A 112,523-nucleotide genomic window follows, 5' to 3' on the forward strand; every position below is an offset into this window, starting at 1 on the left:
CTGGATTTGAGCAGTTCAAAATGTCAGAAAGGCTGCACGGGAACTGGGTGAGGCTGTACCTGGAGGAGAACCGCTCAGAAGTGCTCGTCAACCTGGGGACCAAGGTCATCAGGCAGTACCTGGATGCGCTGAGGACGCTGAGTGTGTCCCTGAGCACACAGGTGGCCCAGTACGACGTCTACTCCATGGTGGTAGGGACCATCATGGTTCTGGAGGTACGGCGACTGTGTTGTCATGGCTCAGATTGGTCGGATGACTCACCCAGGTGTTAAGGTATAAAATAGCAGTGGCACCCACCGGTGTCACTAGATGAGTTTCCCTAACTCTTAAGTGTGTCCTGGTACACACGGTATTGTCAGTCATCAAGTGCCTGCCCCCAGCGTTGCTGTGGGTGATCGGAAAGCCCGGCTGTGCACTCCGGCAGATGGTGGGGATAGTCCGTGACCGAGTTTGCTTTCCACTGAGCGGCCCGCCCGGGGCCAGGAGGTGAGCCTGCTGTGAGCGCGGGCTCTGTGGATTCTCTGTTCCAGGTGCTTGCCCTGCTCCTCCTGAGTACCCCACAGGCGCTGCGCACAGAGGCCGAGCTCGAAGTTCCTCTGCTGTCGCCCGCGTTCTCTCTGCTCTTCTATTTGACCTTCCTGGTTCTGTGGGCCATTCACGTCATCGTGTGCACCTCGACCGAGAGCTCCTGCTACTTTTGCAGCCTCTCGTGGCCGGCGGCAGGCGGAGTGATGCTGCTGCTCTCTGCTCTGCTCTGCGCAGCTGTGTCTGCTCTTGCCAAGATGTGCCGTGCCAGAAGCCTCCTGAGGAAGGTACGGGGCGTGCGGCTGGTCCTGGGAGGACCGCCCGGTCTTCCTGGTTTCTGTCATTTCCTTCGTCATGTCGTGGTTGAACTCCTGGTGCGTGCCAGACGCGGTGCTGGCGGGGTGCTGAAGGACACACAAAGCAAAGGGTGCGGCGGGGAGGGGCCTCCGGTGCTGGCTGCAGGTCTGTGACGTTGGGGGCGTGGAAGACGGGGCTCCCGCAGCAGTGACAGGGCAGTCCTGGACCCCCTGCCTCAGGACTGAGATACGAGTCAGCGGTGGACACTCCAGAGGCTGGAGGAGGCTCGACGCCCTGCTCATCGGTTGTGCCTCCTGCAGTGCAGCTGTCGCAGGCCCAGCGTGTCCACTGGCTCCCAGTCCTCAGCTTGGTGGTAGAGGCGGGGCAGCGAGGAAGAGGCCACAGCTGGGTGCACGTGCCCGGACCCTGGGCTGGAGGGACTGGGGCCGCCTCTCTCACCACTCTCAGCACAGGGCCCTCAGGGTGCCTTTCGTGTCTGTGGGCCGTGAGTTTCTGTAGAACCTGGGTCACTCTTGGCATCTGCGAGGTCCATGATCTCTCTCTTGTACCTCATGGCACACAGTAAATAGGTTTTTTTTTTTTTTTTTTTTTTTTTAGAATTATTTATTTATTTGAAAGGCAGAGTTACAAAGAGGTAGAAAGAGAGACAGAGAGAGAGAGGTCCTCCATCCACTGGTTCACTCCCCAAATGACTGCAACGGCTGGAGCTGCACTGATCTGAAGCCAGGAGCCAGAAGCTTCCTCCAGGACTCCCACGCGGGTGCAGGGGCTCAAGCACTTGGGCCATCTTCTACTGCTTTCCCAGGCCATAGCAGAGAACTGGATCGGAAGTAGAGCAGCCAGGACTCAAACCGGCACCCACATGAGATGCCGAAACCACAGGCGGCAGCTTTACCAGCTGTGCCACAGCACCGGCCCCAGTAAATAGTATTGAAAGGATAAATTACAGTCTTTGAGTCCTCATCTTTGTTTTTTAAAGATTTATTTATTTGAAAGTCAGAGTTAAAGGAATGGAGAGACAGAGATCTTCCATCTTCTGGTTCATTCCCCAAACAACTGCAATGATTGGGGCTGGGCCAGGCCAAAACCTGGGGCTCCATGTGGTCTCCCACGCAGGTGCAAGGGCCCAACACTTGGACCATCCTCTGTGACTCTCCCAGGCACATTAGTAGGGAGCCGGAATGGAAGTGGAGCAGCCAGGACTCAAACCAGCACCTCTATGGGATGCCAACACTGAAGATGGTGGCTTGACCCACTCTGTCACAACACCGACTCCCTCATCTTCAATTTTTAAATGTTTTAAGTTAGTATATTTAAGAGGTAGTGCTGTGCTACCAACTTTGTCATTTTAACAAAATGAGTCATTTTTTCGGGAACTCGTGCAGAAGTGAGATGTCTGGCTCGGTGGAACGTCAGGAATCTGGTTTCCAGCAGCAAGAGCTGGCAGCTGAGGACTGGGAGGCACGAGGGCTGGGCCCCAGAACCTCTGGGTGGTCACAGCTCACAGGGCCCAGCCACCACCCCACTTGGGACCCAGAGTCCAGGGTGCTGGCTGGGGTGAGGGTGTCTCGATTGCCCCGGGCCTGGCCCAGGAGAAAGGCTGTCGCACGCTGGCAGAAGGGACTGTTCCGGGCGGGGAGGGACCATGGCCGGCGAGCGCAGCAGCTATCTTCCACAAGGAAGCCCATGCAGCAGCATGCATGGGACTTTCCGCGGTTTTCCTTTTACAGAATCCTGCCCGGCCTCACTCAAAGTGGTCGGAGTTGGAGCTTCTCATCGTCTGTGGGACACTGGGCCACGTCTTGAGTCTGGGTGGCAGCAGCTTCGTGGAGGAGGAGCACCAGACCTGGTACTTTCTCATCAACACTCTGTGTCTAGCCCTGACTCAGGAAATCTGCAGAAACTACTTCCTGGACGATGGTGATGAGCCTCCTCGTCGCTTCCCCGTGGAGCAGGGCTTGGACTGTGCTGCCCCAGCGCTGCAGGACTCAGGGGGCTACTGCGTGCCCAGGCCAGACAGAGTATGTAAGAGGCGCCTCCCCTCAGCGGTGCCTGGAGGCCGCCAGAGGTGGATGGTGCTGGCGAGCCCATGGCTGATCCTGGCCTGCTGCCGGCTGCTGCGCTCCCTGAACCAGACCGGGGTGCAGTGGGCCCACCTGCCGGACCTTGGCCACTGGCTGACCAGGTGGGAGCACAAGGCCGTAGAGAAATGAGAAAATAGACCCTAGCTGATGAATCAGTGTTGGAAGTGAATTGATTCTGAGGCTTGTTAGGTTTGATTTATCAGTGCTGATTTACTGAAACTGTTGGATTGAAAATCTGTGTGTAAGGACGCAGTTCAGTGCCTGCCACGGCCCCTGCTCTGGGCTGCCTGACCCCAGGTTCTGTGCCCCATCATCACTCCCTGTGCCCTCACTGCCTGATCCCACGGCGCTGCTCCAAGGGGCGCTGTGTGCAGGGGGGAGGTGGAGCAGCCGCGCCCTCTGCGTCCCGCCTTTCTCCTCTCCTCCTCCTTCTTCCCTCCATCCTGGAAGGGGCAGGACCCTGGGGTGATTGCCAGTCGCCGGGAGCCTTCACCAGTGGCCGGAAGCCCAGTAGAAAGCACAGCGTGTTAACAGGGAGGCTTTGAGGGGGCTGCTCTCTGTTCTAGCTTGTAATTGTTGAAGCCAAAGTGAAACAGGAACAGCAGAAGGAGCCATAACAAGTTCAGTGACGAGGCGTGATCCTGTGACTATTAGGGGGAGAGCTGTGATAACACCCAGCCTCGGTGGGTCACTGGCACGGCCTTTGCCGAAGAATCCTGCACGTTGGAAGCTGCGACTTAGGAATTCCTCTGACCAAGTCGTTCTTGTGGGAAATTTCTCCGAGGGGCTGACTGACTTGGCACAGCCTTGGTAACCCCGCTTACCCCAGGGAGCCTGCACAGCAGCCTTGGAGACAGGACATCAGTCAGTCCACTCTGAATGCTTTGTTTCCTCTTTTCTGAGAGATCAGCGGAGCTCCCATCTGATAGTTCACTCCCCAGATGCCCACAGTGTCCGGAACTCTATCCAGGTCTCCCATATGGGTGACAGGGACCCAGTGACTTGAACTGTCACCTCCACCTCCCACGGTCTGCATGGGCAAGAAGCTGGAATTGGAAAGCAGGGCCAGGAATGGAACCCAGGGTCCCCAGTGTGGGACACAGGTATCCCAGCTGCCAGGCCAAATGCCTGTCCCAGTCCCTGTGAGAGGCCATGTGTGGCCATCCTAGGTGTTAGGGAGCTCCAGGAATCAGAACAGCATGGACGCCCTATTTCTGCAGAAAGTGGAAACGTGAGGAGAAAGTGTGCAGGCATGCGTGCCCATCGTGTCCTCTGGGGCGTGGCCGTGCTGCCTCCTGCTCCCCTGGACGCTCCTGCACCCTGCGTGATTCCAGTCAGTCTGTAAAGAGGCTGTGCCTTCGTTCCTCCCGGTGACTGTCAGTCCTTGGAAGGTTGTGGCCTGCCTCTCTGCTTTCCTTTCCCACTGTGGCATAAAAGTTAAGTTTGATGTACAGAGCAATAGCAGGCAGGCACCGGCAGACCCGCCCAGGCTGAGGGCCCTTCATCCTGGCTCCTCCATCCCATGCTGGCCACATCTCCCTCTGCATTTTCTTTTTTAAAGATTTATTTATTTATTTGAAAGAGTTGCAGAGAGAGAGAGTCTTCCATCTGTTGGTTCACTCCCCAGGTGGCTGCAACGGCCAGAGCTGTGCCGATCTGAAGGCAGGAGCCAGGAGCTTCTTTTGGGTCTCCCACACGGGTGCAGGGGCCCAAGGACTTGGGCCATCTTCCACTGCTTTCCCAGGCCATAGTAGAGAGCTGAATGGGAAGTGGAGCGGCCAGGTCTCGAACCGGTGCCCATATGGGATGCCGGCATGTCATGCCAAGGCATTAGCCTGCTGCACCACAGCGCCGGCCCTCCCTCTGCACTCTCTGAAGCAGCTGTTGCACGTGTGTGCCCTGCCAGACTGTCTGCTCACCTGTTTAGCAACTATGGCTGTGTAGCCTGCCCTTGGGAGCTGTGCTGAGCTTGGCACTGGGAGGAGCCAGCAGCTCCTGCACCCTCCTCCCCTAGGGCTGGGGGCAGTGGCAGCGGATAGGGGCCTAGAGGTCTCAGAGTATCCTGGTGAGCAGGGTGTACCCTGGGGGATACCAGGCTCTCCCAGAAGAGGGCGGCAGAGGGACGAGAGTCTTTTGGAGCCAGGAGTGGGGCCACCTGTGGGCAGGCAGGGAGGGTTCAGGTTGACATCTGCCACGCTTTAAGAACCTTTGGGACAGGCATTTAACCAGTAGTTAAGACACCCCATCCCGTATCACAGTACCTGACTTGAGTACCTGGCTGCAGCTCCTGACTTGACCTTCCTGCTAATGTGCACCCCAGGAGGCAGCTCATGATGGCTCAAGTACTTGTTCCCTGCCGCCACTCAGGAGACCTTGTTTGAGTTCCCAGCTCCTGTCTTCTGCCTGGCCCATTGTGGGCATTTAGGGGGCGAACCTGTGGGTGGAAGCTGTCTGTCTCTCAAAATAAATAAACAAAATTTAAAAAGACCTTTGAATTTAAATAACCAACAATTTTTTTTTTCAAGAAAACCAACTACTTCTCATACAGCTTAAGAAAAAAGATTAATTAATTTATTTGAAAGGCAGAGTGACAGAGAATGGGAGAAACAGCTAGCTCTTCCATCTACTGGTTTACTTCCCCAGTGGCCACAAGGCTAGGGTTGGGCCAGGCCAAAGTCGGGAGCCTGGAATTCCATCCGGGTCTCCCATGTGTAATTGGCAGGGACTCAAGCTCTTGGGCTGTCATCAGTTGCCTTCCCACGTGCGTTAGCAGGGAGCTGGATCGGAAGTAGAGCAGCCGGGACTGGAACTGGCGCTCAGTGTGGGATGTCACCAGTGTGGCTTAACCCACCGCTGCACAAGCTGACCCCCAGTTTTAGTCTGGTTCTTCCAGGACACTTGGTGCAGACTCCCTGGAGCCCTGCCTCCACTTGGTGGTGACTGCTTTTTCCATCTTTTGCAGCTCTGACCACAAAGCTGAGCTGTCTGCCCTGGCCGCCCTTTCCCTCCTTGTGGTTTTCGTGCTGGCCCAGAGGGGCTGCTCCCCCGTATCCAAGGGGGCCCTGGCACTCGGGCTGCTGGGCGTCTACTGCTACAGGGTGGCTGTTGGAAACGTGCTGTTCCCGTGGCGACCAGACAGCAGAGACATTTCTAAGTAAGTGCGCTGCAGACACGGGGTTCTGCTCTTCCGTGTATTCCGCTGTTTTCAGTACTCACAAATTTTCCACCAACAGCTGCTAGAACCCAAGAGAACCCCAGTTGGCAGTTTTGTCAGCAGTCTCTGGTTTGTAAGGAAGACAAATTGCTTCCAAATAAAACCTCAGGATGGAGCACAGGACAGCTGGGGTGTGGACTGGTGTCTTAGCAGCAATGTGCAGCTGCTGGGATTGGGTTTTGCCCAGGGCAGGTGCAACTGCAGTCGTGAGGTGCTGCTGCTGCTGTGCCCAGCAGCCGGGAGATGAAACCCGAGAGCTCTGTGTCCCCGAAACTCCAGCAGGCTCCTGGGGGGGCTGGAGCCCATGCCAGTAGATTCCAGAGGCTCCATCACGGACACTTCCCCATCGGAATGGTGATGTGGTGAGGCAGGTCCACTGCCATCCGGAGGGGTGGGGTGCCTGGAGGCCAGCTGGAAGGCCACGTGTAAAGTGTGGCTGACCCCATGCCACCCGCGCTGCCACTCTTCGTGTGTCTCAAGAGCACAGTGGAGGGGTGGCCTGGGTTTGGGGCACAGGCGTGCTCACTGAGGTATCCCTCACAGATGCAAAGAATACAAGGGTGATGTTCCAGCCGTCGGGCTGTTGCACTCAGCTGTGTTACAGCATTATACGGGAGCAGGCTGCTGCTGGGCAGTGTGTTTTGCGAGTGACCTCAGCTTACCGGGTGTGCTTTTTTATGTTGATAACAAAGACTGAATACTAAAATGCTGGTTGCTGTAGTCTTCCTGTTTTACCATTTTTACACCTTGCTGATGTCTAGAATTAACAAGGATTACTTTTCTTACCAGACTAAGGGGCTGTGACCAGGCTGTGTGGGTGGCTAGGAGCACAAAGGGCTCACCTGGAAGTGTCTGCTGACCAGCACGGGCAGTGGGGGGTCTGAGTGAACTGTCTCTGGGCAGGGAGGCCAGCTGGAGCAGCTGCAGGAGTTGGGGTGCTCTTTGGAGACAGGGGCTTTTGACGTCACAGTCAGACTTTGGGCAGGTGTCAGGGCTGGCATCGTGTTTGTGGGTGTTTGTGTCTCACGGTGCAGTGTAACATCAGTGCCTCATTTCCTCTCAGATCCTTACACCTAACTTCAGCATCATGTGTTGCAAGACTTTAATCATCACTTTCAAAATGTCTTCCTTCAATGTGCTCTGGCTGGTTCACCTTCCTCCTGCCCATCTGTCCTGACCTTGAAGATCATCCTGGCTCCAGGTCTGCTGTGACCAGAGTCATCCAGGATCCTAAAGTCCTTTGCATTCAGCCCCTTCTCTCTTCTCCCACAGAGCCCAGGCTTGGCTGGAATGGGTGTCGAGCGGGGTGGTGCTGGGTGGGCACGTACAGGCTTGGGTGCTTCAGGTGAGGAGGATAGCCAGCCGAGACATCTCACCCCCGGCCACAGCATCTCACGATGGCCCCTCTTGTCCACCCCTGACCTGCCCTCCCCTCCCTTCTGGGTACAGCCCACTCCATGTCCTTCTCTGGGACGTCTCCCTTCTTTGAACTTGCGTGGGGATGCCATTAGCTGTCCCGTAAGTGCACACCTTGACCTATGGCACTGCAGGTACCTGACCCTCGCTCCTCAGCCAGGGCCATGCCTCCGGGCGCAGGGCATGCAATGTTCACTGTTTGCACTAAAAAGGGGAATTTTTTTTAAGTGAATAACCTTTTCTATGGAATCTGATATAAGACAATTCAGTTTTTCGAAACAAATATATTATTATGATGACAATTTATTTAAACTTATTTACTTAGCACTGTTTTAAATGAGGAGCTTTTCCAGTAGATATAAAATATTTTGTTTACAAAATCAATTTAAGATTCTATGTTTTGGGGGTATGTGTGCTTCATAAGGTGCAGTTCCCTAGTGCGGTGTCACACCTGTTTCCGTGACACGTAACTCCAGGTGCAGTGCTCGGGTACCTGACTGCACACCCTAGTGCGGTGTCACACCTGTTTCCGTGACACGTAACTCCAGGTGCAGTGCTCGGGTACCTGACTGCACACCCTAGTGTGGTGTCACACCTGTTTCCGTGACAAGAACTCCAGGTGCAGTGCTCGGGTACCTGACTGCACACCCTAGTGCGGTGTCACACCTGTTTCCGTGACACGTAACTCCAGGTGCAGTGCTCGGGTACCTGACTGCACACCCTAGTGCGGTGTCACACCTGTTTCCGTGACACGTAACTCCAGGTGCAGTGCTCGGGTACCTGACTGCACACCCTAGTGCGGTGTCACACCTGTTTCCGTGACACGTAACTCCAGGTGCAGTGCTCGGGTACCTGACTGCACACCCTAGTGCGGTGTCACACCTGTTTCCGTGACACGTAACTCCAGGTGCAGTGCTCGGGTACCTGACTGCACACCCTAGTGCGGTGTCACACCTGTTTCCGTGACACGTAACTCCAGGTGCAGTGCTCGGGTACCTGACTGCACACCCTAGTGTGGTGTCACACCTGTTTCCGTGACACGTAACTCCAGGTGCAGTGCTCGGGTACCTGACTGTACTAGTCAGGTCACTAGTCAGTAGTCCTGACACTGCTGAGCGAGTGCTGAGTGTCAGACTTCCCTTGGTGAATTCCTAGCACTAGGGTGTGTGTGGTAAAAAATCCGTTTCTCTTTGCAAATGCTGAAGCCAAGTGTCAGACGTGTCAATTAGCTTGTCCCAAATAGCAGAGTGCAGACTGGGGGTCTGGACCCCGATATGACTGCACGTGCATACGGATAAATGCGCCAGCCCGTGTTTCAGTCTGCTCCGTCCCGAGCACACTGAGTTGCACAGGTGGCATTCAGGAACGTGGGGAAATCCCTGATAAAGTTGGGTCTTCTGGGGCGGTGGCTTTTCACAGCCGCTATGCAAAGCCGGTGGGCAGTTTTCCCGGCATGCCACAAGGGAATGACTCCTGTGTGCAGCCAGACAAGGATTTATTTCTGTCAAGAAGGTGCCCACCGGGAAGTGCCTGTTGGCTTTGCAGGTGCTGTGCAGAGACAGGCACGCCCGCCTGCAGAGCTGCCTGGGCTGGGTGCACCGGCACAGTCGTGTATTTCTTAGGTTTACATGTTTTTCATGGGAAAATGTGTGGGTCAGTTTCTCTAGCTAACATATCTAACTTCTTTTGTTTTTTTTTTTTTTAGGGGTATCATTGAAGCCCGTTTTGTTTATGTCTTTGTCCTTGGCATTCTGTTCACGGGCACCAAAGACTTACTTAAATCTCAAGTCCTGGCTGCAGACTTCAAAACCAAGACTGTGGGTTTGTGGGAGATATTTAGTGGCCTGGTTCTTCTGGCGGCGTTGCTCTCCAGGCCACATAATCTTCCAGTGTTAGCGTCCAGCCTCCTGATCCAGATGGTCATGACCTCGTTCATCTGGAAGCCGCTGCGACACAGCACCGCCGAGATCACTGTCATGCACTACTGGTTCGGTCAAGCCTTCTTCTATTTTCAGGTAGGTTTGCATTGGCGTCCTGGGTGGAAGGCGGTGAACTTCGTAGGTGTCTGATCTTTTGGTTTTTCTTGGAGAAAATTTCTCAAGTCAGGAAATATACTTGTTTGTTGAAAGAACCGTCAGTCTGGCTTGGTTAATGTCGTGTGTGCTTTGTAGGAGAAGGTGCAGTCGGTCACCAGAGCGTGGAGGCATGGGTGTGTGGGACACTGGATTTGTCTACACGAAGCAGTGAAGGGGTGCACCTGCTTTCCATTTGCTCTGTGTGACAGATGTGCTCCCTGAGCCACAGTAAGTGGGCCGTCCCTACAGGGACCATCTCGTCAGAGACCCCTCGCAGACAAGCCCAGGCCCCTCTCCGGCAGGCGTGGCTAGAACAGCAGCTGGGCAGGGGCAGGCCTGGCGCCCAGGAGTGGGGCCAGGTCCTGTAGCAGTGCAGCACCTACCAGCCGACTCGGTCGCACTTTCTCTTCCCTGCAGTGAGGGTCTGCATTTCTTCTGGGCGCATCCGTGTCTACCCCTCCTCCATCCAGTCCCCGGAAGGCGTGTCCAGCTCCATGTGTCCAGACAGATCGGCCTCCTCCCTGTCCCTGTCTCCTCCTCTGCTGGCTTCCTGTGCCCCTGGCCTGACCCTCGCAGCAGCCCACAGGTGCATGGTTCTTCTCTGTGTGTCCCTCTGACCCTGGAGCCCAGCGTGGTGAGGGTGAAGCGAGAGAAATCCCAAAGCGCTCTGTTCACCTGACCCACCAGGCTCAGCCTGGCTGCTGCTTCCTGGCTGTCCTCACCCACTCAGCCTGCTGTTGAGGGTTCGAGGCACAGAGAGCACTGCCGGTGGCTGCAAGGTTGGGCCCTGCTGTCCAGCACTTGCCAGTGCCTCAGTTTCCTGATCTCTGGAGACAGCACAGAGACCGTCCTTTCGGGAGTTGCTGTGACCTGGGTTAAAAGCAGCCTCTGGCGTTCCCCTGGCTCCTTGGGAGGGTGTGGCCCAGGTTCCACAGTGGCCCCGGGGAGAAGCACTGGGCAGCGTGGGATGCCCCAAGATGGCCATGCACACAACCCCACAAAATGGTGCTGCTGCCTCAGGCACCATTCTGAGTGCTGAGTGTCTGTCCCAGAGCGAGACTGGACCCTCTGAGCTGCTGGAGCCACGTGGCCGTCCCCCTCTGCTTGGCCGAGCCTGCCCGGGGCCATCAGACCCGCTTCCTGTAGGCTTGAGGTTCTGCCCTCCCCCTACTCCACGCCCACTGCTGCCTCTGTGTTTCCTCCTCGGTCTCCCTCGGGGCAGGACGGGGCGGGTGGGGGGGTGGCTTCTAAGCCTGGGAGATCCCAGGGGTGGCACAAAGGAAAGTGGGTTTCAGGGGAGTCACTTAGTGCCAGTCCGTCAGAGGGCTTGGGCGAGGGGTGAGTGTGGAGGGGACACAGCACAGCATGGCGACTCCCTGGGCCCGCGGGTGCTGCCGAGCCAGAATTGTCTGGCTCCATGAGAGGGAGACAGAACCCTGGGAGACCCTTTCCTCAGGTACCACACCTCCCACAAGGGTGTGCCACGTGGACACGTCCCAGGGCCAGTCACTGACCAGTCTCAGCGACAGTGCTCGCAGGGATGACACGTAAACAAGTGACCGAGCTCCATTTGTACCCCTCCTCGGTGTCTGCTGCCACAGCTGGGCAGGGAAGCTGTGCCTCCTGGAGCTAGCAGTTCTCGGTCGGGCTCCTTGGGGAGGTCCCTGTGCCGTGATCGGTCAGCACGCTGAAGGTGGGCAGCTCTTGAGAAGAGCCAACACTTGTGTCACCTCATCTGATCCTCCCAGGCCTGCAGTGACCCAGGCAGATGGACATACAACTCACCCATGGCTGGCCTGGGGACCTGGAGGAGTGGCCGGGAGGCTGGCTCTCAGCACGGCCTGTGGCTCCTGTGGCTGTGTGTCCACACAGTGCTGTGCCCTGAGACCCAGGCGGCCGTGTTCTGTGTTCCAGGGCAACTCCAACAACATCGCCACAGTGGACATCTCTGCAGGCTTCGTGGGCTTCGATGCATACGTGGAAACCCCAGCCATGCTCCTGACGGCATTTGCAACATACGTGGGGCCCCTGCTGTGGGCCTGCCACTTGGTGCACTTCCTGAGCTCGGAGAGAAGCAGGTGAAACCCTCACAGATCCCAGCACAGTCTCACGGCAGGTGCCTGAGCGCTGAGGGCCAGCCATCTTCTCGCTGATTGCCCTGCTTTCCAGGAAGAAGGAACAAGCCTGATGCAGACCTGAGGGTCTCCCAGTCCACACCAGCACAGGCAGCGAAACCCCTCCCCTGCCTCCCCATGTTTTTGTGGCATTCGGGGCCAGGCTGGCAGGGGGTGAGGGCTGGGTAGTTCTGCCCGTCTGAGATAGGAAGACGAGAGACACAGCTGGAGCCTCAGGAAACCATGCTGGAGAGAAGCAGCCCTGAGGGCAGCTGGCAGAGTGTGTGTGTCCTGGGGCTCAGAGGCCGCTGCTGGAGGGTGTGTGTGTCCTGGGGCTCGGAGGCCACTGCTGGAGGGTGTGTGTGTCCTGGGGCTCGGAGGCCACTGCTGGAGGGTGTGTGTGTCCTGGGGCTGAGAGGCCACTGCTGCAGGGTGTGTGTGTCCTAGGGCTCAGAGGCCACTGCTTCAGGGTGTGTGTGTCCTGGGGCTCAGAGGCCGCTGCTGCAGGGTGTGTGTGTCCTGGGGCTCGGAGGCCACTGCTTCAGGGTGTGTGTGTCCTGGGGCTCAGAGGCTGCTGCTGGAGGGTGTGTGTGTCCTGGGGCTCGGAGGCCACTAATGGAGGGTGTGTGTGTCCTGGGGCTGAAAGGCCGCTGCTGGAGCCATCTGTGCTGTGTGGAGCTGGAGCAGGGAGGGTGCAGCGCATGGAGGTTGAGCACAGAGACACTGTCCCCATCAGGCTGTGTCTGCTCTGCTGCCCTGGGCCCTTGTTCCTGGAAGCCCCTCCTCCCCGGGGCCACCGGCAGATGTCTCCTCAGGAGATGCCAGAGTCATCCCTGTTTCCTCCCATGCTGTGTGTGTGTGTGTGTGTGTGTGTGTGTGTAACAGGGCCAGTCTCCGTGTGTATGTGTGTTACAGGGCCAGGCTCTGTGTGTGTGTGTAACAGGGCCAGGCTCTGTGTGTGTGTGTGTGTGTGTAACAGGGCCAGGTTCCCTGTGTGTGTGTGTATATATAACGGCCAGGCTACATGTGTGTGTGTGTGTGTGTGTGTGTGTGTGTAACAGGGCCAGGCTCTGTGTGTGTGTGTGTAACAGGTCCAAGCTCTGTGTGGGTGTGGGTGTGTGTGTGTGTAACAGGGCCAGGCTCTGTGTGTATGTGGGTGTGTGTGTGTGTAACAGGGCCAGGCTGTGTGTGTGTGTGTGTAACAGGTCCAGGCTCTGTGTGGGTGTGGGTGTGGGTGTGTGTGTGTGTGTAACAGGGCCAGGCTCTGTGTGTATGTGGGGGGGGGTGTGTGTAACAGGGCCAGGCTCTGTGTGTGTGTGTGTGTGTGTAACAGGGCCAGGTTCCATATGTATGTGTGTGTGTGTGTAACAGGGCCAGGCTCCGTGTGTGTGTGTGTGTGTGTAACAGGGCCAGGTTCCATATGTATGTGTGTGTGTGTGTAACAGGGCCAGCTCCGTGTGTGTGTGTGTGTGTGTGTAACAGATCCAGGCTGTGTGTGTGTGTGTGTGTGTGTGTAACAGATCCAGGCTGTGTGTGTGTAACAGGGCCAGGCTCCGTGTGTGTGTGTGTGTAACAGGTCCAGGCTCTGTGTGTGTGTGTGTAACAAGTCCAAGATTGTGTGTGTGTGATGTGTGTAACAGGGCCAGGCTCCATGTGTGTGTGACAGGTTCAGGCTCCGTGTGTGTGTGTGGTGTGTGTGTGTGAGTGTGTAACAGGGCCAGGCTCTGTGTGTGGGGTGTGTGTGTGTGTGTAACAGGTCTAGGCTCTGTGTGGGTGTGTGTAACAGGTCCAGGCTCTGTGTGTATGTGGGTGTGTGTGTGTGTGTGTGTAACAGGGCCAGGCTCTGTGTGTGTGGTGTGTGTGTAACAGGGCCAGGCTGTGTGTGTGTGTGTGTGTAACAGGGCCAGGCTGTGTGTGTGTGTGTGTGTGTAACAGGGCCAGGCTCCGTGTGTGTGTGTGTGTGTGTGTGTAACAGGTCCAGGCTCTGTGTGTGTGGTGTATGTGTGTGTAACAGGTCCAGGCTGTGTGTGTGTGTGTGTGTGTGTGTAACAGGTCCAGGCTCTGTGTGGGTGTGTGTAACAGGTCCAGGCTGTGTGTGTGTGTGTAACAGGGCCAGGCTCTGTGTGTGTGGTGTGTGTGTGTGTAACAGGGCCAGGCTGTGTGTGTGAGTGTGTAACAGGGCCAGGCTCCGTGTGTGTGTGTGTGTGTGTGTGTGTAACAGGTCCAGGCTCTGTGTGTGTGTGTAACAGGTCCAGGCTCTGTGTGTGTGTGTGTGTGTGTGTGTGTAACAGGTCCAGGCTCTGTGTGTGTGTGTGTGTGTGTGTAACAGGTCCAGGCTCTGTGTGTATGTGTGTGTGTGTGTGTGTGTGTAACAGGTCCAGGCTCTGTGTGTGTGTGTGTGTGTAACAGGTCCAGGCTCTGTGTGTGTGTGTGTGTGTGTGTGTAACAGGTCCAGGCTCTGTGTGTGTGTGTGTGTGTGTGTGTGTAACAGGTCCAGGCTCTGTGTGTATGTGGGTGTGTGTGGGTGTGTGTGTAACAGGTCCAGGCTCTGTGTGTATGTGTGTGTGTGTGTGTGTGTGTGTGTAACAGGTCCAGGCTCTGTGTGTATGTGGGGGGGGGTGTGTGTAACAGGGCCAGGCTCTGTGTGTATGTGGGTGTGTGTGTGTGTGTGTGTGTAACAGGTCCAGGCTCTGTGTGTGTGTGTGTGTGTGTGTGTAACAGGTCCAGGCTCTGTGTGTATGTGGGTGTGTGTGGGTGTGTGTGTAACAGGTCCAGGCTCTGTGTGTGTGTGTGTGTGTGTAACAGGGCCAGGCTCTGTGTGTATGTGGGTGTGTGTGTGTGTGTGTGTAACAGGTCCAGGCTCTGTGTGTATGTGGGTGTGTGTGGGTGTGTGTGTAACAGGTCCAGGCTCTGTGTGTGTGTGTGTGGGTGTGTGTGGGTGTGTGTGGGTGTGTAACAGGGCCAGCTTCCTTGTTCTTTGCTCTGCATCTGGTCCTCCCCGATAGAGGCTTCCTGCTGTTCGGCAGCAGCCTGGGCACCTGCGCTTCTGAGACTGGGGTGAGGGTACCCCCAGAGCGCAACAGTGGGATGCCTGCCCGGTTTTCCCACCTGCGGTGAAGGACACTCAGAGGCACTCATGGCTGTCTGGCCTTGGCCAAGAACTCTCCAGCCTGAGTCCCAGTGGCACAGATGTGCTTCTCAGTGTCCATCGTGCCACCAGTGACCAGAGAGTTCGGGAGCAGGGAGAACCGCTTTGCTCTGGTGCACACAGCCTTCCGTGTGTGTAGTGGGGCCACTCCCACTGAGACCACCCAGGCTTGCCAGGCTGGTGGCTGAGTAAAGGGGGAGCCGTGGGCTCCTCACCCCGTAGTTTAGTCGCGTCCTTGGTGGGAAGGGACTTGTCTCTCGTGTGCCCAGCACCCTTCTCTGCTCCACAGCCACTTGTACTTGGGAGAGAGAACAAAGCATTTTGTGGAAAGTGAGCCAAGGCGTGCTCACCAGGTGGAGAACGTTGTGTGACGGTTCCCTCTGTCTCCATTTTTAAAGCCTAAAACGCCGAGTTGCACTTGCAGCTGTGGGCAGGTTGCCCGCGCTGGGGCTGGGGAGTTGGCAAGCCCGCTGGCTGCTATGGTGAGGGGTGCGGCGGTGGTGCCAGGTGCGGGTGGTGCCTCATCAGAGCCCCACCTGCCAACGTGCTGTCTGCCCTGGCTCACGGCAGAGCCCCTGCTTCTACTCCCTGGAGATGAACAGCCAGAACCAGGGCCCTGAGTGGATGAGGGAACTCCCTGGGTGCAGCTCCCCACTGCTCAGTTACCAGGTCAGGGCCAGCAGTGCAGTGTGAGGATCTGAACCCAGAAACCACAGGCCGGTGGGGTACCAGAGAAGCAAAGTGGAGAACCTGGTGCCACCTGCATGCCCGGGCTGCAGATCTGTGTGCATGCTGTGGAGGGAGGGGCCCGTGAGGGCCTGCTGGTGCTGTGCAGGGCTCAGCTCAGGCTGTCCACTAGGGCCAGCCACCCTCAGTGGCTCTTGGTGTGCGTGGCTGGAAAGTGGACACTGAAGCAGGAGACATTTTCAAGGACATCCTGACTGGCACATGGAGGAGGGGCCTGGCCGACAGGCCTGAGGACTGCCGAGTCCAGGCCCTGCAGCCCTGCCCTGCGTCCTGTGTCAGCCCTGCACCCTGTAGCGCTGGTGTGGGCACACACTGCCGGCAAAGGTCACCCGTGAGCACTTGAGGCCACGCTGTGGGGCCAGGCAGGATGTGGTGTGGGCTGATGGTGGGGCAAGGCCACGGACATGGTGTGTCACTTCAAGAAGAAAAAAGCAACTCACAGAGTATGTTCTAAGAATCAGAAAGTGTAGGGTTTCATGCGTAGATCAAAGCTGTGGGAAACTTGTATCTGCTCCTGCAAGTGTCTTGCTAAGGACTTCTATTTTTTAAAGATTTATTTATTTATTTATGAGGCAGAGTTAGAGAGAGAGAGAGAGAGACAGACAGAAAGGTCCTGCTGGTTCACTCCCCAAATGGCCACAGTGGCAGGAGCTGAGCAAATCCTAAGCAAGGAGCCAGGAGCTTCTTCGGGGTCTCCTCTGTGGGTGCAGGGCCCAAGCACTTGGGCCGTCCTTTGCTGCTTTCCCAGGTGTCTCACACCCTCACGTGTGACTGGTCAGAAATGCAGATGTGGTGTGGGAGGTGTCTGGGAGGGTCTCAGGGGGACTCTGGCTTCAGGAATGCCGCTCCTCGCCATGAGTTCAGTATCGGGTGCTGGTGTGCAGTCCCCAGGCCAGATGGAGAGGAGGAAGCCCATGGCTGGAGTCTGTGTTTGTACCTTGCCTTTGGTGAGCATTCGTTGTTTACGTGAAACAGTATGTCATGCATGTAAGTTGTTAGTGAGTAGCTGTGCACTTTGCACAAACTCAGATTGTGGTCTCTGAAGAGAATTAGAGCCGCCCACAGCAACTGCCTCCTTGGCACCACGGTGCCCGCGAGCATTGCAGGCTCCACCCACCCGGGCTGCAGGTCCAGGTTTCCCTGGAGGAGAGGCCCCGGGACGACATTTCTGGCAAAGCCCCTGAGTCACGTTTATGTCCAGTTAGGTTTTAGGAGCATTTCGGGGGAACTCTTCTGTCTACTCTGCTGTTTTTTTCCTGACAGAAGTTGTCACTTCCTGACAGCTGCAGGAAAGCCCAGCGTGGTGTCCAGTCGCTGTGTGAGGACGTGGAAGGAAGGGTGCGGTGTGCTCTCACCCCTGGCGAGTTTCCGCAGTCACAAGCCACATGGGCACGGGCTACCGGGTTTCTTGCCTCACTGGCGTGCGAGGGCACACACTGATGCGCATCTTCCTTTTGATTGACAGCGGCACAGCGCTGAGTCATGCCTGCTTCTGCTACGCGCTGATCTGCTCCATCCCCGTGGCTGTGTACATCGTCCTGGTGTCGTCCCTGCGCTACCACTTGTTTATATGGAGCGTGTTTTCTCCAAAGCTCCTCTACGAGGGGATGCACCTGCTCGTGACGGCTGCCGTCTGCGCCTTCTTCACAGCCATGGATCGAACCAGCATCACGGCCTCGTAGACAAAGATGGGTGCAGGGAACCAGTCAGCTGCTCAGTCGTGGCTCTGAGTGTCAAAGTCTGTTCAAACAAATGCAGAATTAAAATTTTTTAAAGGAGGGGAATGCTGTGGAGTCGGTGAATAGTCTCAATTTCTTTGACGATTGAACTTAGTTTCACTGTAAACAGTAATGAAAGGCTGCTCTGTGTGCTCAGCAGTGCCCTTGACGGTCGCGGTAGCACCCCTCTGGGCGAGTGATGAGGCGGTCGGCTGTGAAGTGGCTCTGGCTTCGGTCTTGCTGTGGGTTGCGAAGGCCAGGGAGCTCCGTGGGAGGAGGCTGCCAGGATCACCTCGCTCAGCACCAAGGCCACCGGGCTTTGGGTTAATGTGGCTTATACTGATACATGTTCACCTATATTAATAGACCATTTTTAAGAAAAATAAGTAGTTCCAAAACAGAAATACTGAGTGTTTGATGTTTTCACAAATCTCTGTAGCGTCTGACTTTCTCGAGGACACCTGGAGTCTACATTCACTCTCCTGTATCGGCTGAGTGGTAAGAAAACTCAGCCCCCTGCACACGCCCAGCTGGAAGAGGAAGGAGTTTTTTTCATCTCCTTTTCTGAGTACTTTGTATGTTGTTTTTTGGTACCAACACCAAAACCTGACAAATGATAGCTTCTTAAACAATAGTTGAACAGGAAGGAAGGAGTGTGCGTGAAAATCAGGGAAACCCTCCTGTGGTGGTTTCCTGGGTTCATGGACTGCGCCCCTCGTTTGCCTGGTCTTGACCGTGGACGATGGGAACGTAAGGTGGCAGCACTGGGGACAGCTGGGTGAAGGGTACCTGGAATTCTCCCTACTATCTGTGCAACCTAAGCTATTTTTAAAATAAGACTTTAAAAAAAATAAACATTGGTTGCAATGTAGAATCAAAGTATATCAATGTTTGTGCCCTTTTGAGTGGAAACCCACCATCCTGACTCTGAGTTCTATAGATTTCAAATGTAGACAGTTCATTAATCAGTACCAGGAATGACTGTGACATCATCAGTCTCATCAAAAAGTATGAAAGGGGGCCAGTGGTGTGGAAGATTAAGCCTCTGCCTGCAGTGCTGGTTCAAGTCCCAGATGTTCACTTCTGATCCAGCTCCCTGCTGATGCACCTGGGAAAGCAGCAAAGGACGGCCCAAGTGCTTGGGCTCCTGCACCCACAGGGAGACCCCGAAGAAGCTCCTGGCTCCTTGCTTAGGATTTGCTCAGCTCCTGCCACTGTGGCCATCTGGGGAGTGAACCAGCAGGACCTTTCTGTCTGTCTCTCCCTCTCTCTCTCTAACTCTGCCTCATAAATAAATAAATAAATCTTTAAAAAATAGAAGTCCTTAGCAAGACACTTGCAGGAGCAGATACAAGTTTCCCACAGCTTTGATCTACGCATGAAACCCTACACTTTCTGATTCTTAGAACATACTCTGTGAGTTGCTTCTTTCTTCTTGAAGTGACAGTGTCACTTTATTTCCAAGGAAACATCCCCCACCAGAGACCCAGATCCAAAGGTCCATGAGCTCCTCTGTCCATTTTATCCAGTAGTGTCCTGGCAATGGCAGGGACTAGTCCAGCTGGACTCCCTCCTAGTGCTGGATCTGGAGTCAAGGCTAAAACGCGGGTTGCAGCTTTAGGCACCTCTCCTTTCATGCTCCAGGCTACAGCTGAGTGACATCAGCAAGGACATCCTAGAAGGGCACTTTCTTTGCTGCTGTGTATGGCGGTGACCACCAGGTGGACAGGGCCTGACCTTGACCCACATTCAGGTGCTAACAGTTGCTTTTAAAACTTATGATTCAGGGGCAGAGCTGTGGCGCAGCGGGTTAAAGCCCTGGCCTGCAGTGTCGGCATCCTATATGGGTGCCGGTTAGAGTCCCGGCTGCTCCATTTTTGATCCAGCCCTCTGCTATGGCCTGGGAAAGCAGTAGAAGATGGCCCAAGTCCTTGGGCCCCTGCACCCACGTGGGATCCTGGCTTCGGATCAGCACAGCTCCGGTCGTTGCAGCCAATTGGGGAATGAACCAGCAGATGGAAGACCTCTCTATTTCTCTCTCTCTCTCTCTCTCTCTCTCTCTCTCTGCCTCTCTTCTCTCTGTGTAACTCTTTCAAATAAATAAATAAATCTTTAAAAAAAAAAACCTTCTGATTCAGAAAAATTGTGTAATCTAAAAGGCATTAGGAAACTAAACTCAAACATTTAGAATCTCCCCTTTGATGAGCAGCAGTGACATTTACGACTGCACTATTGATCAATCATCTGGAGTCTGAAGTTAACAAAATGAAACCAAAGGAACACTAAGCTTTATATAAATGTTTTATCATTATAATAAATATTAGTTCATAAAATAATCCTATAAAATTAAGGGAATTGATTAAAAATGTTAAGAGATTGGTCATGACTGGAGCATAGGGAGACTACTACAGGAGTGTCAATTGGTAAAGTCAACAACAGGAGTCACTGTGCACTTACTCCTCATGTAGGATCTCTGTCCTTAATGTGCTGTGTATTGAGATTTAATGCTGTAACGAGTACTCAAACAATATATTTCACTTTGTGTTTCTATGGGGGTGCAAACTGTTGAAATCTTTACTTAATGTATACTAAACTGATCCTCTGTAAAAAAAAAAAAAAAAGAAAAGAAATTATCAACTCCCAACTTGACTGTCACTGGGATTAAACATGACAATAGGTCTGATCTGATTTCATCATCATTTAAAAAAAATCATCTATTATTTTTCACTTTATGTTTCTGTGTGGGAGCAAACTGTTGAAATCCTTACTTAATGTATACTAAGCTGATCTTCTGTATATTAAGATAATTGAAAATGAATCTTGATGTGAATGGAAGGGGAGAGGGAGTGGGAAAGGGGAGGGTAGTGGGTGGGAGGGACGGTATGTGGGGGAAGCCATTGTAATCCATAAATCGTACTTTGGAAATTTATATTCATTAAATAAAAGTTAAAAAAAAAAAGTTAAGAGATTGGAATCATGTTAAATTTCAAAATGTACACGCGTTTCTGTTTTAGCCCGTCTGTTGACCCCCGCTGTGAAGGATGGTGCCTTCCTTTCTTCTCCCACTTGGCGAGTTTTCTGTGGAACAATCGTGATTTATGATGTGTGTTGTGTTCTGCGAGGTAGACTCTGGCCACGCTGGTCACACTGTCCTTTCCTGAGACTGGATTCTTGATTCTCTCTAGGGAGCCGTTACTCAGCTCGGTCTGAATGCTGGGCTTTCTGCGGGCTTCCTCCCAGCCCTCCCCTGCAGTTACCTCTCTGGCAGTTACTGAGGTGCAGCGTCCATTCTTGAGATGCAGTTTTGACAATGGGATATGTCCGTGTGACCTGCCTCTGTCGAGGTGTAGACTACGGCTCTCACAGAGCTCCATCATGGTCTTTCTGGACGTGAGTACTGCTCACCTCTGTCGCCCATCTAGAAATGCAGCTGGGTGGGTCCACGTACTGTGCACCATTTTGTTGCAAGACCAGTGGGTTCCCCGCAGATGGTGCACTCGGCTCCCTGAATGTCTGATCCGTTCTGCTGCTGGCCAAAGGGATTCTTCCCAGTTTTGGCTGTCAGAATTGAGGATTTCTGGGGGCATGTGCTCTGACGCCGAGCGTAAATCCCTGGCATTGGAAGTCCTGGTTGTGGAGTAAGTAGATGTTGAAGCTGCCGCAGCAGCGAGCCCTTATTCCCTGGCAGTGGGTGACTGTTTTATTGCTCCATGGCCTAACCAGCGCCTGTGTCTTTAATCTTATTTTTTCTGAGAAGCACATGTATTACACAAGTTTAATGTGCATTTTCCTGGTGCTTGTCACTGAGAACTTTCTCTGTGTGCTTCTCGTCCATTTGTGTATCTTTCTCTTTTTGTAAACTGGCTTCTTATCTTTACCATAGGAACCATAACAGTTCTTTAAGTTCTGTGCCACGACTTTTCTGTGAATGTTTTCTCCCATCTGTGCCTTGTTTATCTATTTTCAATGGTGTCTTTTGATAAACAAGTATGTCTTTTATGGTTATTGGTTTTTGTTTTTTCTCTACAACTTTGTGGATTTTTCTAAGTTTTAAATTTGTTTCTATATTTATGAGCCTCCTCAAACTGATGAGTGTTTGGTCTGATGTAGGAGTTGTGTTTGCTATGATATGGAGTTGTATATGCTGGGAGGTAGGAGTTCTGTATGGAATGGTATAGGGGTTGGGTGTGGTGTGAGGTAGGAGCTGTGTGTGGTGTGAGGTAGGAGTTGTGTGTTGTGTGAGGTAGGTGTTGTGTATGGTGTGAGGCAGGAGTTGTATGTGGTGTGAGGCAGGAGTTGTGAGTGGTGTGAGGTAGGAGTTGTGTATTGTGTCAGGTAGGAGTTATATATGCTGAGAGGTATGAGGTAGGAGTTACATATGCTGGGAGGCAGGAGTTGTGTGTGTTGTGAGGGAGTTATGTTTGGTATGAGGTAGGAGTTGTGTATGGTGGGAGGCAGGAGTTGTGATGGTGTGAGGTAGGAATTGTGTGTGGTGTGAGGCAGGAGTTGTGTGTGGTGTGAGGTAGGAGTTGTGTGTTGTGTGAGGTAGGTGTTGTGTATGGTGTGAGGCAGGAGTTGTATGTGGTGTAAGGTAGGAGTTGTGTGTGGTGTGAGGTAGGAGTTGTGTATTGTGTCAGGTAGGAGTTATATATGCTGAGAGGTATGAGGTAGGAGTTACATATGCTGGGAGGTAGGAGTTGTGTGTGGTGTGAGGTAGGAGTTGTGTGATGGTGTGAGGTAGGTGTTGTGTATTTTGGGAGGTAGGAGTTGTGTGTGTTGTGATATAGGAGATGTGTATGTTGTGATTTAGTAGTTGTTTTGATATGAAGTAGGAGTTTATATGGTGTGAGGTAGAGTTGTGTGTGGTGAGGCAGGAGTTGTGTGATGGTGTGAGGTAGGAGTTGTGCATGCTGTGAGGCAGGAGTTGTGAGTGGTGTGAGGTAGGAGTTGTGTATTGTGTCAGGTAGGAGTTATATATGCTGAGAGGTATGAGGTAGGAGTTACATATGCTGGGAGGCAGGAGTTGTGTGTGGTGTGAGGCAGGAGTTGTGTGTGGTGTGAGGTAGGAGTTGTGTGTTGTGTGAGGTAGGTGTTGTGTATGGTGTGAGGTAGGAGTTGTGTGTGGTGTGAGGTAGGAGTTACATATGCTGGGAGGTAGGAGTTGTGTGTGGTGTGAGGCAGGAGTTGTGTATTTTGGGAGGTAGGAGTTGTGTGTGTTGTGATATAGGAGATGTGTATGTTGTGATTTAGTAGTTGTTTTGATATGAAGTAGGAGTTTATATGGTGTGAGGTAGAGTTGTGTGCGGTGAGGCAGGAGTTGTGTGATGGTGTGATGTAGGAGTTGTGTGTGGTGTGAGGTAGGAGCTGAGCTCTTTTTTCCCTTTTCTTCCTCCTCTCTGTCTCTGTCTCATGTAGACGTTGATCTATTTTTACTCTCTTCATTGAGAATACTCTGCTTTTCTCGTTGTGTCTGTCTGGGCTCTCTGTTCTTTTGTCCATGTGACTGGACTGACTTGATGTTCTGGTTTCTGTACATCAGGTTAAGTTCTGATGTGACACAGTACAAATCCTGCAGCTGTCTTTTTCAAGATCGCTTTGTCTCTTCTAGGCCCTTTGAGTTTCCATATACATTTTACAACCAGCGTATTGCTTTCTACTTTTAGAAACTGGATTACGACTGGGGCTCTGTAGACTCCACGGGTGAGTCTGTGAAGAACAGACACTCTGCGTGCAGTCCTTGCTGCCGTGCCTGGATGTCTTTCTCTGGCTGTGCAGGTCTTCTCCAGCTTTTCTCTGTGGCATTCATGGTGTTTAGTCCAGAGCTGTGCAAGTCCTGTGTTAATTTTATTCCTGGCATTTTCTGATGTTGTTATAAATACACTTGTCTTTTTGTCTAAAATACTTACTTTACTTGAAAGGCCAAGTTATAGAGAGAGAGGGAGAGAGAGACAGATCTCCCATCCACTGGTTCACTCCCCAGATGGCTGCAATGGCTAGAGCCAGGCCAGACTAAAGCCAGGGAGCCAGGAGGTTCATCCCTATCTCCCACATGGGTGCAGGGGCCCAAGTACTTAGGCCATCTTCTGCTGCTTTCCCAGGTGCATTAGCAGGGAGCTGGTTCAGAGGTGGAGCAGCCAGGACTTGAACTGGTGCTTGTATAGGATGCCAGTATCCCAGCTGGCAGATTAACCTGCTGCACCAAATACAGTTGTTTTTCACTTTTATTTTCTGATGGTTTGTTGACAGAACCTGAAAATACAGTGGGTGGGCATTTGGCCCAAGTGTTAAGACACACGCACCTCACATTGGACACCTGGGTTCAGTTCCTAGCTCTGGCTCGATTCCAGCTTGTTGCCCTGTAGACAAAGGCAGGCAGCAGGTGATGTCTCAGTGGTTGTGAGTCTTCTTACATTGCACGTAATTGTGCTCACTTCTTCAGGCAAAGGCAACCTTAAGTTATCAACTAGAATGTTATCGGTGGGCTGGTGTTACGGTGTAGTGGGTAAAGCCACCACCTGCAGTGCTGTCATCCCATATGGATACTGGTTTGAGTCCCAGGTACTCCACTTCCGATCCAGCTCCCGGATGATGCTCCTGAAAGAGCAGCAGCAGACGCCCACGTGCTTGGACCCTGCACCTGTGTGGGAGACCAGGATGAAGCTCCTGGTTCCTGGCTTTGGCTTGGCTTAGCCCTGGCAGTTGCAGCCATCTAGGGAGTGAACCAGCAGATGGAAGATCTCTCTCTCTCTCTCTCCCTCCCTCCCTCCCACCTCTGTAATTCTGACTTTAAAATAAATATTTTTTTAAAAAAAGTGTTATTAGCCAGAACGAAAGTCAATGCAGACATAAAACATTTAAACTTTTTGTATTTATTTCTACTTTATGTAGAAGACAGAGACCTCTTTTAAAGACTTATTTATTTATTTGTAAAGCAGAGTTACAGAGAGGCAGAGGCAGAAAGCGAGAGAGAGGTATTGCATCCGCTGGTTCACTCCCCAAATGGCTGCAGGCCAGAGCTGCGCCGATCCGGAGCCAGGAGCTTCTTCCAGGTCTCCCATGCGGGTACAGGGCCCAAGGACTTGAGCCATCTTCCACTACTTTCCCAGGCCTTAGCAGAGAGCTGGATTGGAAGTGGAGCAGCCTGGACTCAAACCAGCACCCATATGGGACTCCGGCACTACAGGCAATGGCTTTACCCACTATGCCACAGTGCCAGCCCCAAACAGAGATCTTTGATCTACTGGTTCACTCCCTGAATGCCCACAACAGCCAGGGCAGAGCCAGGCTCAATCTGGGAGCTGGAACTCCATCTGTGTCTCCCACGAGGGTAGCAGGGACCCTAGGACCTCAGCCATCACCTTGCTGCCTCCCGGGGACTTGAACCCCGGCACTCCAGTATGAAACGCAGTCTCCAGCACCACACCAACACTCATCCCAGAAGACACGTCTTCAGACGACATTCACTTGTTGTATCACATGGCCAATCCACTTACCAGGATTTTCCAGCAAACTCGTTAGGCTGAATGGAAGAAGCAAACTTCTTTGCTGACTCCTTAAAATTCACTTCGAGATGCTGGATCACACCTGCCTCTAGACCTGTCACTTTGGCCCAGGATTCTATGGGAATCCCTCTTCCGGAAAGCCTGTCAGATCTTCCTGCAAGCATTTGTAAAGTGTTTTGCTTTTCCAGCCGTTAACATGCAGGTGAGCAGGTAGGTTCTAGAATTCTGAGATCCAGCAGGGGCAAAATTTCTATTTGGTTCAAAAATTGCAGGGGTATGTCCAGTGCTGTGGTCTAATAGGTTAAGCCTCTGCCTGCCATGCCAGCATCCTATATGGGTGCTGGTTTGAGTCCCGACTGCTCCTCTTCTGATCCAGCTCCCTGCTATGGCCTGGGAAAGCAGTGGAGGATGGCCCAAGTCCTTGGGCCCCTGCACCCACGTGGGAGACCGAGAAGAAGCTCCTGGCTCCTGGCTTCAGGATGGCCCAGCTCCCACTGTTGTGGCCATTTGGAGTGTGAACCAGTGGATGGAAGACCGACCTCCCTCCCTCCCTCTCTCTCCCCCTAACTCTGCCTCTCAAATAAATAAATAAATCTTTTAAAAAAATCATAGATTTCAAAGTGCTATCCATGAACTAAAATGACACACGCACTGCTTTCTCTGTTAGTGATTATACAAAAGCTTTTCATCTCCATCCATACAGGCACACCTGTCTCCACCAGTGTACACAAACACACCCATTTCCATCCATGAATACAAACACACACACATCCACTTCCATCCATGAACACACACAGACCACACACCCATCTCCATGTAGCCTGAATCCACAGCTTGCAACCTACCCTGGCATTCTACCCCCTGTACCCACAGCCTGCATCCCACAAGCTGCACCCTACCACTTAGCCCTGCTGCAGCCTGCAGCCCACTGTAGCATCGCAGCATATGCACGGCTGCTTCTGCTGTGCAAAGCTGAGGGAAGCTCAGCCTTGCCCTTAGAGGGTCAGAGGTTACCAGCTGTCAGGCTGAGGGCTCGCCAATTCTGGCTGGAGAAGAGCTGCTGTGATAGCCACGCCTGCAGGCGAACGTGGGCACCCAGGGCCAGAAGGCTCCCAGAAGGCTTGGAGTCTGGATGGGGATGGCTTGGTGCAGGACCTGGGAGCTGGGGTGTGTCTGGGGAGAGGCTTCTGCCAGCAAGGCCAGGCCAGGGCAGAGGACTGGCCAGGAGCACAGGGCCACCTGCTCACTCCCGTCCCAGTCAGTGGCCTGTGCAGCGCCACCAAGACAGGGCCTGGCCTGCAGATGGTCTGCCCACCACTTCATGGCGGGGGGCAGCATTGTGCCATGGTGGGCTGAGCTGCCGCTCGTGATGCCCACATCCCATAGAGTGCTGGTTCAAGTCCAGGCTGCTCTGTTTCTGACGAAGCTTCCCGCTGATGTACCTGGGAAGCCAGAGGAAGATGGCCCAGGCGCTTGGATCTCTGCCACCCGTGTGGGAGGCCTGGATGGAGTTCTGGCTCCTGTTTCAGCCTGCAGCAGCCACCCTTGGAGTGAACCGGCGGATATTACAATCATCATATAATCCCACAGGCTCTGCCTCTACTGAGACCCACGTTCCCACTGTCCACCCTCACGTACCTCCGGGTTCATCTCATTCTGTGACCACTTCCCTCTCAGAGACAAAATGACCCTCTTGCAATGTCCTCTGCTCTCAGTCCATGTGCCCAGACCCAGATGCCAGTGCCCAGCCCTCAGGACTCCCCCACACCCATGGCCTGCTCGTGGCCACCACACAGAGGCCCACAGGTTTAGCTCCCTTCTACAGAGAAGGGGCAGCTCCTGACAGCCCGTGCTGCGCGTAGTGTGTCCACACGCATTGGAGACACCACCTCTGCTGCCTCAGGACGCCAGCCAGTCCGACACTCTGGACAAACGACTCTTGTTTTAGCGTTCAATGCTTGTTCACTGAATTTCCTGCCAGGAGCTCAGCTGTGTGGATCAGATTGCCGTGAGCAGGGCAGAGCGCGGTCAGCAGGGGATTGAGAGCCCAGGCCCGGGGCCCCGGCAGCACCCTCGGCTGATGCAAGGAAGCAGGGCTTGCCAACTGCCCTGCTGTGTCCTGCCGGCGCCAGGTCTCAGCTCTACCAGGTGGTTCCCTGGACAGCTCGGCACACACGCCTCCTGGCCCCAGAAAATGCCAGGATCTGCTGTTTGGCTTTGGGGTCTCATCATCCCAGTAATGTCTCAGAAACAGAACAAACCTGGGTAAAGAAAGGTCAGGAACTTGTCTTGTTTTCCAAGTAGCCAAAAGAATCAATTCTGAACCAAGAGGTTCAAAAGAGCAGAACCCTGAATAAAACTGCCGCCAGAGGGGCAAGTGCTCGGCTCAGTGGCGAGGTGACACCTGTGTCCCTGCAGTGAGTCCCAGCTCCTCTGCCTCCCGCCCTGCTCCCTGCCCATGCACCTGGCAGGCAGCAGTGGTGGCCCAGCCACACGGGCCCCTGTTGCCCAGGGGAGACTCAGACATCTGGGGAGTATGCTCTGCCTCCTGCCTTTCAAGTAAGGTGAAAGGAACAGCTGGTGCTGGGAGCAGGGGGCGAGCAGGAGGTCATTCCCATGGAAGGGCAGGGCTTGGTCCACTCCTTTTCCTGAGAACCAGTCTGACTTTAGGGGTGTGTGGGGTTCTATTTCCTTCAATAAGCTTCTTTTTAAAAAATGATTTATTTATTTGAAAGGCAGAATTAGAGAGAGAGGGAGAACACAGACAGACAGACAGACACACACACACACACACACACACACACAGAGGACAGGCAGAGAGAGAGAGGTGTCTTCCATCCACTGTTTCATTCCCCCAAATGGCCACAATGGCCTGTTCTGTGCCAATCCAAAGCCAGGAGCCAGGAGCTTCTTCCTGATCTCCTACGCGGGTGCAGGGGCCCAAGGACTTGGGCCATTTTCCTCTGCTTTCCCAGGCCACAGCAGGGAGCTGGATCAGAAGTGAAGCAGCTGAGATCCGCTCAAACCAGCACCCATATGGGATGCTGGCACTGCAGGCAGCAGCTTTACCCGCTACGCCATAGCGCTAGGGGGAACCCCACTTCAATAAGTTTTGAAACTTAACCTCTGGCACCCCACAGCATTACAGCAGCCTCTGCCAAAGTGGACTGACGCTGACACTGGGCCCCGACCTCCCCCCTTGGGCCTGGCTGTTCCCGCTGCCCTGCCCAGGGTGGTGCCCACAGGGGAACACACTCTGCCCTCCTGGCCACAGGCCGTGCTCACAACACTGCTCTGCCTTCTAGCCCCAAAAACCCGAAACTCGAGGTCACCGGTTTTGGTGGCAGATGCGAGACTCAAAAGGCATCCAACATTTTGAGCTGCATAAAGCGTGAAGACTAAACACTGACGAAAACAGAGGGGCAGGGCCTGCTTCCCAGGTCTTGGCTGTGCCCCACCCCCAGCCTGGCTTGGCCACCTCGCTGAGGGCCCGCTCCAACCAGCAGACACCTGGGGAGCCACCCCGGGAGCTAGTGCTCCAAGGCTCACTTTGTGCCCCACGCCTCACCCTTCTGCAAGGCTCAGGGCAGCAGGCTGGCTGCCTGGGGCGGAGGGGCCGGCAGGTCAGCTGCAGTCTAGTGGGGTCCCACTGTCCCCTGTCACAGCCGGCGTGGGCATCTGAAGACCTGTTCTTGGGCCTGATGGATCCCCACGGGTGACTCCCGAGGTGAGGACCCCGGCCCTCCGCGGGCCACAGCCTGCTCCGCGGTCTGGGGCTTCAGCCCGACGGGTGCGCACCGCCCAGGTCTGGCTTCCTGGAATACAGACTGCTCGCCCAAGCACAGGTCCTGAGGCAGGGGAGCCCACCGGCCAGGGGCGCCTCCGCTGGTCTAGGGTGCAGGGAGCTGCGGCTTCGGGCAGGGCCGAGGCACCGAGCTTAGGGCTGGATCCGGGGCCCACCCCTGGGGCCGCGCCGCAGCCTCCCCCCGGCTGCCTCTGCCACACCCAGAGCCCGCTCACCACCTGCCTCCGCCCGCCCACGGGGTCAGGAGCAGCCCGAGCCCAGCCTCCCGGAAGCACGAACTCACTTCGCTCGAGTGTGGACCGCACACCTCCACTCCCAGCCCCTCCCGGGCTGAGACCATTCAGGGGGAGATTTTACGGGAAACGCTGTCGTCCTCGAAATCACCACAGCAACGACTTAACCAACAGGAAAATCATGTTTGCGGGACAGACGGTGCGGTTTCCCAGACAGGACCAGGCTGCTCACACGTACGAACCCAGAGTAAGCTCGGCTTCGCGGGACACACCCCGCACAGCTGCGAGAGCGGTGCGCGCGTGCGGGGACGGCCTCCGGGAACACAGACCCCGGCTCGGGGCAGGCGCTCGCCGCCGTCCGGCCGCGACCGCTGCACAAACACGTAGTTAAGTGCGGACAGAAGCAGGCACATCCGTGTACAAGGCGTCGCCGCGGGCGCTCCCGCACGTTCGGTCCCCGCGTCGCAGCCGCTGGCTCCGTCCTCCGCGCCGCCCGGGCTGCGGACCCCGCCGCGCACGGCCGACGTGACAACCGCACCCGGCGCGAGCCACGCAGCCACGGAGAGGCACCCCCCGCGCCGCGGGGCTCAGCACGCGCGGCCCGGCTCCCAGGGGCGCGTCGCCTCGCAGGGCGGCCGGCAGCAGTAAGGGTAGGGCGCGCTGAGGTCTGGGTCCGAGGGCGCGTACCCCGGCAGCTCCACCGATGGGTGCCCCCCGCAGCGCACCTCCGCGCCCGCATCGTCTCGCGCAGGGAAAGCGCCCACGGTGATGTAGGATACGGCGAGCGGCGCCGCGAAGCCCGCGCAGTCCCCGGGGCCGGCCAGGTCCGACTCCTCCGCCGCCAGGATGGAGGCCTCGCTCGGCCGTGGCTGCAGCCGCCGCCCCCGCCGGCCGCGCCGGCCCCGCCGCGCCCGGGAAGCCGGCGGCTGCGCGCGGAGCCTCGCCAGGGCCCGGCCCTTCCTCCGCCGGGCGCGCCGGCCGCGCCGGGCCTGCGACGCGCGATAGCTCTTGACCAGCAGGAGGCTGAGCAGGCCCAGCAGGCACTCGAGCGCGTTGAAAACGGTGGACAGCACCAGGCCGCGCTGGTAGTCCTTCAGCCGCCGGCACTCGGCGGCCGACGCGCGGTCCGGGGCGGCGCGGGCGCGCGCCGGCGCGCAGTGGTGCGAGTACTTGCGCTCCGCCAGGGCCACGGCGTCGCCGTCGATCACGGCGCCCGCGAAGGCGCTGAGGACGCCGAGCATGAAGACCAGCGCGCCCAGCAGCAGCAGGTTCCGGCGGCCCGCGGGCGCCGAGGGCGCGGGCTCCGGCGCCCCCGGCCCCGCGAGGGGCGCGTCCCGGGGCCCGTAGCAGAGCAGCGCGGCGCCGAGCAGCGAGAGGCCGGCGGCCAGCAGCAGCCCGGAGTAGAAGGCGCCGGCGGCCGCGCCCAGGCGGAACGGCTCCCCGCGCAGCTCGGCGCCCAGCGAGAGGCACTTGAGGCCGACGGCGGCGGCGCTGAGCGCGCAGGCGAGCAGGAGGCAGGCGGAGAGCGCGGCGCAGGCCCCGCGGACGCTCCACTTCATCCTCCGCGCCCGAGCCGGCCCGCGCCCCGCGCGCCCGCCGCCGCCCGCCGCCGCCCCCGCCGCCTGCGCCTCCTCCCGGCGCCGCGCGGCCGGACCGCCGGCCTCCTCCTCATCCTCCCGCGTCCCGCCGGGCCCGCGCCGCCGCCGCCGCCGCCGCCGGAGCCCGCATCCCGCGCCTCCTGCCGCCGCGACCCCGCGCCGGGAACCGCTGCGGAGCCGAGGACCGCAGGGCGCGCGCGCCCCCTCCCCAGCCCGCGGCGCCGCTCCCGGGACGCTCGGCTCCCCCCGCGGCGACCCGGCGCGCCTCGCCCTGGCGCCGCCCTCCTGCGCCCGCACCAGCGCCGCCGCCTCGCCGAGGAGGTGCCCGGGGCCGCGGGCCCAGAGCGGCGCTGGCCGCCTCGGCGTTGCCTCCGTCCCCCGCCGCGCGGCCTCTCTCGGGGACCCCCGGGCCCCACCTCTCGCCCCGCCCACCTCGGCGCCCTGCGCGTGGCCTCGCTGCCTCCCGCTGCCCGGCCGTGCCCGGCGCTCACCCGCCTACCGGCGCAGGGAAGCCTGGGGAAGCTAGCGGGGCTGGGCGGATGTGCGGGAGAGACCGGGTGAGGAGGAGGAGGAGGGGGCCTGGGCTGGGGGGAGGGGGAGGGGGCCGGGAGAGGGAGGGGCCGAGCGCGGGTCGGGGGAGGGATGGTGCCTGGGTCTCCCGGAGGTGCGGCGTGTGCGCCAGTGCGTGTGGAGCGCGCGTGGGAGGCTGCGCGTGAGCGTGTGTGGGGTGCGCGTGCACGTGGAGTGTGGGGGTCTGTAGTGTGTACACGGAGTGTGTGGTGCACACGCGGTGCAGGGCGTACACGGGGTGTGTGGTGTACACTGGATGCGGGGTGCACACGGCTTGTGGGGCATACACTGGGTGCGGGGCGTACACGGGGTGTGGAGTGCACACGGGGTGTGCGGTGTACACAGGGTGCGGGGTACTGAGCGTATACACTGGGTTGCGGTGTGGTGAGCGTGCATGGGCGTGGCGGGTGTGTGCACGTGGGGAGTGTGGTGCATGAAGTGCGTGGGGAGTGCGCGTGGGAGCCGCGTGCGGCCATGGAGGCACCGGCTCCAGGGACCAAGCTGGAGGTGAAGACCTCGGGGAGTCTCCTAGGCGCTGCGGGGAGCAGGCGCGCGTTGTCCCCAGACGTGGGTGCGCATCGGAAGGCGGTTCCCCGCCTGCGTGGGTGCGCGGGCCGACCTGCGACCCGTGACCGTGACTGGCAGGTGGGCGACGGGCAGGCGTGCCCGCGGCCGGGGCGGGGCAGGAGGGTCTCCGAAGGCCGCTGCCTCCCGCTCGCTTACGCTGACTCACCGCCTGCGGTGGGAGGAGGGGCGGGGGTGCTTGGGGGCCACGCCCGGGCGCCCGTCCGCACCCCAGTGAGTGCCGACCTGGGCCGACCTCCCGCAGCAGGCACCTCTGTGTCCCTGAGGGGCGCGCGGGGCTTGGTGGTGTTGGGCCCCCAGGCCCGCACTCACGGGCCCGTGTGCGCGGAAGCCGCCTGACGCGGAGGCCATGTGCCTGGGGCCGATTTGGAGCGCGGTCTGCGAGCTTCTGGCAGGGAGTTGGGGATGGAAACCCCGGCCGAACGCATCCCGGAGGCGGCCGCGGTGGGGTCGGCTTGCGGGAGCATCGCGGCTCCCACGCGTGGGCCCGGTTGCCAGGAGCCGACTCCCAGCAATGATTTTGGTTTCCAAGGAGACGAGGCAAGCAGCCACCTCGGGATGCGGTGACGCCGCAGCCGCGCGGAAGTGGGGGCGCGCATGGTCCGGGCCCCCAGGCAGAGAACCGAGGCAGGAGGGGGCTCGTGCCGCGGGAGGCCCGTGGGAGGCAGGCAGAGCCTGCAGGCCACCGACTCGGCCTGCGGCCTCTCCCACTGCTTCAGGCCCTCCTCACCAGCTGCGGGGTTCCCCCGCACCCGGCTCCCTTCTCACACCACAGCTTCAGAGCTGAGCCCGCTGCACAGTTCCCATGGGCCTCTCCCTACTCCCCCCTCCAGTCTACTGGGGCAGGTGGCCCCGCGCCAGGGTTTGTCCCGCCCGCAGCCCTGGCTGAACGAACAAATGGTGGGGGGGAGTGACCCCAGGCCGGGGCAGCGGAACGCACAAGGAGGTCCCGGCCTGGGCGCAGCTGGGCGCTGCTGGGTGTGGGCCTGGGGTTCCGGGCTGATGCATGGGGACGGGGCCTGGGAGTCCAGGGACGCTCTTGGCCGCCCTCTCCCACAGCCTGGACCAGAGCCCCCGCCCCGCCTGAAGTGGGTTTCCTTGCCCTCGGCGAAGCCCACCCCCTGCACCTGCAGCCCAGCCTACTCTGAGCCTTTGGAGGCGCTGTCCCGTTGGGCGATGCGGGCTGGAGGTGCTCTCCCAGGGCCTGTGGGGCTGTTGTGCCGGCCCACTCCTCCCTCTCCTGCGGGAGCAGTTTGTGAACAATCATCTGGGCTTTTCCTAACTGCAGCAGCAATCTTGTGTGAACTAAAGAACGGTGTTCCTCTCACCTTAAGTATTTTTTTTAAGATTTTATTTATTTATTTATTTGAGAGGTAGAGTTACAGACAGTGAGAGGGAGAGAAAGGTCTTCACTCTGCTGGTTCACTCCACTGATGGCTGCGACATTGGAGCTGTGCCGATCCGAAGCCAGGAGCCAGGTGCATCTTCCAGGTCTCCCATGCGGGTGCAGGGCCCAAGCACTTGGGCCATCCTCCACTGCTTTCCCGGGCAGAGAGCTGGACTGGAAGAGAGGCAGCTGGGACGAGAACCGTGTGCATAGGGGATGCTGGCACTGCAGGCAGAGGATTAACCTACTGCACCACCGCACCAGCCCCATGTATTATTTTAATACTTGCAAATCTATGGGCATTTAAAATTTAGTGTCCTAAAGTATTGACTTCATGGCTCTAATTCTTTTTTCTAATTTCCTTTTCACTTAACTTTTAGTATTTTTATCCTTTATATTTCTTTTTGAAGGTTTGAGGGGCCAGATCTGTGGTGTAGCAGGTAAAGCCTTTGACCTCAATGCCAGCACCCCACATGGGTGCTGCTCCTCTTCCCATTCAGCTCTCTGCTGTGGCCCGGGAGTGCAGTGGAGGATGCCCAGGTCCTGGGCCCTGCACCCACGTGGGAGACCGGGAAGATGCACCTGGCTCCTGGCTTCGGATCAGCACAGCTCCGGCTGTTGCAACCAACTGGGAAGTGGACCAATGGATAGAAGACCTGTCTGTCTCTCTCATTCTCTCTCTCTCTCTCCCTCCCCCCCATCCTCTCTGCAACTCTGCCTTCCAAACAAATAAATAAATCTTTTAAAAAATATTTACTTGAGAAGCAGAGTGACAGAGAGAGGAGAGAGAGGGAAAGACGGAAAGAGAGGTCTTCCATCCACTGTTCACTCCCCAAATGGCTGCAAAGGCCAGAGCTGGCCCAGGCAGGAGCCTGGAGCTCCATCTGGGTCTCCCATGTGGGTGCAGGGGCGCAGGTACTTGGACCATTCCAGTGCTTTCCCAGGCGCATCAGCGGGGGAGCTGGGTTGGAAACAGAGCAGCTGGGACTGGAACCAGCGCCCACAGGGGATGCCGGTGAGGTCAGTGGTGTTCTAACTGCACTAGCCCTGTCCTTGCTTCTGGAACGCAATACCACAGACCGGGCAGCCGGGCTGTGAAAAGCCGGATCCCACGGTGCCAGCGTCTGCATGGCCTGGGCTGAGGGCCTCATGCCGGATCGTGGCCTGGCTGAGGGTGCCACCTGGGAGACAGAGCTGCAGAGACGCTCCCGGAATGAGCCGTCCCTGGGGCCAGCCCCCGAGCAGGAGATCCGCCAGGTCTGGCTCCCGACCGCACATGCGACTTTGGGGATTACATCACTGACCAAACGCTGCATGTTCTCTCCCCTCGTGCACCCCTGAGGATCCTCGCTGGTGGAACCAGGGCCAGCGAGTTCCCAGAGTCGCAGGAAGACCCCTGAATTGTGAGCTTAAAAGCGTCGGTCTTCTGCAGCACAGGCCACAGAGAAAATCATGAAAGATGCATGCAGCAGCCGCTGACTTACAGATGAGCGTGTGCACACGGCCCCTCCCCCCAGGGCCCTGCTCTCCTAACTGCCACTGCCGGCCTCTGCCAGTGTGTTTGCCTAGATGTCCTTGCACACAAGACATCCCACCCGCCGGTTCCCTGCCCGAATGCTCAGAGCTGCAACTGAGTCAAGGCTTCCTGCTGGCGGGGACTCGGCCCGGCCCCCCAGTGCAGGTGGGCAGGGAGCTGCACCTGGGAGCAGAGCCGGGCGTCCTGCCTGCTGAGCTGAGCGTCAGCCAGCTCTCAGCGCTCTGTAGATGGAGCCACAGCACGGTCCCCACGTGCCGGCTGTCTTCCTTCAGCTGCCTGTGTGAGGCACAGCTCCCTGCTTCTGCAGCCACCGTGCCTTCCTCACGGTCCCACACGCGTGGCGGGACCGTCTGTGGGGAGTTGTGCTCTGCCTGCACATGCGTGTCTCTGGAGGGTTACTTGACTGTGAGCTGCTGAATCACTGGTGGTGGCTGTCCTGCTCTCCGAGCATGTGCACTGAACTCGTGAGCGTGCCACAGCAGTCACCGACTGTGTGTGCGATGAGGCACTGCCCACCCCCCCACCCTCGTACAGGACGGTGCCAGCTCGCCCAAGTGCCCTCCGCCTTCCCCGCCCCTCCCTGCCCGTGGCCCTGTGTCTGGCCTCATGCTTGCGAGCTTTACCCACACTGGCCCACCATTCAGTGCACCGTTTGCTCTCATCACTGAGCAGAATTTCTCCAGTTTGTTTCCGTTCACAGGACGGTTGACTTCGGGTTGTTCCCTGTCGGGGTTGTTATGAGCAAAGCTGCACTAGCAGCCAAAGTCGGGTCTCTGTGCCGAGGGCTTACTGCTCCCTGGTGGGGAGGCAGGGTTGTGAAGTGTGGGGTGGCGGGATGTGGGGGTTATGGGTGGTGGGGTGGGGGTTGCAGGGTTGTGGGGTGGTGGGGTTATAGGGTGGCAGGGTGGTGGGGTTTGGGTTTGCAGGGTTGTGGGGTGGTGGGCTGCATCCTGTGTCTGCTCAGCTTCTCAGAGACCACAGGTGTGCAGAGTGCCTGCACCACCTCACCTTCCTGGCACTTGGCCTGGGCTACTCTGACCAAACTCCACGGGGACACGGCAGCGGCTCCCATGGGGGCAGTGGAGCTGCAATGGTTTCCCTGTGCCCTCCTAACGACCACCGTGCTGCTGCTTCAGTAACGGGCTGCCCAGATCTGTCGCTGAGCTTTGAACATTTGCCTGTCTTGTAACTGGATTACAAGAGTTCATTGTGTAGGGGCCGGTGCCATGGCACAGTAAGTTAATCCTCTGCTTGCGGTGCCAGCATCCCCTGTACACACCGGTTCCAGTCCTGGCTGCTCCTCTTCCAATCCAGCTCTCTGCTGTGGCCTGGGAAAGCAGTGGAAAATGCACCTGCATGGGAGACCGGGAAGAAGCTCCTGGCTCCTGGCTTTGGATCGGCCCAGCTCCAGCCATTGCGACCATTTGGGGAGTGAACCATCAGATGGAAGACCTCTCTCTCTGTTTCTCCCTCTCACTGTCTGTAACTGTACCTCCCAAATAAATAAATAAAATCTTAAAAAAAAGAGTTCACCGTGTAAAAAGAGTTCACTGTGTAATTTGATACAGATTTTTAAATCAGGTAAATGTTTATTTTAAGATTTATTTATTTATTTGAAAAGCAGAGTTCAGAGAAGCAGAGAGAGAAAGCGAGATCTTCCATCCACTGGTTCACTCCCCAAATAGTCAAAATGGCTGGAGCTGGGCCAATCCGAAGCCAGGAGCCAGGAGCTTCTTCCTGGTCTCCCACATGGGTGCAAGGCCTCAATGACTTGGGCCGTCTTCCACTGCTTTCCCACACCATAGCAAAGAGCTGGATCAGAAGTGGATCAGCCAGGACCTGAACCAGTGCCCATATGGGATGCCAGCACTGCAGGCGGCAGCTTTACCCACTACAGCACTGGTTCCTCAGTAAATGTTTTACAGATGTTTTCTCCCAGTTTCTGACTTGCCTGTTTATTTTATCAATATCTTTTTTAAAAGATTTTATTTATTTACTTGGGGGGGGGGTCTTCCATCCACTGGTTCACTCCCCAAATGGCTGCAATGGCTGGAACTGAGCCACCGCAAAGCCAGGATCCAGGAGTTTCCTCCAGGTCTCCCTCGCAGGTGCAGGGCCCCAAGAACTTGGGCCATCTTCTACTGCTTTCCCAGGCTGTAGCAGAGAGCTGCAACAGAAGTGGAGCAACTGGGACTTAAACCGGCGCCCATATGGGATGCTGGCGCCACAGGCTGAGGATTAACATACTGTGCCACAGCGCCGGCCCCTTTATCAATATCTTTTAAAAAACAAGTTTTCAATTTTGATGAAGTCTACTCCTTCTTATGAGTTTTATGCAATGCCTGAAAAATATTTTCCTAAATCAGAATCATAAATATCTTTTGTTTCCCTTTGTCTTTCAGAAGCTTTATGATTTTAGCTCTTACACAATGTCTGTGACCCGGGCTGACTGATTTTTGTGGAAGCATTTTTGTTTTTGCGTGTGGCCATCCCATCATTCCAGCACCACGTGGTGTTTTGTTGAGAATTGATTGGCTATAAAGACATGGCTATTTCTGGACTCTAGCTCTGCCCCACTGCTCGGTTTATCCACACCGATGGATCTGCAGTGTCCTGGTCCCTGTGAGCCATCACTCATGTCTTCCGGCTTTGTTCTCTCTGAAAACTGCTTGACTATTCTGGACCCTGCACGGATCAGTACACATCTTAGAATCAGCTTATCAGATCCCACCTGAGTGCCTGTCAGAAATTTGGTCGGGATTGCATTGAACCTATACATTAATTTGAGGATAACTGCTATGCTAGCAATATTAAATATTTTGATATATATGTGTTCAAGGCTTCATTAATTTACTTCATGAATATCTTGTAGTTTGCAGTGTAAAGATGTTGCACACATTTGTTCGACTTCTCTATAAGCATTTATATTTTAATACTTTTGTAAATATTACTTGAGTATTTTATTGCCCAATGGTTTGTTGCTGGTATTGATAAGAATAGTTGACTTTTCAAATTGCCCTTTTCTCCTATGACCTTACTAAACTCAGTTATTCTTTTTTAAGATTTATTTATTGGAGCCAGCTCTGTGGCGTAGCGGGTAAAGCCAGCGCCTGCAGTGCCAGCATCCCATATGGGCGCCGGGTCAGGTCCTGGCTGCTCTACTTCTGATCCAGGTCTCTGCTAATGAGACTTCTCCCTATATTTCTGCCTTTCAAATAAATAAATAAAGGTGAAAGAAAGAAAGAGAGAAAGAGAGAGAGAGAGAAAGAAAGAAAAAGAAATAATTTATTTGAAAGCAGAGTTACAGAGAGGGAAGGACACACTGAGGGTGGTCTTCCGTCCGCTGATGGCCGCAATGGCAGGGGCTGGACCAGGCCAAAGCCAAGAGCCAGGAGCTTCTTCAGGGTCTCCCACATGGGTGCAGGGGCCCAGGCACCTGGGCCATCCTCTGCTGCTCTCCCAGGCCACAGCAGGGAGCTGGACTGCGTCTCAGATGCTGCTCAGCCTGTGGCTGTGGGCGTGCTCGGGGTGTTCTTTCAACTTTTCTCTTGTCTTGCTGTCACAGCAATGCTGACTCCATGACTGGACTGGGAAGTGCCCCTCATTTTGTCTCTCCTGGAGAAGTGGGAGAACCCCCACCCCGCCGCTGACTCCAGCTCCAGCCCAGGCGGAGGCTCAGCTGCTCCACAGGGCTCTCCTGGGTGAGCGTCTGTGTCTTGTGTCTGAATTTGTCCGTTTCATTTAAATGTTTAGGTTTGTGGGTGCAGGGATTTGATTTGCTACTTTCACTGTATGTACACCCTAATAAAGCTGACAAGATAAACTGGGCAGGGTTTCCTTTTATTATTTTATCTGGAGGATCTGTAAGAAGTCCCTCCTTTCATTCTTGATATTAGTTGTGTGTCCTCCCTCTTCGTTCAATCAGTGTGATTATCAATATCATTGATCATTTCAAAAAACTAATTATTGGTTTCATTATTTTCTTCTTTTCTTTCTTTTGCTTATGATTCACTTTATCTGCTTACGCTGCCCAGGGCATCGTCCTCTGGGCACTGGGAATGACGGAATGATGTGGCCTGTTTCCTTTCTCTGATTCTAATGTGAAACTTTCTTCTATGATCGTTAAATGCTATCACATGGCTCTTTAATTATTGCCTTAATTGTATTCCATAACTTTTCTTGTGTTGTGTTTTCATTAAATATTCTGGTAAAAATATTTTTTCTAATTATGTTTGATTTCTCTTGCAAATTATTCGTTGTTTGGAAGTGAGTTAAGGGCACCAGAATTGTTCACTAGTGAGCGAGTTCCAACTCCATGTGTGTGTACACTGGTAAGTGTGTTCCAGCTCCATGTGTGTGTACACTGGTGAGCATGTTCCAACTCCATGTGCATGTACACTGGTGAGCGTGTTCCAACTCCATGTGTGTGTACACTGGTGAGCATGTTCCAACTCCATGTACTTGTACACTGGTGAGCGTGTTCCAACTCCATGTGCATGTACACTGGTGAGTGTGTTCCAACTCCATGTGTGTGTACACTGGTGAGCGTGTTCCAACTCCATGTACTTGTACACTGGTGAGCGTGTTCCAACTCCTTGTGTGTGTTCATGGTGAGCGTGTTCCAGCTCCATGTGTGTGTTCACTGGTGAGCGTGTTCCAACTCCATGTGTGTGTTCACTGGAGCATGTTCCAACTCCATATGTGTGTGTACACTGGTGAGCGTGTTCCAACTCCATGTGTGTGTACACTGGTGAGGGTGTTCCAACTCCATGTACTTGTACACTGGTGAGCATGTTCCAACTCCATGTGCATGTACACTGGTGAGTGTGTTCCAACTCCATGTGTGTGTACACTGGTGAGCATGTTCCAACTCCATGTGTGTGTACACTGGTGAGCATGTTCCAACTCCATGTACTTGTACACTGGTGAGCATGTTCCAACTCCATGTGTGTGTACACTGGTGAGCATGTTCCAACTCCATGTGTGTGTACACTGGTGAGCGTGTTCCAACTCCATGTGTGTGTACACTGGTGAGCATGTTCCAACTCCATGTGTGTGTACACTGGTGAGCATGTTCCAGCTCCATGTACTTGTACACTGGTGAGCGTGTTCCAACTCCATGTGCATGTACACTGGTGAGCGTGTTCCAACTCCATGTGTGCGTACACTGGTGAGCGTGTTCCAACTCCATGTGTGTGTACACTGGTGAGCGTGTTCCAACTCCATGTGTGTGTACACTGGTGAGCATGTTCCAACTCCATGTACTTGTACACTGGTGAGCATGTTCCAACTCCATGTGTGTGTACACTGGTGAGCGTGTTCCAGCTCCGTGTGTGTGTACACTGGTAAGCGTGTTCCAACTCCATGTGTGCGTACACTGGTGAGCGTGTTCCAACTCCATGTGCATGTACACTGGTGAGCGTGTTCCAACTCCATGTGTGCGTACACTGGTGAGCGTGTTCCAACTCCATGTGTGTGTACACTGGTGAGCATGTTCCAACTCCATGTACTTGTACACTGGTGAGCGTGTTCCAACTCCATGTGCATGTACACTGGTGAGTGTGTTCCAACTCCATGTGTGTGTACACTGGTGAGCGTGTTCCAACTCCATGTACTTGTACACTGGTGAGCGTGTTCCAACTCCTTGTGTGTGTTCATGGTGAGCGTGTTCCAGCTCCATGTGTGTGTTCACTGGTGAGCGTGTTCCAACTCCATGTGTGTGTTCACTGGAGCATGTTCCAACTCCATATGTGTGTGTACACTGGTGAGCGTGTTCCAACTCCATGTGTGTGTTCATGGTGAGCGTGTTCCAGCTCCATGTGTGTGTTCACTGGTGAGCGTGTTCCAACTCCATGTGTGTGTTCACTGGAGCATGTTCCAACTCCATATGTGTGTGTACACTGGTGAGCGTGTTCCAACTCCATGTGTGTGTACACTGGTGAGCATGTTCCAACTCCATGTGTGTGTACACTGGTGAGCATGTTCCAACTCCATGTACTTGTACACTGGTGAGCGTGTTCCAACTCCATGTGCATGTACACTGGTGAGCGTGTTCCAACTCCATGTGTGCGTACACTGGTGAGCGTGTTCCAACTCCATGTGTGTGTACACTGGTGAGCGTGTTCCAACTCCATGTGTGTGTACACTGGTGAGCATGTTCCAACTCCATGTGTGTGTACACTGGTGAGCATGTTCCAACTCCATGTACTTGTACACTGGTGAGCATGTTCCAACTCCATGTGTGTGTACACTGGTGAGCGTGTTCCAGCTCCGTGTGTGTGTACACTGGTAAGCGTGTTCCAACTCCATGTGTGCGTACACTGGTGAGCGTGTTCCAACTCCATGTGCATGTACACTGGTGAGCGTGTTCCAACTCCATGTGTGTGTACACTGGTGAGCGTGTTCCAACTCCATGTGTGCGTACACTGGTGAGCGTGTTCCAGCTCCGTGTGTGTGTACACTGGTAAGCGTGTTCCAACTCTGTGTACTTGTACACTGGTGAGCGTGTTCCAACTCCATACGTGTGTACACTGATGAGCATGTTCCAACTCCATGTGTATGTACACTGGTAGGCGTGTTCCAGCTCTGTGTGTGTGTACACTGGTGAGTGCCAACTGTGTATACATTGGTGAGCATGTTCCAACTCCATGTGTGTGTCCACTAGTGACGTGTCCCAGCTCCATGTGTGTGTCCACTGGTGAGCGTGTTCCAGCTCCATGTGTGTATACACTGGTAGGCGTGTTCCAGCTCCATGTGTGTGTCCACTGGTGAGCGTGTTCCGAGCCCGTCTATTTGTCTCCGTGGGCAGCTGGGATGTGTGGTACTGAGCACACTCCGGCCAGGCACTGCTCAGGGAACAGGACTGCTCTTGGGGAAACACCAGCTCCCCACGCAAGATCCCCACAGGTATGAAGTGTGGGCAACAGGGCTGCCAACCACACAGTGCCCCAGCCTTGACTCACAAGGCTGCAGTCGGTTCAGATGCTGCCCTGGGGCTCCAGGCTAGTCCTGGCTGCCTGCGGGGCAGCTTCCTGGGTGTCTGCCAGGCCCCTCAGCGGAGCACCGGAGACTGGAGGGTCAGCTCTGACCCAGGCCCTGTTGAGCTGTGGGAGACCTCGGCCCTGCGGTGGCTCAGCCACAGAGCCCAGCGCCCACACCCCTGCGAACTCAGGCCCGGCCCGCCCTGTGTCTCCTCCCATGCCCCTGCGCCAGCCTGTCTGCCCCTCCTCCCACAACCCAGGGCACGGCCTCGGGGGCCCACCTTGGGCCCCTGATCTTAGTGCTATTTTTTCCCAGAAACGGTCCCTTTTGTGGTAGAATTTGCGTGTTGCTGCTTTCCTCTCCGCGAGCTCCCACAGACAGGAATTCTCGTCTCTTTTTGTCACTGGTTGTCCCTGTGCCAAGGACAGCGTCCTGTACACAGTGAACATTTGTGGGAGGAATTAACTCATCCTCATGACTAAAGGGATAAATTTGAACTGCAGATTTTTGCCACGATGGCTGCACTGAGCACGCCTCCCGCTCCCAGCTTGTGTCTGCTGCGGGCTCTGGGCGTGGGGAGGCCTTGTGGACGTGCTGGGCGACTCTGGATGTCCGTCTGGAAATGATGGATGGGCGCAGTTTTTCAGAAAAATCTGCTACTGAGGCCAGCGGCCCCAATAGACACAGGCCATGGTCACTCCAGACACACAGGGGCCATAGTCACTCCAGACACACAGAGAGCCTGTGGTCACCCAAACACACACAGAGACTGTGGTCACTCCAGACACACAGAGAGCCCCTGGTCACTCCAGAGACACACACAGGCCATGGTCACCCCAGAGGCACCCAGCCTTGTTCCTGCCTCTGAAGCCAGGCCCCTCCCCAGCAGGGAGCTGTTCTGCCCATGCCTTGTCAAGCAGCCACAGGGCCCATGAGACCAAACCCCATACACAGATGTGACTGGAGAGTCTGTCACCCCAGGCCCTGCCTTTCCCAAGGAGCGAGCATGGGGCTCACCCACAGTGTCCTGGCCAGGCCTGGCAGGGTGATGTCCAGGAGACAGAGTGGGCTCCGAGTCCAGCCCCAGAGCCCATGGCTGGCTGACCTCATCCCCGGAGCCAACTGTAGCAGTGAGTTTGACCCTAGAGGTGGGCAGGTGCCTGGAATGGTGGTTGTGTCTCTGCGTGCAACCCTCGAGTTCCGTATCTGAGTGCCTGGGCTCCAGTCCCAGCCGTGCTCCGGACCCCAACTTCCTAAGAGCACACACCTGGGAAGGGAGGACGGCTCGTGCACCTGCTCACTTCTCATTGCTCTCTCTGAGGTACCTGAGAGCAGGCTCTGGGGCAGAAAGGGTTAATTCCTCTCACAGTGGATGTGCAGGACAGGGCAGCCTCGTCATTCGGCTCCGAAGCAGAGCGGCAGCAGGGGTCACATCCTGACCCAGGAAGCAACAGCAAGAACCTAAGCTGAACTCCTGGGACGCCCTCCAGCGGCTGCCCTCAGGGACCCAGAGACTCCTGACTGACCCCACCTCCCAACCAAGACTCCCTCTGACCCCACCACTAAGGCTGAGACCCCGGAGTGTGAACACCTGCAGGCGTGTGCGACAGCTGCTGGAACGGCGGAGTGCCACGCTGCCCTCACAGATGGAGAGATCTCACCTGGGGCAGGTGGTCACCTGGGAGGAGAGAATCATGGGATTCGGAAGGATACAGAAGGCTGCAGGCTCATATCTGTCCCCAGGAGACACCTGTGGTGTCCACGCCACGAGCAGAAGAGGGTTAGGAGGAGGAGCAACCTTGCACGAGTGCGGTGCAGAGGAGGGAGAACGTTTCCAGCACATCTTGACGCAGGGGGACACCGACCCCTCTTGTCCCTGCCCAGCCCACCCTGCCGAGGACGAGACCTCTGGCTGCAAGCTCTCTCCCTGCCGCAAGCTCCCACGGTGCCTGCTGACTGCTCAACCTAACCTCAGGGAGCCCTGCTTCCACAGTCCGAATCAGAACTCTCACGAAGAAGCCTCTCGAGGGCAACCCCTATTCCGTAAACCACTCCCAGGATGCACCTGCTGGTTTCGGACCCCGCGCTGTGATACGGCAAAGTCCATAGGAGCCTGGCACGGAGCAGTCACATTCGTCTTCACCTCCCCCCGGTGCAGCCCCCACAGAGGTCACAGGTGTCTCCCTGCTCCCCCTCCCCCCGGTGCAGCCCCACAGAGGTCACAGGTGTCTCCCTGCTCCCCCTCCCCCTGGTGCAGCCCCCACAGAGGTCACAGGTGTCTCCCTGCTCCCCCTCCCCCTGGTGCAGCCCCCACAGAGGTCACAGGTGTCTCCCCCTCCCCCTGGTGCAGCCCCACAGAGATCACAGGTGTCTCCACCTCCCCTGGTGCAGCCCCCACAGAGGTCACAGGTGTCTCCCTGCTCCACCTCCCCCTGGTGCAGCCCCCACAGAGGTCACAGTTTCTCCCTGCTCCCCCTCCCCCTGGTGCAGCCCCACAGAGGTCACAGGTGTCTCCATGCTCCACCTGCAGACATGTTTGCAAGCATGGAGGGAGCCCCACCAGGCACACACCACCCAGTGCTGGGGTCTTCATGCTCTGGTACCCCTGGGTCTCCCACAGGTGAGCCAAGACAGGTGTGGCCTGTGGGAGCTGGGTGAGGGGCAGGGGCAGGTAGGCTCCTTCCATTTCCTGTCCACTCCACACGGAGCCCGACCACGCTCCCTCTGCCAGAGCGGAGGCCACTCCTGGACGTCCGCCCCACAATGCGGCCTCCCCTGTGTCAGGGCTGCCCTCTCTGTGCACCCACTCTGGGGCCTCAGCTCGCTGGACACACAGGTGAGCTCCTCAGCCAGGCAGGAGGGGCCGCCTGCAACCCAGGGGCAAGGTGGGTGAGGCTGAGCTGGGGTCTGGGAGTGGGCAGTCGCAGGGCTACACGTGGGGACCTACCTCACGCCAGGCAGAGCTGGACTCCGCACCGAGCCTGCGGCCAGCACAGTGGTCAGCTCTGGGAGCTGCTCTGGGCTTCCTATAAAGCAGGCGGCCTGACCGAGGCGCCAGATCCGAGCCGCAGCACCTGCCGGCCCCCACACCGCAGCCCCACTCCCCCAGTCCCCCGTCAGAATTTGCTATTTTTAGGAAATGGGGGAGACCTCCGAGCAGATCGTGACTAAGTGGAGGCGGGGGCGTTGCAGCACAAGGGCTGCCCCACCACGGCTGGGCCCGCTGTGGACAGCAGCTGCCCTCAGATTAGCCTCCTACGCTGGGCCTGTGAGTGGCTTCCCGGGAGCACATGCATATTTGCACAGCCACACATGGGTACACATACGTGTGCACTCAAAACAAGTGCTCAGTTGTGTGTGCTCATATGTCACATGTATGTGTGTGCTTGCATGGGCACGCACATGTGCATGCACAAACGGCATGTATACATGTGTGTGTGCACATCCACACATGTGCACGCTCACATGGGTACACACATGTGTTCACTCAACACAGGCAGCACTTGCACAAGCTCACAAGTCACACACCTGTGCGTGATCACATGGGCACATTCAGGTGCACGTTCACATACCCACACGTGTGTGGTCACAGGGGCACATGTGTGTGCATGTTTTACCAGCTGAATGCAGTGAAAGAACCACACACAAACCTGCATCCTGGCTCAAGGTACCAAGGCAAAATGAAAAACAAAGGAGTCTTGGTCCCCTTCACAGAGACCCCCGGTATGCAGATCCTGTCCTTGGCTAGGAAGGGACCTGGACACCATCTGAGGATGAGTCTCTCCCTCGTCATTAGGGGGCAGGCCCAGAATGCCAGGTACCCACCAAGCCTCCACGAGTGACCTGCAGGGCAGGTGCCTTGAGCTGGTTCCCACTAGCCAGATGCCGAACATGGACAGGTGCGTCCACCTGGCCTGCGGGGTCTGCAGTCCTGTCGGCAGCCTGCAGCCTTCTCCCCACTGTGACTCCGGAAGAGGCTGCTCTCCCGGGGACACCCAAGGCCTGGGCCCTGTGCCACCGCCTGCCTGGCGCCCTGGAGGCCCCGGCTCAGGCACCGACTCTCGGGTGTCCCCACCTGAGGACTTCACAGCAGAAGCATACTCAGGGAAGTCAGAAACGCCAGCACCCGGGCAGCCCCGCACAGCCGTCCATCTCCTTAACCCATCGCCGTGCGGAGCCGGCGCCAGAGTCCTGTGGAGGACAGCCAGGGGCTTGTTGGCCTGGTGCCCGCGTCCAGACACCACTCAGCTCAGTCCTCGGCTGTCAAGGGGGAGGTGGCTTAGACGTCCTCACTGGGGGTACAGGGGACGGTCTGTGAGGAGCCCTCACTTCCCGGCCCACCTCCAGCCTGGCCCAGACACCTTCCTCCAGGTGTGAGCACGTCCACTCCACCCTCCGGCTCTCGGTACTCCCAGGGTCTTCCTCTCTGGGCATTTCAGACTGGGGTAGAGTTGGCTGGGCTTCCCTCTCCCTGCCTTGGGAGGCTCCGCCCTCCTGGGCATACCTGAGCCCAGGTGTGGGCTCCCAGAAGGCCCTGGGGCTGCTTCCCAAGCAAAGGGGCTCATGGTTTTTATGGGGTACCTCCTCCTGGGTGCGTCCTGCTGGCAGCCGAATGCCTGCCCCCACCAGCCAGACCCCTGCGGCAGGTGGAACCCCAGCCATCCTGGCAGCCCTGTCCCCAGGGGTCTGATTTTCTCAGGGGGAGGGCAAAGCCTCAGGGCCTGAGCTGGGGGTGGGGGCAGGCAGGCCCCTCCCCCAGGGGTGTGAGTCAGCTGCCTCCCCGGCTCCCTAATCGGAGCTAAGACAGACTTTGCTGAGGCAGCGTTTGCCGAGCGCGCGTGCCCGGCTGCGGCGGCTCCAGGAACAGGCGACGGACACCATGAGCCTCAGCGAGGAGCAGGTGCAGGGCTTCCTGGACCAGAACCCCGGCTTCGCCCAGCAGTACTTTGAGAAGAAGCTGAGCCCCGAGGATGTGGGCCGGGCCTGCGAGGACGGGCTGCCCGCGGACTGCAGCAGCCTGCGCGAGCTGTGCCAGGTGGAGGAGGGCATGGCGCTGTTCGAGCTGGTGCAGGACATGCAGGAGAGCATCAACATGGAGCGCGTGATCTTCAAGATCCTGCGACGCCTGTGCCCCATCCTGCACGCCGACCGCTGCAGTCTCTTCATGTACCGGCAGCGCAACGGCGTGGCCGAGCTCGCCACGCGGCTCTTCAGTGTGCAGCCGGGCAGCGTCCTGGAGGACTGCCTGGTGCCCCCGGACTCTGAGATCGTCTTCCCGCTGGACATCGGGGTCGTAGGGCACGTGGCTCAGACCAAGAAGATGGTGAACGTGGAGGATGTGTCAGAGGTGGGTCTGCGAGCTGGAGCGCCTCCTGCACCTGCCCTGAGGTCACCAAGAGTCAGCTGGGCTCACTGGGCCTCCAGGGGCCCTGCACAGGGCTGTCATTCTACAAAGTGGAGTGTGGACTCTGCCCCTGTGAGAGCCTCTGTCCCCCGTAAGGTCCCCTGTCCCCTGAGGGCCTTTGTCCCCTGTGAGGGCCTCTGTCCCCTGAGGGCCTCTGTCCCCTGTGAGGTCCTCTGTCCCCTGTGAGGTCCCCTGTCCCCTGTGAGGTCCTCTGTCCCCTGTGAGGTCCCCTGTCCCCTGTGAGGGCCTCTGTCCCCTGTGAGCTCCCCTGTCCCCTGAGGGCCTCTGTCCCCTGTGAGGGCCTCTGTCCCCTGAGGGCCTCTGTCCCCTGTGAAGTCCCCTGTCCCCTGAGGGCCTCTGTCCCCTGTGATGTCCCCTGTCCCCTGAGGGCCTCTGTCCCCTGTGAGGTCCCCTGTGAGGGCCTCTGTCCCCTGTGATGTCCCCTGTCCCCTGAGAGCCTCTGTCCCCTGTGAGGTCCCCTGGCCCCTGTGAGGTCCCCTGTCCCCTGAGGGCCTCTGTCCCCTGTGAGGTCCCCTGTCCCCTGAGGGCCTCTGTCCCCTGTGAGGGCCTCTGTCCCCTGTGAGGCCCTCTGTCCCCTGTGAGGGACTCTGTCTTCTGTGAGGACCTCTGTCTTCTGTGAGGCCCTCTGTCCCCTGTGAGGGCCTCTGTCCCCTGAGGGCCTCTGTCCCCTGTGAGGGCCTCTGTCCCCTGTGAGGTCCCCTGTCCCCTGAGGGCCTCTGTCCCCTGTGAGGGACTCTGTTCCCTGTGAGGGCCTCTGTCCCCTGAGGGCCTCTGTCCCCTGTGAGGTCCCCTGTCCCCTGAGGGCCTCTGTCCCCTGTGAGATCTCCTGTGAGGTCCTCTGTCCCCTGTGAGGTCCCCTGTCCCCTGTGAGGTCCCCTGTCCCCTGAGGGCCTCTGTCCCCTGTGAGGTCCCCTGTCCCCTGAGGGCCTCTGTCCCCTGTGAGGGCCTCTGTCCCCTGTGAGATCTCCTGTGAGGTCCCCTGTCCCCTGTGAGGTCCCCTGTCCCCTGTGAGGTCCCCTGTCCCCTGAGGGCCTCTGTCCCCTGTGAGGTCCTCTGTCCCCTGTGAGGGCCTCTGTCCCCTGTGAGATCTCCTATGAGGTCCCCTGTCCCCTGAGGGCCTCTGTCCCCTGTGAGGTCCCCTGTCCCCTGAGGGCCTCTGTCCCCTGTGAGGGCCTCTGTCCCCTGAGGGCCTCTGTACCCTGTGAGATCTCCTGTGAGGTCCTCTGTCCCCTGTGAGGTTCCCTGTCCCCTGTGAGGTCCCCTGTCCCCTGAGGGCCTCTGTCCCCTGTGAGGACCTCTGTCCCCTGTGAGGGCCTCTGTCCCCTGTGAGATCTCCTATGAGGTCCCCTGTCCCCTGAGGGCCTCTGTCCCCTGTGAGGGCCTCTGTCCCCTGTAAGATCTCCTATGAGGGCTTCTGTCCCCTCTGAGGGCCTCTGTCCCCTGTGAGGGCCTCTGTCCCCTGGGAGGTCCCCTGTCCCTTGTGAGGGCCTCTGTCCCCTGTGAGGGCCTCTGTCCCTGTGAGATCCCCTGTGAGGTCCCCTGTCCCCTGTGAGGGCCTCTGTTCCCTGTGAGGTCCCCTGTCCCCTGTGAGGGCCTCTGTCCCCTGTGAGGGCCTCTGTCTCCTGTGAGGTCCCCTGTCCCCTGTGAGGGCCTCTGTCCCCTGTGAGGTCCCCTGTCCCCTGAGGGCCTCTGTCCCCTGTGAGGTCCCCTGTCCCCTGTGAGGGCCTCCCTCTGTCCCCTGTGAGGGCCTCTGTCCCCTGAGGGTCTCTGTCCCCTGTGAGGGCCTCTGTCCCCTGTGAGATCCCCTGTGAGGTCCCCTGTCCCCTGTGAGGGCCTCTGTCCCCTGTGAGGTCCCCTGTCCCCTGTGAGGGCCTCTGTCCCCTGTGAGGGCCTCTGTCCCCTGTGAGATCCCCTGTGAGATCCCCTGTCCCCTGTGAGGGCCTCTGTCCCCTGAGGGTCTCTGTCCCCTGTGAGGGCCTCTGTCCCCTGTGAGATCCCCTGTGAGGTCCCCTGTCCCTTGTGAGGGCCTCTGTCCCCTGTGAGATCCCCTGTGAGGTCCCCTGTCCCTTGTGAGGGCCTCTGTCCCCTGTGAGGGCCTCTGTCCCCTGTGAGGTCCCCTGTCCCCTGTGAGGGCCTCTGTCCCCTGTGAGATCCCCTGTGAGATCCCCTGTCCCCTGTGAGGTCCCCTGTCCCCTGTGAGGGCTTCTGTCCCCTGTGAGGGCTTCTGTCCCCTGTGAGGTCCCCTGTCCCCTGTGAGATCCCCTGTCCCCTGAGGGCCTCTGTCCCCTGTGAGGGCCTCTGTCCCCTGTGAGGCCCTATGTCCCCTGTGAGGGACTCTGTCTTCTGTGAGGACCTCTGTCTTCTGTGAGGGCCTCTGTCCCCTGTGAGGGCCTCTGTCCCCTGTGAGGTCCCCTGTCCCCTGAGGGCCTCTGTCCCCTGTGAGGACCTCTGTCCCCTGTGAGGGCCTCTGTCCCCTGTGAGGTCCCCTGTCCCCTGAGGGCCTCTGTCCCCTGTGAGGACCTCTGTCTTCTGTGAGGGCCTCTGTCCCCTGTGAGGACCTCTGTCTTCTGTGAGGGCCCCTGTCCCCTGTGAGGGCCCCTGTCCCCTGTGAGGCCCTCTGTCCCCTGTGAGGGCCTCTGTCCCCTGTGAGGGCCCCTGTCCCCTGTGAGGCCCTCTGTCCCCTGTGAGGCCCTCTGTCCCCTGAGGACCTCTGTCTTCTGTGAGGGCCTCTGTCCCCTGTGAGGCCCTCTGTCCCCTGTGAGGGCCCCTGTCCCCTGTGAGGTCCCCTGTCCCCTGAGGACCTCTGTCCCCTGTGAGGCCCTCTGTCTTCTGTGAGGGCCTCTGTCCCCCTGCGCAGCCTCTGACCTCACCCTCCAGGATTGGCCTTTTGCACTCTGGGGAGGTACGGCCCCCACTCCAGGCCCTCGGGCCCCAGACCCCTCACTCACAGCTTCCTGCTCGTCAGTCTGTCACAGACTCGCTCCTGAGGCTGCACAGACTCAGGCCCACGTCTGCACACTGGACAGAGGCCTCCACACTGCTGTGCCAGGGCCACAGGGCCGGAGGACCCAGGGGTTACAGGAGGCAGCTCAGCTGGCTCTGGGGGAGGGGCAGTGGCCAGTGGGAGCCCAGTCTCCGGGTGGCTGAGAAGGTGGTCTAGGCCCTGCTCCGCAGACCAAGGCTCCTGAGGATCTGGGAAGGGCTCGGAGCCAGAGCTGCGTCAGAGGCTGGGTGGGGGGGGACCATGCTGGCCTCTAGGGGAATCAGCTGGGCCTTGGGTCAGAACGGAAGTCTACTCGTTGACAGGCACGCTGGGGGCTGTTGGGTCTGGGGCAGCATAAGCAGGACAGAGCTGTCCACGTGTGACTGGCAGGTGATGTGGCCTGGATGTGTGATGGGCAGTGGCCGGGGAGGCTTGGACCTGAAGGGTGCCCCACGGACAAGGGGGCTCCAAGGAGGAAGGGGGCAAGGAACTGCCCAACAGCCCCAGCTCCCTGCCTTGGGCACCCTCTGCCACATCCAGGGAAGGGAGCCACGGGGTTGCCCGCCTGGAACGGGTGGCTGGGAAGGAAATGGCCGCAATCCTCTTAGAGCACCTGCTATAAACGGAGCAGCCGGGCGACCTGGATATAGTAATCCCAGGATTAGCTCCTCCCTTCCGTTTTAAGAAATGGGTCATCGTGAGTCAAACAGGCAGAGAATTGCCAGGAAACACCCGGCCTCGGGCCCTGGGTGGGGTATCCAACGCCTCCCTCGCACAAGCCCAGAGGCGGAGCCTCGCCCCCACCCTGTCCTGAGCCTGCCTCCCACCCCCAGGGTCTGTTGGCCCCACAGCCGCTCCTGCACTAGGTTTGCACTCTTGTTCTGAGGGTCCGTTCCCTGCTGGGCTGTCCTGGATCAGTCCCCTCCGCATCTTGGTGCACAGCTGGGCAGGGCTCCACAGGCAAGAACTGGGCCGTGCATGGCCTACACCATCTCGGCAGAGAAACAGAAACCAGGGTCTGGATCAGCCCCATGCTGTCCTGAGCACGGGCCAGGTGAGCTTCCAGGTCCACACCCTCACTGTACAGAGGGGAGCCTGACCAGAGAGCACCTGTGCCCCTGGCCCCTGGCATGCCCTCCTCGAGGGGGATAGTGGCATGGGGGTGCTGTTTGTGGACAGCAGGGGTCCCTGTGGGGCAGGAGTGTCCACCTCCTCTGCAATAGGGAAGTGTCTGGACAAGGTGGCTGCAAGGGCTCCCCCAGGACCCCCTCAAGCACGGGGTCCCAGGCAGCTAGGAAGCCAGCTCCTGGGCCACCCAGTGTCACCTGCATTAACAGGGAGCTGGACCCAGAGAGGAGCTGGGACTCAGACCCAAGCCCTGTGATGGGGGACGCGGGCACCTCGAGCAGTGTCTTGGGCCGCCCCAGGGGAGGTGTCTAAGGGCACAAACAGGAGCTGAGGGAAGCCGCCTGCATACACAGGTCAGCGGTCTGGAGGTGGAGACAGGGCACGTGGCGGCCCAGTGTGGGGGCCGTGGCGCGCAGGCACTCCATGCCCGGCTCCCGTCTAGCTCTGCAGCCTTTGAGAGTTCGGAAGACAAAGCACGCGGAGTGGAGAGCGCGCGGCGCCTGTGGAAGGGGAAGCGTCTCCGGTGGAGTTTCAGACACTGTTTGTCTCAGCGACACAGGCACGAGCCCTCCCCCTGGCTCACCTGCGGACTCTGAGTCTTTCTCTGTCTAACAAGAGCCATTTCACCTCAGTACCCGTAACTTCCGCAACCAACAGATGAATGAATGAAGAAACGGGGTGCGGCGGCACCGGCCTCCCCTCCCCGCTGTGGGTATCTCAGGGCTGCCACCCTCCCATCGCTCCTGTGGACTCCCAGAGCCGGGGAGACGTGATGTGGACCCGAGGAAGCCGGCAGGGTCCAGCCCAGGCGGTGGCTTCGCAGCGCCTCTGTGCCCATCTCCACCCCTAGAGCACGTGTGCACAGCTCATGCTCCCCCCGGCACCTCTCCCCCGGACTGTCGCAGGGCCCCAGGGCCTCACCACAGGAGCCAGGAGCCCAGACTCAGTGTCCGGTGGGCAGGCGGGTAGCCGGGGGCTGTGGGGCAGAGGAGAGGAGATGCTGGGGAGGGGGCTTGCGGACGTTGCCTGCAGACTCCCCAGGGGCTGCATGCCAGGGAGGCACCTGCCATGTCCTTCCTGGAGCAGGAGCCGCAGAGGTGGCCGGGGCCGGAACAGAGACAGTGCTCACCACTGCACGGTGGCGTCTCGGAGCCCCACTGTGCTCTCTCCAGGGCTGGCTGTGAAGCCCGCCCCACATGGAGTCACCCTGGGGGAGGGGCTGGACCCCTCGGACCAGAAGGATGTGGCAACAGGAGGAATCAAGTGTGCCAGGGTCCCACATTTGCCTGGAGGCTAACACAGGAAGTAGACGAGTCCGGACTGCCACGCGGCCGTGATGAGCCCGGAGATCAGGCCAGGCTGGGCTCCCATGAGGCACTGAGGCGCGTCCCTCCTTGAGACATCAGTCTGGCAGGACGCCAGCATCAGAGGCTCCACCAGGGTGGGTTTTGCCATCTTGTGGATGCCGGTAGGCAGCTGGCCTCCCTCCCTGCTGTTGTCACTGACCGTCCCTCAGCGCTGGGCACCACAGGGCTGCAGGTGGCCCTTGTGCCTCCCTGAACAGGAAGGAGGGGCCAGGGGAAGGTTGGCCCCACACACAGGTTGTGAGAACACTAAGCGCTCCCCCAGCCCCGGTGCCCTCTGACCTCCTGGTGGGGCAGATTCCCAGGAATGCCCATTTGCCATGGGGCCTGTAACCCTGAGTAAACCTGAGAGAGTCATTTTAACAGCAAACAATGCAAGCAAAAGGGCGCTTATAGGCACTTTTTCATCCACTCAGTAGGGACCAAAGCGGCAGCTACTGCTTCTGGTGCCCAGTTGACTGCTGACCCGTGGGGACAGGGAGAGCCATCCTAACTGCTGGAGGTCACCCCATGGGAGGTCCAGACCCCAGCCCCGCCCATCAGAGCCCACAGCCATCCACCCTGGTCGTGGTGCCAGAACCCTTGGCCTCATGAAAAAAAAAATGGTAGGGCCCAGGAGGTATGAGGGTGAGGCCAGGGTCAGGCCCCACTCTATGAGGTCATCTGGTAGCGCCATGACCTGCACCTCTGGCCTGAGAAGCAGGACCTCCCAGGAGAGGATGAGGGGCCAGAGGTGGACAAAGCTTCTGTCATAGGAGGAGCAGGCCCAAGGCCCACATACTGACTGTATTTATCCCACTCAAGGGCCCCCAAGAAGCCACAGATCAATAGAGGGTAGAGGGGCCTGGACTGGCCTGAGACAGCTAAGGTGGGAGAGGGGTCTTGGTGACGAGGATGATGGGGCAGGCCCCAGAACCCAGGAAGCTGACCTTGTGGGTGGCCATCAGGCATGGGAGGACCCAGTGGGGAGCAAGGCGAAGCCGGTGACACCTCCACACTCGTGGTTGTTGGCTCAGAGGTGAGGTGAGCCAAGCGGAGCCCAGGGACAGTGACCTAAGCAGGGTCCGGCAGCAGCCCCAGGCCACAGCAAAGCCCTCTCTCCTCCTACCAGTGCCCCCACTTCAGCCCATTCGCCGACGAGCTCACCGGCTACACGACGAGGAACATCCTGGCCATGCCCATCATGAACGGGAAGGACGTCATGGCCGTGATCATGGCTGTGAACAAGCTCGATGGCCCCTGTTTCACCAGCGAAGACCAAGATGTGAGTGCCACCCTCCCGTGCGTGTGTGTGAGTGTGCGTCTCCACAGGCGTCTGCCCCACTCCGCGTGCTGGCTTACCTGTTGCTCTCCCTCCTGGGCACCGTGGGAGCACTGTGCCCACTGTGTGCCCTGTGCTCTGAGCATGGATTCCCTGTGGCAGACTCAAGGGCCAAGCACAAGACCTTCAACCCCTGCTGTTACGGCTCCTGTTTCAGGTTTTCTCCAAATACCTGAATTTCGCCACGCTGAACCTGAAGATCTACCACCTGAGCTACCTCCACAACTGTGAGACGCGGCGAGGCCAGGTACGCAGGCGCCGCCTGCTGGCTCTCCCAGCCCCCAGGCGGGGCTGTCAGACCAGAGGCCTCTCTGACCGGTGGGTTCAGGCCTTGACCGGTGGTATTGTGTTGGCTGGGGCTGGGGAGGGAGTGGCTCCAAGGAGAAGCATCCTCTGGCTTTTGTGGCTGTGCTGCATGGCAGGCGGGGCAAGGTCTGAACCCTGCCAACCTTCACCTTAACCTGCCGGGTGGGCAGACGTGTGTACTGCAGAAAAGCCTGCCTCACTGATACCTCTGAGTATCATTGGAAGCTGCTGGTGACCCGCAAACGAGCTACTGGCACAGAGGTCCTGGCTTCCAGCAGCTAAGTGGTTGGAAATGCAGCCAGGCCCTGGTCATCTGTTACAAAAAGAACAGCAGATCTGCTAAAAACGATGAGAGGCTGCTATGAACCTGGAGGCTGTGGGAGGAGCACCAGGGGCAACCTTCCAGCTAACAGGCTATGTGGTGAACCCCTCAGAAGCGGCGCCTCCCACAGCGCACCTGGCCCTGGTGCAGGGTGCGGCAAGGCCCTGCATCCTGGGGCCCAGTGTGGCCAGTGTAGAAGGGGCACTGGCTGCCTACACCGGAGTGGGGAAGTGTGTGTCTCAGTGTAAGGGCGGGAGGAAGATCAAAGCCAGCAGGACGGTCGAGCTGGGGCTGTGGACAGGCGACACCAGGAGAGGCCGTGCAGGGCTCTGGAAAGGCTGGGAGGCAGAATGGGAGTGGCTGGAGGCAGGAGGCAGGAGGCCAGGGTCCAGTTGAGGCCCCCAGACAAAGAGAAGGCCGGGGCTCATCCACCAGTGTCAGGACCTAGGGTGCGGCCCTTGCTGGTCCCCCACTAGGGCCATCCCTCCTCCCTCCACTAAAGGCAGATGCACACACACCACACAAACTACACACACCCACATACCTGTGGATGCTCAACCGCCCCTGCTCCCTGGTCTCGGGAGGGGCAGTCCCCTTCCCACCATGGTGCCTAGGTGACCTCAGTCTGCCCCCCGCCAGGAGCTTCTCTTCCGCCAGGGACACCTCCCTCCTACAACTCTGCTCACCACGTCTTCGGTCAAAGGAAGGAGCTGCTCCCCGCTGCGTTCTGCAGCTGCGCTGGAGCAGCTTGCGGCTGCGCTGTCCCTCGTGGCAGATCCACGAGGTGTGGGTCCACACGGCGCAGGGGCTTGCAAAGTACACACAGTGTTGTGCGGCCAGCACCACCCTCACTGTGAGACCATGCTCAGCTGCGAGCGCCGCCTGCGGCCCCTCCTGGGTCCCCAGTGTCTTCTGGCTCTGCAGACGTTGCCTCTCCTGGACGTTTCATCCGGATTTTCCATGTCACTTTAAGAAAAAAGAGTTGGTTGTTTATTTGGAAGGTAGACTTACAGAGACAGAATCAGAGAGCTCAACCTTCCATCTGCTTCTTCACTCCCCAAAGAGCCGCCACGGCCAGGGCTGGGCCAGGCTGAAGCCAGGAGCCAGGATCTCCACCCAGGTCTCCAATGTGGGTGCAGGTCCCTGGCACTCAGGCCATCCTCCCCTACTTCCCAGGCAATTAGCAGAGAACTGGATCAGAAGTGCAGTAGCTGGGACTCAAACCAGTACCCATGTGGGGTGAGGAGTCACAGGAGGCTGCTGCAGAAGCTTGGTCTGCTGTGTCACGAGGCTGACACCAAGTACTTTGGAAGTCAACATTTTTTCACAACATTGGATTTGCAGAAAACACTGGACAGGGCAGAGTCTGCCCACATCACCGGAAAGTTCAGTTTCCTGTTCGGTCTCCTCCACCAGGGCCCATGTGCCGAATCTCAACATGCCCCTCTTCCCCCAGGAGCCTCTCTGTCTCCTCAGGGTCTCTCTGTCTCCTCAGGGTCTCTCTGTCTCCTCAGGGTCTCTCAGGTCTCCTCAGGGTCTCTCGGGTCTCCTCAGGGTCTCTCAGTCTCCTCAGGGTCTCTCAGGTCTCCTCAGGGGTCTCTCTCAGTCTCCTCATGGTCTCTCAGTCTCCTCAGAGGTCTCTCTCAGGTCTCCTCAGGGGTCTCTCTCAGTCTCCTCAGGGTCTCACAGTCTTCTCAGGGTCTCTCTCAGTCTCCTCAGGGTCTCTCATCTCCTCAGGGTCTCTCTGGTCTCCTCAAGGGTCTCTCAGGTCTCCTGAGGGTCTCTCAGTCTCCTCAGGGTCTCTCTGGTCTCCTCAGGGTCTCTCAGGTCTCCTCAGGGTCTCTCAGTCTCCTCAGTGGTCTCTCAGGTCTCGTCAGGGTCTCGGGTCTCCTCAGGGTCTCTCAGGTCTCCTCAGGGTCTCTCAGTCTCCTCAGGGTCTCGGGTCTCCTCAGGGTCTCTCAGTCTCCTCAGGGTCTCTCAGTCTCCTCAGGGTCTCTCTGTCTCCTCAGGGTCTCACAGTCTCCTCAGGGTCTCTCGGTCTCGTCAGGGTCTCTCAGTCTCCTCAGGGTCTCTCTCAGTCTCCTCAGGGTCTCTCATTCTCCTCAGGGGTCTCTCTCAGGTCTCCTCAGGGGTCTCTCTCAGTCTCCTCAGGGTCTCTGTCAGGTCTCCTCAGGGGTCTCTCTCAGTCTCCTCAGGGTCTCTCTCAGTCTCCTCAGGGTCTCTCATTCTCCTCAGGGGTCTCTCTCAGTCTCCTCAGGGTCTCTCTCAGTCTCCTCAGGGTCTCAGGTCTCCTCAGGGTCTCTCAGTCTCCTCAGGGTCTCTCATTCTCCTCAGGGTCTCTCAGTCTCCTCAGGGTCTCTCAGTCTCCTCAGGGTCTCTCTCAGTCTCCTCACGGTCTCTCAGTCTCCTCAGAGTCTCTCTCAGTCTCCTCAGGGTCTCACAGTCTTCTCAGGGTCTCTCTCAGTCTCCTCAGGGTCTCTCATCTCCTCAGGGTCTTGGGTCTCCTCAGGGTCTCTCTGGTCTCCTCAAGGGTCTCTCAGGTCTCCTCAGGGTCTCTCAGTCTCCTCAGGGTCTCTCTCATCTCCTCAGGGTCTCTCAGGTCTCCTCAGGGTCTCTCAGTCTCCTCAGGGTCTCTCAGTCTCCTCAGGGTCTCTCTCATCTCCTCAGGGTCTCTCTGGTCTCCTCAAGGGTCTCTCAGTCTCCTCAGGTTCTCACAGTCTCCTCAGGGTCTCTCAGTCTCCTCAGAGTCTCTCTCAGTCTCCTCAGGGTCTCTCAGGTCTCCTCAGGGTCTCTCAGTCTCCTCAGGGTCTCTCAGTCTCCTCAGGGTCTCTCTCATCTCCTCAGGGTCTCTCAGTCTCCTCAGGGTCTCTCAGTCTCCTCAGGGTCTCACAGTCTCCTCAGGGTCTCTCAGTCTCCTCAGAGTCTCTCTCAGTCTCCTCAGGGTCTCTGTCAGGTCTCCTCAGGGGTCTCTCTCAGTCTCTTCAGGGTCTCTCATCTCCTCAGGGTCTCTCAGTCTCCTAAGGGTCTCTCGGGTCTCCTCAGGGTCTCTCAGGTCTCCTCAGGGTCTCTGGTCTCCTCAGGGTCTCTCAGTCTCCTCAGAGGTCTCTCAGTCTCCTCAGGGGTCTCTCTCAGTCTCCTCAGGGTCTCTCAGTTTCCTCAGGGTCTCTCAGTCTCCTCAGGGTCTCTCATCTCCTCAGGGTCTTGGGTTTCCTCAGGGTCTCTCTGGTCTCCTCAAGGGTCTCTCAGTCTCCTCAGGGTCTCTCAGTCTCCTCAGGGTCTCTCATCTCCTCAGGGTCTCTCTGGTCTCCTCAGGGTCTCTCAGTCTCCTCAGGGTCTCTCATCTCCTCAGGGTCTCTCTGGTCTCCTCAGGGTCTCTCAGTCTCCTCAGGGTCTCACAGTCTCCTCAGGGTCTCTCAGTCTCCTCAGGGTCTCTCTCAGTCTCCTCAGGGTCTCTCAGTCTCCTCAGGGTCTCTCTCAGTCTCCTCAGGGTCTCTCTCAATTTCCTCAGAGTCTCTCTCAATCTCCTCAGGGTCTCTCAGTCTCCTCAGGGTCTCTCAGGTCTCCTCAGGGTCTCTGGTCTCCTCAGGGGTCTCTCTCAGTCTCCTCAGGGTCTCTTAGTCTCCTCAGGGTCTCTCAGTCTCCTCAGGGTCTTGAGGCTCCTCAGGGGTCTCTCAGGTCTCGTCAGAGTCTCAGGTCTCCTCAGGGTCTCTCAGGTCTCCTCAGGGTCTCTCAGGTCTCCTCAGGGTCTCTCAGTCTCCTCAGGGTCACTCTGTCTCCTCAGGGTCTCACAGTCTCCTCAGGGGTCTCTCAGGTCTCGTCAGGGTCTCGGGTCTCCTCAGGGTCTCTCAGTCTCCTCAGGGTCTCTCAGTCTCCTCAGGGTCTTGAGGCTCCTCAGGGTCTCTCAGTCTCCTCAGGGTCTCTAAGTCTCCTCAGGGTCTCTCTCAGTCTCCTCAGGGTCTCTCAGTCTCCTCAGGGTCTCTCAGTCTCCTCAGGGTCTCTCATTCTCCTCAGGGTCTCTCAGTCTCCTCAGGGTCTCTCTCAGTCTCCTCAGGGTCTCTCAGTCTCCTCAGGGTCTCTCATTCTCCTCAGGGGTCTCTCTCAGTCTCCTCAGGGGTCTCTCTCAGTCTCCTCAGGGTCTCTCAGGTCTCCTCAGGGGTCTCTCTCAGTCTCCTCAGGGTCTCTGTCAGGTCTCCTCAGGGGTCTCTCTCAGTCTCCTCAGGGTCTCTCAGGTCTCCTCAGGGTCTCTCAGTCTCCTCAGGGTCTCTCAGTCTCCTCAGGGTCTCTCATTCTCCTCAGGGTCTCTCAGTCTCCTCAGGGTCTCTCTCAGTCTCCTCAGGGTCTCAGGTCTCCTCAGGGTCTCTCAGTCTCCTCAGGGTCTCTCATTCTCCTCAGGGTCTCTCAGTCTCCTCAGGGTCTCTCAGTCTCCTCAGGGTCTCTCTCAGTCTCCTCACGGTCTCTCAGTCTCCTCAGAGTCTCTCTCAGTCTCCTCAGGGTCTCACAGTCTTCTCAGGGTCTCTCTCAGTCTCCTCAGGGTCTCAGGTCTCCTCAGGGTCTCTCAGTCTCCTCAGGGTCTCTCTGGTCTCCTCAAGGGTCTCTCAGGTCTCCTCAGGGTCTCTCAGTCTCCTCAGGGTCTCTCTCAGTCTCCTCAGGGTCTCTCAGGTCTCCTCAGGGTCTCTCAGTCTCCTCAGGGTCTCTCAGTCTCCTCAGGGTCTCTCTCAGTCTCCTCAGGGTCTCTCAGGTCTCCTCAGGGTCTCTAAGTCTCCTCAGGGTCTCTCAGTCTCCTCAGGGTCTCTCAGTCTCCTCAGGGGTCTCTCTCAGTCTCCTCAGGGTCTCTCAGGTCTCCTCAGGGTCTCTCAGTCTCCTCAGAGTCTCTCTGGTCTCCTCAGGGTCTCTCAGTCTCCTCAGGGTCTCTCAGTCTCCTCAGGGTCTCTCAGGTCTCCTCAGGGTCTTGGGTCTCCTCAGGGTCTCTCAGGTCTCCTCAGGGTCTCACAGTCTCCTCAGGGTCTCTCGGTCTCCTCAGGGTCTCTCAGTCTCCTCAGGGTCTCTCTCAGTCTCCTCAGGGTCTCTCATTCTCCTCATGGTCTCTCAATCTCCTCAGGGTCTCTCAGTCTCCTCAGGGTCTCTCTGGTCTCCTCAGGGTCTCTCAGTCTCCTCAGGGTCTCTCAGGTCTCCTCAGGGTCTCTCAGTCTCCTCAGGGTCTCTCAGTCTCTTCAGGGTCTCTCAGTCTCCTCAGGGTCTCTCAGTCCTCAGGGTCTCTCTCAGTCTCCTCAGGGTCTCTCAGTCTCCTCAGGGTCTCTCAGTCTCCTCAGGGTCTCTCAGTCTCCTCAGGGTCTCTCTCAGTCTCCTCACGGTCTCTCAGGTCTCCTCAGGGTCTCTCAGTCTCCTCAGGGTCTCTCATCTCCTCAGGGTCTCTCTCAGTCTCCTCAGGGTCTCTCAGTCTCCTCAGGGTCTCTCAGTCTCCTCAGGGTCTCTCTCAGTCTCCTCAGGGTCTCTCATTCTCCTCAGGGTCTCTCAGTCTCCTCAGGGTCTCTCATCTCCTCAGGGTCTCTCTGGTCTCGTCAGGGTCTCTCAGTCTCCTCAGGGTCTCTCAGTCTCTTCAGGGTCTCTCGGGTCTCATCAGGGTCTCTCATTCTCCTCAGGGTCTCTCATTCTCCTCAGCATCTCTCTCATTCTCCTCAGGGTCTCGGGTCTCCTCAGGGTTTCTCTCAGTCTCCTCAGGTTCTCTCATTCTCCTCAGGGGTCTCTCTCAGTCTCCTCAGGGGTCTCTCTCAGTCTCCTCAGGGTCTCTCAGGTCTCCTCAGGGGTCTCTCTCAGTCTCCTCAGGGTCTCTGTCAGGTCTCCTCAGGGGTTTCTCTCAGTCTCCTCAGGGTCTCAGGTCTCCTCAGGGTCTCTCAGTCTCCTCAGGGTCTCTCATTCTCCTCAGGGTCTCTCAGTCTCCTCAGGGTCTCTCTCAGTCTCCTCAGGGTCTCTCAGGTCTCCTCAGGGTCTCTCTCAGTCTCCTCAGGGTCTCTCAGTTTCCTCAGGGTCTCTCAGTCTCCTCAGGGTCTCTCATCTCCTCAGGGTCTTGGGTTTCCTCAGGGTCTCTCTGGTCTCCTCAAGGGTCTCTCAGTCTCCTCAGGGTCTCTCAGTCTCCTCAGGGTCTCTCATCTCCTCAGGGTCTCTCTGGTCTCCTCAGGGTCTCTCAGTCTCCTCAGGGTCTCTCATCTCCTCAGGGTCTCTCTGGTCTCCTCAGGGTCTCTCAGTCTCCTCAGGGTCTCACAGTCTCCTCAGGGTCTCTCAGTCTCCTCAGGGTCTCTCTCAGTCTCCTCAGGGTCTCTCAGTCTCCTCAGGGTCTCTCTCAGTCTCCTCAGGGTCTCTCTCAATTTCCTCAGAGTCTCTCTCAATCTCCTCAGGGTCTCTCAGTCTCCTCAGGGTCTCTCAGGTCTCCTCAGGGTCTCTGGTCTCCTCGGGGGTCTCTCTCAGTCTCCTCAGGGTCTCTTAGTCTCCTCAGGGTCTCTCAGTCTCCTCAGGGTCTTGAGGCTCCTCAGGGGTCTCTCAGGTCTCGTCAGAGTCTCAGGTCTCCTCAGGGTCTCTCAGGTCTCCTCAGGGTCTCTCAGGTCTCCTCAGGGTCTCTCAGTCTCCTCAGGGTCACTCTGTCTCCTCAGGGTCTCACAGTCTCCTCAGGGGTCTCTCAGGTCTCGTCAGGGTCTCGGGTCTCCTCAGGGTCTCTCAGTCTCCTCAGGGTCTCTCAGTCTCCTCAGGGTCTTGAGGCTCCTCAGGGTCTCTCAGTCTCCTCAGGGTCTCTAAGTCTCCTCAGGGTCTCTCTCAGTCTCCTCAGGGTCTCTCAGTCTCCTCAGGGTCTCTCAGTCTCCTCAGGGTCTCTCATTCTCCTCAGGGTCTCTCAGTCTCCTCAGGGTCTCTCTCAGTCTCCTCAGGGTCTCTCAGTCTCCTCAGGGTCTCTCTCAGTCTCCTCAGGGTCTCTCATTCTCCTCAGGGGTCTCTCTCAGTCTCCTCAGGGGTCTCTCTCAGTCTCCTCAGGGTCTCTCAGGTCTCCTCAGGGGTCTCTCTCAGTCTCCTCAGGGTCTCTGTCAGGTCTCCTCAGGGGTCTCTCTCAGTCTCCTCAGGGTCTCTCAGGTCTCCTCAGGGTCTCTCAGTCTCCTCAGGGTCTCTCAGTCTCCTCAGGGTCTCTCATTCTCCTCAGGGTCTCTCAGTCTCCTCAGGGTCTCTCAGTCTCCTCAGGGTCTCTCTCAGTCTCCTCACGGTCTCTCAGTCTCCTCAGAGTCTCTCTCAGTCTCCTCAGGGTCTCACAGTCTTCTCAGGGTCTCTCTCAGTCTCCTCAGGGTCTCAGGTCTCCTCAGGGTCTCTCAGTCTCCTCAGGGTCTCTCTGGTCTCCTCAAGGGTCTCTCAGGTCTCCTCAGGGTCTCTCAGTCTCCTCAGGGTCTCTCTCAGTCTCCTCAGGGTCTCTCAGGTCTCCTCAGGGTCTCTCAGTCTCCTCAGGGTCTCTCAGTCTCCTCAGGGTCTCTCTCATCTCCTCAGGGTCTCTCTGGTCTCCTCAAGGGTCTCTCAGTCTCCTCAGGGTCTCACAGTCTCCTCAGGGTCTCTCAGTCTCCTCAGAGTCTCTCTCAGTCTCCTCAGGGTCTCTCAGGTCTCCTCAGGGTCTCTCAGTCTCCTCAGGGTCTCTCAGTCTCCTCAGGGTCTCTCTCATCTCCTCAGGGTCTCTCAGTCTCCTCAGGGTCTCTCAGTCTCCTCAGGGTCTCACAGTCTCCTCAGGGTCTCTCAGTCTCCTCAGAGTCTCTCTCAGTCTCCTCAGGGTCTCTGTCAGGTCTCCTCAGGGGTCTCTCTCAGTCTCTTCAGGGTCTCTCATCTCCTCAGGGTCTCTCAGTCTCCTCAGGGTCTCTCGGGTCTCCTCAGGGTCTCTCAGGTCTCCTCAGGGTCTCTCAGGTCTCCTCAGGGTCTCTGGTCTCCTCAGGGTCTCTCAGTCTCCTCAGAGGTCTCTCAGTCTCCTCAGGGGTCTCTCTCAGTCTCCTCAGGGTCTCTCAGTTTCCTCAGGGTCTCTCAGTCTCCTCAGGGTCTCTCATCTCCTCAGGGTCTTGGGTTTCCTCAGGGTCTCTCTGGTCTCCTCAAGGGTCTCTCAGTCTCCTCAGGGTCTCTCAGTCTCCTCAGGGTCTCTCATCTCCTCAGGGTCTCTCTGGTCTCCTCAGGGTCTCTCAGTCTCCTCAGGGTCTCTCATCTCCTCAGGGTCTCTCTGGTCTCCTCAGGGTCTCTCAGTCTCCTCAGGGTCTCACAGTCTCCTCAGGGTCTCTCAGTCTCCTCAGGGTCTCTCTCAGTCTCCTCAGGGTCTCTCAGTCTCCTCAGGGTCTCTCTCAGTCTCCTCAGGGTCTCTCTCAATTTCCTCAGAGTCTCTCTCAATCTCCTCAGGGTCTCTCAGTCTCCTCAGGGTCTCTCAGGTCTCCTCAGGGTCTCTGGTCTCCTCAGGGTCTCTCAGTCTCCTCAGAGGTCTCTCTCAGTCTCCTCAGGGTCTCTCTCAGTCTCCTCACGGTCTCTCAGTCTCCTCAGAGTCTCTCTCAGTCTCCTCAGGGTCTCACAGTCTTCTCAGGGTCTCTCTCAGTCTCCTCAGGGTCTCAGGTCTCCTCAGGGTCTCTCAGTCTCCTCAGGGTCTCTCTGGTCTCCTCAAGGGTCTCTCAGGTCTCCTCAGGGTCTCTCAGTCTCCTCAGGGTCTCTCTCAGTCTCCTCAGGGTCTCTCAGGTCTCCTCAGGGTCTCTCAGTCTCCTCAGGGTCTCTCAGTCTCCTCAGGGTCTCTCTCATCTCCTCAGGGTCTCTCTGGTCTCCTCAAGGGTCTCTCAGTCTCCTCAGGGTCTCACAGTCTCCTCAGGGTCTCTCAGTCTCCTCAGAGTCTCTCTCAGTCTCCTCAGGGTCTCTCAGGTCTCCTCAGGGTCTCTCAGTCTCCTCAGGGTCTCTCAGTCTCCTCAGGGTCTCTCTCATCTCCTCAGGGTCTCTCAGTCTCCTCAGGGTCTCACAGTCTCCTCAGGGTCTCACAGTCTCCTCAGGGTCTCTCAGTCTCCTCAGAGTCTCTCTCAGTCTCCTCAGGGTCTCTGTCAGGTCTCCTCAGGGGTCTCTCTCAGTCTCTTCAGGGTCTCTCATCTCCTCAGGGTCTCTCAGTCTCCTCAGGGTCTCTCGGGTCTCCTCAGGGTCTCTCAGGTCTCCTCAGGGTCTCTCAGGTCTCCTCAGGGTCTCTGGTCTCCTCAGGGTCTCTCAGTCTCCTCAGAGGTCTCTCAGTCTCCTCAGGGGTCTCTCTCAGTCTCCTCAGGGTCTCTCAGTTTCCTCAGGGTCTCTCAGTCTCCTCAGGGTCTCTCATCTCCTCAGGGTCTTGGGTTTCCTCAGGGTCTCTCTGGTCTCCTCAAGGGTCTCTCAGTCTCCTCAGGGTCTCTCAGTCTCCTCAGGGTCTCTCATCTCCTCAGGGTCTCTCTGGTCTCCTCAGGGTCTCTCAGTCTCCTCAGGGTCTCTCATCTCCTCAGGGTCTCTCTGGTCTCCTCATGGTCTCTCAGTCTCCTGAGGGTCTCACAGTCTCCTCAGGGTCTCTCAGTCTCCTCAGGGTCTCTCTCAGTCTCCTCAGGGTCTCTCAGTCTCCTCAGGGTCTCTCTCAGTCTCCTCAGGGTCTCTCTCAATTTCCTCAGAGTCTCTCTCAATCTCCTCAGGGTCTCTCAGTCTCCTCAGGGTCTCTCAGGTCTCCTCAGGGTCTCTGGTCTCCTCAGGGTCTCTCAGTCTCCTCAGAGGTCTCTCTCAGTCTCCTCAGGGGTCTCTCTCAGTCTCCTCAGGGTCTCTTAGTCTCCTCAGGGTCTCTCAGTCTCCTCAGGGTCTTGAGGCTCCTCAGGGGTCTCTCAGGTCTCGTCAGAGTCTCAGGTCTCCTCAGGGTCTCTCAGGTCTCCTCAGGGTCTCTCAGGTCTCCTCAGGGTCTCTCAGTCTCCTCAGGGTCACTCTGTCTCCTCAGGGTCTCACAGTCTCCTCAGGGGTCTCTCAGGTCTCGTCAGGGTCTCGGGTCTCCTCAGGGTCTCTCAGTCTCCTCAGGGTCTCTCAGTCTCCTCAGGGTCTTGAGGCTCCTCAGGGTCTCTCAGTCTCCTCAGGGTCTCTAAGTCTCCTCAGGGTCTCTCTCAGTCTCCTCAGGGTCTCTCAGGTCTCCTCAGGGTCTCTCAGTCTCCTCAGGGTCTCTCAGTCTCCTCAGGGTCTCTCAGTCTCCTCAGGGGTCTCTCTCAGTCTCCTCAGGGTCTCTCAGGTCTCCTCAGGGTCTCTCAGTCTCCTCAGAGTCTCTCTGGTCTCCTCAGGGTCTCTCAGTCTCCTCAGGGTCTCTCAGTCTCCTCAGGGTCTCTCAGGTCTCCTCAGGGTCTTGGGTCTCCTCAGGGTCTCTCAGGTCTCCTCAGGGTCTCACAGTCTCCTCAGGGTCTCTCGGTCTCCTCAGGGTCTCTCTCAGTCTCCTCAGGGTGTCTCATTCTCCTCATGGTCTCTCAATCTCCTCAGGGTCTCTCAGTCTCCTCAGGGTCTCTCTGGTCTCCTCAGGGTCTCTCAGTCTCCTCAGGGTCTCTCAGGTCTCCTCAGGGTCTCTCAGTCTCCTCAGGGTCTCTCATCTCCTCAGGGTCTCTCAGTCTCCTCAGGGTCTCTCAGTCTCTTCAGGGTCTCTCAGTCTCCTCAGGGTCTCTCAGTCCTCAGGGTCTCTCTCAGTCTCCTCAGGGTCTCTCATTCTCCTCAGGGTCTCTCAGTCTCCTCAGGGTCTCTCAGTCTCCTCAGGGTCTCTCTCAGTCTCCTCACGGTCTCTCAGGTCTCCTCAGGGTCTCTCAGTCTCCTCAGGGTCTCTCATCTCCTCAGGGTCTCTCTGGTCTCGTCAGGGTCTCTCAGTCTCCTCAGGGTCTCTCAGTCTCTTCAGGGTCTCTCAGGTCTCGTCAGGGTCTCTCATTCTCCTCAGGGTCTCTCATTCTCCTCAGCATCTCTCTCATTCTCCTCAGGGTCTCTCAGTCTCCTCAGGGTCTCTCAGTCTCCTCAGGGTCTCGGGTCTCCTCAGGGTTTCTCTCAGTCTCCTCAGGTTCTCTCATTCTCCTCAGGGGTCTCTCTCAGTCTCCTCAGGGGTCTCTCTCAGTCTCCTCAGGGTCTCTCAGGTCTCCTCAGGGGTCTCTCTCAGTCTCCTCAGGGTCTCTGTCAGGTCTCCTCAGGGGTTTCTTTCAGTCTCCTCAGGGTCTCAGGTCTCCTCAGGGTCTCTCAGTCTCCTCAGGGTCTCTCATTCTCCTCAGGGTCTCTCAGTCTCCTCAGGGTCTCTCTCAGTCTCCTCAGGGTCTCACAGTCTCCTCAGGGTCTCTCTCAGTCTCCTCAGGGTCTCTCAGTCTCCTCAGAGTCTCTCTCAGTCTCCTCAGGGTCTCTCAGTCTCCTCAGGGGTCTCTCTCAGTCTCCTCAGGGTCTCTCAGTCTCCTCAGGGTCTCGGGTCTCCTCAGGGTCTCTCAGTCTCCTCAGGGTCTCTCAGTCTCCTCAGGGTCTCGGGTCTCCTCAGGGTCTCTCTCAGTCTCCTCAGGTTCTCTCATTCTCCTCAGGGGTCTCTCTCAGTCTCCTCAGGGGTCTCTCTCAGTCTCCTCAGGGTCTCTCAGGTCTCCTCAGGGTCTCTCTCAGTCTCCTCAGGGTCTCTGTCAGGTCTCCTCAGGGGTTTCTCTCAGTCTCCTCAGGGTCTCTCTCAGTCTCCTCAGGGTCTCTCAGTCTCCTCAGGGTCTCAGGTCTCCTCAGGGTCTCTCAGGTCTCCTCAGGGTCTCTCAGTCTCCTCAGGGTCTCTAAGTCTCCTCAGGGTCTCTCTCAGTCTCCTCAGGGGTCTCTCAGGTCTCGTCAGGGTCTCAGTCTCTTCAGGGTCTCTCAGTCTCTTCAGGGTCTCTCAGGTCTCCTCAGGGTCTCTGTCAGGTCTCCTCAGGTCTCTCATTCTCCTCAGGGTCTCTCAGTCTCCTCAGGGTCTCTCTCAGTCTCTTCAGGGGTCTCTCAGGTCTCCTCAGGGTCTCTCTCAGGTCTCCTCAGGGTCTCTGGTCTCCTCAGGGTCTCTCAGTCTCCTCAGAGGTCTCTCAGTCTCCTCAGGGGTCTCTCTCAGTCTCCTCAGGGTCTTAGGTCTCCTCAGGGTCTCTCAGTCTCCTCAGGGTCTCGGGTCTCCTCAGGGTCTCTCTGGTCTCCTCAAGGGTCTCTCAGGTCTCCTCAGGGTCTCTCAGTCTCCTCAGGGTCTCTCTCAGTCTCCTCAGGGTCTCTCAGTCTCCTCAGGGGTCTCTCAGTCTCCTCAGGGTCTCGGGTCTCCTCAGGGTCTCTCTCAGTCTCCTCAGGGTCTCTCAGTCTCCTCAGGGTCTCTCAGTCTCCTCAGGGTCTCTCTGGTCTCCTCAGGGTCTCTCAGTCTCCTCAGGGTCTCGGGTCTCCTCAGGGTCTCTCTCAGTCTCCTCAGGGTCTCTCAGTCTCCTCAGGGGTCTCTCAGTCTCCTCAGGGTCTCGGGTCTCCTCAGGGTCTCTCAGTCTCCTCAGGGTCTCTCAGTCTCCTCAGGGGTCTCTCTCAGTCTCCTCAGGGTCTCTCTCAGTCTCCTCAGGGTTTCGGGTCTCCTCAGGGTCTCTCAGTCTCCTCAGGGTCTCTCATTCTCCTCAGGGTCTCTCAGTCTCCTCAGGGTCTCTCATTCTCCTCAGGGTCTCAGTCTCCTCAGGGTCTCTCATTCTCCTCAGTGTCTCTCAGTCTCCTCAGGGTCTCGGGTCTCCTCAGCGTCTCTCATTCTCCTCAGGGGTCTCTCTCAGTCTCCTCAGACGTCTCTCTCAGGTCTCCTCAGGGTCTCTGGTCTCCTCAGGGTCTCTCAGTCTCCTCAGAGGTCTCTCAGTCTCCTCAGGGGTCTCTCTCAGTCTCCTCAGGGTCTCAGGTCTCCTCAGGGTCTCTCATCTCCTCAGGGTCTCTCTGGTCTCCTCAGGGTCTCTCAGTCTCCTCAGGGTCTCTCAGGTCTCCTCAGGGTCTCTCAGTCTCCTCAGGGTCTCTCTCAGTCTCCTCAGGGTCTCTCAGGTCTCCTCAGGGTCTCTCAGTCTCCTCAGGGTCTCTCATCTCCTCAGGGTCTCTCAGGTCTCCTCAGGGTCTCGGGTCTCCTCAGGGTCTCTCAGTCTCCTCAGGGGTCTCTCTCAGTCTCCTCAGGGTCTCTCTCAGTCTCCTCAGGTTCTTGGGTCTCCTCAGGGTCTCTCAGTCTCCTCAGGGTCTCTCAGGTCTCCTCAGGGTCTCTCAGTCTCCTCAGGGGTCTCTCTCAGTCTCCTCAGGGTCTCTCATTCTCCTCAGGGTCTCTCAGTCTCCTCAGGGTCTCTCATTCTCCTCAGGGTCTCAGTCTCCTCAGGGTCTCTCATTCTCCTCAGGGTCTCTCAGTCTCCTCAGGGTCTCGGGTCTCCTCAGGGTCTCTCATTCTCCTCAGGGGTCTCTCTCAGTCTCCTCAGACGTCTCTCTCAGGTCTCCTCAGGGGTTCTGTGAGGTTTCCTCGGGCATCTCTCTGGGGTCCTCTCAGGGGTCTGTGAGGGTGCTCAGACATCTCTTTGAGGTCTCCTCAGACGTCTCTCTCAGTCTCCTCAGGGGCCTCTGGGCTGTGCCATCTCTCAGATTTGCCCCGTGTCTGTGGCCTGGCCTACTGAGTGGTGTTTCCGGTCTTCGGAGGTTTTGCTCCCGATCAGCCCAGGTTCCTGCAGCATCGCGGTGGCAGTGCATAGCCGTGTTTTCTGGGTTCCCCAGCAGCTGCCCCGCCAAGGCACTTGGGAGCTTCATCCAGGTCCCCGACGTGGGCGCAGGGACCCAAGGAACTGGGCTATCTGTGGCTGCTTTCTGAGGCCCATTGTCAGGGAGCTGGATCAGAAGTGGAGCAGCTGGGACTCGAGCCAGTGCCCATATGGGATGCCCATGAACTCTCTGAAGCACCTGGCGTCCCAGCTCTCACATGTGCTGTGTTCACAGTTACTGCCTCATGTGAGCACCTGAACCTCTTCTCTTACTAGATGCGACTTCTTATGTCTTCAGCACTAATTCTCACAGGTCACCTCCGTCTCTTCTTGGTGACATGTGCCCCTGCCTTCCTCCCCTAACTGCTTGATTCTGTGCGTGTGACATGAGTGGCAGTGCCAGGACCCTTAACCTGTTTTCTGTGTCCAGCAGAACACAGTGTCCCTGTCCAGTTCCTCCTACCTCCAGTGTCGCAGGCTCCACTCATTCCCCAAATCATGAGAGTGAGTGCCTCTCCCACTCCCCTCAGTGAGGTTTGTGCCATCTGTGACACAGCTGGCACTGTCCACCTGCACCTGATCTCACACCTGACTCCATCTTTGGGTGAGGGTTCACCTTGCTCTGCAAAGCTCCACAGGCCCTGGGCAGTGCGGGCAGATGTGGACGGCCACACAGGGACACAGCAGCACTGCCCTGGGAGGGCCTGGCGGCCTGGTGTCTCCTGAGCAGCCTGTCTGGACCTCCCCAGGGTGCACTGGTGGAGCACCTGCCCTTGTGGCCTGGGTGCAGATCCTCAGCCCTTTTTTTTTTTAAAACAGGAGTGCTTTGTTTTTCTCATTATTTAAAACATCTTTGTATATTTGGATGCAAGCCCTTTATCAGATATGGATTATTCTCTTAACTGTATTTTTCTAAACAGAAGTTTCTAATTTTAATTAATCTAGCATATTTTTCCTTCATGGATTGTGCTTTGTATTATATCTAAAAACTCATTGGTGGCTCCAAAGCCACCTAGATCTTCTGCTGTGACCTCCTAGAAGTTTCCATAGGTTCATTTTTGCGCTTGGCTCTGTGGTTCATTTTGTGAGGGGCGTGAGGCATGCATCTGGACGCCTTTGCTTGTGGACACCCTGTTGTTCCCGGGCCGCCCGGTGCAGAGACCAGCTTCTCCCATGAGTGCCCCTGCTCCCGTGGAGGACCAGCCCCTGCTCTCGTGCAGGTCTCCGGGCCCTGCTCCCGTGGAGGACCAGCCCCTGCTCTCGTGCAGGTCTCCGGGCCCTGCTCCCGTGGAGGACCAGCCCCTGCTCTCGTGCAGGTCTCCGGGCCCTGCTCCCGTGGAGGACCAGCCCCTGCTCTCGTGCAGGTCTCCGGGCCCTGCGCGCCGGCACCATCAGTGTGCGTGTGTTCTTTCCCCAGCACCCTGCTGTCCACAGCACTGCACCTCACAGCGCCCTGAACGGGGAATGTCAGCCGCCCAACTGCTTTTGTCTTCTGTAACATTGTGCCGGCTAGGCTAGGTTTTTTGCCTTTTCACATAAACTTTAGAATCAGTTTGTCAATATTGACAAAACACCTATTTGTATTTTAATTGGGATTGTGTTAGAGCTGTAGATCAAACAGGAAAGAATCTGGGTCAGGACAGTCATTTTGCTGAGTAGTGAAGATGACGGTTACGATGCCCGCATCCAGGATCGGGGCGGGGGTGAGTCCTCGCTCTGCTCCTGACCCCAGCTCCTGCTGATGAGCACCCTGAGGGGTGGCAGTGATGGCTCAAGTAGTTGGGTCCCTGCCGCCCACGTGGGAGACAAAGGTGGAGCTCGTGGCTCGTGGTTTTGGCCTAGCCCAGCCCTAGCTGTTTCAGGCATTTGAGGCATGAAGGAGTAGATGGGAGAGCTCTGTCTCTCTCCATGTGTCTGCAACAAATAAATAATACACATGTAACAGATCTCCTAAGCATGAGCAGAGTTTCACTTGGAGTATTTTTACTGTATTTACTTGGAGCTTCGGTTTCTTTCATCAGAGTGTGTAGTTCCTGCACATAGACCTTGCATATTTCAGTAGGTTTATGCCAGGTATTTAGGTTCTGGTGCTAGCGTCAGAGGCACTGTGTTCTTGACTTCGAGCTGCAGCTGTTCGTGCCGCTGCGAAGGAAAGCAGACGACTGTGCAGTGTGAGCCAAGATCCCGGGAGCCCACTGCAGGGCTCGCTCTTCCCCGAGTGCTGATTACTGCGGCACTGACCCCGGGCGCTTGTGGACGAAGACCTTTCTTACTTCCCTTCCAATCCGTGTGGCTGTTATTTTGTCTTCTTGAGCCAGTGAGGACTCTGGGTGTGGGACACGAGGGTGGGAGGGGAGTGCACCCAGTTCCTGTTGGCCCCGCTTGGTGCAGGGTGCGGACTGTGCTTCTCACGGAGCGCGTCCCTCTGTTTCTGGCTGCCGAGGGTGCTTGTTCACAATGGTCGGGTTTTGTCACAGGCTTTTCCCTGATGAGAGTGTCAGTTTCCCTCTTCATCCCACGGACAAACAGGCAAACTCGCCTTGCTAACATGTAATAAATACCACTGGCCATGGAGTGTAATTATTTTTTTTAAAGATTTATTTATTTATTTGAAAGTCAGAGTTACACAGGGAGAGGAGAGGCAGAGAGAGAAACAGAGAGAGAGAGAGAGAGAGGTCTTCCATCCAACAGTTTACTCCCCAATTGGCTGCAACGGCCAGAGCTGTGCCAGGAGCTTCTTCCGGGTCTCCCACACGGGTGCAGGGACCCAAGGTCTTGGGTCATCTTCTACTGCTTTCCCAGATCACAGCAGAGAGCTGGATAGGAAATGGAGCAGCCGGGTCTTGAACCGGCGCCCATATGAGAAGCCGGTGCTTCAGGCCAGGGCGTTAACCTGCTGCGCCACAGCGCCAGCCCCTGAAGTGTAATTATTTTTACACATTATTATATTGGCTGTGCCAATGTTTTGTTAAGAATTTTTACTTCCGGTAAAAACTCCTTTTTGTGAGCTATATAGGTCCGCATTCCTCTTTACTGTAATGCCGTTGTCTGATTTTGCCATTAAGACAATGTGTTAAAGTATTCTGTGTTCTGAAGACGTGGCGGGGGCAGGGAAACAAAGTCCCTTTCTCCTGCTCTCTCATAACACAGAACCCCAAGCAAGCTCTGCAGTGGACACGGTGGACACAGCTGTGTGGCCCCTGTCCCGGAGCCAGGAGCCAGCGTCGCAGCTCGCAGTTGAGGGCTTAGCCCCACAGGACGGCCCCCCACTCTGACACCAATCTGGAGCCCTAGGTGGGGATACCCACAGGCCCTCCTTGGGGTCCATTAATTCACCAGAGCCACCCAGAGCTCAGGGGGACACTTCTGTCCACCGGCTGGTTACAAAGGACGCCATGAGGCCCCGGGAGAAGGGACGCACAGACTGTTGAGGGGCTGCATTACAGAGGTGTGTCCACCACGTCCTCGGCCACTGCGGATCAGCTCAACCTTCAGCCCCTCCTCTCCCAGGGCCTGGGGGTGGGGCTGAGATCCCAACCCTCTCATCACATGGTTGGTTCCCCTGACAACCAGCCCTCATCCAGGAACACCTCACACTGGGCACTTTGGAGGTGTCTGGATTTAGGAGTTCTGTGCTAGGAACCAGAAAGGAAAACCAAGCACATGTTTTATGCTATCATGCCTGCCCTTCAATGTTCTGGAAGAGATCCTACTGAAGTAGCATGATTTGTGCCTAAATACTTGGTAGAATTCACCAGCGAAACCATCGGGGACCGATGCTGTTTTGGAAGGCTGGTCATCGCTGACTTGTTTTCTTCTACACTGAGAGATCTATTCCGGTCAACTGACATCTTAGGTGCCTTTTGGTGCCCCTCAAGGAACTGGTCTTTCTCGTCTCACTTGTTAAATCTGGAGCCACAGAATTGTCACAACACAGTGGCTGTCACTTAGTGATGGAACACGTCCTGAGAGAGGCCGTGCAGCCTCACAGAGCGCCTGGTGCTGGCCGGGGCTGCGCGCTGGCCCCCGTCGTCGGAGGGGCGGAAGTGTCTTCCCTGAGGTGGCTGCTCTCTTGGTGTGGCGTCACTGGTCGTGCTCTGCTCTCCTGAGCTCGGTTACTGGTTTGACTGCTGTGTGCACTCGGCGCTGTGAATTCCCTCCCAAGGGCGCTCTCACTGCAGCCCGCAGATTTGGACAACTGGCATCCTCGTTTTCATTTAGCTTTAAATTTCTCTTGAGCTTTTGGCCCGCCTATTACTTAGAAGTTGTTGTTAATCTGTTGGAATTTTCCAACCACCTGCCGGCAGTGTTCCCGCTGCTTTTCTACTTTAATTCCACTACAGTGTGAGAACACAATTTTATTTTGATTCTTGTTCATCGGAAGGACTTAAAAGGTGCTGTGTCCCAGGATGCGATCCGTCCGGGGACGTGTCCGTCTGGGAAGAGCATCCACCTGCTGTTGCCGGGAGCAGCTGGCTGCACCATGCCCCCAGGCGCTGCTCGGCCTGCAGTTCCCTCTTGCTTTCTGCCTGCCGAATCCACCCCTCTCTGGTTTTGGCTGTACCTGTGGGCTGACCCGTTCCTCCAGGCGGCGCTGCCTGTCTCCGTCGTGTGGTGTGACGCTCTGGTGCCAGGTGCTTACGTGAAGGACTCCTGGTCTTCCTGCAGAATCAACCCCGCTGTTGCTCGGCAGTGCCTTCCTCCAACGCCAATAATTTTCCTTGTCCTGAAGTCTTTGTCCAAAGTTGATACAGCTACTCTGGTTAGGGTTTTTTTTTTTTTCTTTTGAGATAAAAACTAGGGTTGGGCCAGGTCAAAGCCAAGAACCTGGAACTCCATCTTGGTGTCCCACATGGGTGGCATCACCTGCTGCCTCCTGTGGTCTTCATTAGTGGGGAACTGGGATTGAAAGTGGAGCAAGGACTTGAACTCAGGGTGCAGGGATCCCAAACAATATCTTTTTTTAAAATAATTTATTTATCTATTTGAAAGGCAGAGAGTGATCTTCTATCTACTGGTTCACTCCTCAAATGGCCACAACAGCCAGGACTGGGCCAGGCCAAAGCCAGGAACCAGGAATTTTTTCTGGGCCTCCCACATTTGTGCAGGGGCCCCAGCACTTGGGCCATCCTCCACTGCTTTCCCAGGTGCATTAGCAGGGAGCTGGGTCGTAAGTGGAGCAGCCAGGACTTGAACCAGCACCCATATGGGTGCCAGCACGGCAGATGGCAGCTTAAGCTGCTGTGCCACAGTGCCAGCTCCCCGAGCAATGTCAGCCCAGTGCCCAGCCTCCAGCTGCCCTTCGGTGGGTCAGCACAGCCCTCTCCTTTTAAACTGTCTGCGTCTTTATACTTAGAGGGGCTTTGTGTAGACAGCATGTAGTCTGGCCTTGCCTTCTTACCCTCTGGAAGTCTGTTTAGATCATTCACACATGAGGGGGCTCTCGGTACAGTAGAGCTAATATCCGTCACATTCTTGGCCACCCTCTGTGTGCTGTCCTCGTGTCTTGGTTGTCATATTCCTCTCTTTCTTCTCCCTTTGGTTTTAACTGAGCTCCTTGAATTAGTTCACTGTTCTCCCCTCTTGGGGATCACTTGCTTAGCGCTTGCTACCCATCGTGACCACTCCAAGTCCTCTTCCAAACACAGCACCTCTCAGCCCACAGTGCAGGTGCCTGTGACCACGTGTCCCTGTGTCAATCCCAGTCCCTGCCGACCATGCACGCGCCTTGCTTCTCACTCCTTCCTTGCAGCTGCTGTATTTCCTTTGCTGGCCTTGTGCTGTGCTCACCCGGTTCGCCAGTCATTGCTACTTCTGACACAGTTGTCTGTTAGACCAGTTGACCGCTTCTTGAAGTGGGGTTCGCCTTGGTTCACTCTTCCTCTTCTGGTAGCTGTGAGGTCCGACCTACATCGTTCTCCATCCCAGCGTCTCTTTTCTCTCTCAGAGGCCCCACGTCCCCGCTGCACTGCCATCCGACCCTCATGTCGTCGACCTTTCCCATCGCTGCCTTTGGTGGAGGAATTTCGGTCGCTCACACCCCCACCCGATCGCCCCCCGTGCTGTGTGGGTCCACGTCTGCTTCCCAGGCTTCCTTCATCTTCTCAGAGAGGTGGTGTTTTGTTTTGCCTGTGGCACGCCTGTACCTGTGTGTGTGAAATCAGGAACTGGAGTGGATGCACCACTGGTGGGAGTCTGCATCCATGTGGCGAGGGCTGGCCACGCTCTGCGCCCGCCGCAGCTTCCTGGTGTGCCTGGCTCCCTGGAACAGTCAGTCTGTGGTGCTCACGCTGCAGACGCCATTCCCCAAGGCCCTGGAGGCTGAGCATTCAGAATGGGGGCCTTCCTGTGTGCCCCCTTCTTACGAGCAGGCTGATCCCATCAGGAGGGCCCACTCCCGCGCCCCTCACTGCCAGCTTCACACCCACCACACTGGGCCTGGGGACCTACTCGTGCCTCTGGGGCACGGCCCAGCCTACAGTCCTGCTCTGTCTGTCCTTCGGTTTCCAGGCTTTTTTTTTTTTTTTTTTAAGATCTATTTATTTATCTGAAAAAGATATGGAAAGAGAAGGAGAGAGAGAGTCTTCTATCCACTGGTTCACTTCCCAAATGGCCATAAGGGCCAGGGCTGGGCCAGGCCAAAGCCAGGAGCCAGGAACCAGGAGCTTCTTCCTGGTCTCCCACGTGGGTGCAGGGGCCCAAGTTCTTGGGCCATCTTCCACTGTTTCCCAGGCACATTAGCAGGGAGCTGGATAGGAAGTGGAGCAGCCAGGACTCAAACCAGTGCCCATATGGGACGCGGGCACTGCACCAGCCCCCTGGATGCGACAGGAAGGCTGGAGGGGCTGGGGCCAGCTGCCGCGCTGTCAGGCAGGCATGTCCCAGGACGGTTCCATCCCTGTGCCCACAGGGGTGCCTTTTTCCCAGATCTTCACCCAGATGAGATGGCAAAAAACACCACTGTATAGGGGCTCCCAGACTGGGTCCCAGACGGTTATCCTGGGCGGATGTGGTCATCCTGGGCCGACGTGGTCATCCTGGGCCGACGTGGTCATCCTGGGCCCCAGACGGTCATCCTGGGCCCTAGATGGTCATCCTGGGCCGATGTGGTCATCCTGGGCTGACGTGGTCATTCTGGGCCCCAGATGGTCATCCTGGGCCGACATGGTCATCCTGGGCCCCAGATGGTCATCCTGGGCTGACGTGGTCATCCTGGGCCCCAGATGGTCATCCTGGGCTGACGTGGTCACCCTGGGCCCCAGACGGTCATCCTGGGCTGACGTGGTCATCCTAGGCCCCAGATGGTCATTCTGGGCTGACGTGGTCATCCTGGGCCCCAGACGGTCATCCTGGGCCCCATATGGTCATCCTGGGCTGACATGGTCATCCTGAGCCCCAGACGGTCATCCTGGGCCCCAGATGGTCATCCTGGGCTGACATGGTCATCCTGGGCCCCAGACGGTCATCCTGAGCCCCAGATGGTCATCCTGGGCCGACGTGGTCATCCTGGGCTGACGTGGTCATCCTGGGCCGATGTGGTCATCCTGGGCTGACGTGGTCATCCTGGGCCCCAGACGGTCATCCTGGGCTGACGTGGTCATCCTGGGCAGCAGGAGAGATGGCAGAGTTGGCCCAGCCTCAGAACTGTGCGCTCCTCTCTCGGCTGCTGGGGAGCAGAGGCAAGAAGCAGAGGAGCTGTCCCTGGTACTCACCCTTGCTCCCCTCCCCAGCCCGGGCAGAACTGCAGGGCCCTCCTGGGGCCTGATCCTCTTTGCTGGGTGGTCTCAGTGCCTCCTGAGAAGGACCTCAGCAGCTTGGGCGGGAGCCGATGGAGGCGGGGCCTGGAATGCAGACCCACCAGGCTGCCCGGCCAGTTCTGGGGGAACGACTCCCACTGCCTGGTCACTTGTGTGGCACCAACTGTGGTGCGGAGCTGTGGCCTCTCCACACTAGCTGTCCACCTGTCCTGGACTCAGGGCTCACAGGAAAGACCCGAGGAGGTGCCGGCCCTGGCCCACAGGTGCAGGAAGGCAGCAGTTCTCACACCTATGTTCTGTGAGCCGGCAAACTCACTCCAGGCCAGAGGGCGCAGGCGGGGGCTGTCGCTGACAGAGTAACTCTGGGTAAGCCATGGATCACAGGAAGCAGTGAGTTTGCATACTTGTACCTTTGTTTTTATAAGAAGTTTAAATATGTAGGTTCATTGAGTTTTAATCATAGCTATTGAAGTGCTGGCTCTCAGAACACGAAGGAACACTAAGGCCATCGATGGGAGCTCACCAGGAGCCCATCCCATCTGGCTCTGTACAGAGGTCTCCTGAAATGCCCCCTGGGGCTGGGCCCTCCAGGGCACTGGGACTTGGCTGGCCGCTGCCTGAGGGGTCCAGGGGCTCCGTTCCCAGGCACTCGGCCCAAGTGATCCATGCAGACCACAGCCCAGGAAGATGACTTATTCTCTGGAGAATCCCATAGGCCTGCGCGTGGTGGTTTGGTGTGGTGATGCCTGCATCCCATGTTGGAGCCTGTGTTCAAGTCTCAGCTCCGCTCCCCATCCAGGTCCCTACTAATGCACCCTGGGAGGCAGCAGGCAATGGCCCAAGTACTTGTGTACCTGCCACCCATGCAGGAGACCTGGATGGAGTTCCTGGCTCCTGACTCCAGCTCCCTGCTCACGTGCACCCAGGAGGCAGCAAGTGATGGCTCAGGTGGCATGGGCCCCTGCCACCCACATGGGAGACTAGAATGTTCTCAGCTCCCAACACCTGCCTGGCCCGGGCCAGCTGTTTCAGGCATTTATGAACCAGCAGATGGGAGCACTTTCTTTCTCAAATAGGTAAATAAGTAATTGCTTTATAAATGTCGCTGCAAGTGCCTGGTTGCCTTGGGTCTGATGCCCCGGCCATGTCCCGGCTGAGAGCCTGGGCAGCTGCCCTCCTGGCCCCACCCTCCATGCAGGGGAGACACGTGGCCATGGAACCCTCTTGTACTTCCTCCCACGACCCAGGTGCACGCAGGGTGAATCCCCACAGGGACCCGGGGTTGTGTGGCTTCGGGCGGCATCCATCAGTTGCTGGTTGACATGTGAGAATTCAAATTCCTGTCATTCCTTTGGTTTCTGTTGACCGAGAGTCAGCAGGGACAGGCAGTCGCACCTGGCTTTGCTGGTGGTGCAGCAGACGATGGGTCTGGCCAGGAGGCAGGAGCAGGACGGAGGGCTGGGGGTGCGGGAGCTCCTGGTTACGGAGACCCGGATCTCAGGGGCTGAGTGCTTGGGGTGACTGGGGGCTGGCGTCTCAGAGCAGGGCTGGTGTGAAGGGAAGACTTGCAGTCCACGGGCTTCAGCCACGAACTCTCCAGGACAGCAGGGGCTCAGCTGGGGTGGCGGTGCTGAGACTCCAGGGGACGCTGTCTCCAGGGCCCACCCAGCCCATGGCAGCAACGGGGGCTTCACAGAGCTGAGAGGGGGCAGCTGAAGGGGTCCCCTGTGGGGACCTCATGTTGAGCGGGGGCATCTGGGCAGCCTACACACCCACTCTTCAATGCAGGTTCTGCCTCCCACAGAGAGACATACTAACAGAGTCAGGGAGAAGGAGTAGACACACGTGCACACGTATGGGCCGCCCCAACACAGCCGCCCTGACATTAAGTGTCTAGAGGGAATAGACACAGGTGAACACATGTGGGCCGCCCCACACAGAGACACAGCCGCCATGACAGCGTGTGTCAGGGAGGGAACAGACACACGTGCACACGTGTGGGCCACCCCAACACAGCTGCTATGACAGCGTGTGTCAGGGAGGGAATAGACACAGGTGAACACGTGTGGGCCGCCCCACACAGAGACACAGCCGCCATGACAGCGTGTGTCAGGGAGGGAACAGACACACGTGCACACGTGTGGGCCGCCCCACACAGAGACACAGCCGCCATGACAGCGTGTGTCAGGGAGGGAACAGACACACGTGCACACGTGTGGGCCGCCCCACACAGAGACACAGCCGCCACAGGTGGGCCAGGGAGGGAACAGACACATGTGCACACGTGTGGGCCGCCCCACACAGAGACACAGCCGCCACAGGTGGGCCAGGGAAAGCCGTAAACCAGAGAAAAGAAAATCAAGATGGTGCCTGTGGTTGGGAAGATCTGTCGGGCGTTCTCCTGAGAACGAAAGAGGAAACCAGGGGGCGCGGCCCAGGGAGTGACGAGAACTGGCTCCCCTTCCACCTCTCCTTATAAGGAAGGTGGCGCCCCGCTTGGATGTGCAGTGTGGCACCTTAGGGATGCGCCAGGTGCCTCCTGGAAAGGTGGGCGTGTCACACGCACATTTAAAGAGACAGCATCACTTTGTGGGCATCCAGGAGCTGCAGCTCACCCTCACTTTGCCTGGTCACCCCATGTCAGGGCGCAGAGGCCGGGACGTGGGGCCCTGGGGACTTGTACTCCAGCTGGGGAAGAGAATCCTGGTGTCCTTCCAAGAGTGACAGGAGCCCTGTTGAGGGCCGGGGCCCCAGAGAGCCTGTCGACAGGCAAACCGTCACTCTCAGACTTATGTGGTTGAGGCCACGAAAGGGCCCAGGGCCTTTGGACAGTGCGCTATGTCTTCAAACCCCAGCCCAAACCCCAACTCATAGCAACTTATTTTACTTTTAACTGATTCCCTCATTTCTTAAGATTTATTTATATATTTGAAGGCAGCAATACAGAGAGAGCTCTGCTGGCTCACTCCCTGGATGGCTGCAATAGCCAGGACTGGGCCAGGCTTAGTTCAGGAACCCGGAACTCCCCCTGATCCTACAGGGGTGTGTGGGGCCCAAGTTTTTGGACCATCGTCCACTGCCTTCCTGGGTGCACTAGTAGGAAACGGGATCAGAAGCGGAACAGCCAGACCTTGAAGTGGCACTCCGATGGGGAGGCTGGTGTCACAGGTGGCAGCTTAAGCCATTGTACCACAAAGCCAGGCCCACTCATTCACTCGTTAACCAAACACTAACCACAAGGAGGCTGGAGCCTGAAGGCCTCTCTGCCTGAGAAATTTCAGGGGCCCTTCTGGGTAAGGAAGCAGGTGCCACACGCTCCGAGGAAACAGGGGCTCTGTGCCAGGCAGGTGTGCCAGCTGTGCCTTGGTGCTGCTGTGTCAGGTGGGGGAGGGGCGGTGCCTCTGCTGCAGGTGCTGTGTCAGGTGGGGGAGGGGCGGTGCCTCTGCTGCAGGTGCTGTGTCAGGTGGGGGAGGGGCGGTGTCTGCTGCAGGTGCTGTGTCAGGTGGGGGAGGGGCGGTGCCTCTGCTGCAGGTGCTGTGTCAGGTGGGGGAGGGGCGGTGCCTCTGCTGCAGGTGCTGTGTCAGGTGGGGGAGGGGCGGTGCCTCTGCTGCAGGTGCTGTGTCAGGTGGGGGAGGGGCGGTGCCTCTGCTGCAGGTGCTGTGTCAGGTGGGGGAGGGGCGGTGTCTGCTGCAGGTGTTGTGTCAGGTGGGGAGGGGCGGTGTCTGCTGCAGGTGCTGTGTCAGGTGGGGGAGGGGCGGTGCCCCTGCTGCAGGTGCTGTGTCAGGTGGGGGAGGGGCGGTGCCTCTGCTGCAGGTGCTGTGTCAGGTGGGGGAGGGGCGGTGCCTCTGCTGCAGGTGCTGTGTCAGGTGGGGGAGGGGCGGTGCCTCTGCTGCAGGTGCTGTGTCAGGTGGGGGAGGGGCGGTGCCCCTGCTGCAGGTGCTGTGTCAGGTGGGGGAGGGGCGGTGCCTCTGCTGCAGGTGCTGTGTCAGGTGGGGGAGGGGCGGTGCCTCTGCTGCAGGTGTTGTGTCAGGTGGGGCGGGCGGTGCCTTTGCTGCAGGTGCTGCTGTGGTCGGCCAACAAGGTGTTTGAAGAGCTGACAGACATCGAGAGGCAGTTCCACAAGGCCTTCTACACAGTACGGGCTTATCTCAACTGTGACCGCTATTCTGTGGGCCTCCTGGACATGACCAAGGAAAAGGTGAGGCCTGGGCCCCCCACCCGGCCTGGCCCGGCTTCCGGGTGGACAGCTCACCTTGCTCTCCTCTCTTCTGCCCAGGAATTCTTTGACGTCTGGCCTGTGCTGATGGGGGAGGCCCAGCCCTACTCGGGCCCACGCACACCCGACGGCCGGGTGAGTGGAGCAGGGAGCGGCCAGGCCCTGCGACACGTGGCTCCTCAGCCCCAGGGTGGGAGGACCTGGGGAAGGGGGCCAGGGGACCGGAACAGCCCTGAGTGTCTGTTGGCCACTGGCCTTGCTCCCTGGTGTGCTCCAGAGGTGGGGGTAGCCTCAGCTGGCCAAGGCTGGCATCTATTCCCATTGGCTGAGCCCCTGCTTCCCTAAACCACGGGAACATCTTCACACATGTACCCAGGCTGCACATGTGAGCATGCACACGTATGGAGTGCTGAGGGGCACACAGAGAAGACAGCTCTCAATCTGTGTGCATGGTCCTGAGGACAAGTGACATTCCACCTGTGTACACATGCTTGCATAAAACATGCATGCATACCAGAGGTGTGTGTTGGTGTGTACACTGTGTGACTGTGTGGGTGTGGTTGCATGTGTGAGTGCGCCTGGTGTGTGTGACTGTGTGTGTGTCTCCTGCGAGTATCTGGCTGTGTGTGATTGTCCATGTTTGATGGGTATGTGGGCCCTTGTGTGTGTCACCTGCAAATATGTTTGATGCTGTGTGGTTGTGTGTGCATGGTTGGCTGTGTGTGCACATGTGGATTGCCTGTGTGTGGTTGTATGTGACTGCAAGTGTGTCATGTGTGTGCATGCTTGTGTGTGGTGTGTAACCATGTACATAGTGTGTGTGACCATGTATGCAAGTGTGCCTGAGTGTGGCAGAGTGCAGGTGTGACCTGTGCACGTGTGTGTGTGTGTGTGTGTCTGGGACAGGGCCCTGGTGTCTGCTCACCTCTCAGGGAGAGATCCCATGGAGGAGCTGGGCTAGGAGCCCCCACACCTGATGTGCTTTGCTTCTCAGGAAATTGTCTTCTACAAGGTCATCGACTACATCCTCCATGGCAAGGAGGACATCAAGGTCATCCCGTAAGTGTCAGCTTCACAGGAAGCGCACCGTGTGGCCCAGCCCGTGGTGCCAGCTGCCGTGGGCACAGTGCAGCAGGGCTGGAGACCGTGAGGAGGGTCCTGGGGAGCTGAGGAAGTGTGACCAGCCCCAGGCACTGCGCACATGCGGAGTGGGTGTCCAGAGGGGTCAGTAGACCTGGGGTCCCCATCTGGGCTCAGCCAGCCCAGCCCCGCCAGCTGGAGGCTCCAGAAGCAGGGAAGGGGTCAATCGAGAGAGCCTGGGGGGAGAGTGTCGCCGGCCCCACCCAGAAGCTGCATGGCCAGGCCCCAGATAGGCACTAGGGTCCAGGTGCCAGTACAGGCACGGGTCAGGGCTGGACAGCAGCGCTGGCCACCAGCCTGAGTTCCAGGAGGCAGGCTGGAGCCAGGCGGCCCCCTCTTTAGAAGGACAGAGTGGGCAGAGGGAACAGGTTAGCATAGCCCTCCCCCGCAAACCTCCCACCCATGCCTCCTCTCCCTCCCTCCAGTCCTCATCAGCTCCCACCACCCACCAACCTCTCCTGCCTTCCCCTGCACCTGCTTGAGCTCAGAGAGGGAGGAGACCCGAGGATGCGCACCCCTGCCCACCCAGGTGTCCATCCTCTGACTCTCTGTTCTCTCCCCAGCACACCCCCAGCCGATCACTGGGCCCTGGCCAGTGGCCTTCCAACCTACGTGGCGGAAAGTGGCTTTGTGAGTCCTGTGCCGTCTGGGGCCCCCAAGTCCCTGCCCTGGGCCTCAACCAGCCCTCGGCTCTGCCTAGGGCCATCCTGTGTCTGCCAGGCCCCAGCCCTGACCCAAAGCCAGCCCTCGGCTCTGCCTAGGGCCATCCTGTGTCTGCCAGGCCCCAGCCCTGACCCAAAGCCAGCCCTCGGCTCTGCCTAGGGCCATCCTGTGTCTGCCAGGCCCCAGCCCTGACCCAAAGCCAGCCCTCGGCTCTGCCTAGGGCCATCCTGTGTCTGCCAGGCCCCAGCCCTGACCCAAAGCCAGCCCTCGGCTCTGCCTAGGGCCATCCTGTGTCTGCCAGGCCCCAGCCCTGACCCAAAGCCAGCCCTCGGCTCTGCCTCACCAGGAGCCCACCCCTTGTCAGAACCATGCTGCCCGTGCTGTCGCTGAGGCTGCTTGCTGTCTTCCAGATCTGTAACATCATGAACACCTCCGCGGACGAGATGTTCAAGTTCCAGGTACTGCGCTGCTCACCGACAAACTGGACTCCACTCGGGGCAGAACACGCTGTCTGCCGCTTAAGCGGCAGCCTCCGCCTCAGAGGCTGGCAGCAGCGGGGGGAGCTCTGCGCTGTGTCAGCGGGCCTCGGCGGCTCCTGGCTGACCTCGCTGACTCAGCTCACCTGCTCTCGGCTGAGCTCGGCGGGGCCAGGCAGGGCCTCGGCACAGGTTGGCGTCTGCTCCACCACCCTCCGCTGGGAACACCTACATGGGGGGACGGGGTGTCTCTCCTGGGGCAGAAGGGTTCGGAGGGCCTCCCGCAGGAACCGGCCCATTAAGGCCCCAGGACAGAGTGGAAATACGAGACCCCGAGTCGAGCAAGCATCGCAACAGAACATGGCTGAGGCCTGCGCCCCAGGAAGCCAGCCTCGTGGGAAATGTCCCCAGTCCTCCAGTGAGACAACCATGAGGGAGAGCATTCACGCGGCACTCACACGCAAGGAGGGCTGCCCAGGCTGGACCGACAGCCTGACCTCGGCGTGAGGGCTGTGCTGCCAGGGTGGGACCCGGGCCACTCAGCTCTGGACGCCGCTCCACAGGACGGGCCCCTGGACGACTCTGGCTGGGTCATCAAGAACGTGCTGTCCATGCCCATCGTCAACAAGAAAGAGGAGATCGTGGGGGTGGCTACGTTTTACAACAGGAAGGACGGGAAGCCCTTTGACGAGCAGGATGAGGTTATCATGGAGGTAAACACCTGCCCTGGTGTGGACAGCTCCCTGCCTCGGACCCGGGGCTAGGCCGTGCCTCCTAGGCACCCTGGGGACCTGTCCCAGCACTTGCTGCCCCTGGGAGCCGCGGGTGTGGCTTGGGGGGGGGGGCGGACATGACGAGCAGGATGAGGTTATCATGGAGGTAAACACCTGCTCGGGGGGTGGCTCGGAGTGGGGGGGGTGGGGGTGGACACAGCTCCCTGCCTCGAACTCGGGACTGGGCCATCCTGGGCACCCTGGGGATGTCCCAGCACTTGCTGCCCCTGGGAGCCCTGGGCGTGGCACACAGGACATGCTCGTCCCCCAGTCCCTGACGCAGTTTCTGGGCTGGTCAGTGCTGAACACGGACACGTATGACAAGATGAACAAACTGGAGAACCGCAAGGACATCGCGCAGGACATGGTCCTCTACCACGTGCGATGTGACAAGGACGAGATCCAGGCGATCCTGGTACTGTGCCTGCGTCCGCGGGCCCCTCCCCTGCCCGCGGTCCTTCCCAGAGCCTCGTGTCCCTCCAGGCTCACGTGATCCCTGTGGGGTTTCTGAGGACTGTGCCAGAAAGCCAGGGCCATGCGGGAAGTGAGCTGCAGCACCCACTTCTCTCTCATGTCTGCGCTAAAGGCTACCTGGGCCTGCCCAAGTGCTGCTGCCCACAGCTCTCAGATGGACCATCCACATGCTCACGAGGGCGCGGGGGACGCGGCTCCTCCGTGTCACCACAGGAGGGTGCGGGGGACGTGGCTCCTCCGTGTCACCACAGGAGGGTGCGGGGGACGTGGCTCCTCCGTGTCACTGTGCGTGTGCAGGGGACGTGGCTCCTCCGTGTCACTGTGCGTGTGCAGGGGACGTGGCTCCTCTGTGTCACCCTGAGGGTAGGGGACGTGGCTCCTCCGTGTCACCCTGAGGGTGGGGGCACAGTCCCTTGGCCTTACACATGTATGCTGTATGCTGCTCCCTTCCAGCCAACCAGAGACCGTCTGGGGAAGGAGCCCGCAGACTGTGAGGAGGATGAACTGGGCCTCATCCTGGTGAGTCCCCCTTCCTGTCCCTGGGCTGCAAACTAGCCTCCTGGTGGTGGAGGGGGGGAGAGTCCTGTGCTGCCCCCTGCCGCCTGCTGGCCATGTGCTGTGTCCACCCTCGTCGGCCTGCTGTGTCTACGTAACTTGGGCTTTGAGTCTGGCCAGTGTGTGAGTTGTCCAGCTAGAGTGGAAGTGACATGTGCTCTTCCAGAACCATCCGTGTCGTCATCTCTGTTTGTCCTGTTATCCTCACTATGGGAGAGGCCAGGACTCATGACACCCAGTACATATGTGTCTGTTTGCATGTGTCGCATACACACGTGTGTCACCCATGCAATATCACCACTGTGTCTGCCGTGTGATTTAGCCAGAGCCACCCCCGGGGCTCGGACAGGGAGCTGCTACTCTGTGATCATTTGCACACGTTTGGGGTGTGAGACTGCACTTCTGTGCCTGCGTGTGCACACGTGTGCCTGAGCCATGTGTGCCTTGCCCATGTGTACTTGTTCACATGTGTGCCTGAGTCCACGTGTACCTGTGCACCGTCCTGTGCATAGATTTGTGCCAAGTTCCCTGACGTTTTGGTGAGGACACAGTGGGAAGGGAGGAGGGGACGAGCCGGGCCAGCAGAGGACGCGTGTGCTGGGCTGTGGACTGGAGTGGCCAGCAGGGCAGGAATCTCTAGAGGCAGCCACAGTGTCCGGGCTGGACAGCAGGCTCAGGGAAGAGACACGTGACAAGTGGAGCTGCGGGGCACCTGCCCTCAGCCCACGATCCTCCTCACAGAAGGAAGAGCTGCCAGGACCCAGCAAGTTCGACATCTACGAGTTCCACTTCTCCGACCTGGAGTGCACCGAGCTGGAGCTGGTCAAATGTGGCATCCAGATGTACTATGAGCTGGGCGTGGTCCGCAAGTTCCAGATCCCCCAGGAGGTAAAGGGGCGGGGCCAGAGTCCCGGCCCCCAGAGGTGGGAGGGGCGTGGTCAGGTCCCAGCCTCCAGGAGGTAAAGGGGCGGGGCCAGAGTCCCGACCCCCAGAGGTGGGAGGGGCGTGGTCAGGTCCCAGCCTCCAGGAGGTAAAGGGGCGGGGCCAGAGTCCCGGCCCCCAGAGGTGGGAGGGGCGTGGTCAGGTCCCAGCCTCCAGGAGGTAAAGGGGCGGGGCCAGAGTCCCGACCCCCAGAGGTGGGAGGGGCGTGGTCCGCAAGTTCCAGATCCCCCAGGAGGTAAAGGGGCGGGGCCAGAGTCCCGGCCCCCAGAGGTGGGAGGGGCGTGGTCAGGTCCCAGCCTCCAGGAGGTAAAGGGGCGGGGCCAGAGTCCCGGCCCCCAGAGGTGGGAGGGGCGTGGTCAGGTCCCAGCCTCCAGGAGGTAAAGGGGAGGGGCCAGAGTCCCGACCCCCAGAGGTGGGAGGGGCGTGGTCAGGTCCCAGCCTCCAGGAGGTAAAGGGGCGGGGCCAGAGTCCCGACCCCCAGAGGTGGGAGGGGCGTGGTCAGGTCCCAGCCTCCAGGAGGTAAAGGGGCGGGGCCAGAGTCCCGGCCCCCAGAGGTGGGAGGGGCGTGGTCAGGTCCCAGCCTCCAGGAGGTAAAGGGGAGGGGCCAGAGTCCCGACCCCCAGAGGTGGGAGGGGCGTGGTCAGGTCCCAGCCTCCAGGAGGTAAAGGGGAGGGGCCAGAGTCCCGACCCCCAGAGGTGGGAGGGGCGTGGTCAGGTCCCAGCCTCCAGGAGGTAAAGGGGAGGGGCCAGAGTCCCGACCCCCAGAGGTGGGAGGGGCGTGGTCAGGTCCCAGCCTCCAGGAGGTAGAAGGGGAGGCGTCAGGGTCCAGACCCCCCAGAGGTGGGAGGGGCGTGGTCAGGTCCCAGCCTCCAGGAGGTAAAGGGGAGGGGCCAGAGTCCCGATCCCCAGAGGTGGGAGGGGCGTGGTCAGGTCCCAGCCTCCAGGAGGTAAAGGGGAGGGGCCAGAGTCCCGACCCCCAGAGGTGGGAGGGGCGTGGTCAGGTCCCAGCCTCCAGGAGGTAGAAGTGGAGGCGTCAGGGTCCCGACCCCCAGAGGTGGGAGGGGCGTGGTCAGGTCCCAGCCTCCAGGAGGTAGAAGGGGAGGGGCCAGAGTCCCGACCCCCAGAGGTGGGAGGGGCGTGGTCAGGTCCCAGCCTCCAGGAGGTAGAAGGGGAGGCGTCAGGGTCCAGACCCCCAGAGGTGGGAGGGGCGTGGTCCGCAAGTTCCAGATCCCCCAGGAGGTAAAGGGGAGGGGCCAGAGTCCCGACCCCCAGAGGTGGGAGGGGCGTGGTCAGGTCCCAGCCTCCAGGAGGTAAAGGGGAGGGGCCGGAGTCCCGACCCCCAGAGGTGGGAGGGGCGTGGTCAGGTCCCAGCCTCCAGGAGGTAAAGGGGAGGGGCCAGAGTCCCGACCCCCAGAGGTGGGAGGGGCGTGGTCAGGTCCCAGCCTCCAGGAGGTAAAGGGGAGGGGCCAGAGTCCCGACCCCCAGAGGTGGGAGGGGCGTGGTCAGGTCCCAGCCTCCAGGAGGTAAAGGGGAGGGGCCAGAGTCCCGACCCCCAGAGGTGGGAGGGGCGTGGTCAGGTTCCCAGCTTCCAGGAGGTAAAGGGGAGGGGTCAGAGTCCCGACCCCCAGAGGTGGGAGGGGCGTGGTCCACAAGTTCCAGATCCCCTAGGAGGTGGGAGGGGCATGGTTGGGGGGGTGTCTCAGAGCCCCAGGAGGTGGGAGGGGCATGGTTGGGGGGTGTCTCAGAGCCCCAGGAGGTGGGAGGGGCATGGTTGGGGGGTGTCTCAGAGCCCCAGGAGGTGGGAGGGGCATGGTTGGGGGGTGTCTCAGAGCCCCAGGAGGTGTGAGGGGCGTGGTCAGGTTCCCAGCCTCCAGGAGGTAGAAGTGGAGGCGTCAGGGTCCCGACCCCCAGAGGTGGGAGGGGCGTGGTCCGCAAGTTCCAGATCCCCTAGGAGGTGGGAGGGGCGTGGTTGGGGGGGTGTCTCAGAGCCCCAGGAGGTGGGAGGGGCATGGTTGAGGGGTGTCTCAGAGCCCCAGGAGGTGTGAAGGGCATGGTTGGGTGCGTGTCTCAGAGCCCCAGGAGGTGGGAGGGGCATGGTCAGGGTCCCAACTCCCAGAGGTGGGAGGGGCGTGGCTGGGGAGGGGGTGTCTCAGCACCCCAGGAGGTGAAGGGGACATGGCTGGAGGCTCCAGGTTCCACAAGAAGGTTTTGGGGCAAACACAGCAAGTCTGTCTGGAGTGAACGCCAGGTGGGTAGAGGAGGGAAGACGGGGTAGCAGGAATGGAAATTTTCCGAGGGGCCCGTCAGGAGGTCCCTGTGAGGCGGACTCCAGGTGGCAGTAGAGCCCCAGGCCTGGCAGGTGGGCTTCCTTGCTCTGCCCCCCAGCCCCTGCCCAGGTTTTCTCCGCCTGCTCCCACAGCTCCGAGCTCAGAGAGGACACCACACAGTGAAGGACATTTTGCTAAACACAAAGAGGAAACAGTACACATGCACAAGTTAGCAGAATGAGAGAAAAGTCTGTTTTCTGACCCTGAATGTTGCACTGGACATAGCTGAGGCCCCCGCTGCCCACACCTGTCTCCCAGCCTTGCCCAGGACGGCTATCCTGTCCCAGTGGGGCTGCTCTTGGCTCCTGCCCGGCCCAGGCCTCTTGCACCCCTCCACGACCCGCTCCCCTAGGGCTGGTGACAGGGTGGGGCTGGGCCCAGAGCCTGTGTGCTCCCCCAGGTCCTGGTGCGGTTCCTGTTCTCCGTCAGCAAAGCCTATCGCAGGATCACCTACCACAACTGGCGCCACGGCTTCAACGTGGCCCAGACCATGTTCACGCTGCTCATGGTGGGTATGCGGGCAAGCAGATGGGGACCCCGAGTCAGACCCAGACCTGCAGTGGGGGGGGGGGGCAGGTGCAGCACAGGGACCTCCACGGGCAGACGGGGGCCCCAGTCTCACTCGGGCCTTTGGTGGGGGGTGGAGGCAGGGGCCTCTGTCCGGTTCATCCCCACCCACACTGTGGTGGACAGGCAGGGGCCCAGCTCCCCCTCCTCACGTCCCCGTGTGCTGCCCCCACCCCTCAGACGGGCAAGCTAAAGAGCTACTACACTGACCTGGAGGCCTTCGCCATGGTGACAGCCGGCCTGTGCCATGACATCGACCACCGCGGCACCAACAACCTGTACCAGATGAAGTAGGCCCCTGGCTGGGTGGGCTGGGAGTCACCACACCCTGAGGGGGACCTGACTTGCTGCCGATGGCCATACAGCACCCAGGGAGGGCTGGAGCCGGCAGTCCCGGCCGCTCCTCCAAGCTCGTTTTCCATGGCACGTGTGGCAGGTCCCAGAACCCCTTGGCCAAGCTCCACGGCTCCTCGATCCTGGAACGGCACCACCTGGAGTTTGGGAAGTTCCTTCTGTCCGAGGAGGTCTGTGTCTTCACTTCCGGCCATCAGGGTCTGCATGGCCCTGGCCAAGGGAGACCCCAGGGCTCCGTGTGAGGATGAGGCCAGCGGCTAGCTGTGCCCCTCGTGGGGAGGCAGTGGCCTGAGACCACCGGTGCAGGGTGGGCAGCGGGTGTCCTATAGATCCGGCCCTCCTCGGCCCTGCCCCTGGCAGGGCGGTCACCAGGTCAGGACCCAGAGGCAGCAGAGGGCACCCGGTGGCTGCTGTGGTGAAGAGGCCACGCAGGGTGCAGGCCCGACCCAGGGTCCTGCAGCACGTGTGGGGACAGAACCCGGGGGCAGATCGGGGTCCGCCCAAGCGCCAGGACCGGTCACGGGGACAGTGGGGGCGCCGGCTGCCCCGGCTGACGCCAGCCTCTCGTAGAGCCTCAACATCTACCAGAACCTGAACCGGCGGCAGCACGAGCACGTGATCCACCTCATGGACATCGCCATCATCGCCACCGACCTGGCGCTCTACTTCAAGTGCGCGCCCCTCCCTGCAGGGGCGGGGCCGTGCTGGGGGAGGGGTCACGCTAGTGGCGGGTGGGGGTGATGCCCCGGGCTTTGGAGGCTCTGGGGTCCCTGCGGGGGGCGGGGCGGGACCCCCGGGGTGACTCCAGCCTCGGCTCCCCGCCTCTCCGCCCCCTCCCCTCTCCCCGCCCCGGCTGCGGGCCCAGGAAGAGGACAATGTTCCAGAAGATCGTGGACGAGTCTAAGAACTACGAGGACAAGAAGAGCTGGGTGGAGTACCTGTCGCTGGAGACCACGCGGAAGGAGATCGTCATGTGAGCCACATGGGTCCGCCGCGGTGTCCGGGGACTGGGAGCCGCCGGGAGGGGTCCCCCGCGGCATCCGGGGGGCAGGAGCCGCCGGGAGGGGGTCCGCCGCGGTGTCCGGGGACTGGGAGCCGCCGGGAGGGGGTCCCCCGCGGCATCCGGGGGGCAGGAGCCGCCGGGAGGGGGTCCCCCGCGGCGTCCGGGGGGCAGGAGCCGCCGGGAGGTGTCCCCTGCGGTGTCCGGGGGGGCCAGGAGCCGCCGGGAGGGGTCCCCCGCGGTGTCCGGGGGGGCCAGGAGCCGCCGGGAGGGGTCCCCCGCGGTGTCCGGGGGGGCAGGAGCCGCCGGGAGGGGGTCCCCCGCGGCGTCCGGGGACCAGGAGCAGCCGGGAGGGGGTCCCCCGCGGTGTCTGGGGGGGCAGGAGCAGCCGGGAGGGGTCCCCCGCAGCGTCCGGGGGGGCAGGAGCAGCCGGGAGGGGGTCCCCCGCGGTGTCCCGGGAGCAGCCGCCTGCCGTCACGCGTCTGACTTCCCTGCCGCCGCCTCGCTGAGTGTGGGCTCTGCTGTGCTCGCAGGGCCATGATGATGACGGCCTGTGACCTGTCCGCCATCACCAAGCCCTGGGAAGTCCAGAGCAAGGTCAGGACCCCACGTGGGCGGCAGGGCGGTGGTGTCGCGGGTGCCCCCCACCCCAGCCCGACCTGGAGGGGTTGGGCAGGGCAGGGCCGGTGCGGAGGGCTTGGCTGTCCCCCATCTGTCCCCAGGTGGCTCTTCTGGTCGCTGCTGAGTTCTGGGAACAAGGAGACTTGGAAAGGACCGTCCTGGACCAGCAGCCCATTGTGAGTGCTGCAGCTTCTGCCCCGGCCGGGCACTCGGCCTCCACCGGGTCCCTCGGAGCCTCTGACCCTGGCTCCCCGGCCTTGGGTCCAAACCTCACTTCTGGGCGAAGCTGTGGGCAATGCAGGGCTGGGTGATGAATGACGTGGGAGATGCGAGTTGTGGAAAGTGGGGGAGCAGGGACTGCAGCTCCACGCCAGAGCCGCACAGGCCAGCAGAGGGCCTGGCACCCGGCTCTGGGCCGGGCACAAGGCAGCACAGCCTGACCCAGCCCCACATGTGCCAAAGGAAAGGGCTTTGCCTCCCAAGGGCAATGTCGAGGGCCAGAGGCCAGATGCAGGCTGGGCAGCGAAGGGGGCGTGACCAGCTGGGGTGGAGGGGTAGGCAGCCCAGCTCACCCCATCTCTGGCCCCTGGAGCCCTCATATACACATCCCTGGCACCAGGGCACCGTTCATCCGCAGCAAAGACAGCTCCTCAGCTCTGTGGGCTTGTGCAGGCGAGGGCCTGGCCAGCCGGGTGACCGTGCCCCCACCTAGAGCTGAGCACAGTGCCCCTGGGCTCAGGGCACCTGGGACGGAGCCCCCCTTGGACAGCTGACCACAGGGAGGCGGTGTCCTGGCTCTTGGCATCTGAGGACCAGTGCCTGTTGGGCAGGCGGGGTCCCCTAGGCGAGGTTCCAGCTTCACCCTTGGGCTCTGCTCATGTGCCTCCGTGATCATCAGAGCTGTAGTCAGGGGCCAAGCAAGGTCCCCCAGGACCCAAGGACGTGGCTGTCTGGTCACCTGCCTCTGCTTCCCCTCAAAAGCCCATGATGGACCGGAACAAGGCGGCCGAGCTCCCCAAGCTGCAAGTCGGCTTCATCGACTTTGTGTGCACGTTTGTATACAAGGTACGCAGGGCTGGCTGGGGCAGGGAGGGGCTGTGGGGTCCTCAGGGCAGGGGGGCACAGAGGTGGGCTCCACCCACATCTGAAGCAGGGCTGAGGGGGGCAGAGGTGGGCTCCACCCACATCTGAAGCAGGGCTGAGGGGGGCACAGAGGTGGGCTCTACCCACATCTGAAGCAGGGCTGAGGGGGGCCCAGAGGTGGGCTCCACCCACATCTGAAGTAGGACTGAGGGGGGCACAGAGGTGGGCTCCACCCACATCTGAAGTAGGACTGAGGGGGGCACAGAGGTGGGCTCCACCCACATCTGAAGCAGGGCTTGTGGGGAGCAATCCGGACTGGACTGAGTTACTGGAATTAAGACTTATTCTATGCATCTGCTCTCCCACAATATGGCGCTGGGAGAGAAGTAAACAGCTTCTGCACAGCTGCCTCCAGTTCAACCAATAAACTGTAGGACTTGCTACTGATTGGAGGAGAGCAGCGTACTCGGCGTGTGGGCAGCCGAGTTAGGATTGGCGGAGGAGGACTATAAAGGAGGAGAGAGACGGCATGCACCAGGAACATCTAAGGGGAACATCTGAGGGAACACCTGTGCAGCCCCCCAGAAAGCCGGCCGGCGGTGTGCCGCTCCCCTGCGGAAGTGGGGAATGTGGCCAGGGGGAACCGCCCTTCCACAGAGGTGGAAGGGATAGTAGCCAACCCGGGAAGAACCAGCAGCAAACCCGGGGAGGGCCGAGCAGACGAAAGAACAGCGCAGGGTCCTGTGTCGTTCCTCCACGAAGAGGGGGAGCGACATAATGGTGCCGTGACTCGGATAGGAAACCTAGGACGGATAGGAAACTTAGGAGGGAAGAAACGGGAAGAACTGGGAAAATATCGGAGAGAGAGACTAGCAAACAGCCTAGGGAAAAGCCGGACGAAAGAGGTGCCGGAGGAAGCTGTTGAAAGCCTAGGCATAGATTCAGATACGGACTACAGGGGGAAGCTGGGAGAAATCTCTAAGGTCGAAAGCGAAAGTGAAAGCTAGAACAAACAGACTCGGATACGGACTGTGGGGAGAGGCCAGGAGAAATGAGGGAGGAATATTGTTGGAGGAAAGCTTGGGGAAACATACCGGGTAGAGAAAAATGTTAGGGAAATTGAAGCCGCGGGGGGCAGGCCAAGGCGGAGACGAAAGCCACTTTGGGATTCTCAAGTTAGCCCGGGAATAGGGGGCGAAAAGTTAAAACCAGAAGCGGAAATGTAAGCCAGGTTGGGATCCGTCTGATTAGCCCGGGGAGCAAAGGACGGGAAGCCAGATCGTGGGGCGGAAACGTGAGCTGGGTTGAATTCGCCAGGCTAGCCCAGGGAACTTAGATTGAATGCTAGTGGCGGACACGTAAGCTACGCTGTGTGACTCGCGAAGGCTGCCGCGCGCAGACAGAGCGTGTGGGGCTCAAGTACATAGGGAACGCGGGGCTAGCGCGGAGACCGCGGAGTGTGCGCGCAAAGCCGAGCCGCGCAGATGAGAGAGGCGCGGGCTGAAGCGGCTCAGAGCCGGAAAGCTGCCGAGAAGCAGCCTCGGGGCGGGCGCAGCCGGGAAGCCACGGGGATAAGAGAAACAGAAGTTTAAAAGTAAAATGAGAGAAATAGGAATGCTGGAAGATAGAAGTAAAATGGGAGAAATAGGAATGCCCGGAGATAGAGAAATAGAGAAATAGAAAGGCCTCCCCTCAACATGGCAATGAGAAAGCTTGGATTCGGTCTGCCTGATTAAGTGAGGCGATGAGCACCTGCGGCGGCTAGCAGCTTATGCGCCGCAGGTCACCGAAGACAGGCACGAATTAACATCAGTAAGGCCTCCCCACAATACAACAATTAGGAGGCTTGGATTCGGTCTGCCTGATTAAGGCGGTAAGCGCCAGCAGGCGGCTCGACCAGAGTGTGAGCCGCAGGTCACCGAACACAGGCACGCATCAGCGCCTAAAAACCTCCTCACAACATGGCGAAGAGAGGACCCGGATTCGGTTTGCCTGATTGATAGGACTTGTAAGAACCTGTAGCAACTCTAGCAAGTAGAGCAGAGTGTGTGCCGCGGGACACCGAAGACAGGCGCGTATCAACGCCAAAAATAAAAAGAAAGGGGGATCTGTGGGGAGCAATCCGGACTGGACTGAGTTACTGGAATTAAGACTTATTCTATGCATCTGCTCTCCCACAATATGGCGCTGGGAGAGAAGTAAACAGCTTCTGCACAGCTGCCTCCAGTTCAACCAATAAACTGTAGGACTTGCTCCTGATTGGAGGAGAGCAGCGTACTCGGCGTGTGGGCAGCCGAGTTAGGATTGGCGGAGGAGGACTATAAAGGAGGAGAGAGACGGCATGCACCAGGAACATCTAAGGGGAACATCTGAGGGAACACCTGTGCAGCCCCCCAGAAAGCCGGCCGGCGGTGTGCCGCTCCCCTGCGAAGTGGGGAATGTGGCCAGGGGGAACCGCCCTTCCACGGAGGTGGAAGGGATAGTAGCCAACCCGGGAAGAACCAGCAGCAAACCCGGGGAGGGCCGAGCAGACGAAAGAACAGCGCAGGGTCCTGTGTCGTTCCTCCACGAAGAGGGGGAGCGACAGGGCTGAGGGGGGACAGAGGTGGGCTCCACCCACATCTGAAGTAGGACTGAGGGGGGCACAGAGGTGGGCTCCACCCACATCTGAAGCAGGGCTGAGGGGGGCACAGAGGTGGGCTCCACCCACATCTGAAGTAGGATCTAGGGGGGACTGAGGTGGGCTCCACCCACATCTGAAGCAGGGCTGAGGGGGGCCAAAGCCTGCTAGGTTCGTACTCCATCCTCCTCAACACACGTTCACATGTGATGTGACGTATGCAGCCATGAAGCCCATACCTGTGATGCATACACGCATGTGTACATACATGTAAAGTGTAGTCATGGTTTGTGCGAGTACAGGCAGCCACCTGCACAGCTGGTATGTGCAGATCACATGCTCATGTGATGCGTGTACACGTGCAGTGCTGAGTCACGTACGTGTGATGTGGGTGTGTGTGCACATGTGATGCGTGCAGGTGTGGCATGTGGGGTGGGCTCCTCCGCCACATGCCATCTCCTGTCAGGGGACGCTGGGCGTCCTGCCCAGCCCTGCCTGCAGTAACCGTGTCCCGCAGAGCTTCCTCTCACACAAACCGACCGTCCCGCTCACTACCCCTCCCTCGCCGACAGCTCTGTCCAGAGGGAGGCCCGGCAGTGGGCCAGGCCGGACAGGCCTGCAAGGGTTTGGGCTGGGAAGGCTGTGGCCTCCTGGTGATCGCTCCACCCCCTCCAGGAGTTCTCGCGGTTCCACGAGGAGATCCTGCCCATGTTTGACCGACTGCAGAACAACAGGAAGGAGTGGAAGGCGCTGGCGGACGAGTACGAGGCCAAAGTGAAGGCCCTGGAGGAGGAGAAGAAGGAGGAGGAGGACCGGGTGGCCCCCAAGAAAGGTCCAGGCTCCCTGAGGCCCTGGGTGGATGTGGGGACCCTCCAAGGGGCTCCAGTGAGCCCCGCAGAGGACGTATGGAAGGCCGGCCCCGCAGGGCAGAGCAGCCCTCATGGGCACTGCCAGTCCTTGCAGGGACTCAGGGAGGACGCAGCCCCAGGGAGTGGACACGGCCCGACCAGCACTTGCACTACTCCTGGCCATCAGTTCTCACCAACACTGAGGAAAAGCCCTGCGCCTCCCAGAACCCAAGCAAACCCGAGGGGCACGGGAGCCCTGGCCGGGGGGGCGACTCCCCTAGACAACAGGGCCAAGACTAAGGCAGGCCCAGCCCCGGCTAATCGGCTCATCGGCTCCGGCCAGCCGCCATGCTCCGCCCTCTCTCCTGCAGAGACCGCAGAGGTCACTCCAGCAGTAGGGAAGCGGGGGCAGTGGCCTGCGTGGCCCCCGCTCACGGCCTCCCCTCCTCTTGCAGGTGGCACAGAGATCTGCAACGGGGGCCCGGCCCCCAAGTCTTCCACCTGCTGCATCCTCTGAGCCGCGCCCGGGACCTGGCCTGGGACCTGCAGAGCCCCCAGCTCCGTGTCTGGCCGTCTGGTGTCAGGTTAGGACGCCAGAGGAAGCAGCGTTGAACTGCTCCAAGATTTGTGTTTTCACAAACCTAAGCCAGATGTGACTTGTAAAGTGGACGCAGCCGCGGGAGGCCCGGAAGGGCCTGCACCTGTCCGAGTGCGCGCAGGAGGCCGGCGCACGGAGGCCGCCTCTCTGGGCGTAGACCAAGCAGATCCAGAATAAAGTCAGAGAAACCGAGCTGCTGTCTCCGCGCGCGGTACCGGGTGCGGGAGGGCCCCGGGAGGCGCCACGCGGGAGACAGGAGGCCGCTCCCGCCCGCCCCAGGCCGCGCAGGAAGGAGGGAGCCAGGCTCGCACCGCACATTCGCTTTATTCCCGCAACGCAGCTCGGCTCCGGGAGACGCTCACTTGAGGATGCTGTCGTCCTCGGCTGCGGGAGGAAGGCCGCAGTTAGGGCGCCCTCGGGAGCGCTTCCCACCCCCAGCCGAGGGCCAGCCGCCCCGCGCCCCCACCCCGGGACCGCGCGGCGCGGTACCTTCCGCCCGCTCCCTCGCGATGCGCTTCAGCTCATCCTGCTTCTGCTTCTCCGCCGCCGCCAGCCGCCTCTCCTCCTCTGCGCGGGGCTTCAGGTAACCTGGCGGGACGGCGGGGGCTCCGGTGAGGCCGCAGAGGGGGCGCCAGGGGCCCGCGCCCGCCCTCCCGCCGGTCACTCACTGTGTCGCTTGGCTCCGTAGGCCACGCCGAGAAACAGCGCGGAGTAGCGGCCGAGCTGCGGGAGAGGGCGTCGGGAGGACTCGCACCGCGGGGCCGGGGGTGGGGCGCGCGAGGGGGCGCGGAGGGCACGGGGCCGGGGACGCGAAGAGACACGGGGAGCGCGGGGGACACGATGGGTGCGATGGGACCCCGGGGGTGCGGAGGGCACGGGGTCGGGGGGTTCAGGGTCCTGAGGCCAGGGGACCGGGCAAGGGCATGGGGTCGGGGATCACGGAGTCCGGGAGTCGCAGCCCGCAGGATCGGGGTCCGCAGGCGGCGGCCGCAAAGCTCGGTTCACCTTGATGAGCGGAGAGACCTGCACCGGCGGCACCATCTTGTCCGTGACCTCGCACCGGAAGCACAGCCCCTCGACGGAAGTCACGCGGAGGGCTGTGGGTGGACAGGCGCATGCGCCACAGTGGAAGACGGGGGAGGGGGCGGCCACCCCAGGGATGACGTCAGGGGTGCGGTGCATGCGCAGAAGGGCTTCGATTACGCACGCGCGGCGGCCAGGCCCAGGTGTGGGCGTGTGGAGTGGCAACCCGGGCTGCACCTGTCCGCGTACCCGCTGCGTGCGAGTCACGGCACGAGAGGCGAAGACGCCCCACGGTCTGCTGGGGGGTCCCGGGGTCCGGGCGGGAGGCCCACCCGCCGTGTGTGCGCCCGGCCGGGCGAGGGGACTACGGTCTCCCCGGGGAAGCCGCCCGTCTGTGCCACCCGCGGTCGTCCCCGCACCCGCGGCGGGGCCCCGCGCTGCCCGGCCCGTCCACGGGACCTGGTGAATACGAATCAGCCCCGGAGCGCCGCGGGTGCCCCGCCGTCCGCGGCGGCCAGCCGCGGCCCCCGCCCCGAGGCTGGCCCCAAGCCCTCCTGGTCGCCCCCCGCCCTCAGCCTGACCCCGCTCTGTGGACACAGGCCGACCCCCACCCCCACAGACAGCTCAGCTGTGTCCGTTTGCCTGCACCTTAGAAGCAGCCTCGGCTGGAGAGGAGCCGGGTTTGAGTCAGAAATTAGTGTGGGGCGCGGGGGGGGGCACAGGAGGACCCAAGGTCGGGGGCTCAGGATGCCAGGGCCTGCGGGAGCCCGCCGCACCTGTGGGAATGGCCGGGTGGGCTCCCACCCTCTCGGGCTCATGGGGAGGCGGGGGTCGCCAGCCCCTCTCCCCTGAGTGACCACAAGCCGCGCGGATGCCCGTCCAGGGCTGCCCTTGTTATGGCTGCTGCTGACTCTAATTCGAAATTAAAAAGCTGTGTGGGGGCCAGCGCCGCGGCTCACTAGGCTAATCCTCCACCTGCGGCGCCGGCACAAGGTTCTAGTCCCGGTCGGGGCACCAGATTCTGTCCCGGTTGCCTCTCTTCCAGGCCAGCTCTCTGCTGTGGCCCGGGAGTGCAGTGGAGGATGGCCCAAGTGCTTGGGCCCTGCACCCCATGGGAGACCAGGAGAAGCACCTGGCTCCTGCCATCAGATCAGCGCGGTGCACCAGCTGTGGCGGCCATTGGAGGGTGAACCAACGTCAAAAGGAAGACTTTTCTCTGTGTGTCTCTCTCTGTCCACTCTGTCAAAAAAAAAAAAAAAAAAAAAAAAAGCTGTGTGGGCTCTTGCCTCGTATTCAGAGAAGAAATCTGAACACTGGCACAAACAGACCGGGCAGCATGGTGAGTTTTTGAGCTTTTTATTCAGGGAGAGACACGCACAGGAGAGTGAGGGGAAGTCTGGAAGTTAAGTGGGAATCCCTACCAGGCAGACCGCAGGCCGAAAGCCACGTGCAGCACGCGTTTTGTGCAGCTGTTAACAGCTTACCACGGGCAGCAGCATGGACGGCCCAAAGGCCACGCGCCCCAAAGTGGGGTGGGGGGCAACAAAGAGCTATAGTGGCAAAAAAGGGCCGGGCCACTGTTTCAGCCCTTTAATCCACTGCCAAAGGGGCGTGGTTAATTACCCTGATTGGCAGGTGGGCATACAGGTGTGGTCAGGTAGGGGCTGGTGAAGACGTGGTCTTCTAGCTCACAAAGCTAATCAGGTTAATCCTGTACGCCTGCCTACAACACCCTCAGCACCTGCCAGTTGGGGTCCTGGTCCGGGACAAGAAGCAGGCCGGATGCGCCACCGGACACACCACCCTGCACCCCTTCCCGGCACGCACACACCCACAGAGTGGGAAGGACACGTTTGCCAGTGGACAGCGAACTGCAGGGCCAGCAGACAGGCAGCAAGGGCTGCCTCAGCCTGCCCCAGGCTCATGGCAGCTAACTTACCCTCTGCACCCCAGCAGCCACACCTGGTCACTGGCTGACCCCTCAGGGGCCTCAGGAGCCCCCACTGGGCCTGGGGCTTGTGGGCTACAGCACCTGGGGAGGTACCTGTCTCCATGCCAGCTTGGGCAGGTGTGGTTCAGGGGAGCCCTGCCCAGGTATCACAGCCACACCCCCTGCTCCCTGTAGCCCAAGCTGTGACTGGCTTGGGTCCTGCTCCCTCCAGGCTGTGGCTGCCCTGGGCCCCTCCCTGCTCCCTCCAGGCTGTGGCTGCCCTGGGCCCCTCCCTGCACCCTCCAGGCTATGGCTACCCTGGTTCCCCTCCCTGCACCCCCATCCCCGCTCCCTCCAGGCTGTGGCTGCCCTGGGCCCCTCCCTGCACCCCCATCCCTGCTCCCTCCAGGCTGTGCTGGGTCCCTTCCCTGCACCCCCATCCCTGCTCCCTCCAGGCTGTGCTGGGTCCCTTCCCTGCACCCCCATCCCCACTCCCTCCAGGCTGTGGCTGCCCTGGGTCCCTTCCCTGCACCCCCATCCCCACTCCCTCCAGGCTGTGGCTGCCCTGGGCCCCTCCCTGCACCCCCATTCCCGCTCCCTCCAGGCTGTGGCTGCCCTGGGCCCCTCCCTGCACCCCCATCCCTGCTCCCTCCAGGCTGTGGCTAACCTGGTTCCCCTCCCTCCAGGCTGTGGCCACCTGGGTCCTGTTCCCTGGGCCAAGGCATCCCACGTCTGGCACCAGCAGCCAGATGTCACAGTTCAGGCCTTCCAATCAGCCTGATCATCTCCAGGTCTCTTCCACCCCAGAAATCCGACCCCTGTGAGCTGGGCAAGGAGTTGCCCGCCCCAGGCCAGGATGGGTGGCCCCAAGGCAGGGGGGAGGACGGTGGCCTGAGCTCCAGAACCAGCTCTGTGGATGCCTTGTGACCCTGCTGCCGCCGCTCTGCACAGCTCTGGGAAGGGCTCCTCCGTCCCAGGCGGGCATGCAGCCCTCCCAGGCCCTGGGGAAGACTCACAGGGCCTTGCCTGGGCGAAGGGGCAGTCCATGCTCACTGTCCAGTTGTCCACTCTCTGGGGTGGCCCCAACCCTGTCCTTGTAAGGAGTGGCAGCCAAAACCCGAGGTGTCCTGGGGGACCAGGCAGGAGCTGTGGCACAGTGGGTAAAGCCACTTGTGGGAGACCCACAAGAAGCTCCTGGCTTCGGATCGGCCTAGTTCTGGCCTTTGCGGCCATTAGGGGAGTGAACCAGCAGGTGGAAGACTCCCCCCAACCCCCGTGTGTGTGTGTGTGTGTGTGTGTGCGCGCGCGCGTGCGCGTGCCTTTCAAATAAATTAATACATCTAAAAAAAAAAAAAAAGTGAGACCTGGGGCCTGAGCAGGAGGGACTGACTGGTGATGGCCAGAGCCCAGCATGGTGAGCTGAAGAGGCGTGTGAACTGTGGGTGTGCACGTATGTGCAATTTGAACGTGTCCACGAGTGTGTGGGTGTTAGCATGGCAACCAGGGCAGCATGAGGCAGGGGCTGGGCCCTCAGGAAGTCCTGGTGCCCAGGACTGGCCACCCACAGGGCCTGTTTGCCCCAGGGCCCGGGAGGCTGCCATAGCCATCCTGCTCCCTGGCCCCAGCTCCAGCTGCCCCTCCCCAGGACGCAGGCCTGGGGCCCTTCCAGCCCCATAGGCCATGACAGTGAAGTCTCCTGGACTCTTGCCTCAGGCCAGCAGCGAGACTGGGAAGAAGGGAGGGCAGACCCAGATCCAGGAGTGTGGAGAGGTGAGCTCCCCCCATGTGAGCCTGGGGGTGCTGCACAGTGACCCAGGCCTTCATGCTCACAGACCAGAATGAAGACAGCATCACTGACAAGGAGGACCTTAAGGACGCCTCCACCCCTTGGTGAGTCCCGAGCAGAGTGCGGCACAGCCGGGCCCCTCCCCAGCTGAGCCGGGGGGCCCCTGCCCCACTGTGGCTGTTCCGATCGGGCAGAGGGTGTCCCAGGAGGGATGGGGTAGGTGATGCTGCCAAACAGAGACCTGGTATAGGCTCTGGGGGGCTTCAGGAGGGAGCTGGCACCTCTGTGGGCGGCCTTAGCCAGTCTGAAAGGCAGAGATCGCGCTTCCATCCACGGGTTTACTCCCCAGATGGCTGCAACGGCCAGAGCCGGGCCAGTTGGAAGCCAGGAGCTTCCTCCAGGTCTCCCACGAGGGTGCAGGGGCCCAAGGACTTGGGCCATCTTTCACTGCTTTCCCAGGCCACAGCCAAGAGCTGGATCAGAAGAGGAACAGCTGGGACTTGAACCGGTGCCCACATGGGATGCCAGCGTCACGTCACAGGCTGCACTGTACCCACTACACCACAGCAGGCCCTGGCACTGGTGGCCTGGAAGGTGGGAGGGGAGGGCGCGGGGGGCCTGTCCCTCAGGCCGGGCCCTGCTCTCCCTGCCCTTTCCGAGCAAATGCAGCCAGCACAGGGCTTCCTGCTGCGACTGCCCACCGTGGGCGGCTCTGCTCCTGGCCTGGCCCAAGGCAGGGGCTTCTGCTCCGAGAGCTGGGGCAGCATCTAGTTCCAAAGTGGGGGTGCCGCAGGTGACCAGCCATTCTCAGGCTCTGTCCTCCTCACTCGCTGCCTCACCTAGGCTGAGTGCCACGCAGCACTGTGGGGTCTTCCTGGAGAACCCCTGCCCGTGGAAACAGCAGACACCCAACAAGGCCGGGTGGGTGTGAGACCCTGCCCCAGCGACCCCACTGCCTAACCGGGGGGCGGGTGAGACCCTGCCCCAGTGACCCCACTGCCTAACCGGGTGGGGGGGGTGGTGAGACCCTGCCCCAGCGACCCCACTGCCTAACCGGGGGGCGGGTGAGACCCTGCCCCAGTGACCCCACTGCCTAACCGGGGAGGGGGTGTGTGAGACCCTGCCCCAGCGACCCCACTGCCTAACCGGGTGGGGGGGGTGAGACCCTGCCCCAGCGACCCCACTGCCTCACCGGGGAGGGGGGGGTGAGACCCTGCCCCAGCGACCCCACTGCCTAACCGGGTTGGGGGGGTGAGACCCTGCCCCAGCGACCCCACTGCCTAACCGGGGAGGGGGGGGTGAGACCCTGCCCCAGTGACCCCACTGCCTAACCGGGTGGGGGGGTGGTGAGACCCTGCCCCAGCGACCCCACTGCCTAACCGGGTGGGGGGGGTGAGACCCTGCCCCAGCGACCCCACTGCCTCACCGGGTGGGGGGGTGAGACCCTGCCCCAGCGACCCCACTGCCTAACCGGGGAGGGGGGGGTGAGACCCTGCCCCAGCGACCCCACTGCCTAACCGGGGAGGGGGGGGTGAGACCCTGCCCCAGCGACCCCACTGCCTAACCGGGTGGGGGGGGTGAGACCCTGCCCCAGCGACCCCACTGCCTAACCGGGGGGGGGTGTGAGACCCTGCCCCAGCGACCCCACTGCCTAACGGGGGCGGGTGTGAGACCCTGCCCCAGCGACCCCACTGCCTAACCGGGGGGGGGGGTGAGACCCTGCCCCAGCGACCCCACTGCCTAACCGGAGGTGGTGTGAGACCCTGCCCCAGCGACCCCACTGCCTCACCGGGTGGGGGGGATGAGACCCTGCCCCAGTGACCCCACTGCCTCACCGGGTGGGGGGGATGAGACCCTGCCCAGCGACCCCACTGCCTAACCGGGGGTGGTGTGTGAGACCCTGCCCCAGTCTGCACAAGGTAACCCCGAGGCCAAGGAGGACAAGCTGGACGCCATGCTCGGGGAGGCCGGGCCCATCCACCTCACCGTGTTCCGAGACCTGTCTGGGGAGAAGCTGAGGGGCGGGTGCCGGGGGCACGGCCCCTCCTCAGCAGCCCTGGGTGTTGTGGTTCTCGACATGCCCGTTTCCCAACTGGAGAAGCCGTGGGCTGGGATGCCAGCTCCCTGCCCACACCCTGGGCTGGCCAGCTGGGGGTCCAGACAGCAGTCACCCCCAGGAGAGACGAGCAGCACCTTTGGGGCTGCTGCTGAGCCCTGGCCCTGCCCTGGAGCTGGAAAGGAGTCCCGAAGTGCCTTCTGGGCAGGCAGCATCAACGAGAACTGAGTGCTGGGCTCCTGGGGGGAGGGGGGGCCTGTGGAGGGTGAGGGTGCAGGAAGAGCACCCACAGGTCTGCCCAGAGCACCCTACTGGGCGCCCCTCCTGCCTGCAGCATCAGCACCTGCTGGTATCCCAGGCTGACAAGATGACCACAGAGCAGCCCTGGGCACGTGCCTGAGGGGAGGCACTGGCTGCAAGGGATTTGGTTGGGGCTGGAGGCCACTGAGTGGCCAGGGCCACAGGATTGCCACCCTCAGAGCCTCGCCCATGGCTCGGCACCCAGCACGCCCACTTCCTGGGGCCCCACCTCTCCCACACCCGACACTGCTGCCTCCCCAGGGCCCAGAGGGCTGGACTCTGGCCCCTGCTGACCGGCTCAGCCACGGGGATGGACCAGGGGCTGGGCTCAGGCACACAGCCTGAGCTGTCTGTGCAGCACTGTCGACCCCCCACCGCCACGCCCCTGTGCAGGAATGAACCCAGGCCGGCTTCAGTGTCTGGGATTTACTCCCGCCCCTCGGTGGACAAGATGCTGCACTCACCTCCGTGCACACGGCCGCAAGCTGGGCTACGAGGCGCTGAGCTACACCTGGCCTCGGGAGGAGGAGCCTGCCAGCCAGTTCAACCAGCACGGACCCCAGGCTGACCACAATGCCCCACCCTCGGGGCTCCAGCCTGAGGCTCTGGTCACTCGCATGGGATCCTTCCAGCGAGGGCCTCCACACACCGTTCAGGCCGGACTCTGCCCCGCGCTCAACCCCCAACAGCCTTCTCCCCCAGCCGGCACCTGCACCAGCCACCCTGGGTCTGATCTGGCCAGACCCGGGTGTGCCGTGGCTGGCTCTGAGCCGTGGCAGGCACAGCCATGTTGGCCCCCGCCTGCCTCTCCCGCTGCCCGTTCTGAGCCGGCCTGGGCTGCCGTCCGAGTATCCTGGGCCCCCGACTCCAGGACCAACGGTGCCGGAGCCTCAGGGGATGGTTCCAGAGCTGGTGCCCGGTCCTGTGCTGCTGACGTGTCCTGGGCGAAGGTGGACATGTCGGACTCGGCCTGCAAGCGCCGGTACGGGGTGTGGAAGAAGAGCACCAGGATGCAGGTGAAGAGGGTGCACATGCCAGCCATCAGCAGCAGGGACACTGGGGACACAGGTGCCGCTGTCCCCAGAGTCCGCCCAAAGCAGCCCAAGCCCCCTCAGCCACAGCTCAGGCTGTCCATGACTACAGTGACCCCAAGGACACAGTGCCGTTCCCAGTCCCAGGGGAGCAAAGACCAGGGTTCCCCACAGCCCTTCCCACTGCTGGGCCTCCGGGTCTGGGTCTCTCCCTTGCTGTGTGCCAGTCTCTTCCTCTAGGTCTCTGGGTCTCTCTGTCTCTTTCTCTCTGTGTCTGCCTCTTTTTTCTTCTCAGATCTCCACCTTGGAGTCTCTGTCTCTCCTGTTTCCTTGATTTTATGATGCACACCAGAGATTTCAAGGCCGGTTTTGAGCAGGGTCTCTGGCTACACTCACCATGCCTGAACTGCCCAGCCCACCCCGTGGAGAGCCGACAGGGTGCGCGGCCCCCCGGGCTCCAGATCCCCTGACCTCCATTCCCCAGGCTCGGGACACACACCTGTCCAGTCCAGCGGGTCCTCGCCAAGCCGGCAGGTGGATGAGGAGGACTGTGGGCGCCGCACAGCCAGTGCCGACATCAGCACCATGAAGAGCACACCCTCTGCCTGCCTGGACACACATAGCCTCAGCCCCCACCAGGGACGCCCCTGGGGAGGGGGCTGCATCCTCTCCCCCTGCTGGTTCAGGCCTGCACACAGCCCTGGCCAGGGGCCTGGGGCACTCAGCCCAGGGAGGGCAGGGAGTGGCTGGGGCACTCACCCCAGTATGAAGGCCAGGCCCGCGGCAGCACCCTCGCCCACAGGGTAGGAGCACTCAACCGCCAGCTCTGTGGCCACTGGCGCCATTGCAAAGCCAAAGAGCCCAAACAGGGAACAGACGGTGGCCAGTGCCAGGCGCTGTCCCTGCAGCCGGGACACCTGGGGAGAAGGGGCAGGGCACGGAGGCTGTAGTCGGATACACTGCCCACCCTGAAGCAGCACCGGCCCAGCTGCCACCCAGGGGCCCTGCAGGGCGAGAGGGGCTCTCACCAGCACGAAGGCCACGCAGGCCATGGAGGTCAGGCAGAAGCCCACCTTGATGGCCTCAGTGAAACGCTTGGTCCGATCCACATACAGGCTGAGGACCAGGGCCCCCAGGGTCCCAGACAGGATGAAGAGGGCCCCACAGAGGCCAGAAAACTCCTGGAGGGGGGGGAGGCCATGAGGCCCAGGCAGGACGCTGGGGCTCAGAGCAGCGCGGAAGGGACGGCCTGTGCACCCGGCACCCAGCATCCACGCGGGGGGCAAGGCGTCTGCTGCCTCTGCCGAGCGACTCCCCGGGATTGCCCCACGCTCACGCTGGAGTAGCCGTGCACGCAGAGGATCTGCTCCAGGAGGGCCAGGAAGCTGGAGAAGATGCCCACGCCGCCCCCGTAGCACACAGCCAGGACGATGTAGGCCCTGTTCCAGGCGAGCTGCAGGGCGGGGCCTTCAGCCAGGGCCCTGGACCTGCCCCCGCCCGCCCCGCCCCGCCCCGCCCCGGAATCCCCTGCACCCACCAGCTTCAGTCCATCCAGGAACGTCCCTGAGGTGGGGCTGGCAGCCCCGGCAGAGGGCAGGGAGGGGGGCACAGTCCCCCAGAGGCAGGTAGTGGCCAGCAGGCAGGCGAGGCCAGCAGGGACCATGTAAATGCCGAGCTGCGGGAGAGTGTATGGTTACCGGGTGGCCTGGAGGATACAGCTATGCACACGTTCACTCTGCTCTGGGCGCCCCACATCTTCCTGCCCCTGCCCCTGCCCCTTCCTGTCTCCCCCCAACCCCAGCCTGCCCTGTTCCACCCTCCCCTGCTCTGGGGGATTCCAGGCAGAGCCTCCCTGGGCTCAGCTCACCCACCCAATGGCCACCAGCACACCCCCAAGAGAAGCAGGCCTCACAAGCACCCATGTTGTGTCCCCAGACAGGCATGGCACACAGGGGTACACACACATGCACACAGAGACATACAGCACAGGTGTGTAGACAACATAGCACAGAAACACATGAGCACACCAAACACACACAGACACACACGTGCACACCACACAGGGACACCCATGAGTGCCTCACCATCAAAGGGATGTCCTCCCCCTTCTTGACCAGAGCAGGCGACAGCACATTGGCCACAAGGATGCCCAGGGGGTTTGCTGTGGGCACAGGGACAAAGAAGCCATCAGCCCAGCTGCGGTCAGGCCTTGGCCCAGACACGGGGAAAACCTCGGGAGAGAGGACGCCACAGCAGAGCCTGGAGCTGAGCCCAGGAGGCAGGCCCTGGGCCGGGCACTCACACATGGTGGCGATCATGTTGGCTGTGGCTCTCTGCCGCTCTGGAAACCACAAGGCGGCCAGCTTGGCCGGAGAGAAGATGACCAGGGTCTGGGCCAGGGCACAGAGGCTCTGCCCCGCCATGAGGAAGGCAAACGGGCGGGGGATCCCGACGGCCACGCAGGGCAAGGCCCGAAGCCCACTCCCAGCAAAGTTCAGCCACGCACCCAGGATAGTCTGCAGTGGGCCAGGAAGATGCCACTGGGCTACGCTCTCCCCTCCCCCACAACCTGCACAGCTGCCCAGCCCACCAGGGTATCCCTACCTCCAACTGCCCCACTGCCTGCCCTGCTGCCCAGCCCACCGGGTGCCTCCCCTCCCCCACAACCAGCACAGCTGCCCAGCCCACCAGGTGCCCAACACTCCACCCTCCCCCACAACCAGCACAGCTGCCCAGCCCACCAGGTGCCCAACACTCCACCCTCCCCCACAACCTGCACAGCTGCCCAGCCCACCAGGGTATCCCTACCTCCAACTGCCCCACTGCCTGCCCTGCTGCCCAGCCCACCGGGTGCCTCCCCTCCCCCACAACCAGCACAGCTGCCCAGCCCACTCGGTGCCCAACACTCCACCCTCCCCCACAACCTGCACAGCTGCCCAGCCCACCAGGGTACCTCCAACTGCCCCACTGCCTGCCCTGCTGCCCAGCCCACCCGGTGCCTCCCCTCCCCCACAACCTGCACAGCTGCCCAGCCCACCAGGTGCCTCCAACTGCCCCACTGCCTGCCCTGCTGCCCACAGGTCCGACTGCACCATGGCTCTGGCACCCATGTGCTGGGGACCTGGCCTGTGCCACGCAGGCTGTGGCGGGGGCCAACTCACCGCCTCACGGAGCCCGACAGAGTCCAGAACCCAGATGGCTGCCACGCTGGCCGGGATGGACACCACAAGGAAGACCATTGAGAGCCAGTTGATCTGCTCCACGGTCAGGAGGAAGTGCGCGGCGATGGTGTCCGCCACGGGTGCAAAGCTGAGCCACAGCTGCAGGAGGTGGGGCGGAAGGGAGTCACCGCCCACCCAGCCCTGTCCCAGCCACCTGCTGCCCCTGCTTGGCCAGCCAGCCAGGGAGTGTGGGGTCAGCAGGTGTGCAGGATCATGTGCGCACAGTGTGGCCTGGACCTGGGGTCCCGGGAGACTGTGGGTGCACAGCACAGCCTGGACCAGGGTCCCTGTGAGGCTGTGGTGTGGACCCAGGGTCCCCGTGAGGCTTGGTGTGGCCTGGACCTGGGGTCCCATGAGACTGTAGGTGTGGTCTGGACCCGGGGTCCCCGTGAGGCTGCCCCGCACCTGTGACCCCTCAGGGAGGGCTGCTGGAGTGGGGTCAGGCCTCGCCCACATGCAGCTGTCGCCCTCTGAGTGGGCGGCGGGCAGGTGGCAGCATCCCCGGCACCTTCCCCAGCCGTAGGCATCCTCACGTCCCAGGCATTCAGCAAACTACAGGTGTACCGCCTCTGCAGAGGGCCCCCAGGCTACGGGAGCGTTGTGGGTGTGCTGCCCATCCAAGTTCAGGTGAGTCATCTCCTGGGCAGGTGCCAATCCAAGTTCAGAGGAGTCCATCTCCCAGGAAGGGGCCACACCCTCCCAGGACTCCTCTTCCTCCTTCAGGACCAGGCTCAGAGCCCGGCCTCCTCCCGGCTTCCCCCAGCACAGAAGGGCCGTGGCTCCTGGGGCTCCTTCCCAGAGCTGCAGCTCCCTGGATGGACAGATCTGCTGCAGCCCCGTACCCGCCCCAGCCTTCTCTGCTGTCCACCAGATGCAGCCTGGGGCGAGTGACCCAGGGCTCAGGGCCACCAGGGGTCACGGTGAGATTCTCGTCCCCTCCAGACAGCTGGCAGCATCGGCGTGTCCAGAGGGTTAGGGTTAGGTTTAGGGTTAGGGTTAGGGTTAGGGTTAGGGTTAGGTGGGCACAGCTCCCAGGCCGACACCCGCTCTGCCAGCGCCTGCGCCAGGGGACCGCGCAGCCCAGCCCCGCGGCGGCAGCCTCCAGCCCAGCCAGCAGGGATGGAGACAGGCCCCAGGCCGTGCCCGCGAGTCCGCCCGCGCGGGCCGGGCTGGACACAGGCGCCGGCTGCCCAGCGTCCCGGAAGCACAGCAGCGCCCGAAGCAGCCGCACGCACCCCACGGCGCCCTACCGTGGCGTTGGAGCCGCTGAGCAGGCTGAGCGCGCCCAGGAAGAGCCAGCGGCGTGGGGTGGGCGCGTGGAAGCCCCGCGGCGCGGCCTCGGCCCCGCGGTCGCCGCCCGCTTCCCCGGTCCTCGCCGGCCCAGCCATCGCCGCACGCCCGCCCCGCGCCCACGGCGGCCTCAGCTAGTCTCGGTGCGTGGGCCCGGGCCTGGGGCGGGGCTCCGGGAGCCCTCGGACCCCTCCTACCCGGCCGGCGGGGCGGGGCGGCTGCACGACCGGTGCGTCCGGCCCCTGGCCCGCGGGCGGGGCGGGGAAAGCCCTCGGCGTGGGCGGCTGAGGAGGGGCCGGGCTCGGCGGCAGGATCCGGCTGGCGCGGGGGCCCCGAGTGTGCGCGAGGCGGGGGCAGGACCCCCGAAGCCAAGGCGCCCTCTCCGGCGCGACCCTGGCGCTTCCTTGTCCTGACCGTTCAGCCCGGCACTCACCTGGGTGCTGGATTGCTTGTGTGCGGTCCCGTCCTTAGTACAAAGTAGAAAGTGGGGCCCGTGTGCGGGGAGCAGCCCCGCGCCCACTCGCTGAGAGCCGCAGTCCGAGTCCTCTCGCGCCTTCCGGCCAGCAGAGGATTCAGACGGGCCGCAGTGGGCGGTGGGCGCGCGGTCAGCCTGACCGGGCAGGGCCGCCGGCTCCGAGGACGCAGGTTGCGGGTTTAATGGGGTGGCGCGGCACAGAGCACGCAGTCTGCGCTCAGACGGGGGCTTTGGGGGTGTGGGGGGGCTCCAGGTCTTCTCGCCGCTTCTCCCGCGGGACAGTAGCTTGCTGTGCCCGCAGTCGGTGAAGTTCCTCCCGGCGTGGCCAGACCCCGCAGGCCCCAGGCTGGGCCCACCCGGGAGGTTACCCTAGGTGGCTGCCTCCCGCGCCTCCAGGTGTCTCCCGGAGGCCCCGCTGGGCTGATGTCTGTGCGTTTCTCCAGCACGTGGACCCTGCCCTGTGTGCTCCGCATCCCACAGCTGCCTCCTCTGTGTCTCTATCTCTGCCACTTTTCATGTGTAATCGTCACCGTGGGTGACTCTGCTCTCTGAAGCTTCGTGTACCTCTCAACTGCGTTTTTTTAAAGATTTATTTATTCGTTTGAAAGGCAGAGTTACAGAGAGGGAAACGCAGAGAGAGGTCTTCCACCGCTAGTTCACGTCCCCTAATGGCTGCAAAGGTCAGAGCTGGGCCAATTCAGTGCCAGGAACAAAGAGCTTCATCTGGGTCTCCCGCGTGGGTGCAGGGGCCCAAGGACTTGTGCCATCTGCTGCTGCTTTCCCAGTGCATCAGCGGGGAGCTGGATCCGAAGTGGCACGGCCAGGACTGGAACAGGTGCCCATACGGGGTGCCAGCACTGCAGACGGCAGCTTACCTTGCTGGTCACAGCTCTGGCCCTGAACCCTTTACTTCGTATGTTGTCCGTGTGGTCCCCTGATTGTCATGTGACTTGCTGCTGAGACCCACAGGTGCTGCAGGCAGGGTATGGGGTGGGCAGTGGCCACTGGACTTAGCCCCATCCAGTCCCCGGGGACCCGGGCCAGGGAGCAGAAGCCTGGCAGGTTGGAGGGGTCACTCCTTGGTGTCCCAGGTGAAGATGGGCAGTGTCACCATGAATGAGTGGCGGGAACGAACTATCAGGCAGGGCCAGCGCCCCAGAGACGGGGGTCCAGGGTAGCAGTGAGGACAGCTCACCTGCCCGTGGCAGGGGCTCCCACTCTGGCATCCTGCAGTCCCAGGCCGCTGCAGCTGGGTGAGTCTGGACCCATGGTCTCTCCAGCTCCCTGGGACCCCCACCCACAGGTTCCTGCTCTGAAGGAAGCTGCTGGAACACTGCAAGCAGAGGACATGGCCTGGCCCTTTTGCAGGAATCACAATTTCGTGTTGAAAATAGGTCTGTGGGCCCAGGAAAGAAACAAGGAGAGGGGGGGCCTTTGCTAAGCCAGGGAGCTGGAGCAGGTGCACGGACGAGACGCGGCCAGATCCTGAGGGGGCCCTGGCTGTTGGCAGGGAGGCAGCGCTGAGCCGGGGGAGCCGTCATCTCACATCCATGCCCACCCCCAACTTTCACGCAGCGAAAAACTGCAGCTTCCACAGCTTCTCTGCTAAAAGTAACTCACACGGCTGCCAGCTGTGTCCCGAGCCGCAGCGACCTGCTAACGTCATGACAACGAAACGACCACGGAGACACAAGTCAAAGACTGCCCACGAGGGCAAGGGAGTGCTGGCCCTCAAGCCTGCCCCACCCCACTCCTGCCTCCAGTACGGGAGGACCAGAGCCCGGCCGGGTGCAGTTCTGTGCCGGGAGTGCACCTTCAGCTTGCCGGGAGCCAGATCTCACTTCTCTGCCCACCCTTCCCGATGCCTCACCTCTAATTCTTTTGAAAGATTTTTAAAAATTTATTTTAAAGACACAGCTACAGAGAGAGAAGGACAGGGAGAGCAGAGAGAGAGAGAGGTTTTCCATCCGCTGGTTCACTCCCACACTGGCCACAATGACCAGGGCTGGGCCAAGCCAAAGCCAGGAGCCAGGAGCCAGGAGCCAGGAGCTTCCTCTGGTCTCCCACATGGGTGCAGGGGCCCAAGGACTTGGGCCATCCTCTGCTGCTCTCCCAGGAGCACATGCTGGGCCCCTGCCACTCACGTGGGAGACCCAGGTGGCGTTCCAGGCTCCTGGCTTTGGCTTGGCCCAGCCCCAACAGTTGTGGGCATTTGGGGAGTGAACCAGAGGACAGATCCTTGTCACTCTGCCTTTCAAATAAGTAAATAAATCTTTAGAGAACACAGAGTGGCTGGAACACTCTCCCAGGCCATGGTTGTGGGAAGGTCTCCATGTCCATCGCCTCTGGCTATGGACGCTCCACACTGCCTGAGCCCCTCCCCACCCCTTCCACGCCTCCGGCCTTGTCACTCCTTTGGGCAGAGTGTCAACCGCGTGTTCTGTTTCCCTCACCAGTGAGGTGTCTGGTTCCTGCGGAGCTGGCTTGGCACCTGGACATGGAGCCAACCTGGCACTTCTGGCTCCAACCCACACAACCCCGCAGCCCTGCTTTCTCTGCCGATTCTCGTGGTGCTGTCACCTCCCATAACCACTGCCATGCACACCCCAAGGGGTTGGGGTGCAGACCTGGGGGCTCTAAGACCAGCTGAAGCTTCTCCGTATTCTCTGACAGGGACTCCCCCCCCCACCTTTGACAGCTTTCAGGGACATGGTGACAGCGACGCCGGGCCGCCACTGGCTGGGCCTGAGCGCTGGGCCATGGTGACAGCGACGCCGGGCCGCCACTGGCTGGGCCTGAGCGCTGGGCCATGGTGACAGCGACGCCGGGCCGCCACTGGCTGGGCCTGAGCGCTGGGCCATGGTGACAGCGACGCCGGGCCGCCACTGGCTGGACCTGAGCGCTGGGCCATGGTGACAGCGACGCCGGGCCACCACTGGCTGGGCTGGCTGCCCCCCCTGCTGAAACACCAGCTCTGAGCCTCAGGTCGTCCCTGACACCGGGGGGAGGATGAGCCCTGGGGTGCAGGTCCAGATGCATCCACAAGGGGGCCCTGCAGGACGCCGCTGGGGTGCTGGGCTCCAGCTCCTGGCTGCCGAGGTCAGGAAGAGACCCAGGCAGCCCTGGGAAACTGTCCTGCCCAAGGACCTCCTCACAGCACCGTTCGGCCACTGCATAAGCCAGAGGACGGAGAGACTGGCACCCACGGGGCCTTCACCTGGGGACCTCCAGCTGGCTCTCTTCACAGACACCTGCGATTCCCTCCCAGTGCTCACGCCAAGTCCCTGCCCTCCATAGGAGCAAGAGACCTTCCACTGCTGGCTCACTCCCCAGATGGCCACAATGGCCAGGGCTGACTGGTCTCCCAGGTGGGTGCAGGGGCCCGGGGACTCGGGCTGTCGTCTGCTTCTTTCCCAGGTGCCTCAGCAGGGAGCTGGAGCAGCCGGGGCTGACTGTGCCCGCACGGGATCTGGTGCCCAGGACTGCCTGGCCCCGGGCCCTGGTTCTCACACCTCCTGCCACCCCTCGCCTCCACCTGGTGCCGGCGTGCTCGCAGGCCAGCAGAGCTGCCGGGACACCCGGAGCACACAGCACTTCCCCACCAAAGCCGTGGAGGTCGCCTGACCCGCACATGGTCCCGTCCTGCCCACCTGTCACAGGGCTCAGTCCTTGGGGGCCCTACAGCGCCCCCTCAACACGCTGTGGGGGCCTGGGTGACTCTGGGTGTCACAGCAGGAACACACAGCTCCTGAGCGGCTCCTGTGTCACCGTGGGAGTGGGTGCATCCCACTCCCGGTGGCCTGCGTTGCCAGGGACAAGGCAGCCTCCCGCCCCACCGGTTTCCGGTGACGTTGCAGGTGTGGCACAAGGATCAGTCTGCAGCCGAGCGGCAGGAAGGCCCTGGGTGTGCTCACCAGCAGCTGGGATGGCTCCCGCGACCACTGGCCTACTGTGCTAGGTGGCTCGGTGGGCTCGGCTTTGGGCAGCCCCCCAGTGAGCCTCCCCGCTGTAGGCACCCAGGACGGCTGCTTCCCCACGACGACCTTAGCTCATGCTAAGATGGCTGCGGCTGGCACGGCTGTTCCCCTCACGCATCTGACACCACGACAGCGCTGAGGTCCCCAAAAAACAGAGGGTGGCACTTAAGCCCCGCCCCGCCCCAGGCTCCTGCGGTGGCACCCCCGCGTCCACCATGAGGGGCAGTGAGTCTCGAAGCTCTGCTGACCCTTCCTGCGCCCCCCACGCATTCTTTTCTTGCGTGGGAGGCAGGGCTGGGGCCCAGGGG

General features: G+C 59.8%; 5 protein-coding genes across 21 annotated transcripts in view; 2 read left to right on the plus strand and 3 right to left on the minus strand.

Moving 5' to 3' along the window:
* Nucleotides 1–17,421, plus strand: part of LOC100348293 (phosphatidylinositol glycan anchor biosynthesis class G (EMM blood group)) — a 34,001-nt gene extending 16,580 nt beyond the window's left edge. The window contains exons 7-14 of one of the 6 annotated variants that reach the window (XR_011386167.2): nt 1–215; nt 531–812; nt 2,574–3,028; nt 5,890–6,081; nt 9,263–9,572; nt 10,050–10,218; nt 11,547–11,748; nt 17,107–17,421. The exon at nt 1–215 is cut by the window's left edge and continues 3 nt beyond it. Coding sequence is in view for 4 of the 6 variants with exons in the window: in XM_051828300.3 (XP_051684260.3) it covers nt 1–215; nt 531–812; nt 2,574–3,028; nt 5,890–6,081; nt 9,263–9,572; nt 11,547–11,710; nt 17,107–17,323 (1,835 nt within the window). In the remaining 2 variants the exon portion in view is untranslated. The remainder of the gene's footprint in view (nt 216–530; nt 813–2,573; nt 3,029–5,889; nt 6,082–9,262; nt 9,573–10,049; nt 10,219–11,546; nt 11,749–17,106) is intronic. The other 5 variants (XR_016229709.1, XM_051828301.3, XM_051828300.3 and 2 more) reach the window with 5 other exon arrangements.
* An 11,641-nt stretch (nt 17,422–29,062) lies between these two features.
* On the minus strand, nt 29,063–30,592 carry TMEM271 (transmembrane protein 271). The gene has a single exon (XM_051828307.3). It carries the CDS (start codon nt 30,456–30,458, stop codon nt 29,487–29,489), a length of 972 nt encoding a protein of 323 aa, XP_051684267.1. The 5' UTR covers nt 30,459–30,592; the 3' UTR covers nt 29,063–29,486.
* A 15,742-nt stretch (nt 30,593–46,334) lies between these two features.
* Nucleotides 46,335–96,193, plus strand: PDE6B (phosphodiesterase 6B). Its single transcript, XM_070067931.2, has 22 exons — nt 46,335–46,904; nt 53,569–53,721; nt 53,936–54,025; nt 79,927–80,067; nt 80,146–80,220; nt 81,080–81,144; nt 81,789–81,855; nt 82,299–82,346; nt 82,928–83,077; nt 83,409–83,552; nt 84,065–84,130; nt 84,908–85,054; nt 87,836–87,943; nt 88,183–88,292; nt 88,439–88,526; nt 88,927–89,027; nt 89,222–89,329; nt 89,890–89,953; nt 90,079–90,153; nt 90,959–91,042; nt 94,356–94,512; nt 94,984–96,193. Exons 1-22 carry the CDS (start codon nt 46,437–46,439, stop codon nt 95,043–95,045), a joined length of 2,571 nt encoding a protein of 856 aa, XP_069924032.2. The 5' UTR covers nt 46,335–46,436; the 3' UTR covers nt 95,046–96,193.
* On the minus strand, nt 95,432–96,193 carry ATP5ME (ATP synthase membrane subunit e). Its single transcript, XM_051828023.3, has 4 exons — nt 96,132–96,193; nt 95,795–95,849; nt 95,616–95,714; nt 95,432–95,510 (listed from the first exon to the last, which is right to left on the minus strand). Exons 1-4 carry the CDS (start codon nt 96,165–96,167, stop codon nt 95,485–95,487), a joined length of 216 nt encoding a protein of 71 aa, XP_051683983.1. The 5' UTR covers nt 96,168–96,193; the 3' UTR covers nt 95,432–95,484.
* Nucleotides 96,194–102,639: 6,446 nt separating this feature from the next.
* SLC49A3 (solute carrier family 49 member 3) lies at nt 102,640–107,997 on the minus strand. Of its 12 annotated transcripts, none has more exons than XR_016229712.1 (10): nt 107,724–107,993; nt 106,414–106,572; nt 105,555–105,768; nt 105,337–105,413; nt 104,790–104,927; nt 104,589–104,705; nt 104,281–104,433; nt 104,012–104,169; nt 103,752–103,857; nt 102,640–103,277 (listed from the first exon to the last, which is right to left on the minus strand). XR_016229712.1 is itself a non-coding variant. In XM_089326855.1 (10 exons), exons 1-10 carry the CDS (start codon nt 107,859–107,861, stop codon nt 103,112–103,114), a joined length of 1,344 nt encoding a protein of 447 aa, XP_089182981.1. In that variant the 5' UTR covers nt 107,862–107,993; the 3' UTR covers nt 102,640–103,111. The 12 variants fall into 12 exon arrangements, 9 of the variants coding, with proteins under 9 accessions (XP_089182981.1, XP_051683978.3, XP_051683977.3 ...); XM_089326855.1 differs by having other exon boundaries at nt 102,640–103,191; nt 103,752–103,861; XM_051828018.3 differs by having other exon boundaries at nt 103,752–103,861; nt 104,326–104,433; nt 107,724–107,992.
* Nucleotides 107,998–112,523: the final 4,526 nt, after the last annotated feature.

The sequence above is a fragment of the Oryctolagus cuniculus genome, chromosome 2, assembly GCF_051225735.1.
Source record: "Oryctolagus cuniculus isolate XC-2025 breed Fujian yellow rabbit chromosome 2, ASM5122573v1, whole genome shotgun sequence".
Lineage (NCBI taxonomy): Eukaryota > Metazoa > Chordata > Mammalia > Lagomorpha > Leporidae > Oryctolagus > Oryctolagus cuniculus.

What these genes read in the sequence shown, in the direction of transcription:
- TMEM271 (XM_051828307.3), bottom strand. Translation starts at nt 30,458, where the DNA reads ATGAAGTGGAGCGTCCGCGGGGCCTGCGCCGCGCTCTCCGCCTGCCTC.
- PDE6B (XM_070067931.2), top strand. Translation starts at nt 46,437, where the DNA reads ATGAGCCTCAGCGAGGAGCAGGTGCAGGGCTTCCTGGACCAGAACCCC. An exon ending in CCATGTTCACGCTGCTCATG is followed by an intron (nt 87,944 to 88,182) that starts GTGGGTATGCGG and finishes CCCACCCCTCAG; the next exon opens with ACGGGCAAGCTAAAGAGCTA. An exon ending in CCTGGGAAGTCCAGAGCAAG is followed by an intron (nt 89,954 to 90,078) that starts GTCAGGACCCCA and finishes ATCTGTCCCCAG; the next exon opens with GTGGCTCTTCTGGTCGCTGC.
- ATP5ME (XM_051828023.3), bottom strand. Translation starts at nt 96,167, where the DNA reads ATGGTGCCGCCGGTGCAGGTCTCTCCGCTCATCAAG. An exon ending in AGGTCTCTCCGCTCATCAAG is followed by an intron (nt 95,850 to 96,131) that starts GTGAACCGAGCT and finishes CCTCTCCCGCAG; the next exon opens with CTCGGCCGCTACTCCGCGCT. An exon ending in CTACGGAGCCAAGCGACACA is followed by an intron (nt 95,715 to 95,794) that starts GTGAGTGACCGG and finishes CCGTCCCGCCAG; the next exon opens with GTTACCTGAAGCCCCGCGCA.
- SLC49A3 (XM_051828015.3), bottom strand. Translation starts at nt 107,861, where the DNA reads ATGGCTGGGCCGGCGAGGACCGGGGAAGCGGGCGGCGACCGCGGGGCC. An exon ending in TCAGCGGCTCCAACGCCACG is followed by an intron (nt 106,573 to 107,723) that starts GTAGGGCGCCGT and finishes CACCTCCTGCAG; the next exon opens with CTGTGGCTCAGCTTTGCACC. An exon ending in GGACCCGCTGGACTGGACAG is followed by an intron (nt 103,278 to 103,751) that starts GTGTGTGTCCCG and finishes CTGTGTCCCCAG; the next exon opens with TGTCCCTGCTGCTGATGGCT.